This window comes from Lepidochelys olivacea (assembly GCF_965140295.1).
Source record: "Lepidochelys olivacea isolate rLepOli2 genome assembly, chromosome: 18".
NCBI lineage: Eukaryota > Metazoa > Chordata > Testudines > Cheloniidae > Lepidochelys > Lepidochelys olivacea.
In genome coordinates this window covers 15011176-15146647 of record NC_140428.1, presented here as the reverse complement: position 1 = coordinate 15146647, position 135472 = coordinate 15011176, and the positions used below count along the sequence as shown (strand labels likewise).

General features: G+C 44.6%; 3 protein-coding genes across 4 annotated transcripts; all 3 read left to right on the top strand.

The window, feature by feature from the left end:
• The first annotated feature begins 29724 nt into the window (after nucleotides 1-29724).
• On the top strand, nucleotides 29725-82654 carry IFFO2 (intermediate filament family orphan 2). 2 transcript variants are annotated; one of them, XM_084652023.1, is made up of 9 exons: nucleotides 29725-30402; nucleotides 60778-60838; nucleotides 61666-61761; nucleotides 65485-65625; nucleotides 67585-67727; nucleotides 71243-71363; nucleotides 74205-74294; nucleotides 75059-75189; nucleotides 75654-82654. In XM_084652023.1, exons 1-9 carry the CDS (start codon nucleotides 29804-29806, stop codon nucleotides 75757-75759), a joined length of 1488 nt encoding a protein of 495 aa, XP_084508149.1. In that variant the 5' UTR covers nucleotides 29725-29803; the 3' UTR covers nucleotides 75760-82654. The 2 variants fall into 2 exon arrangements, with proteins under 2 accessions (XP_084508149.1, XP_084508148.1); XM_084652022.1 differs by having other exon boundaries at nucleotides 74202-74294.
• A 4184-nt stretch (nucleotides 82655-86838) lies between these two features.
• On the top strand, nucleotides 86839-116715 carry ALDH4A1 (aldehyde dehydrogenase 4 family member A1; the record flags this gene model as incomplete). Its single annotated transcript, XM_084651481.1, is given in 16 exon segments — nucleotides 86839-86943; nucleotides 86945-87117; nucleotides 92989-93082; nucleotides 93591-93683; nucleotides 94601-94648; nucleotides 95837-95992; nucleotides 97409-97558; nucleotides 97796-97870; nucleotides 103883-104070; nucleotides 105635-105708; nucleotides 107422-107618; nucleotides 108020-108067; nucleotides 109112-109264; nucleotides 110770-110891; nucleotides 111634-111752; nucleotides 111983-116715. Coding segments are annotated over 16 exon segments (1908 nt in total). The 3' UTR covers nucleotides 112096-116715.
• A 10259-nt stretch (nucleotides 116716-126974) lies between these two features.
• Nucleotides 126975-134505, top strand: TAS1R2 (taste 1 receptor member 2; the record flags this gene model as incomplete). Its single annotated transcript, XM_084651992.1, has 5 exons — nucleotides 126975-127007; nucleotides 130466-130569; nucleotides 131105-131156; nucleotides 131574-131694; nucleotides 133108-134505. 5 exons carry the CDS (start codon nucleotides 126975-126977, stop codon nucleotides 134034-134036), a joined length of 1239 nt encoding a protein of 412 aa, XP_084508118.1. The 3' UTR covers nucleotides 134037-134505.
• Nucleotides 134506-135472: the final 967 nt, after the last annotated feature.

The window sequence follows — 135472 nt, the reverse complement described above, 5'->3', positions numbered from 1 at the left end:
TCAGGAACAGAACTTCTGACTCCCACTCCTGGATTATGCTTTTTGGTAGAAGAGAATAAACATTTTTAGGGCATCTGAACTGGTCATCGTCGAACTGAGGAACTGATTCTAGTATGGCACAATAGAGCCACTGGCTGTATAAACTTCCCTATAGAGACCTAATGCACCTCAGCTAAGCTGCAGCACCTATTGCTACCACCAGACCAATGTATGGTGTGTTGAATCCAGTCTTTCACGTTGCATCCAACTTCATATTTAAATCAGAGCTGTTTGTTTAGAACAACTATCCTAAAAGCCACCGAGTGCAGAGATGAGGTTTTCCCAGTTCTTTTCAAGCAAGTTCTAGGCGTATCTGGCAAGACTTCATTTAGAAAGCCATTGTCTCCAAAATGTATCACGTTTATGATACATGCCTGATTCTAGATTACAAAGTCACATTGGCCTGTACATGCTTCTCTGTTTTGATAGGAAGCCAAGCCTCCTTAAAGCAGTAAGCATGGCCGTAAGCATGGATGATTAACAGAACATGAGGGCAAAGAGAAAACGTGATACTTGGCTTGGAATCAAAGGTGTCGAATTATTTTAAAGCATCTTTTATAAAATCCTATCATATGAAAGTACCACTTTATCTTACCAAGAATTACTGGAGAGTAAAACTATTTATCCTCATCCCCTAAGTCAGGCCGAACACACACCATCTCAGTCGAGGTCAGTACGACAATTTTTAAAATGCTTCACTGGCAGATTGTGGTGCAGTATTGACTCCTTTTACAACAGGAACATAGCTGAAACCAGTGGTCCATATAGCCCAGTATCCTGCCTCCAGCAGTGGCCAGGTGCAGATACAAGAAACTGCATAATGGATCATTTGGAAATAGTCTTTCCCCCAGGAGAAGTTTCCTCTTAGCGGTTGGTTTGTGTCCTGAAGGATGATGGTTTAGAATAACAAGAACCTCTTTAATAAGGTTTGGAAGAGACAAAAACAAAAAATTCACCAGGTGTGTAAACAGATTCAAAGAAAAGGCAATTCATCATGATTTCCCTTTCAAGTCAAATGCCATGTTCTTCTGCTTGCCCTCATTTCTCGACACATGCTCGATTTGCTCATCCTTGCTTCAATTACCTATCTGCCCACAGCTTGCTACACCTTGTTAATGTTACCAACTGGTAGCATCTTGCTTTGAAGGCATGCATGGTAAACGTGAGGCATGTTGGAAAATGCTTACAGCTCTGATGAGTAGATAGCCATGAAATTAAACACTGGGAAACACCCAGAATCAAGATTATAAAACCCAGGCAAGCCCGAATGCTGTGCTGAGACTAGGAGATATCACCATCCTGGATAAGGTCTGCAGAGAATCAATATTTTGAATCAAAGAATTGGAGCTGTTAGGAGCTCTGACTCTAAGAATCCGGCCTGGGTCAGATATCAGGAACTAAAACAGCACCTTTCCTTTCATGGTGAAAAAGGTCACATCTTCGGCCATTGCAATAAACAGCAGAACAATGTTGGTTGTTCTTGCTCAACAGAGTAAGGAAGTGCCTGCTAAATTGTCTTGGCTTCCTTTCATTAAAGTCTAGGGTTAAACACAGAGCCCCTTCTTGGTTTCCTAAAGGAAATCGGGGTCTTTGTATCAGAGGCTTGCTAGCTCGATTAATGTTTATCCCAAAATGTTAAAATGTGTGGAAATTTCCGCACTTCTGTGTCTGGGAATGGTTCTGGCTTTATTGCAGGGAGATTGTCTTGGAAAATGGCACTGCTGTGTCTTTTTACCTTGAGTTTGACCTAGGAAGGATAGCCTCCCAATCACACTACGTCCCTCGCTCCTGCTTGGTCGCCAAGCCTTGTGTGTGGTTCGTTCCTGACCACTCTCTCTCCCTGAACCAAGTATCGAGGACTTCCTTGTGAGCTCCCTTTCCTCTGTTGTTCTAATCTAGGCCACTCTAACAGGCCTGGCTCTTTTCCCCATGAAAACCTTCCTTTCTTCTGTTCTGAAAATTCCCTGGCTGGCTTTCACCTGACTTTGCACATCCTGGCCCTGGAAAGGGAGACATTTATTGATCTTTTAGTGGGGGAGTTGCATATTGGGAAGAGGGTGTGTGCAGAAGAGTCCAGATGAAGGGGAAACAGATGGGAGGATATATTATGTCATGGGAAATGGGTGCCTCCTTGCAGGAAGTAAGTTTTACACCTTTAAATTCATGTCATTGCCAATTGTATTAGTTCTGATAAAGGCCAAGATGCTGCTGAGATTTTAAAGTGACTGGGGAAAAGTTTGCTCTCCATTGCTCAGAATATAATATAATTTTAAAAGCCTCTTCTAACTTTTCTCCTATTTGCTTATGAAATGAGCTATTAACTGTCTGCTGCTCACACAAAAGAGACGCCAAGACATTTACAAACACAGCACCACATCCCCAAAGGGAAATTGCTGCCAGATAAAGAATGGGAGAGAGCGAGCATAAGCCAAGGGAACTGGCTTAAGATCTAAGCACAAAATTTGGAATAATAATCCTCCCCCAAACAACAGGGTCAAATTCTGATGGGGCTGAGTCTGCCATTATTAATCCACAGTAGACAACCTAAATACCCTGCAGTTCTGTAACTGGAGGGGCTCCTAGCAGACAGCCACCAAGGTCAAGTCAAAATTCAAACTGAAAAAAAATATTACCTTTTGGGTCCACGGGCCCACACTCCACTTTGATAATCTACCCTCCCTCCTTCTGTAGATCTCCATTAATATCAGCGGGCAGCTACACGCATGGAGAGCTGGATGCTAAATCAAGTCCTGCTCTGTGCTTCTAAAGGGTGAATTTTAACATTACAATGTTTTTTTTTCATATCTGAGCTACACGAATGTTATCCCAAATCAAGTCAATACAAGGGACACTTGCAGCAGCAGTCAGAGAAGCTAGAGATGGAAAAGACGTATTAGTTTGGTCTTATGTTTTCCACAGCAAAGAGAGAATTAGATAAACCCAAATGAATGGTATTCTATGTAAAAATTTCCTAATGTCTGCAATCTTCTTATCTGTTGGCTCTTTGGGCCCTAACTGGGAAAAGGACTCTGTTGTTGGGTACTGTACATACACATAGTAAGAGACAGTCCCTGCCCTGAGCAGGTTACAGTCTAAACAGACAAGCCCGATGTTCTCATCTGACAGATGCGGAACTGGGGCACAGAGAGTTTGTGACTTGATCAAAGCCACCAAGGAAGAGTAAAAAAGAGCCAGACAATGAACACTGATCTCTTGTATTTTAAACCATCATTTTAACCACAATTGCCTCCAATGGGGTTGCAAAAACTGATAGCAAGAATTTGGCCCCTTACAGATACCCTGGTGCATTATATTGCTAATGGAAATCCAATCAAATTGCATCACAACTATGCCTCCTTTTAATTCCATTTCCCTTTTGCCTTCCATGCAAGTGTTTACAGATGGGATGAAAATGAAAATATATCCTTACCTGTTACAGCACTAAGAATGAGGCTTTGCATTTGTATAGCACCTTTCCCCTGCAAAGGTTAAAACGCTATGCAAACAATAATTGAGTCCCATGACAGTCCTCGAGATGTGGTCATGTGAGATTCATTTTACACAGGGCCAGTTTAACGCCCTTTATAGAAAGTGTCCTAGACACCTGAATTAATTAGGTTTCAGAGTAGCAGCCGTTGGTTAGTCTCTAAGGTGCCACAAGTCCTCCTTTTCTTTTTGTGAATTAATTAGGTTTCTATAATGCTTGGCTGCTGATGCTGTTCTACCAGAGGAACAGCCGTTTCAGTACTTCAGAGGCGCACTGTGCAAGCTACCCCAGGCCTCACACAGCTCCAGCAATTCTTCTGACCTACAACCCTGTTCCAGACCAGGCCTTCTGTGGATCATGGCCAGCTAATCATGCCGAGTTGTGTGGTCGTTTTATGAGAGACTTGAACAAACCCACTGAACTGATTTTCAGTCGTAACATAAGCTACGATATGAAGGGCACTCTTTGATTAAAGGTTACTGCATTAACCCAGAGTACTCCCTCAGCCCAGCAGAATTGGGATATCCGTATTAACTGCTAAGTCCCTCAGTACTACCACCCGATACCTACTCGGCTAGCGGTGATACTAGCCGGAGTGCGGTTACCATTGTGGCCAGCCTCCGTCGGTAATCTTTTGCCCTGTAGAATACAATGCCATGGGACAGAGACGCAAGTGTCCCTCGGGCTGGAGTGCCACTAAGTTTGGTTCCGAATGTTGCAGGTTCAATTTTCCCCTAAGCTAAACCCTTTTTTTACTGCTTGCATGTTATACGCTCCCCATCCCCCAGCTTCCTGCAACTGAACAGAGTTGGGGGCAGAAATGTCCCCCAGAGCCTGGACGCAGTGCGGAAGAGACGGTGGTATGTTTCTCCTACACACATGCACGCTCCAAGACTAGGTGATGCATGCTCACATGGGTGAGAGCCAGGAGCAGTAGGCTAGCCACCGTCCCAGCAACAGGGCTGGTAGCAAGGCCAGAGGAACAAGCGTGCACATCATAGGACTGTTAAAGAGACAGTGTGCTCCGTTGGACAGGGACTGGGAGTCGGGACCTAGATTCTTTTCCTAACTCTCCCACTGACCTCCTCCAACGCCTTGGGAAAGCACTTCATGTCACCGTACCTCTGTTTTCCCTCTGTCAAATGGAGATGACGATGGCCCTTCTTTGTAAGGGACGATGAAGATGCATGGATCGTGTAAGTTATCAAAATCCTAAACAGCCCCAAATCCTGATGTTTAAATCAACCCCACCAGCCTCACAGTGAATGTACAAACTCTAGCTGTCACCTTTATTGGTGACATCTTAAAACGTTTTCTATTCTCCTCATGTCTTATTAACATTTTACTAGCGAGGATAATATGCTGTTCAGCAGTTTTATGCACATGCAGCCACTGTTTCTACAGGTCCCAAAGCCAAACAGGGAATTATAACCCCCCGCCCCCCCCCGATTCCATCATGTTTTTCCCAACACATACGCCACCCTCTCCTCCCTGCCCTTGATGTGGGTCTGAGAACTTCAAGAGACGCCAGGGTGATGTTAGCACATTAAATAAGCATCGTCTACAAAAACACACAATAACCCGAAGCACAAAATCTCCTGTCTGGTAAAAGCAGATGTTCTTCCATTTCTTTTTTCCTAGTGAGCCCTGGGGCTGGAGGGAGGAGAAGTGAGTTATCAATCAGAAATGTTCCTTGTTTCCTAACTTTCCACTTACACTGGGTGGGGGAGATGATACAGAATACTTATATAAGCCTGCTCCTAAGCCTCTTCCCCACCTCCCTCTGAGCATTAAGGAATTTAAGGAGGTTTCCACACTGCAAGAAAGCAGATCTTCCTTTTGGGAACACACCACCACCTTAAAACCCATTTATGGGATCATATGTATTTCCTTCCCTAATAAAACTAAAAGTAATTTGAATTCCTAAATCAAAAGTATTATTGAGTTTTCATTCAATCCCTTTTGTGCAGCAACTTATAGCCAAAACCAACTGTCCCACACAGCAGGCTCTACCTCACCTCACCTCACAGATCCTAAGTTCGCGATCTGCTCACACAGAAAGCCTGGACACCTAATGCTTCTGAATTCACTGCTGATGTTGGAAAAACATCCCAACTGCTAGCAACTAGACGTCAGAGCCAATTTAGAATCATTGAGCCAAGTTCTGCTCTCATGGACACCGGTGTGAATTCAGATTAACTTTGTTGAGGAGTAACTATAGATTTACATCAGAATAAGTGAGAGCAGAACTTGATCCCATTGACTTTAACCTTGTAGAAGAGAATTCTGAGTGGTTGCAGTTTGAGGGAACTCTCATATCCTGCCTGGACTAGTTGACTCAATTAAAAAAATAAAGTAAACAGATAGCATGAAAGATAAAGTTCACATAAAAAAATTGGACAGTTCTTAGACTCTCCAAGGTTATAAAGTGGACTAATTATTAGAGAGACTCTGATATTCATGACACAAGAGCTTTACCTCACTTGGCATAACTCCTCCACAAAAAAGACTATGGCTTTTGTTGCCACAAAGAAAGCAGTGAGAGAATTTAATGACAGCTGCAAGCAGTTTCCATATGGACTTTCAATGGTGACCTTTGTTTATTTTTTGGAGATGTAAGAACATACAAAAGGAACAATGAGGGCAAAATCTTAGATTGGAAGCAATCTGATTTCCTTTAGAAGATATTGTGGTTCCTTTTTCCTATGGCAAGTGCAAAGAGAGTAAAATGCTTCTTTATTGAGAACTGACTGGGAGCTCAGTACTATATAGACTAGGAGCTCAGTACTATATAGAACAAAGAAGAGACATGGGCCCTCCCTACATACTGTTTATGTACAAAAACGAAACTACTACGTTAGTAATGCTACATCCAGATAATGCACCAGGAAATCAATTGGTGAGAAAAACACAGGGTGGTGCTGAGGGCTGGTGTAGAGTTTGCTAGGGCTGACAGACTGACAGAGGAAGGAGGTATTGTTTCATATTCTCTGTGTATATATAAAGCCTGCTGCAGTTTCCACGATATGCATCTGAGGAAGTGAGCTGTAGCTCACGAAAGCTTATGCTCTAATAAATTGGTTAGTCTCTAAGGTGCCACAAGTACTCCTTTTCTTTTGACAGAGGAAGGTGTTTCCAGGAGGGATTTGCAGGAGAGGGTGCGAGCATGGTGTTCCAGGCACAGGAGGGACCCTGCAGGAGGAAGGCCAAATAGACATAGTGACTAAAATGGTACCTGCAATCAGTGGGCTGTTTATATTTAGGGCTCCCAACATTGTTCGTAACTGTGGAGAATTAGCACACATTTTCTTAGCAGAGGCCCGGCAAATTCAGCAGCATCCAGGATCAGTGTATGTTATTCCCTGGCCTGTGGCCACTTCTCCTCTGGAACTCTAGACACTGGTCACACTCTCTTTGCGGCCTTGTGTTCAGGTTTCAGAAGTCTTCATTAGCATGTTTGCACATTACCTCACTCACAGGCTAGCTTCAAATCTTAATGCACAGTTGGAATGGTGTTTCCCAAAGGAGAGTTGCACTGTCCCCTTGTCTCTCAATATATATATGTGTCAGCTTTTCTTTTTCTTCCTAATTTGCAGATGGGTCTAGTGAAAGGAACTGGCCCATTTCAAAGTATCCTTTTGATTGTGGGGAAGGAAGAATATTTTTTAAAATATAAATTGCATTAAGTTCTTCATATCAAGGCAAATCAAAATTAGAGGTTACAACACACACTAAAAGGCAATTCACTAAACTAGCCCTAGCCACGTATCTATTTGTTGCTGACTAGCAAACAAGAGAGGAGTGTAAGCAGCTTCACTGCTAAAGTTATTTTTCTTTATTAATTCAACACAAGGTTGCTAAAATTCCAAACATTCATCCAAATTGCTTTGATCAGCGAGTTTTCCTGTCACTAACTTTTTCGAATGAAACAGAGAGTTATTTAACATAAGCACAGTGGAATGATTCTGCCGGTGAAGTTGAGGGGAGGACAGAGACCCCCCCCCATAGGGCCATGAGCCCAGAGGCCCCCCGTACAAGTTATAACAATGTTTAGCTCCTACACTGCCCCCCAAAAACAAGGCTCCAACTACTTCCCTCCTCCCCAAACATTCCCTATCTCACCTCTCCTTCCAAATTTCCAGTTTCTCTCCCTTTTCCGAGAAAGCTCACTCCATTTTTCCTTCCCACCCAAACACTTCCCACTGAAAACCCTTCCCAACACCCACCCCCAAACTTCCCTTCACTCTCCTCGCATCCCTTCCTGGCCCACTCCCTGCCCCAAATGACTCCTTCATTTCCCTTAACCCCACCCCTCCCTCAGCTCCCCACACACCCCACTCTCTGTCCCAAATGACTCCTCCATTTCCCTTAATCCCACCCTCCCACACACCCCACTCCCTGCCCCAAATGACTCCTCCTTTTCCCTTAACCACACCCCTCCCTCAGCCCCCTGCACACCCCACTCCCTGCCCCAAATGACTCCTCCATTTCCCTTAATCCCACCCCCACACACCCCACTCTCTGCCCCAAATGCCTCCTCCTTTTCCCTTAACCCCCACCCCTCCCTCAGCTCCCCACATGCCCCACTCCCTGCCCCAAATGACTCCTCCTTTTCCCTTAACCACACCCCTCCCTCAGCCCCCTGCACACCCCACTCCCTGCCCCAAATGACTCCTCCATTTCCCTTAATCCCACCCTCCCACACACCCCACTCCCTGCCCCAAATGACTCCTCCTTTTCCCTTAACCACACCCCTCCCTCAGCCCCCTGCACACCCCACTCCCTGCCCCAAATGACTCCTCCATTTCCCTTAATCCCACCCCCACACACCCCACTCTCTGCCCCAAATGCCTCCTCCTTTTCCCTTAACCCCCACCCCTCCCTCAGCTCCCCACATGCCCCACTCCCTGCCCCAAATGACTCCTCCTTTTCCCTTAACCACACCCCTCCCTCAGCCCCCTGCACACCCCACTCCCTGCCCCAAATGACTCCTCCATTTCCCTTAATCCCACCCCCCACACACCCCACTCCCTGCCCCAAATGCCTCCTTCTTTTCCCTTAACCCCCACCCCTCCCTCAGCTCCCACATGCCCCACTCCCTGCCCCAAATGACTTCTCCATTTTCCTTAATCCCCCTCCCTCAGCTCCCCACACGCCCCACTCCATATACAACAGATCATATCGGCTGGCCAGACTTGGGCCAGCACTAGTACACGGGTGGGTTTAGCTGTGTGGATTGGGTTAAGCAAAGGGAAAATGGTGAGAGTAATAAGGGGTGAGAGATGACATAAAGGCAGGGTGCAAAGAGCTTGACTATAAGGAAGGTGGGAGATTGTAGAGGGATTTGAAGTGTGAAGCCAGGCAACATTTTAGACAGACTGAAGTGGGATGCGATGGGAGACTGGGAAGCAGTTTATTGTTGTATATGTTGAGCTTGAAGCATTTAGCTGTTGAAATCTTTTTTATGGTAATTAATAATAATTCTTAGCGCTGTCATTTTCACAGTGCCGTGTAACTTAACAAAATAACCCTTGCAACATCCCTCTGAGGTAAATATTATCCCTACTTAGCAGATTGGGAAATGGGAAGATTAAGGGCCTAGTGCCGGGGCTCAATTCCTCAGAGGTTTGAAATCTCTAAGTGACTTGCCCAAGGCCATGGAGCAAACGAAAGCTAGAGTCAGGACTAGAACTCAGGAGCTCATAGTTCCCAGGCCTGTATTCAGCCTATTATTCTTTCACTGTTTTTATGCTTAATTTTAATTACATGTTTTCTCTTCTGATTTGTCACTGATGGCTTCACAACCACTGGGTCAGCCATCAAGTCTCTAGGCCAGCGGTTCTCAAACTGTGTCAGGACCCCAAAGTGGGTTGTGACCCCCGTTTTAATGGGGTTGCCAGGGGTGGCATTAGACTTGCTGGGATGGAAGCTGAAGCCTGAGTCCCACCACCCAGGGCCAAAGCCAAAGCCCAAGGGCTTCAGCCCTGGATAGTGGGGCATAGGTTACAGGCCCCCTGCCTGGGGCAAAGCCTTGGGCTTTGGCTTTGGTTTCCTCCCCCCCCCCCCCCGCCTGAGGTGGTGGGGCTCTGACTTTGGCGGGGCTCTGGCAGGCTCAGGCTTCGGTCCCCTGTCCTGGGTTCGTGTAATAATTTTTGTTGTTAGAAGGGGATTGGTTATATCTTGATGGTTTACTTGTTAGCACTAAGCACCCAATAAAAGATAGACACGATCTCACTATCCAAAGCTCACCTCCCGGGGTGAAAGATTGATTTGTGAACATATTTTCCCTTCCTTAGTATTCCCAGAAAGTATTTGGCAATATGGGTCTAATGATCTAACTTATTACTGCCTTCAGATTTGATTGCTTATGTGCATTCAGGATTCCTGAAAATTCAGGACCAGATTATGCTATCCTTTCTCAGTGTGAGTATTACCCTATTGGACAAGTAATCTTGAAGATTTCAGTGGGTCTGCTCATGGAGTGAGGTATTACTGAACCTAACTAGTGGGACTTCTTGTGGAGGCTGGTACTATACAACCGTGTAAGTGTGACAGAATCTAGCTTTCAGACCTTAAGCGAGAGATTTTATTATCTATCGTCTTAGATATTACTAAGACACCTATCACTTTGGTCTAGAAAGAACATAAATATCTGAATGTCTCAAGAAACTCTAGAGCAGTGTTTCACATATTTAATCTCTTATGAGAAGTAATTCATAACAATCCATGTTTAATCATTTAATTTTAAACGATCAAATATGATTAAATTCAACCCAATCCAACTCCATAATACTTTCCCACGTTTGCTGACAAAAACAACATTCTAAACAATTCAGATCACCTTCAGATATATTTCTCTATATTTCCCTGACACATACTTTGTTCCTCCCTTGGTTCAGCCTGTTGATGTTGTGTATGTTGTAAGCAGCGCTGATATTATGAGCTCATTGACACAGTTCAGCATGTGCTGGCACAATAGAAGACTCTACCTGCTGTGGACCATCACCTGTAGTGTGGGTTTAGAATAATTGAAAACTGGGTGTGTATCTTTCATAGCACTCCACCCAAAGTCCTCTCCCTGCTAAGAAACATACCAAGGTATTAGAACATACCAAAGCAGAGCCACGCCAACAGCTGCAGCTAATGGACTGAGTTTGCTGACACAACATTTCAATTTGCCTTTTCTGGTTTATGCATTCTGAGCAGCCAATTTAGCCTAAAATGGTATAAATCCCATGGACAAGCTTCTGTTAGTTAACAAGTTCGCTGCTTTTGATGTCAAGCCCAGGCAGTCCCATTTGGTGCAGTCACTGCTTTGTGGTGCAGGAGATAGGGACCTGTGAGTGACTTTAAGTGGGTTCACAAAGCACATCACAGAAACAAGACATGCTCTCCAGGGGTGAGAAGGCTGTTATGACAGTGCCTCCTGCCAGCGGGAGGAGGAAGGAATTGATTAATTAAGATTTCACAAAGTGGGGGCATGCAGGTCCCTAGAATGAAAGGGTGAGGGATACTTGGTTTCATATGGATCTGCTGCAATGGGAAGAACCAAACAATCTGAGGATATCAAGTATCTAGCCTAGAAAAGTAGAACTAGAGAGCAATGAATGGCGACAGTATTCAGAGGAACAGCCGTGTTAGTCTGTATTCGCAAAAAGAACAGGAGGACTTGTGGCACCTTAGAGACTAACCAATTTATTTGAGCATGAGCTTTCGTGAGCTACAGCTCACTTCATCGGATGCATACTGTGGAAAATACAAACCATGAAAAAATGGGGGGTGGAGGGTGAGAAAACCTGGATTTGTGCTGGAAATGGCCCACCTGATGATCACTTTAGATAAGCTATTACCAGCAGGACAGTGGGGTGGGAGGAGGTATTTTTTCATATTCTCTGTGTATAAATAAAGTCTGCTGCAGTTTCCACGGCATGCATCCGATGAAGTGAGCTGTAGCTCATGAAAGCTCATGCTCAAATAAATTGGTTAGTCTCTAAGGTGCCACAAGTCCTCCTTTTCTTTTTACCACTACAAAAGGTTTTCTCTCCCCCCCACCCCACTCTTCTGCTGGTAATAGCTTATCTAAAGTGATCACTCTCCTTACAATGTGTATGATAATCAAGGTGGGCCATTTCCAGCACAAATCCAGGGTTTAACAAGAACGTCTGAGGAAGGGGAGGGGTAGGAAAAAACAAGGGGAAATAGGTTACCTTGCATAATGACTTAGCCACTCCCAGTCTCTATTCAAGCCTAAGTTAATTGTACCCAATTTGCAAATGAATTCCAATTCAGCAGTCTCTCGCTGGAGTCTGGTTTTGAAGTTTTTCTGTTGTAATATCGCAACTTTCATGTCTGTGATTGCGTGACCAGAGGGATTGGAGTGTTCTCCGACTGGTTTATGAATGTTATAATTCTTGACATCTGATTTGTGTCCATTTATTCTTGTCCGTAGAGACTGTCCGGTTTGGCCAATGTCCATGGCAGAGGGGCGTTGCTGGCAGTATTATTGCTACAGTATTAGCTCCCAGTTCACTTATCCAAGCACTGGAAGCAAGAGTTCAGAAATCTTGACTAGTGTGACAGGCCCCAAGAAATACTTTGACCTATCAGTTCTCTCCAGATTCTTCTGATTATGACTGACTTAATCGCAGGCCTGGTCTACACTACCGAATTAGGTCAACATAAGCTGCCTTACGTCGACCTAACTCTGTAAGCGTCTACATGACAATACAGCTCCACCAGTGTAACTCTCCCACTACACCGGCTTAATCAGTCCACATCTGCAAGAGGCGTAGCGCTTAGGTCAATGTAGTTAGGCTGATACAGTGTCCGTGTAGATGCTGAATTGCTTACATTGACTGCTCCTGACATTCAGCAGCTGTCCCACAGTGCCCCACGCTGACAGTTGAATCGGTGCAAGTGCTCCTGGTGAGGACATGCACCATCGACACAAGGAGCATAGTGTGGACATGCAAAAGTGATTTAATTCCTATGGTGGCCGTACGTTGACGCAGACTTGCCAAGAGAGTGACTTGCCCAAGGTCACACAGGAAGTCTGTGTCAGAACAGGCATTTGAATTTGGGTCTCCTGTGTCCCGGGTTAATGCCCAAGCAACTGGAAAATGTTTCCTCTCACTAGGATGAGCCTCATTCATCATGGGCCCTGGAGTTTTGTCAGAGTAAAAGCCAAGTGAGAAGCTCAGGATTTGGCTCCTTGAAATCAAATCCAACTTTAAATCAGCTGAAAAATCTGCAAAATTACCCAAAAACATAAAAATCAAAATGCCCAGCTAACTATTGCTGAAATAGGAACTTAAAAGGGAGCTAAAAATACATCTGATCAGCCCACTGAGCTCAGGGATTACCATAGGTCTGGGTTTCAACTGCAGCTGAATGCATCTTTCACTCAACTTCAGTTAAAAAAATTGTAGGAAAGACAAGGAAGAAATCTGTTCAAATTGGATCAACCCCATGACATTAATATCCAGTGGTTACCTGCTCAGCACTTAAATTAATCCGATCCATATTCTACTTTATTTAGGATAAGAGAAAAACTTAACAGTGATGAGACTCAAATGATAGAGACGTGTGCTGAATTAGTGATCTAACTTCCCACCATTATAAATGAGAAATTGCTGAAGCTCAAATAAATTGGTTAGTCTCTAAGGTGCCACAAGTACTCCTTTTCTTTTTGCGAATACAGGCTAACACGGCTGTTACTCTGAAACCTGAAGTAATTGGCTGTGTCTCAAACCCATACCTGTGCAGTGACCTATATAGCCTCATTGTAACTAAATATTGCTGGGGTATTCGCCTGTATCCACTCACTATAAACATAAATAATTGGTTACCAAAGAAACAAATAATATGAAGGAAGGCTCTAAGGGAATAGTATTGCACAGAAATGTGTCTCACCTATTGTAATTAGCGCTTGTTGCACAGTCAATAACCCCATCTATCTTACCTGCAGAATCCTTTCCTGCTGAACTCACCCAATCATCTGCTTGGGTCTATTCCAGGAGCTTCTGTTTCCAGAATGTTTATCATCACTTCACACATCTCCAAAGGTATAGACATACCACTGAAATCTAAAGGGCACCAGGAATAAGACTGACCCAGTCTGAGATCGATTCTCTTAGGAATACAGAACGCTTTAACAGTTGAATAGTCACTGATATATGACAACATTCTTTTGTTGGACAGAGTCAACTTCACTTTAAATCTGTGGTACCTTATCTAGTACACACCTAAGCTAAGTGCACAAGGATTTGAAGAATTGTGAGCTGAGGTCTGCATTTCATCCCCAGGACAGTAGTGTATATTCCCTGTACCCCTATCTGTGGTCAGTATTTCCCAAAGGAAACCAGAGTTAATGGGTGCTCAGCACTTCTTAGGATCAGGTATTCAAAAAGGAATTCAAGGAGGAAGAAATCATGTTGGACCCCTCTAAAGAAGCACTACCTCTTGTTACGTGACTCACTTTTATTATAGTACCAGCCAAATCTATGATCGAGTCATGACCAAATTAATTCTAGAACATTGTTCAAGTTCAAATACAACCCGGGTTTTGAAGGCCAAGCTGTGTTCTGTCCATAGGAGCGAGAACTAGGGGTGCGGGGTTGGGGGGGGGTGCTGCAGTACCTCCTGGCTTGAAGTGGCTTCTATTATATACAAGGTTTACAGTTTGGTTCAATGGCTCTCAGCACCCCCACTGTACAAATTGTTCCAGCACCCCTGGTTCTGTCTGGCTTGTGTATTACCACCAGTAATAGAGATTCTGCACATCAAACTCTGCACTCCTTAGGGCCCAATACAACTCCCATTAAATTCAGTGGAGCGACTCTTGTTTAATTCAATGGGGTGCGATCTGTCCTTCACATCAGTATAAGCCCTTCATCATCACTAAGGAGGTGTAGGTGTAACTGAGGGCAGAATTCTGAGCACAAAGTTCATAGATTCATAGATTCAAAGGTCAGAAGGGACCACCATGATCATCTAGTCTGACCTCCTGCACAACGCAGGCCACAGAACTTCACCCACCCGTTCCTGTGAAAAACCTCTCACCTATGTCTGAGCTATTGAAGTCCTCAAATCGTGGTTTAAAGACTTCAAGGAGCAGAGAATCCTCCAGCAAGTGACCCGTGCCCCATGCTACAGAGGAAGACAAAAAACCTCCAGGACCTCTTCCAATCTGCCTGGAGGAAAATTCCTTCCTGACCCCAAATATGGCGATCAGCTAAACCCTGAGCATATGGGCAAGATTCACCAGCCAGATACTACAGAAAATTCTTCCCTGGGTAACTCAGATCCCACCCCATCTAATATCCCATCACAGGCCATTGGGCCTATTTACCATGAATATTTAATTACCAAAACCATGTTATCCCATCATACCATCTCCTCCATAAACTTATCACCTTATCTACTTAAAGCCAGATAGATCTTTTGCCCCCACTGCTTCCCTTGGAAGGCTATTCTAGAACTTCACTCCTCTGATGGTTAGAAACCTTCGTCTAATTTCAAGTCTAAACTTCCTGGTGGCCAGTTTATATCCATTTGTTCTTGTGTCCACATTGGTACTGAGCTTAAATAATTCCTCTCCCTCTCCGGTATTTATCCCTCTGATTTATTTATAGAGAGCAATCATATCTCCCCTCAACCTTCTTTTAGTTAGGCTAAACAAGCCAAGCTCCTTGAGTCTCCTTTCATAAGAAAGGTTTTCCATTCCTCGGATCATCCTAGTAGCCCTTCTCTGTACCTGTTCCAGTTTGAATTCATCCTTCTTAAACATGGGAGACCAGAACTGCACACAGTATTCCAGGTGAGGTCGCACCAGTGCCTTGTATAACGGTACTAAAACCTCCTTATCCCTACTGGAAATACCTCTCCTGATGCATCCAAGACCGCATTAGCTTTTTTCACAGCCATATCACATTGGCAACTCATAGTCATCCTATGATCAACCAATACTCCAAGGTCCTTCTCCTCCTCCGTTACTTCTAATTGATGAGTCCCCAGCTTATAACTAAAATTCTTGTTATTAATCCCTAAATGCATGACCTTACACTTCTCACTATTAAATTTCATCCTATTACTATTATTCCAGTTTACAAGGTCATCTAGATCCTCCTGTATGATATCCCTGTCCTCTAAATTGGCAATACCTCCCAGCTTTGTATCATCTGCAAACTTTATTAGCACACTCCCACTTTTTGTGCTGAGGTCAGTAATAAAAAGATTAAATAAGATTCGTCCCAAAACTGATCCTTGAGGAACTCCACTGGTAACCTCCCTCCAGCCTGACAGTTCACCTTTCAGTAGGACCCGTTTGTAGTCTCCCCTTTAACCAATTCCTTATCCACCTTTCAATTTTCATATTGATCCCCATCTTTTCCAATTTAACTAATAAGTTGAATCCTGAGACTGCATCAGCCAGAATAGAATCCTGCTCATGTGCGTCCATAGCTGTGTTAGGTTCTGCAGTGCTAACGTGCGCGAAAACCAAATACTTCACAAAACAACTTTTCTCCCAGAAACCTGAGCAGATCATGCACTGAACACACATGAGGAAAGTGTCTATTAAGTAAGAAGCTGACATTTTTTAACACAATTACTTTACCTGTGTAAATTTCACACCTAGACACAATTTGTATTTAATCAGTGGAAAATATAAGGGGGAAACCCTCTAAAAATTCATATTTTTGGTGGGCGAAATATCATATGTGGGCAAAAAGGAAACTGTAGGAACACACAAACTAGTTGTACCTGCATACTCCCCACACTACATCCTCCTGGAGCTAGTTACCAACGCAACAAACAACTGTGAAATAAACTATTGATGATGTAATTCATTCTTTCTGAATTATCAATCGTAATTGTCAGTTAAAGGAGCCAAGTATTTCTTTAGTGTGATGATGTGATTGCCACAGGAATTTCTGAGACAGTCTGACTGTATTCCTTATAAGGCAAGGAGCAATTGGCTTTGTGACTAATATGCCCTTTCTTTCCCCACTGAAGCACACCTTGCCTGTTAAATTGTCCTGTAAAGAACAGAGAAGCAACCTATTTGTTTTAGTGAAATAACCATATTGCTACTGCAGAGTCTGAGTCACTCATGAAGTCACCATGGCCATGTTCTGTAGCGTGCATATTCTTGTCCCTCTTCCCACATGCCCATCAGTTTCTTTCCTCATTTTTTGCTCCTTAGTGTCTCCTGCTTTGCATCGGGGGGGAAGAGGGGGGTAAGTGAAGGCAGGATCCATGGAGCCTTAGGATCAGGCTGCTGGGGTTGGAGGAGGCCTGGATTTAGCAGAATGGCAAGCCGCTATGTAGCCTTGGATAAATCATGTCACCTCTCTTTGCCTCTGTTTCCTCTCCCACCATTTTCCTGTCTTGTCTATTTAGATTGTAAACTGTTCAAAGCCTGCAGGGACTGTCTCTCACTGTCTTTGACCAGTGGCTAGCTCAATGGAGTCCCTGATCTCAGCTGGTACCTCTAGTTGCTACTACATGCAAATAATAATGATAGGGCCTGTTCCTGAGAGAGGTGCTGACCACCCTATGGGCAGGTGGTGTATGTGTGGATTCAGTGCAAGGAGCTCCTGGCCCTCAAAGACCGTGTACGGGCTTTGGAGACCAGGATGGCTGAACTGGGGGAGCTAAGGGAGACAGAGAAGTACATAAATGAGAATTTCTGGGATGCAGTAGAATGGTCCCACCCCCGGTCTGACAGCCTCTGTGCTGTTGAGGAGGATGAAAGTCTCAGGGAAGGAGAACATCCAACTGGAGCAGAGGGAAACTATCCCATAGTTGGGACCCTCCTTCTAGATGGTGTCATGGTATCCTCTCACACTGAGGATACCTCTCCCAGGGAGGGAACTCCAGTTATTAGGAAGAGACAGGTAATAGTTATGAGGGATTATATCATTAGAAACATAAATAGCTGGGTTAGTGATGACCAGGAGAACCACATGGTGACTTGCCTGCCTGGTGCAAAGGTTGTGGATCTCTCCAGACATCTAGATAGACGTATGTGTAGTGCTGGGGAGGAGCTGGTGGTCGTGGTACATGTAGGTACCAATGACATAGGGAAGGATAGGAGAGAGGTCCTGGGGGCCAAATTTAGGCTGCTAGGTAAGAGATTGAAGTCCAGGACCTCCATGGTGGCATTCTCTGAAACACTTCCAGTTCCATGCACAGGGCCAGGTAGACAGGCAGAACTGCAGGGTCTCAATGCATGGATGAGACGATGGTGTAGGGAGGAGGAGTTTAGATTTATTAGGAACTGGGGAAACTTTTGAGAAAGGGGGAGCCTATATAGGAAGGATGGGCTCCACCTAAACTGAAATGGAACCAGATTGCTGGCACTTAACATTAAAAAGGTCGTAGAGCAGTTTTTAAACTAAAGTCTGGAGGAAAGCCAACAGGTGCGGAGAAGCATGTGGTTCAGATAGAGACATCCCTTAGGGATCTATTAATGGAAATTCTCTATGTCCTAGTAAGGAGGAGAGGATAGAAGATGATAAAATATGGGTAGGATCTGATAAGAAACAGTCAAACGAAAAAGAGTCCCATTCATAGAATCATAGAATCATAGAATATCAGGGTTGGAAGGGACCTCAGGAGGTCATCTAGTCCAACCCCCTGCTCAAAGCAGGACCAATCCCCAATTAAATCATTCCAGCCAGGGCTTTGTCAAGCCTGACCTTAAAAACTTCTAAGGAAGGAGATTCTACCACCTCCCTAGGTAATGCATTCCAGTGTTTCATCACCCTCCTAGTGAAGACGTTTTTCCTAATATCCAACCTAAATCTCCCCCACTGCAACTTGAGACCATTACTCCTTCTCCTGTCCTCTTCTACCACTGAGAATAGTCTAGAACCATCCTCTCTGGAACCACCTCTCAGGTAGTTGAAAGCAACTATCAAATCCCCTCTCATTCTTCTCTTCTGCAGACTAAACAATCCCAGTTCCCTCAGCCTCTCCTCATAAGTCATGTGTTCCAGACCCCTAATCATTTTTGTTGCCCTTCGCTGGACTCTCTCCAATTTATCCACATCCTTCTTGTAGTGTGGGGCCCAAAACTGGACACACTACTCCAGATGAGGCCTCACCAATGTCGAATAGAGGGGAATGATCACGTCCCTCGATCTGCTCGCTATGCCCCTACTTATACATCCCAAAATGCCATTGGCCTTCTTGGCAACAAGGACACACTGCTGACTCATATCCGGCTTCTCGTCCACTGTCACCCCTAGGTCCTTTTCCGCAGAACTGCTGCGTAGCCATTTGGTCCCTAGTCTGTAGCTGTGCATTGGGTTCTTCCATCCTAAGTGCAGGACCCTGCACTTATCCTTATTGAACCTCATTAGATTTCTTTTGGCCCAGTCCTCCAATTTGTCTAGGTCTCTCTGTATCCTATCCCTCCCCTCCAGCGTATCAACCACTCCTCCCAGTTTAGTGTAATAGCAGACAGCTAAAAGGAAACAAGTTTTTAAAATGCTTATATACAAATGTTAGCAGTCTAAATAATAAGATGGGTGAACTAGTGCCTAGTATTAAATGAGGATATTGATATAATAGGCATCACAGAGACTTGATGGAATGAGGATAGTCAATGGGAGACAGTAATACCAGGGTACAAAATATATCGGAAGGACAGAACAGGTCATGCTGGTGGGGGAGTGGCACTATATGTGAAAGAAAGCGTGAAATCAAATGAAGTAAAAATCTTAAATGAACCAAACTGTACCACAGAATCTCTAAGATTAATTCCATGCTCTAATAATAAGAATAGAGCAGCAGGGATATATTACTGACCACCAGACCGGGATGGTGATAGTGACTGTGAAATGCTCAGGGAGATTAGAGAGGCTATAAAAATAAAAAACCCAATAATAATGAGGGATTTCAACTATCCCCATATGGACTGGGTACATGTCACCTCAGGACAGGATGCAGAGATAAAGTTTCTTGACATCTTAAATGACGGCTTCTTGGAGCAGCTAGTCCTGGAACCCACAAGAGGAGAGAGAATTCTTGATTTAGTCCTAAATGCACCACAGGATTTGGTCTAAGAGCAACCCAACACCGTAGCATTTAATTTCAGAAAGGGGCACTACCCAAAAATGAGGAAGTTAGATAACTAGAAATTAAAAGGTACAGTGTCAAAAGTGAAATCCCTGCAAGCTGCATGGAAACTTTTTAAAGACACCATAATAGAGGCTCAAATTAAATGTACACCCCAAATTAAAAAACATCGTTAAGAGAACCAAAAAAGTGCCACCGTGGCTAAACGACAAAGTAAAAGAAGCAGTGAGAGGCAAAAAGGCATCCTTTAAAAAGTGGAAGTTAAATCCTAGTGAGGAAAATAGAAAGGAGCATAAACTCTGGCAAATGAAGTGTAAAAATATAATTAGGAAGGCCAAAAAAGAATTTGAAGAACAGCTAGTCAAAGTCTCAAAAAGTAATAGCAAAAAATGTTTTATTTACATCAGAAGCAGGAAGCCTGCTAAACAACCAGTGAGGCCACTGGACGATTGAAATGCTAAAGCAGCACTCAAGGATGATAAGGCCATTGTGGAGAAAGGAAATTAATTCTTTGCATCTGTCTTCACAGCTGAGGATGTGAGGGAGATTCCCAAACCTGAGCCATTCTTTTTTGACAGATCTGAGGAACTGTCCCTGACTGAGGTGTCATTAGAGGAGGTTTGGGAACAAATTGATAAACTAAACAGTCACAGGTCATCAGGCCCAGATGGGATTCATCCAAGAATTCTGAAGGAACTCAAATGTGAAATTGCAAAACTAACAACTGTAGTTTGTAACCTATCATTGAAATCAGATTCTGTACCAAATGACTGGAGGGTCGCTAATGTGATGCCAATTTTTTAAAAGGGCTCCAGAGGTGATCCTGGCAATTATAGGCTGGTAAGCCTGACTTCAGTACCAGGCAAACTTGTTGAAACTACAGTAAAGAATAAAATTGTCAGACACATAGATGAACATAATTTGTTGGGAAAACAACAAGGAGTCCAGTGGAAAGCTTATGCACGAATAAATCTGTTAGTCTTTAAGGTGCCACCGGACTCCCCATTGTTTTTGTGGATACAGACTAACACGGCGACCCCTCTGATAATTTGTTGGGGAAACAAAAAGAAAAGTTGCCATAAGAGTTTTTTTTTTTATTTAGTCCATGACATCATCCCACAAACAGTGAAATGATTGGTTAAAACCGCTGGGAACCAAAAGGACAGAAGAGGAGCATGAGTCACTTTCTTTCTATAGGGGCAACACTTTTCTAAGCCTCACACTTCCTTTGTGAGTTCCTGTATCCCTAGTGCAATCTTCAGAATTATCTGGGTGCAACTGAGGAGCCCAGGACAGTCAACCATGTCCATTGGTGGGTTCTGATAGACCAGTATCTTATTTTTAGGATCTGATTTTTATGGTAACTCCCTGCATGTACAGTACACAGAATATCACAGGCAGGTTTGAGTTGTGATTTCTTTAGAGGCCACTTATTTCTTAGTGTAATACCATTACAGTTGTGATCAGTTGAGGTGCCCAAGATGCTGGGCTCAGGGTTAAATGGGAGGACCTTTTCAGTGAAGGGCCCTTATCACTTGCATTTATTTCTACCTCATCCCCTTGATCTGGCAGAACCTGGATTTGTTGCCTTTCAAGGTCTGTCTGTTCTACCAGACTTTCTCTTGAGATGGTGAGATGACTGATATACGGACTGGATTTGGGAGGGAGGACCTAATTTGTGGTGGAGGTGATGTATTTGCAGATATGGGATGGAGCAAAGGGGGAACATTTCTGAGGGGGTGAACTGGAGAGTTTTATGGACGTTAATCCAAAGGAATTTTTGTCTGTGTCTTTAGCACCTAGAGCTTTAGCAATTGAAATAAATAAATACTAACTAATGCTGCAGTACTGTGCTATATAATTATGTACACTTAAAGGAGTACTTGTGGCACCTTAGAGACTAACCAATTTATTTGAGCATAAGCTTTCATGAGCTACAGCTCACTTCATCGGATGCATGCAGTGGAAAATACAGTGGGGAGATTTTATATACACAGAGAACATGAAACACTGTAATGAGAGTGATCAGGTAAGGTGAGCTATTACCAGCAGGAGAGAAAAAAAACCTTTTGTCGTGATAATCAAGGTGGGCCATTTCCAGCAGTTGACAAGAATGCGTGAGGAACAGTGGTCGGTGGGGGGGGGAGGGGAGGAGCGGGGAATAAACATGGGGACATAGTTTTACTTTGTGTAATGACACATCCACTACCAGTCTTTATTCAAGCCTAATTTAATAGTGTTCAGTTTGCAAATTAATTCCAATTCAATAGTCTCTCATTGGAGTCTGTTTTTGAAGTTTTTTGTTGAAGAATTGCCACTTTTAGGTCTGTAACTGAGTGACCAGAGAGATTGAAGTGTTCTCCAACTGGACAGTCTCTACGTAAAAGAATAAATGGACAAAAATCAGATGTCAAGAATTATAACATTCAAAAACCAGTCGGAGTACACTTCAGTCTCTCTGGTCACTCAATTACAGACCTAAAAGTGGCAATTCTTCAACAAAAAAACTTCAAAAACAGACTCCAACGAGAGACTGCTGAACTGGAATAAATTTGCAAACTGGACACCATTAAATTAGGCTTGAATAAAGACTGGGAGTGGATATGTCATTACACAAAGTAAAACTATTTCCTCATGTTTATCCCCCCCCCCCCGCCACTGTTCCTCACACGTTCTTGTCAACTGCTGGAAATGGCCCACCTTGATTATCATGGCAAAAGGTTTTTTTCTCTCTCCTGCTGGTAATAGCTCACCTTACCTGATCACTCTCCTTACAGTGTGTATGGTAATACCCATTGTTTCATGTTCTCAGGGTATATAAAATCTCCCCACTGTATTTTCCACTGCATGCATCCGATGAAGTGAGCTGTAGCTCACGAAAGCTTATGCTCAAATAAATTGGTTAGTCTCTAAGGTGCCACAAGTCTTCCTTTTCTTTTTGTGGATACAGACTAACACGGCTGCTACTCTGAAACTTAAAGGAGTGTCCATTAGTAATTAATATAGGACTCCTAGGCTCTGTTTCCAGCTTGGCCACTTTGTAATTTTAAGCAAGTCACTTTTCTCACTGTGTACCTCAGTTTCCCCATCCGTATAATTAGTGTAATTATCTCCTGTTCCCTACAGAGGGTGAAGAGAGCTTTGATTATCATTTCTAAAGTGTTTCTGATGTGCTGGAGAAGCACAAAGTATTATATGTCATTATTAGTGTCCTCCAAAGCTGTTTGAAAGAAGCCTCACAATGTCCGGTGAGGTGGGTAAATATTAGCTCCATTTTACAGCTGGAGAAACTGAGGTACAGAAAGGGAAAGTGGCACACTAAAGATAGAGCAGCAAGTCAGTGGCAATATCAGATATAGGACTGAGGGATCTGATTTTCCATTGCACTGCATCTTGTGCCACCATGACCAGGGCAAAGTGAGTTAAAATGATATCACTCTGTGGTGTAGGATAATGAAAAGCCAGGCACTAGGAATCCTGAGTGCCAGTCCCTGTTGGAACCACTGGACCACATCCCTCTTTGGATAAAACAACTGTAGTATGCCTGGGCTTGTATTAATTATTGTTATTTTATTTTTATTTACGCACAGCTACAGCTAGTTCGTTATTTAAAAGCAAACCTCTTTCCTATTTGTTTTCCTCTCCCTCCAGTTAAATAAATCCTACTCAGAACACCATTATTTAAATCTGTTATTGTCAGGCAGTGGAGATCCTTATAACCGAAAGAATTAATGGAATCCCTATAGGAATCAGCAGTAATGGGGCATTCCGTGAGCTGTTAATTCTGCACTGCAAAGAGCTTTTAGAGAATAGCCCCTCACTAACTGTGGCTGCTTGACAGAAATTCTGTGGCAGCGAGTTAGGTCTGTGGTTGCACAAATCCTTATGGAACAAAGCTTTCTGTTTCTGGGAAGAATCTGAACCTAATCCTAATTAATTGTTCCTAGGGTCATTAATTCAGAATGATTCACTTTCAGGAGACAAAATGAAACAGTAGCCCAGTTAGCAGCAGCTTAATACTACCCTCTTACTGAATGGGCTTAATTGTCTCCCTGCCTCCAAGACCCTTTGAATTGAACTTGCCAGATAAAGAGCAGTTTGGGAACCCGGTCCAATTTGTGAGCTGCATCTTACATGAACACTGTTACTGTTTGGGGAAGGCATCCCATCCTCCTGTTGAATTGTTCTACAGTACATCCAGTGATTGTCCATGTACTGGGCTGTTGTCTGTTACAAGATGTGACATTATGCATGAAGGGCCTGATCCAAAGTCAATTAAAGTCAATAGAAAGATATTCAGTGACTCAGCTGGCTTTGGATCCAGCCCTAGTAGATCTGTTCACCCAGATTCTACTGTGATGGTTGCCTCATAAATGTGCCTAATAAACAGCAATAGTGCACATAATCTCACAGGACAGGTACCAAAGCTCACCATTAATTAGTTACACTAATTAACTGACCATTTTGCCAGCCTCCCAAACATGGGGACATTCTTGCTTTCTAACTGTTTCCTGCCTCCTTGAAAAAAATGCCAATTTTTAATAGGAATTTCCTAGGTTGTTCACAGGGCTGTTTTGCTGACTACATTTTCTCCTGAGATCACTCTTCTCTCTCTAGTACAGTGTACACCACAGTCTCCACAGATAGCATGGAGGAGAACTGGGAGGATGTTGGGAGGTAGCTATGTACTTCTCAAAGGGTCAAATTCAGCCCTTAGATGTGCAGAAAGGCTAAAAACTCCTTCTTCTATAATGAAAGCTTAGATTCTGGGGAATTACCCAGATCAGTGAGAAAAGCCTACATCTTCTGAATTAATGGGTTTTGATTGTCCCTGCTAATCACCCGAAACTTATCACTTGCAGCTTTACTAAATCCTCACATTTTGTAACAATTGTAGCAAATTTACAGTGCAATATATGCTGAGGATGGAAAACTTCCCTGGTGAGCTATTCCCTTTGCTTGTTGTCCTCTAGCATGTATTGTCCTCCTAAAATACCTTCGAGGTATGACAACAAAAAGCTCCCATGTTGTCTCCTGCATTCACACAAATTGGCAACTGAAGAGCACCCGGAAGTACTAGAGATTAGAGCCCAGATCATGGGGAAAATGCACAGGAAGGCCACAAGCACTGTTCCCTCTAAGTTGTGCCGTGCACACAGATTCTAAACCCCACGCACACGACGAAAGAACACACGCACAAAAATTTGCCCAGAAGCACAACAGTTTGCACAAAAGAATTTTTTTGCACACATAGCCTGTCAAAAATTGGCACAGAAGACATTTTTTTGGGCACACGGCCTGTCAAAAATTAGAGGGAACATTGGCCACAAGTCAGTCAGAAGCTGGAGATTTGGTTACACTGTGGTGGTGTTGGTGTTGGTGTTGCCTCCCCGAGCAATGGAGAGGACCCGCCGAACCTGCAAATCTCCTAATATTTCTTTCCAGATCTTTGAACATCTATGGAGGACCAAGACATTAATGAGGAAGCCTAGTATGTCTGTGCTATCCCTAAGGACCTCAGTATGGTTTCTTCAGACTTCCCACTTATGCCTGGCCAATCATCCCCCATTTCACAGCACAGAATGGAAGTTCACTAGTATAACGTCAACAGGGTCAGCATTATCTTACAGGGGCAAAATCCCCACAGGTTTGATGTTGATGTTGCTATAGAGAGTGGCTCTTCTCCAGCTTCATTCACACAGCCATGTCCTCCTGCAATCACAGAGCCCCATACTCCTGGAATTTGCATCAACTGACTTCAATGAGTTTAGAGAGAAGAGCCAGGGGGCTGTCACATCGGCTCAACCCTCCTCCCTCCAACAAAATGTTGACCGTAGCAATGGATTTTTGGCTCCTTTCAGCCCCCCCTATGGAGGGGATGATCAGCCCTAGATTATAACACAGAAAATAACCATGTGTATAAAAAAAATCAAATACATAGGTAATTTAGTTTGATAGGTTCACTGCTACTCAACATCATTAGTTCTAGGTAAGGGTAGTTGAAATATCAAATGGTGAAAGGTGTTTTAATTGTAGCCTCAAAAATGAATAAGACTTCAACATACATTAACTGGGTTTTATATTTGATGAGAGATAATCATGTTAAAGTGTTTCTTTGAGCCATCTCTTTAACATAGCGCCTCCACCCAGCGCAATGAGATCCACAAAATGATGTCACATTTTTTTCCCAGGGCATGAGGCCAGCTGCAGTGAAAACATGGAATAACAACAATAACAACACTGCACTCCTAGAACGCCTTCTCATGGAGGACCTGAAAGTGCTTTACAAACAGTCATTGGTTGAGCGATAGAATTTAAATAGCTTCCACTGTAATAAGTAAAGAAGCTGTCCCACATTTTGGTTTGTAAAGCAAACTGTTCGCAAATCCTAGCCCCACTGAAGTCAATGGGAACACTCCCATTGATTTCATTAGGGCCAGGATTTCTCATGAATCCCAGTTCAGTGTTCAATGCACTATGTCATGCTGCCTTCCCTGTGTATCGTGAGGTTGTGCACTCTGAGGTCTGTGTGAGTTTGGAAGGGACTTGAATCCTTCTCCCCACTTGCAAGGTCATAGAGCAGCCATGGAGTCCTTCCCCAATGTTGCAGTAACCCCTCAATTCTACAGCTCCTGTGTCCCTACCATCTCTGCAAGGACTGGATAGCAGATCTGTTTAGAGGTGACCTTAGTGTTAGTCCCAGCTGTGGTGTGTTAAAATTTTAGGTTGTCACTTTAAATTCTTGGGGGTTTGGGGAGGGGTGTTGACTGGTCCTGCTTGACAATTAGGAGCTCTGTATGGAAGCTGTGATCTGGCCCTTGCAATAGTCAGAGTAAAGAGGAAGGTGGGTGAGTGAGTTGTGGCTCTGTCTAAGGGCCAGTTTTGTCTCCCTGTTCTTGTGTGTTGTCATTCTGAATTCTAAGAAATAAAGGAGTGTTAGGCTGCAACTTTCCAGCAAGAGCATTTTATGTTTTTATCTAACTTCTTGCTGCATATGCTGTGAACCATACCACCACCTTGCCTCTGTGCCCCCTCCATGCTTCATGCAAGAAAGCCGCAAGGAGCGCTAGTCTGCAGCACATCAGAAAGGAGGGAACTGATGTATTTGAGCAGGTTCCCCCCATGCTGTACTGCTTCTCATGCAGCAGAATCGTAGCAATCAATGCCTTCAATGACCTACAGGATTTAATTGTTTAGTGGCAAATTCTGCACTTGCTCCTGCAATCCCACTGATTTCTGTGGGATCATGATTTCACTGGGAGCTTTCCCTGTGTGAGAGTTGCAGGAATGGGCTTTAGTGTGTCAATACTGCTTCGTGTAGGGTCCATTACCATGTCACTATGTGGCAGACAGGACTAGGCTTACTGAAAAATCAGTAAAATGCTTGCAAAATAAGGGGCCAAGAAAGAAAAAAAATATTTTAAGATGATAAACTTATCCCATCTAATGCTCTATTACATTATGCTTAAGAGAACTCATGTGACCACTAATGCCTATGCAGCACTATGTAATTTTTGCCTATTAGGCAGATTTAGCATATCCACCCTAAATCATTATTTAAGCAAACAGACAGAACAAGTCTTATTTTATGACAAATGGTTTGCACGCCTAAGGTGCATTGTGAGGCACGAGGAAAAACTGCCTGTGTGTGAATATGTCTGTCCACCTGAGAGGATGTGTTATATTTTGAAACATCTCACCCAGCATGTCTTCTTGTCAACATGGTGTGATTTCTCAAAGAAAATACTTTGTTTGCTTAAGAGCTTTTGAAAGTGTAATATTTGAAACATACCTTTCCTACCACATAAAGAAACTGCATTTTATATATGTTATTCTTTAGTGCAATATATTTTTCCTAAACAAATATTAAAATTAAATATTAAAATTGCCACCAATTGTTTTTCTTAAATGAAGTAAAAATGAATAGGTAAACCAAGCTAAAAATCTGCTTTTATTTACAATAGAGTAAGTCTGGATTAAGTTTGTTAACTCTGTTAAAGATAATGAAATAAAGCCAAGTTTACACTAGTGTGAGATCAAAATCTGGCTCTTAAGATTTTTATTTTCCTGTAAAGTATCATGCACTCCTATGGTACTACATGTATAATACAATTAAACAATATCCCTCTGATTTTTGAGCAGCTGAGATGATCATCTGGAGAAATCTGCAGCAGTAGGGAATGTTTATTTAATAATAACATAATTGTAATAAGAAAAGGAGGACTTGTGGCACCTTAGAGACTAACCAATTTATTTGAGCATAAGTTTTCGTGAGCTACAGCTCACTTCATCGGATGCTGTAGTTCACAAAAGCTTATGCTCAAATAAATTGGTTAGTCTCTAAGGTGCCACAAGTCCTCCTTTTCTTTTTGCGATTACAGACTAACACGGCTGTTACTCTGAAACCTGTCATAATTGTAATAGTATAATATCAATATTAGTTGGCACTTAAATAAGGCTTCCCACCTTCAAACTATTATACAAATATTAACTAAATATGTCATTATATAATCTAATCTTATTAATGAAATAATTGTAATAAGTCTAAAGCTAAATAGAGAAGTATGATAAATCTTTCATAGATCACAGTCCTATTATGTGACTTATATAAACCAACCCTTCTGGGGCATGATTCTGTGAAGTGTTGAATGCCTGCTGACCACTGGCAACTCCCAGGGGGCCTATTTGCAGCATGAAGCGTTTTTCTGGCCTCAGAGGCAAAAGGTCCCATTAACTTTATTGGAACAGGATCATGCCAGTGGCCTGTTTGAAAGCAAACATGCCATTCCTATTGTTAATCTCGGCAGGCGTGCCCTAATGTCTACTCCAAAATTGGATCCGGAAAATAGCAAATACTGGGACTAAATTAAAGCAATAAATAGCAATTCAGTCTGTATTAGACTATATTAGTGTGTGGTATTTCCAAACACTCCTCCTATTTCAAAATTGTAACAATGAAGTTCCATAAAAAAATCCATGTCCTGTTAAGCATTCTTATAAGACCAAGCACAAGGGAACTGTAAAGGAGACAATTACTAATACAACTGCAAACTGGCACTGCAGAAGGCAAATAATGGGGAAAATGTTTATTTCATAAGCAAGGCCAGTTTTTGCAGCTAGAAGAATAGGCTGTCTGGATTTTAATTATGCACTAGGCAGAATCAAAGCCTAGTTTCTTGAAGCTCTGTTTACATCGGCCAGGGAAACTAGCTGCTTCTTATGAACCTTATAAGCAGGGCAGGAAAGCACAAGGAAAAGAAGAGGCTTGTCAAGGCCCTGAATCCCGTGCAGGCGTCACACTCCATAGGTTGCTCAGCCCCCTCTCTCGAATTCAATGGGTGACTGAGGCAGTTTGGTTCAATGGCTCTCAGCATCCCCACTGTACAAATTGTTGCAGCCCCCCTGATTCCCTTGGGACCCACAGCAGCAACCTTTGAGTGGGAGGAACTTAGTGGCCGGATCCTGGTTGCCCCTCGTGGACCCTGGCCACGAGCAGCCTGGGCTGGGGGGGTTTTTTTTGAAGCGGCTCCCGGGGAAACCCGGCTCAAGCCACCGCGCTCCAGCAAAAGCGGCCAGCGGGGCAAGGGGGTGGCGCGTGCACATGAAAAGGCACGGGGAGGGGAGGGGCCATCCCGCGGGGGCGCGGCTACAACTCGAGGGGCGGGGCCGTTTCGGAAAAGCCGGCGTTGGACGGGGGCGTGCGGCGGCTCGGGGTGGGCGGGGCCGGCGGGGCAGAAGAGGGAGGGGGCGGGGCCACGGTGGGGAGGGGGCGGGGCCGCGCCTGCCGCCGCTCGCGGAGGCGGGGGGGGGCGTGGCCCGCGCGGCGGCCGGTGCCGAGTCCCGCCCCGCGTCGCCGGCCTCAGTCAGTCAGCGGCCGGGCAGCTGCGCCGGATGCGGCAGTGGCGGCTGGCGCAGGAGCGAGCGAGCTAGCAGCCGAGGCCGGGCGCCCCCCTCGCTTGGAGACACCCGGATTGCGGGAGGGACGCGATCCTGGGCCGCTTTGGGGTTTTTTTTTTTTTTTACCTCAGAAATAGTCTCCCCTCGCTCCCCCCCACCCTTCGTCTAACCGCCACTTCCGGTTGAATCCCCCCCCCTCTCCCCTCGAGCCGGGTACCTACCCGCCCCCGGTGCTGACAGGATCCCAGTCCCCGTCGCTCCCCCTCCCTGCTGCGAGGGCTCCCGGCCGGGAGGATGATGAACTCGCTCCTCTTCGGGGAGATGGCCCGCGCCTTCTCCGCCGGCCCGGCCCCCGGCGCCTTGGGCCCCGGCAGCCCCGCGGCTGCCCCGCCGCCGGTGACCGCGGCGCTGCGGAACGACCTGGGCTCCAACATCCACCTGCTGAAGGGGCTGAACGTGCGGTTCCGCTGCTTCCTGGCCAAGGTGCACGAGCTGGAGCGGCGCAACCGGCTGCTGGAGAAGCAGCTGCAGGCGCAGCAGAGCGAGCGCGACCGCCGCTTCCGCTACAAGACCTTCTCCCGGGACCAGGCCGTGCAGACGGACTCGGGGCCCCCGGCTCCCGGACAGGGCGCCCGGCCCGCCGGCCCCGCCGCGGCTGCTGCCGCCGCCGCCGCCCCGCCGCAGCCCTACGGCCGCCTGCCTGGCACCATCTGGAGCTACACCCAGGTGCGCCGCACCGGCGGCGGCGGCCTGGAGACCCTGCAGGGGCCCGGCGTCTCCTGGGTCCATCCGGACGGCGTGGGGGTGCAGATCGACACCATCACCCCCGAGATCCGGGCCCTCTACAACGTGCTGGCCAAAGTCAAGCGGGAGAGGGACGAGTACAAGAGAAAGTGAGTGCGGGGAAGGCCTGAAATGAGCATCGCAGGGAGGAGGTGAAGTCGGGCAGTGTGTGGCTCCCACGTCCAGCTCGCTTGTTTGTATTGCATGGGGGAGTTGAAGGAAGGAGAGGGTTTGGGGGACCCCTCGGGGCAGCCGTCCCAGGGTGAGGAAGGGATAGCTAGGCTGGGGAATCTGAGACCCAGGCGGGAACGTGGCTTCCCTTCCCCCAGACTTCCTGTCTATGGAGAGAGGAGGCCGATGGATTTGGAAAACTTGGGGGACCCTCCTCGAGAGAGTTTGCCCCTCCCACCAAGCTGGTTGATTTTTCTGGGGTAGGGTGGGTGGTATTCGGAAAACCTGGAGGCCCTTTGGAGGTTGAAGGCCCACTTTCAAGCTTTCTGTGCGTTCCTGTCTCAAAGGGAGCATTGCAAGCTTAACAGATTTTTTTTTTTAAACCCGTCCTTGGAGAGGGAAGCGATCTACTATTAATGTTTGTTTACATAATTAGCCCTAAATTTAGCTTGGGAGATGAGAACGGGTTAATCCCTTTCATAGTCAATTTCACTTTCTGGCTCTTGTGACTTAGCTCAGTGCTGCAATATTTGGGTTGCAAACACTGCAGGGAAAGGTTTGCATCCAAACAAAAACTGCTTCATTGAACTGTTTAAAAAAAAAACACACCAAACACATACTTGTTGAAAAATTTAAATTCATCTTACATTTTTGTTAAGCCTTGGGAGATTTTTTCGCAAAATTAAACATCTCTAAATACACTAGACATACAGAGTCAAGTCTATGTGCGCTGAGGGTGGGAGGCCAGTAAAAGTCGGTAGCTGGGATCCTGGAGACAGATTTCTATATGCAGTGGGTGCCCAGGGCATCCTGAAGGACAGACCTGGGCAACCACTGCTAAATTCTGTTGCCTTTTAGTTTGAATGGGGTCTGTCTCTGGCAGTTTGGTTTTGTAGGAGGGCAAATTCAGACAACCCTTTTGTGAGACAGACAGGGTTTTGGCCATGTGGCATACAGCACATTCTGATTGCAGCGCTCTGCATGGATGAGAACATTGTGTTCCTTTATAAGCTGTTAGTTTGTCACATTTATGATGTCCTTGCAAATTACATGTTTAAAAAAATCTTAACACTGGGGAGGTGTATGATACATGAATGTATCTTTTGGGGTTGCTCTAGTTTGTCCCTGTGTGTCATGTTGAATAGACTATTGAAACTGGAAAATGGCTAAATTAATATATTTTCCTCTATTTTAAATTTGTTGGCTTAAATTGGAAACCATGCAGTAAAATCACTTGTAGATGTGACAGATGGAAACTTTCTTTGGCTACTTTTAAAAATACCCTTCCACTCCTGATATTTCCTTGCATCTAGCTGTGTGAACCATGAAAATAAGATAATCTGGGAAATCCCAGTTCCAACTGGTTTCTACTGTTAAGTGGCTTTCAGTAGTATGACTTCTGTGGGGTGGGAACTCAAATGTAATGCTGAAAAGTAGTTGATGGCTTGTATTCCAGGGACATCTCTCTTTTGGCAAGGCAACTTTTTTTCTTTAAGGGCTCATATCTGAGTAACCCAGTCTTATCTATTTGATTCTCAACTCCCAGTAAATCGTACCAGTTATACTGGTTATGTGATGTGGATGTCTGTACACTATGAAACTACTCTCCTATTTGATAACACATTTTTAAATCGGGGTAATAGGCCTTCAGAGCTTAGTGCTCTGACAGGAGTTGATGTCAAAATGTGATTTGATTAAAGGAAAGTTGGGGTGTATTTTTTTGTCTGCAGTAGTAGGCACATTACGCCATCGGCTTATTTTGTTTTCATTCTCTATACTAAGAAGATGGGTGGTGACACTTGGGAGAATATGTATTCAGCCTTGTTTCATTTAAGAAAGTTATCTCTAAGGTGCCACTAGTACTCCTTTTCTTTATCCCTAGGATGTGGGTTGTGTCATCAGTGACTAGTGCTACTTTCTTTTTTTAAATAGATGAACGGTGCTTTCTTCTGGAAGAAAAGGCTAAGGTGTAGTCAGTGCACAGATTTGCACTGCTTTAACTTTGTGTTTAGAAATTGATGAAGTTAAAGAGGTACAACCCCTAGTGTGGATGCAGCAATACTCATATAAAAGTGCTTATACCAGTATAGCTGCTTTTGGTCTAATCACCTTTATACCGGTATAACTGCATCCACACTAGCGGGTCTTATTGCTTTAATTAGATCTGTTTCTAAACTGAGGCAGTTAAAGCAGTACAAAAATTGTGTAGATAAGTGCAAGTGTGTATGATTGTGTTAACATCTTGAGTCCCCTTGGAAAGACTTGCATTTTTAATGTCTCCTTCAATGTGGGTATGTCCATTACTAAGTAACTAATTATTACAATTCTAGTTTGCCTTTCCTGACCCCCCCCCCCTTCCTTATCTGTTTGTGCCCTGCACTAGTCAAACCTATATTTTAGGTGACCTGGTTTTTGGAGTTGATTGTGTTTTTCTTGTGAGACATCTAGCAAATTTTGTGTGATTTAGAAAATATTTATGCTGTTTACTTGTTCATTCAGCTCTAGCAGTAATAATAGATTTCAGTTTTACTTTTTCATGCACTACCACAGTATGGAAATGCTTGCGTTGCAAACACCATAGAGACTGCTTACTTCCCAAACAACTATCATTTTTCTTAATGAAAACACTTAGCATCATAGAAGTGTAGGACTGGAAGGGACCTCAAGAGGTCATTTGGTCCAGTCTCCTGCACTCAAGGCAGGGCTATTTAATAAAAAGCTAGCTGCCCAAATGGGTTAGAATCCTGGCCCCTCAGATTAAGAGCCTGATGCTCTGCTGACTGAGCTAGCTGTCATTGCCAACGCTTCTGTTGTGTATTTTTTGTAAAATCACATTTTGGGTTTAAAGTAACTGATAGTGCCCCCTGATGACTGAATTACTCCTAGCACAGTATTCAGAGTAACAGCCGTGTTAGTCTGTATTCGCAAAAAGAAAAGGAGTACTTGTGGCACCTTAGAGACTAACCAATGGAGTGGAAATCTATCGACTGCATGATATATAAAGTCTGCTGCAGTTTCCACGGTATGCATCCGATGAAGTGAGCTGTAGCTCACGAAAGCTCATGCTCAAATAAATTGGTTAGTCTCTAAGGTGCCACAAGTACTCCTTTTCTCCTAGCACAGTAGTCTCCAAATAAAGAAGCCAGTGCGTTTTGTTTCTATCACTTTTGGAAAGAACATTGTCAGCAAAGAGTTAAACATGTGCATAAGTCTTGCTCTGCAAAGATGTCTGGCTAGCTTGCTTACTGTTAACTTGGAAAACAGACCTGTGTGCAATACTTTTTTGAAAGGCTACTATCTTGAGGTGGCAAGATGGAGAATCATTACTTGGGTGCTCTAAACTATTGTTAGCAAACTTCAACTTCCTTGGAGGAAGAGAACTAATATAGTTACCAGATGTGTTACAGTGTTCTTAGATGCTTTCCTCTTAGGTCAAGATGGTAGAAACCTTGAAAGGGGGTGTCTTGTGCCAATGGCAGTGGTTGGTTCTAAGCCTTTTTGAAGGGATCTGTTGTCGTACTGGCTGAAAGATACCGCTCTCCTATGCAGAATGTGATTCGGAAAGTAGGATTCATTATTTTAATACATTTTTATCCAAAGCAGTATATTTATGCTCTGGTGGGTGTGACCACCTAATCAGACAGGGCACAATTGTCAGACACTTCTTCCTTTGCAGAAGAACTGAATAGGTGGTGAATATGAATTATGAGATTCAGAAATAAAATTCACCTCCAGTTTTTATAGCATATTTGCCTTTCCAGTATGGAGTACATTGGAAAATCTATTTTGAAGTGACTTACTAATCATGTTGTTGGTAAGATATTTCAGTTTGGTCCATGCTCTTTTTATTGGGGAGCTAATAATGCACTAGGGGATTTGTGATAATATGCTAATATTCCAGGGGAGAGCTTAAGCATAAGAACAGGGTCAGACCAGTGGTCCATCTGGTCCAGTATCCTGTCTTCCGACAGTGGCCAATGCCAAATGCTTTAAAAGAAATGAACAGAACAGGGCAATCATTGAGTGATCCGTCCCCTGTCATCCACTCCTAGCATCTGAAAGCATGGGGTTGTGTCCCTGACAATCTTAGCTAATAGCCATTGATGGACCTATCTTCCATGAATTTATCTAATTCTTTTTTGAATCTTGTTGTAGTTTTGGACTTCTCAACATCCCCTGGCAATGAATTCTGCAGGCTGACTGTGTGTTGTGTGAAGAAGTACTGCCTTATGTTTGTTTTTAAATCTGCTGCCTATTCATTTCACTGGGTGACCCCTGCTTCTTGTGTTCTGTGGAGGGGTAAATAACACTTCCCAGTTTGCTTTCTCTACACCATTCATGATCATATAGTCCTTTATCATATCCTCTCATTTTCTAAGATGAACAATCCTGGTCTTTTTAATTCCTCCTCAGATTAAGCTGCTCCATATCCCTAATCGCTTTAGCGTGGTGGTGGTAGCTGTGTTAGTCTGTATCGGCAAAAACGAGGAGGAGTCCTTGTGGCACCTTAGAGACTAACAAATTTGTCTGGGCATAAGTTCTAGCCCACGAAAGTTTATGCCCAAATAAATTTGTTAGTCTCTAAGGTGCCACAAGGACTCCTTGTTGTTTTTGCTAATCATTTTAGTTACCTTTCTCTGCATCTTTTCCAGTTCTAATATCTTTTTTTGAGGTGGGGTGACCAGAACTGCACCCGGTATTCAAGTTGTGAGCATTATATTTGCAGTCTTATCTATGCCTTTCCTAGCGATTCCTAACATTCGGTTACCTTTTTTGACTGCCACTGCACATTAAATGACTGTATTCAGAAAACTATCCACGATGACTCCAAGAACTTTCTTGAGTGGTAACAGCTAATTTAGACCCTATCATTTTGTAAGTATAGCTGGGATTATGTTTTCCAGTGTGCATTACTTCACACTTACCAAAGTTCTGCCATTTTGTTGCCCAGTCACCTTGATTCTGAAAATTCTCAAGAAGAGATTGTGAAGGAACAACAATAAGGTTGTAAAGCATATTTTCTGATGATCTTCCTTTTTTACCACAAAACAAGTAAAATTAATCCTACTGAGAAATACTTTTTACAATTGCCACTTAGAAATGTGTATCAGCCCTTAAGTATACATCTTATAGGAAAACATACTGATACCAAGATGTGTGACAGATGACTACATTACTGAGTTGTGCAAATACCATTGCTAGTAGTGTTTGTTGGTTTGTTTTTTTGGTTACACAATGGTTATACAGTCTCTGTACCAAGCAACCAATTCACATAAAGCTTCTGAGTCTTGGTGACACAAATATTGTCCCCTGTTGAAATAGTTGCAATAAGCTCCATGACTGGATTGCAAGGTGTGGCGAGCACAATTTCCTCTTGAATGTCAACGTCTTGTAGTTCATGTGTAGCCTGTTTAATGCTAGTAGGAAAAAATCATGTTCAAAATAAATTTTTTTTTAAAATTGAAACTTCCTTCTGCACAAATATGAAAATCATGCCATAGTCACAAGCTGAAAAACACAGCAGTCAGATTGAGAGCAACTTTTGGTAAAGAGGAGGTAAAACTGTCTAAAAAATCTGAAGGTTATCAAAGATTTTTTTATCGGAAGAGGTTCCACAAGCAAACTTTAAAATTACAAACGGCTTCCCTCTAACAACAGACTGCTTAATTCCCCACGCCTTTTTTCCACCTATGAAAGTCTAGATTTTCTTGGAGCTGCAGCAGCAGCTTATTATGATATAATGTTGAAACATATATAACCTTTGGCTAATATTTTGTCAGTAGAATGCTGTGATTTGTTTTAAAATTACAAATGTGAGTAAAGTCTGGAGCAGATATAAGCAAAAGTTCCCATGAGGAATCAGCTGACTAAGAAACAGGCTGTGTCGAACTAATTTCCCTCCCCCTCTACTATTTTATTCAAGGATACATGAAAACAGCCACTTCGTTAAATGTTTTCTGTTTCTCTTTATCACTCTGAATTATTAATTTCTGGATAATTATTAAAAGTAGCTTCTGATTCTAGATCTGCTCACAAGTCCTTTGGTCAATTTTTGACATCTGGTAACAACACTTCACTGTGTTTAACTCCTTTTCTGTTGCTATTTGAAAGACCTAACTACACAGGGAAACTTAGGTTAACTGTATACAAAGTAAGTAAACCAGAGAATCACTTTTCCAGTCTTTCAGTAGGTGTTATCTTAAATGTTACTTCTAAAAGTTAGAAATAAAATGGTGTTCATGCATGTGTCCTTTGTCATAGGAAGAAAAACTTGGGAGATGTGAGAAGAAAAAAATCTTCAACATTTTCTTTGAGAGACAGTGGATTTGTAGATGTTATATAAATGTGAATTTTTATATTGGATCAGTGCAGCATTTTGCATATGTATAACCATTTGCCTGGTTACCCAAAGGATGATCAGTATAGCTTGTTATAAGAAGAATCCTGTTTCAGAAGAATGGTTAATGATGCAAAACTGTAAACAATATTGTCATAGTTCAGTCTAGTTATTGTGTTACATAATCGCCTTATTAGTATGTTAACAATTTAGGATTCTTGTTAGGTTTTAGCAAGTGAAGTAGTGTAGCTGGGATCTAATCAATGCCATTCAAAGAGATGAGCTTAACCACATACCCACACATTGAAATGCATTCTCCTGGACTGTAGGAGAATGTCTGTCTTGACTATTTGAAGAGGCAGCGTTATAAATCAAGGTTAAACATAGGAGGGTGACACCCCAGTTTATGAAATATACCGAAATGTGCACTGCATGGAATTTGGTTTCTAATATGCTATTCAAGACAAAAATGCACATGTTAAGATTTATTTATTTATTTTATTTTGAGGTAGGTAACAGTTCAGGTTCTCACCTTTTTAGGCTCTGAGGGGGGTATGTGTAGCTCTCCCATTAAGATCTGGGAGCACTGTGACTGTCCAAATATTCCTGTGTGTGGCCAACAAAAGTCTGTTGAGTTTGTGAAAACCCTCCTGCAGTCATTCCATATTCTTCTCTCTGAATAGCTTTTAAAAATAAAAAAAAATCTCTGCAAGAGACCTGCTGATCAGTTTGTCCAGAGCTTTAGTTTGAACACTTGAATGGATTATATTTTATGGGTTTAAAATTGTTTTTAATTGGTTCATATATTTAGAATCTACCAGATATTGAGGGTTTTTTTTCTTGTAGCAGTCGAAAGAAACTTAATAGTTGAGCTGGAAATAGTTGTTTTTCCTCAGGATGGTCTTTTCATTTTGAAAATTAATAAAGTCCGGTTGAAGAACAAGAGATTATCTCAAATTTGCTGCTGCTGGATAGATTTCCATTGTCAAAGGCAAAGCATGTCAAAACTAACTAGATCTGTTTTTTTTTTTTTTTAAAGGAACTTAATAAAATTTTGCTTAGGACAAAATTTGTAGGAATGTCTAAACTTAAAAATCAATGGTAATATGATGCAAATGTTTTTTATTGGGTCCCCATGTATTATAGCATGACTTCTGAGGTGAACACAAGAATTTCTTCAGGGTACTAGATTTTCTCCCCTCCATGTTTCAGTTTGTTACAGAGCTAGTAATGCTTTCTACCTGTAAATTAAGGTACTTCCCTCTAATTCGTAATTCCAGTATATTTCTGCTCTCCTTTTTACAGTTTAAAAGGGCCAGTTGGCTTTTCAGTAAAAGTGCTTAGTAGAGATTTCGTTACCAGTTGGACAAACCAAATTCAGATACTTCTCACCTACCCTTGTTGAAGGAAAATTCTGAAGTAAATGCTCATGCTTCTGAAATTGAAAGTTAGTGTTAAAGGAATTCTAGCTGTTAACAGCAAGAGAGAATTTCTGCTTGAGGAAGGGAGAAAATTATCTGATGCCAAAAACAATAGCTGTGCTACAGAATATATCATTACTAGGAATTAGAGAAGCAGGACTTTTTGGCTCCATAACTCTGTCTTCTGTTACTTAGACCAGTGATTTTCAGCCTTTTTTCATTTGCAGACCCCTAAACAAATTTAAATGGACCCTCAAGGGTCTGCGGATTGAAAACCACTGACTTAGACTTTTTGTAGTCTGGGTGTAAGAAATGTATTTGTCTCTGAATTGTGCTACTGTGCTATCCTTAATGTTGATGATGCATCTTTGTCCAGTGTTTGTGATTAACATGATTTTGGAAAAAATCCATATCAAATCTTTCAGATTCTGAATTCTAATACAAGTAGAAACTAGAGTAATTGGCCAAGGAGTGAGGGCTCTCATGCTTTTGGGAAGAAGGCAAAGTATTTTTTCCCCTTCAGTCCTCCCTTATATACATTGCAGTAGTGCCACGAAGACCCAGTCAGGATTGGGTCCCTTGCCCTGAAGAGTTTACTCATGTCTTGTTTAAATTTGATTGTCCTCCCTCAAATAGTTTATTACAGGAGTGACAGTAACAATACTATATGGTTACATAGGCAACAGTGTGAACCACTTAATTCTTAATCACACTACTTAAAATTCCCTATTACATTGCAGCTTCTCCTTACCCCTTTAATGTTTGCACCCTTGAAAAAGTCATGCGGTTTGCGGTCCCCTTTATCTATTACCATTGGTTCTTTTTTTATTATTATTTTTTATTATTTATTTTAAGTGTAAGCTAGCTCTGCAACTCAGATAACTGTCCCTTCCCTGGGGTGTCTGTCCCATAAAGGGATAGGAGGCAATAGGGGTTCCAGAGTTCTCCACTCTTTATTGTTGTTGAGTGGGTCCCTGCAGCTGTCAAGGTACAAAAAAGAAAAGTCAATTGATGGAGTATGCGTGGGCACTGTGGTCTGGGATTATGGAGGTGCTCTCTAGAGTCCTTGTTCACATCATGGGGTAGTTCTGCCCCTGGGAGATGAAAGGGGTACCTCCCTTCAACAGAGCCAGCTGGTGAGGTGTGGCAGCGGGGTATGGTTCCATAGAAGGGGTTCATCTTCCCTCACCATGATGACACCCTCAGAGGAAGTGGACAAGGAAAGTTCTAGCTGAGCTCCACACTGGTGCTTGGCTCCCATTCTCTCTATTAATGAGGTGCTTTGAGCTTTTTGGAGCTGTGCTTTTCCTGTCACCCCATGAGGCTAAGGCAGGGGTGGACCTTCTAAGCCTCTGGAATGGAGGGAATCCCTCTTATATTCTGGTTAGGGTGGTTGAGGAAGACTTCCATGCCTTTCAAAGGATGGCTACGTCCATGGAAAATACTGTAATACTTGTCCTCTAATTTATAGCTTTTAATACACCTTTTCAGTATTTTGTGAATCCATATGAAAGTAAACTCAGGTCTTCCAAAGGCTGAAAAACCAGATTCTGAAGTACACTTGATAGAGCAAAAACAAGCTCTTTTAAAAATCTTAAACCCAAATTGTCTCTGAAGACGTGCAATTTAGGAGTCAAGCAAAAACAAACCCAGGAACAAGATATTTCTAGCTATTCATTATGTATAATCTTAGGCTTAAATTGCTGTATAGTAATGCATTTCAAGTGCTTGGCTTTCTGTAACTAAGGAAAGAATGGGACTGGTGCAGCTGCTTTTTTGTGGTTCAGATTTTTGTGGTGATGCTCTGCCAGGATTTTGAATTGGCTTCTTGCATATGTTTTTTTTTTTTTTTTTTTGTCCTGTTGATGGCTTTCTGATATCTTCTCAGGGTTCTGTTTTTAAAGCTTTTGTGTGTCTAGACAACACTAAATTCAAAGGGGTGGAGAAACCATTTTTTTCTATTAGTACAAGAATTGGAGATGTTTATTATTACCCATTGGGTTAAAATCTTAAACTAAATTAAGTGTGCTAAAATGGGGGCCATTAACTGAAGCCATTTGCAGCTTGGAATTCCATAAAGTTTTCCCCCAGACATGCCTCCTTTGCTTAGTAAAAGGTTATCTAACACTGTCCTGTGAACTTAGTTTGTAGTAACAAACAGATCAGCCAGCTTCAACTGGGATTTGGCTCAGTAAGCAGGGCAAAGAACCAGCATATCCCTAGGCTATGCTTGTAACAGTCAGTTCTCAAACTAACTAGGTTCTCCCCCAAACAAATGCTCTGATAGGAGTGGGGAGAAAAGTATCTGTCACTCAAATCCCCACTCTTACATGCTATATATATTAATTCTTAAGATTTTTAGCATCAAGTCTCATCCTCCTTCTGTCTCTCACAATTTGTATAGAAACCTCTTTATTTTTGACTGATGAAGTTTAAGGAAAAATTCTTTTTAACCTCAGTTTTGATTAGCAGAACAATGTAAGATTATTATAATGTATGGTGGCATGTCGGATGAGCACATGGCAGTAGAGTTCAGATATATTGTGAAACTGTCTTGTTTGGGATCCATGAGTGAAAGTGATTGGCTAGTGGCCAGAAATCAGTATTCATGTCAGCTCTGGAGAAGTGCTGTAGGAAGGAGTGTGGGGCTTCTTCCCAAAATGAAGGGAGGGATAATGCTTTGGCTGCTTTTCAAACTGAACTTTATACAACTTTATTGCACCAGGCTCTGTCATCAAATGCCAGTGTCTAGAAATCCAGCAGTTTATCAGATTTTTCAGCTCTTTTATGCATCCACATGTTCAGAATTGGTGTGCAAGCAGATAGAATCTTCTGGAATGTTGTGTTGGAGGAATAGATATGCTGCTTTCTGCCATGCAGAGTGGAGTCTTCAGTAGCAAGATCGTCCAATTTGAAACTGTTTTCACAATCATGACATTAATATGGCATCTGGTTAAAATACTTTTAATAAAACTACTCTCCTATCTGGCTCTAATATTGAAAATGTGTTTAAATCTCTCTCTTTGCCTTGTATGTATTCATTGAGTTGTTGATCCATATACAAAACATTACATCAGTCCTGCCCCGGGTCTACTTCAAGAACATAGAGAGGCTAGAAAGAATGGTGCTCTGTGCCCATTAATGATGTTTCCTGCTTGTTAGTGACCACAGAACTCCAATCTAGTTGAATTGTTACTGTGTGAAGTTGAATCACAGATGATGCATGTCTTGAGTCTTTTTGTTTGGGCACTTCCATCCCTGCATAATTCATAACCACATGACTGACAATGACTGGACACACAACTCTGAAACATCCTGCTGGAGTTCACGTATCCAATTCGCACCAGAGATCACTGCTTGGAAAAGGGTTCAAGCTAACACAATCTAGTGAAGGAAAATTAGTTGCATATGTTTAAAGTTTTATGAGCTAGAGCTTGAAAATAAGCATTTGGGTTTGGATCAGACTTCTGGTTAGGTTGATGAAACCCAGTACTCTTTTGTGGATTACAGTTCTCTCCAAATGCACCCAGTCCTTCCAGCCTTGGCTTCTATCATCCTGGAAATTTCCAAGGTATACTGTCTTAATAAAGGGGCCAGTTACATGGGATCTAACACACTGTTTGCATCATTACTGTTCGTAATGTGGTTCCAAATTTAGTTCATCTTTAATCTGATGGAATGTCAGTGGAGTTCCTTTGGTTATGTATTAAAATTATAACTAAAGCAAACCTTGGCATTATGACAGGTTTCAGAGTAACAGCCGTGTTAGTCTGTATTCGCAAAAAGAAAAGGAGTACTTGTGGCACCTTAGAGACTAACCAATTTATTTGAGCATGAGCTTTCGTGAGCTACAGCTCACTTCATCAGATGCATATCGTGGAAACTGCAGCAGACTTTATATATACAGAGAGAATATGAACCAATACCTCCTCCCACCCCACTGTCCTGCTGGTAATAGCTTATCTAAAGTGATCATCAGGTGGGCCATTTCCAGCACAAATCCAGGTTTTCTCACCCTCCCCCCCCCCCCCCCCCCACAAATTCACTCTCCTGCTGGTGATAGCAGGAAATAGTCCAACTTGATTGTCATGCACATTGTGTAAAGAGTTGTCACTTTGGATGGGCTATCACCAGCAGGAGAGTGAATTTGTGTGTGGGGGGTGGAGGGTGAGAGAACCTGGATTTGTGCTGGAAATGGCCCACCTGATGATCACTTTAGATAAGCTATTACCAGCAGGACAGTGGGGTGGGAGGAGGTATTGGTTCATATTCTCTGTGTATATATAAAGTCTGCTGCAGTTTCCACGATATGCATCTGATGAAGTGAGCTGTAGCTCACGAAAGCTTATGCTCTAATAAATTGGTTAGTCTCTAAGGTGCCACAAGTACTCCTTTTCTCTTGGCATTATGGACAATCTGAAAAATGTAATTTAATTTTCTCTTTGGATGCTATACAGACAGGATAAATAATTTTGTGGTTTCCCAATTTAAATTGTTTCACAGATAGGAGGAGTTCAACGTGCAGAGTTGCTGTAAACTATCAAATAGAAACATAACTTGGGATGCAGCTAGCCCCAGTATTTTGTAAAATGCAAGTTATATGTAGATGCTTGTTGCATTAGAATAGAATAGTTTTATTAAGATTTTTAATGTACATTGTTTATATTCATAACTGAAGGTTAACATTGGTTCTTACATCTGAAGTATCATTAAAACAGAAGTTGGATCCAAGACAATTTCATACACCACAGGGCTTATGTTAAACTCAAAACAGGCATGCAGCTATTACAAATAGGGCATAATTGTTAAAATTGTCTTTTAAAATATTCAAGATCTCCTGTCCTCTTTTTTTTTTTAAAAAAGAGGAAATAATTGTCTTCTCTGTAACAGGTGTTAAATCACCTGCTCAATTCTGTTCTCAGCTATAGATGCCAAATCTTGGGAAATCAAATTGTCAGTGCTTAGTATTTTTGCTGATTGGCAACATAGTGTAATTCCAAAGAATCATATCTGTACATAGAAAAGGAGTATTGTGGCACCTTAGAGACTAACAAATTTATTTGAGCAAAGCTTTCGTGAGCTACAGCTCACTAACACAGCTGCTACTCTGATATCTGTACATGATATTGAGCAGTTGTTTCGAAAACTAACTACTGGCACAAATGCAATCACAAAAAGCTACTCATGTATGCAGAATCTCTTAATTTTTTTTATTTGGGTGAGGGAGAGGAAGTATTGGCCAGTTGACAGTATCTTGGAGGAGTCAGGCAACCTGGGCTTTATTCTTGGTTCTGCTGCTGTCTGTGTGATAATGGGTAAGTCATTTAACTGCTGTTCATTAACTGCTTTTCATTTAAGAATCTCACCTTCTTTTATAAGAAGTGCTTTTAAGCATTATCTCCATTCTACAAATGAGGAAACAGAGAAGTTAAGTACAAGTATTATAATACACAGTAAAACATCTTTTCTGCTAATCTGTATTCTTATCCACAGTGCAACAGCTGCTAGTTGTCAGTGACTGTTGAGCTTTTGTTAAAGGGACACAGCTACTCTGGAAGTTAAATCTCATTTTCAGGGATGCTGTTTGGGATTTGTCCTTTTGAAGAAGTATGTTTTGTGGCTGAAATAAGCTAGCTGTCTCCCTAATTAGTCCTGAAACGTAACAAGCTCCCAATGGTAGTATCTTAATAATATGCAGATAACACATTCTGCTCTCAAAACTCCTCTGCTTCTCTTTCCTCTTTCTTGGTGCTGGATTATTCTGTCCCTTTGCACAGTGTATTGTGGGAAGTTTTTAGTTAATAAATTCCATGTAGTTGTTGAAACTTGGTACAGCCTCTTCCACCTTTTATTGTATTTAGTCAGTAAATACAAGATTATTTCCCTGAGATTCCAAGATCACCATGAGATATTGTAAGGGTAAACTATATTACTCCTGCTGCTATGAGATAAGTGCACATGTGCAGAATTAGCTGTATATCGGTATAACTGCTGTAGAGAGATTCACCTTTTCAGTTCTGGTTTCAAATAATAGAATATCAGGGTTGGAAGGGACCTCAGGAGTCATCTAGTCCAACCCCCTGCTCAAAGCAGGACCAGTCCCCAATTTCTGCCCCAGAAAGCTAAATGGCCCCCTCAAGGATTGAACTCACAACCCTGGGTTTAGCAGGCCAATGCTCAAACCACTGAGCTATCCCTCCCACCCCCTGCCCCCAATGCACAATTCAGCTTTATTTCCAAGAAATGCATGAAGCATTTATTGTGTTACTCTTTTCCCCCGTTGCCCCAAACTGAGTAGCAGCTTTAACTGATTGAATAGGATTTATTCCCTGTGCCATGCTTGCGTGGCTTTCCTGCTCATTGGACTTTGATTTGATTTGGGTTTTGGGCATATGACTCAAAGCATAGCACTCTTTTAATTGTGTGGTGTTCTAAAGAAAAGGGAGGGAGGGAGGTAATTTTCTCAGTCACTGCAGGTCATTAGTTTAGTTTAGTTCTAGTCTAGGCTGGTAGGAGCTGAAAATCTTATCTGATTGTGGTCTACTTAAGAGGACTGCTGAAAGACCGTTTCCTAGTGGGTATCTGCATAATAATGGAAGTGTAGATGTTCAAGTCACAACTTGACAACAAGACACAACCGGACAGTCCTTATGTAAATGAATAAATGGCCACAAATCGGACCTCAGGACTGGTAACATACAAAAGCCAGTAGGGGAACACTTCAGTCTTCCTGGACATTCTGTAACAGATTTAAAGGTAGCTATACTTGAACAAAAAACTTCAGAAACAGACTTCAAAGAGAAACAGCAGAACTAAACTTCATTTGCAAATTTAACACCATTAATTTGGGCTTGAATAGGGACTAGGAGTGGCGGGCTCATTACAAAAGCACCTTTGCCTCTCCTGGAATTGACACCTCCTCCTCTATTATTGGAAGTGGACTACATCCACCCTGATCGAATTGGTCCTGTCAACACTGGTTCTCCACTTGTGAGGTAACTCCCTTTCCTTCATGTGGCATTATATAATGCCTTTATCTGTAATTTTCACTCCATGCATCTGAAGAAGTGGTGTTTTACCCACGAAAGCTTATACCCAAATAAATCTTTTAGTCTTTAAGGTGCCACCAGCCTCCTTGTTGTTCAAGTCACAGTTGGCATTGTTTGTTAATCTTGGTACCCCCAAGGTAGTTCTTGAGCCACAGAAGTTCATCCAATTCCTTACTTCTGAATGGTTCCTGAAGGACTATGGTGACCCTCCCCACTGGAGTTGCATACAGTCCCTGGCCTACATAGATTCATAAACTTAATACAGTATGGTCCTCAAAGACATTGAATGGGATTGGAATATCTGTCACAGTTGCATCTTGTTTGCTGTTTTGTCACTGATAAACTGAGCATGCAAATAGTCACTGTTGGTAACTCATGTAAACATCTTAATTTGTATTCACTTCTAATTTGTTTAAATATTTCAGAAAATTTAAAAATGCTGCTTTTTCCTGCTCTATTCTATTAAGCTGTAGCCCATAGTTTTTCCAGCAATGATGAGGGTGCCGGAGATGAGCTGTCAAAGTGAATCACTTGGCATTACCAGGGCACCATAATAGCATACTGTATTCCACAGTACACACTAATCAAGCAAAAACGACGAGGAGTCCTTGTGGCACCTTAGAGACTAACAAATTTATCTGGGCATAAGCTTTCATGGGCTAAAACCCACTTCATCAGATGCATGGAGTGGAAAATACAGTAGCAGCTTCTTTTCTGCCTATGCTGGGCCTCTAAAAGCTTGTTTCAAGTGACCTTTTCAGTGTAGGAGGTCTTAATTCAGAAATTCTCACGCATTAACACTTGCAGGCAGATTATTTCCATATGTTGGATGCTCCAAGGGATTTCAGATGTTGGGTATTCATCTGCACAAATACTGACTGCAAAATAGTTTGGCAACCGTGGGCTAAATTTCTCATCTTTGAATAATATGAGAGGCCTGGAAATTGTCTGAGCAACATGCACGTGTTCCAAAACACTATACTACTTCTGCTCCTCAGTTTCTCCAAATACTTAATGTTTGTACATGCACACTGTGATATCTATCAAAACATTTAAATTTGATATGAATTCTATTTATTACAATAGGATTATATTGATAGTTTGTTTCGATTACTCAGATTTAACTGCCTTCTTTTCCTTCCCAGAAAATGAAGCTGAACCAGTTTAGTATAAAGGTACATAATTATATTATTCAGAGGTATGGTTGTCCCAAGAGGCCTTGCAGTCCTTATCTAGATACACATCCAGAGTGGCGTCACCATTCTGTTCAGAAAGGAAGATTTGAATACAGATGACGTTTCACTCTCTTCTCCCCCCCCCTTCTTTGCAAGTGATGTAACTTTACAAATAAACATAAAAATGCATTTCTTCGGAGTCTTTAATGTCTATTTTCTATTTACTTAACCTCTCATTGTATAGCCCCTGTTGAGTTACTTCTGAGACTTTCCCATTTGAAATAATGGCCAAGCCAGTCCATTTAATAAACAGCAGTCCTGTATCTATGTGGTCTTATACTAGCACTCCAAGGCCAAAATACTGGAAACTATCTCTCAAGAACACCATTCTCTTGACATACTGAAATATTTCTAAAGCAGCCAGCTGATGGACAAGGAGAAAAATGTATTTTGATACACATTCTATTAAAAGCAGCTGGGTTAGTGTTGCTTCTGCAAGGAGGCACTCTATAAAACATGAGTTAAATATTTAACGTGCATTCTGGATGTTTACAGTAATTTAATCTTCTGCTTTTCAGATTACCAATTACAAACAGAATTATTTTGGCTCATTTTAATCTACAGTTATGACAGTTACAATGCTATAGGAACAATGTAGCATGTATTTTTGCCCCAGATATATGATAAAGCCTTGATGGTAATTGTTTTACGTAGGGCTCAGAGGGTATAATAGGCAGTTCTTTACACATTTCAGTTTGAAAATGAACATTTTTGGAATGAGAACTTGCCATATAATGAATTTGTAGGAAAGAGAACAGGTTGCTACTTAATTACTAGACCATTTGGGTCTGATGGAGATGACCTTTATCTCAATGCACCAAGTTAGTCCACCTCAGCCCAGATTAACTTGAAGCTGAAAAAGGTGCTCTTGCGCTTTCAGGTTATTCCGGATGAACAAGGATGATGGCCTATCAACCTAATTATAGGGACCATGATTATCTTGTTGATGTTGACTGGCTGAGCTCTTTCCCTGATGAGGGTTACAAATGGCTTCAATTTTCTGTTGGTCAGTCAGTATACTGCAGCACTGAATTCACTACAATGCTTGAGTAGCAGAATTAGTAGAGTGGAAGGAAGGCAGTCCCCAGGTTCTCCTATTACTGAAGAGATTCTGTTGCCCCAGGGTCCATTGGGGGAGAAGGGAAGTACTGGAAACTGGTTTTTAACCATTCTAAATGTGTAATAACTCCATGTTGTTTAGGCTTTGCACATAGTTTAGAGAAGTGTAGGTTTGTTGAAGGGTTCCAAGTACCAGCATAAATATTTTTACAGGAATAAATGAGATACTAAACTGTCCTGAGGAATTGTTGGTGTTGGAACCTCCTGTGTTTTTTTAGCTTAGATATGCAAGAAGTTAGTTAGTTTTCCGTATTTACATAATCCAAAAGATACTTTTCTAAACACTCTGCTGTAAACTCAACTATTTTCTAAAGTGTAGAGTGGAGATTACAATGCTTGCTGCTTGGGTCCTGATCACATTCTAAAACTAGGTCATGTAATCTGTTTTTTCCCCCTGACTTTAGAGGAGTGGAGTGCTCCTAACCTTCTCCCCTCACCCCCCCCCCCCAAAAAAATCCAAAAACAAAAACCACGCTTTTCTAGCTCAAGTTATTTGGATGTTGCTTTCTCTTATTTCCCTAAGAAGGTTAACAAACCCATCTGGATCAATGGCCTGCTCTGGTATTGAAACTCGTATGTTCCCTAAGCACATAAGTAATCTCATCAGGTTTATTTGTATTGTCAATCCTCTGTTTTTGTGACTGTCAGGAAGGATCTTTTATGTCAGAAAGAATCCAGCCAACAGGTCACTATTCACTCAAACGTGAGACACTTCAGTACTATTAGTACTGCTAATAATTCCAGCCTTCCCTTAATGTGCAGGCTGTCAGCGTTACTATTGTGTGCTGAGAAGTAAATACAGCGTCTTACAGAAAGCCGTATCAAGCTATATTACAGAAGAAGGTTTTGCGTGCACAGATCTGCAATGTCTTGCATAGTATTAGCAGACACAAGAGGAAGTGGGGTGGAGGAAATCACATGTAGCTAGTAATTTGACTACTGTACTTAAGTGTTCACAGTTATCAGTGATATAGGTTTCAGAGTAACAGCCGTGTTAGTCTGTATTCGCAAAAAGAAAAGGAGTACTTGTGGCACCTTAGAGACTAACCAAGTTATTTGAGCATGAGCTTTCGTGAGCTACAGCTCACTTCATCGGATGCATACTGTGGAAACTGCAGCAGACTTTATATACACACAGAGAATATGAAACAATACCTCCTCCCACCCCACTGTCCTGCTGGTAATAGCTTATCTAAAGTGATCATCAAGTTGGGCCATTTCCAGCACAAATCCAGGTTTTCTCACCCTCCGCGCCCCCCCCCCCCAACTCACTCTCCTGCTGGTAATAGCCCATCCAAAGTGACAACTCTCTACACAGTGTGCATGATAATCAAGGTGGGCCATTTCCTGCACAAATCCAGGTTCTCTTACCCCCTCACCCCCCTCCAAAAACACACACACACAGACTCACTCTCCTGCTGGTAATAGCTCATCCAAAGTGACCACTCTCCCTACAATGTGCATGGTAATCAAGGTGGGCCATGTCCAGTGATATAGTTTCACTACCCACAGTTGGACAGTGTCTCATCACCAGGATTTACACTTTTGATTAATAAACTCTTATTTTACTGACATGAAACAAATAATTTTCATATGAACAGCACGATTGTTTAGGTGCGGAGGAGAATTACTTTAGAGAAAATTGCAGTAGATCTCTTTAAAATAGAGGTTTCAGAGTAGCAGCCGTGTTAGTCTGTATTCGCAAAAAGAAAAGGAGGACTTGTGGCACCTTAGAGACTAACCAATTTATTAGAGCTTATGCTCTAATAAATTGGTTAGTCTCTAAGGTGCCACAAGTCCTCCTTTTCTTTTTAAAATAGAGGACCTCCTCCTTCATATTCTGCTGCACTAGTAGTTCTCAGACGTAACTACACTGACATGAACAGATGTCACAGCATTGCATATAACGTTTGCTTAAATGCCGTATACAGAGAAGTCTTGCCATCTGGCCTACTTCAAAAACAAGGGTTGGTGTCTTGGCTTCCCACTGATTTGAGACATGGACAAATATTCCTTAGCATGCTTAAAATGAACTCACCTCTCTTTGTCTCCATTTAGCTACAGAGAATCCTGTGAAATGGTAGGAAGAACGGGAAAGGAAAGAAATTCAATATACTCTGAGTAGCTTTCCCAGACCTGAAGAAGAACTCTGTGTAAGCTTGAAAGCTGGTCTTTTACCAACAGAAGTTAATTCAATAAAAGATATTACTTCATCTACCTTCTTTCTCTACTACACCAGTAAATGAGTCTAGTAAAATCTACTTGCAGAGGTTCTGTGGTCATTCCTATAGAATAGTTAAGAACAATTATTTCCAATACATAAGCTACAAAATTTTGAGAAAATAAAAGCTTTCCTTGCGACCAAGAGTTTGCTTTAAGTCAGTTGGTAGTTGAGACATTTACAGTCATGATCTGAATGCAAGTTGACATAGAATCCCTGAACTAAGTTGCTGTTAGAAAATAAAGGAGACTAGGATCTGTGAATTTGGTCTCCTGCTAAAACTAGAGGTTAGCAATATAGACTGCTTGATGGCTTCATAAGTTATCCATTACTACAGTATGGTCCTCAGCCAACATAAGGGATTGATTTCATGACCTTCATTCTAGATAGCACTATTGTTTCAAATTAAATTGCTATTGCTTTTGTCTCCTGCTGTGAGAATCTATCATAGATGCTAACAATCATGACTTTGTTGGTAAATTAAGACTTTTCAGTTCTCTCAGCTGACTTTGTCACAAAGTTGAGTATAACTTGTCTTATTTCATTACAGATATCAGTCTTAAACTTGAACGATGTAAACTCCTTTTCAGCAAGCTCTCTCTCCACTGCTTTTTCTTTAAAAAAAAAAAATTGTCAAAAAGATTGCAGAGACCCTGTAGCACATACAACAAACAGGCTGTCCTACATTATGCCAAAAAGCCTTCTTGAGTAAGCAGTTGCATCTTAAATGACTGGATTCACTTCCCTCTTGTGCTGGAAGAATCCAGGTTTGTTTCTGTATGGGAAGATTATCTATATATTCTATATAAGATTATATATATTTATATCATCTATATATTAGATAGATATATAATCTTCTTACTATATGTTCCATTCCATGCATCCGATGAAGTGGGCTGCAGCCCACGAAAGCTTATGCTCTAATAAATTTATTAGGTCTCTAAGGTGCCACAAATACTCCTGTTCGTTTTGCAGATACAGACTAACACGGCTGCTACTCTGAAATCTATCAATAAAATCACTTTGGTTTATTAAGTATAAAAAGTAGGATTTAAATGGTTTCAAGTAATAAACTGAACAAAGTAAGTCACCAAGCAAAATAAAGCAAAACATGCAAGTCTAAGCCTAATACATTAAGAAGTTGATTACAGGTAATATCTCACCCTCAGAGATGTTCCAATAAGCTTCTTTCACGGACTAGACTCCTTCCTCGTGTGGGCCCAATCCTTTCCCCGGTACAGTCTTTGTTAGTTCCAGCAGACATCTCAGGTGGTAAGCAGGGGGTTTCTTATGACTGGCAGCCCCTTTTGTCCTGCTCCACCCCCTTTTATAGCTTAGGCACAAGGCAGAAATCTTTTTGTCTCTCTGGGTCCCCACCCCTCCTTCTGAATGGAAAAGTACCAGATTTAAGATGGATTCCAGTATCGTGTCATGGTAATGTATCACTGTAAGACCCCCCTAGTCTCCATTCTTCCTGGGTTGGCCCACAGGTACACAGGAAGGCTTGCAGGTAAATTAAGCATTTACAACCAATTGTCCTAGTCAATGGGAGCCATCAAGATTCTAAACCACCATTAATGGCCCACACTTTGCATAATTACAATAGGACTTCAGTTATACTTCATATTTCTAGCTTCAGATACCACAATGATATATGCATACAAATAGGAGGAACATATTCAGTAGCTTATAACCTTTCTTATGATACCTTACAAGAGACCTTTTGCATAAAGCTGTGAGTGTGGGACAAGCTTTACTCAGAGATTTTCCCTGACTACACTTCAGCGAATCCACACAGGGGACAGACCCTATGAAGTAGCAAGCCACCGATCACTTCATTCAAGAATGCTGTGCTGTTATGTTAGAGGGAGGCTTCATGGAATCAGACATTCAAATAAAATTGGCTCAGTGTAAAATGTATTAATCAGATAGCATTAATTTGTATTTCAGTAAGAAACCAGGGCTCTTGGGCCTGAAATTGGTCTCTTTGAGATAAATCTGAAGAATCCCTATACAGTACAGCAGATAATATATAATCCCTACACATTAATGCTTCCCTAGCTTGTTCACAAATCCCAGCTCTTCTCCCACATCCCAATGTAATCGGAGTACTGACTGTGTGCTCCGTACTGTACAGAATGTGGAATGGGTCAGTTTCCTGTTCTGAGGATCTTACAGAGTAGGGGTTTAATAACAGACAGTGCTCTGAGGTGTAATATTACTAAACAATCTTATTTTAACAAAATACATAACAAAAGACTTAGTGTGGCTTTGTAATCAACAAATACGTATTTTGTTTTGACAAAATGCATCTTTTGTTGCAACATCCTTGAGTCCTCTATATTGTTTGACTTGCTAATTCAGACTTTTCTGCAATGTATGTCCCTAGTCACTGCAATGAATTGGTGGGATTCTGGTGTTCATCTTGTAGACAGGTTCTTCCCCTGACCTGCCTACAAATATGGGTCCAGTATGGGGCAGGATTTGTGTTACAAGGGAACTAGGATGCTGCAAACTCTTAAGGGTGTGTGTGTGTGTGTGTGTGTGTGTGTGTATGAAAAGGATTTGTACACTTCCACATTAGAAAATTTGACCAAGAGATCTTGATCTTTCCACGTGCTAAAGTACATTCTCCTCATAAGCAGGGGCATCCTCTGTCAGAAGTAGTATCATCGATGGTCTTTCTCTGACCAAACATGAGATTTGAAACTGGATTCTTTGTATGGCAGCATAAGTGCTACTCCTGGGGCAATATGGCAATTAGAATGAAATCAGTGTGTCATACCCACAATTATAAACCTTGGTGGCGATATCTAGATGTCACTGGATAGATGTGGGGAGACTAGATTAATGGGCATGTTACTACAGACCTAAACAGAAAACGAGCATGAGATTGCTATGAGTAATCTCAAACAATTAAATTGGTTGGGCTTGAACATGCTAAACATCAAATCTCATGCCAACATTAGTGAATGGTGGGGCACGCCCTGCCCGTCAGAGTTCACCTAAACAAAATATGGGCGTCAAAAGCCATCAAACCACAAAAGAACAAGTGATGTTGCCACAAGAGAGCAAAAAATGTCTCTCTAACCTGTGATTGCAGAACACAAGCCCTTTTGGGTAACACCTAAGGTATAATTAACTGAGCCTGGCATAGAATGCACATATTTTCCCATCTGTGTCCTTACAGGTAGGACACATCACAGAGAATGCATCTTAGATGCTTCACATATAAAGGATGAGCAGTACTAGGTGTGTCTCACATGCCCAAATGAAATATTGACATCTTTGAGTCTGGTTTTTTTCTGTGTTTTTGTATGCTTCCTGTCCTGTGAAATGGTTTGACACTTGAACACTTAAGTTAGGGTTAACAGGCTTTTGCAGCTAGTATTTCCATTGGTAGCATATTGATAGTGTTCAGTTGAACTTGTGCTTCGAAGAGAGTTCTTTTGTGTGATCCCATGTACCCTGACAACAAGGAGGCTTGCTTGAGCTTGATTATTGCTATGCTTTCAGTCTGGTACCCCATAGAGATGGAAGTACAGAGGGAAAACCTCAACAGTACCATAAGAAGAGTTTCTTGTCTTCACAACATCCTACAGCAGTGTTTCTTTGCTACATTTTTTCATATCTAAGAAATATTTTTTTCGTTGAAATTCTTTTGACAAAATAGGAATCCTCATTTAATGGTGAATGAGGAGTACTTTATCTTTTTTGTCAGTAAAGGAGTTGATAATGTGGTTCAGACATAACTTTTGGCTTATCAATGTGCTGAGCTCTTTTGACAATGTGGCTCTAAATGGCAGTTTCCCCCACCACTCAGAATCCTACCTAAACTTTATATGCTCATACTGGTAAAGAGATGGTTCAAGATCATGTTGCTTAGCCTTGGTGATCCAGGGAGGGGGAAGCTGGTTTAGCTGTGAATTGTCTGTCGATAAGGATTCAGTATGGATGTCTGGTTAGTTCCAATGAAAGTTATGAATAGTGGAAGCCTAGAGCAATTTACACCTGGGTACTATCAGATTTCCTTGTAATCTCCACCTGTTTTCTTTTGAACAGGGGCTCATCTAAGTGTTGATCTCTGTGTACTGTTCCATTTTCTAAGGAAACATGGGTGTTTGAAATGTGATTCAGCTGTACTACAAAAGCAGTACTTGTGGCACCTTAGAGACTAACCAATTTATTTGGGCATAAGCTTTCATGAGCTACAGCTCACTTCATCAGATGCATTCAGTGGACTGTAGCTCACAAAAGCTTATGCTCAAATAAATTGGTTAGTCTCTAAGGTGCCACAAGTACTCTTTTTCTTTTTGTGAATACAGACTAACACGGCTGCTACTCTAAAACCTACAAAAGCAGTGTTAATCCTTGCAAGGCTATTCAGCATCCTACTATCTTGTTAGTTCAATGTCTCATGCTCTAGCTACTCCCTCTCTTAAAAGGCACACAGTTCTTCACTTTGTGCCAAGCTATGTAAAATGCTTATTCCTAATCACATGATTGCAGAGGCAGTTTGAGGCCTGAAACTGCAGTGATTGAATACATTTGGAATGTAATGTCACATCTGGAAAAAGGGAAATGTATCCTTAGTTTTATCTTGACTAGACCTTCATGTTCTAATAACTGTAATATAAGCCTGTAAATCTGTGAATTTAGAAGGTAGTCATAACATTTTAAATGTCTGCCCTCAGTAGAGTGGAGGGGAAGAGTATAGTCAGTACTGAAATTGCCCTTTCTGAATTTTATTTTTAAAAAAAATCCTAGTAAGCTTGGAGTAGGCTAGCAATAGCCTTTTCTCCATCTGTACATTCAGGTTAGCAACATTTGCCTCTCCAGCTCTGAAAGCCACTTTGGCTGCAGCTGGAAATCATAGCTATTTCTGGGCTCAACATCAAATTCCTATATCTGAGACTAGTAGAAGCAGCTGTCTAGTTAATATCCTGCAGCACAAATATGAGGACCGCTGTTTTCAGCCTGGTAGCCTGTACAGTCACTTCCCTTCTGTGCGTTATTGTTCTGGTAATTCCTGTCACCTCTCTTTCTTCAGAGCAGCAAACATCACTGCTCCAATGGGAAGAGCTGATCTGGTTTCCCACTGTAGTCCTGCCAGGAAACTACAGGCTCTCATTTATGCTGCAGGGGTGATGCTGATTAAGCAGGCTGGCTTTCTCTCCCTCCTTGGGAGGAGAGGGAAGGAAGCGACATATGTATTGAAGTGCTACAGAAGCATCTTCATAGATCTCTCACAGCAGCACCACTTACATGTGGAGCCTATAAGGTTGCTTAGAAGCAGAGGATTTTTAAGGGCATCTGAAACATGCTGTGGTTTACTTGCAGTTCAGCTCTTGTGTTGGAAGAGAGTAACTGAGTGGGCAGAAATTGGCTAGCCTAAAATTCTGTAGTACTGCTTAGTACATGTTTCATATATCTGTGCCAATGCACAGTAGTTCGCATACCCTTGGGAAGGTGCTGTCTTTTTCTTTGCTTATTGCAATACTCAAATGTACAGTAGCAGCAATTGCCCAAGGCCCTTTAAAATATTTGTGTTACTGCAAATACAGGATGATTGTTTTCTGACACTATCTATTCTCTAACTTGCTTGGAGGCATTAAGGGACGATTTAATCTTCAATTCAGTCCTCCATTCTTCCCTTCCCCCCTCCTTCCATTTTCCCCCCTCATCCCCCAAAAAACAAGTCTCCAGAGGTTTGTGTTAAGAGTGGTGGGGAAAATGAAGACTTTTTTCCCCCCAGATGTCAACTCAGTGACTTCATTTTTCCAGGTGTTACATGAGGCTAGTCAGCCTGGCAGTAAGGAATACATTCTGAAACTGAGAACAAGTTGACTTTACTGATCAGTGATTTATGGTGGGGACCCTGATTTATCATCAGTCTAATGTAATTCCTGGCTTACTTTCAGAAGAAAACTTAACTTTAGATAAAAATTATCATATTTAAAAGGCCCAGATCTCTGTTTCTGTTGGAGAAATGGATAAAATTATGTTCTCAGCATATATTTAATCTATTATTTAAAAGATGGCACCCTTCTTCCACTCTCCACAAAAATTATCTTGGGTTTCTACTTAAAGGAACCGGGGCTGTGTGCTTCCTTTATATGAAATGCAGTTAAATTATGGCATAAGGATGGAAAAACTAATCCAGTGGAACTGCAGTGGAATGATGGCAACAAAAATGATTAGGGGTCTGGAACACATGACTTATGAGGAGAGACTGAGGGAGCTGGGATTGTTTAGCCTGCAGAAGAGAAGAATGAGGGGGGATTTGATAGCTGCTTTCAACTACCTGAAAGGGGGTTCCAAAGAGGATGGCTCTAGACTGTTCTCAATGGTAGCAGATGACAGAACGAGGAGTAATGGTCTCAAGTTGCAGTGGGGGAGGTTTAGATTGGATATTAGGAAAAACTTTTTCACTAAGAGGGTGGTGAAACACTGGAATACGTTACCTAGGGAGGTGGTAGAATCTCCTTCCTTAGAGGTTTTTAAGGTCAGGCTTGACAAAGCCCTGGCTGGGATGATTTAACTGGGAATTGGTCCTGCTTCGAGCAGGGGGTTGGACTAGATGACCTTCTGGGGTCCCTTCCAACCCTGATATTCTATGATTCTATGATGGAAGTTAATACTGTTACCCCATAGGCTGTGCATAGATTCTGAATGACGATTTTGACAGTTTTCCAGAGTGACTGAAGTGTTTGGGATGGAAGCTGAAGCATTTTGCTTGCTTTTGGCTTACAACTAGTAAAATATATATATAGATGTAATATTTAGTAAAAATAATTTTCCCGCAGAGCTGTGTTGTGTTTGGGCATGGATGCAAATAATGGGTTAAATCTCTTCACCTAAATATAATTAGTATTCACAATTTGAACAGCGCACTGCAGTTTTCCTAATATCTAGTTACGCTATCTTGCATTTACAACTGACAGCAATGCAGTATGAATGACTAAAACCATATGACCCATCCTCAATGTAGCAGAAGGGGACCATATTGCATGAGGTGAATTTAATATTAAGTAGTCCGTTACAGTCCAGAAGGTGAGATGACCAAATGAGGTTTGAAAAATAACAATGCTACTTGTACATGTGACTAGCAGCCTAAATGCAGATAGGACATTGGAAATGAAAGCTAAAATATTTGTGGCAAATACAAATTCCAGCCTAAATATTTTAGTCTGTTTGGCAGTAAATCATTGGCAGAGAAAAGACACTGGTAATATCTTTCTGTACCACTTTAGCGTTCAGTGACATATTGGAGAGTTGACATAATGTTACCATGCCAAGTACTTCTGCCCTGCAGTGGCAGGGGAAGAGTAAATGCGGTCAGCCTGTCATTGTAATACACTAGTGCGGGGCTTAGTCAATGCTGCTGCTACTGTATTAGGATATGATAAATTCAGGTGCCGCTGGTCATGGATTAAGACCGAGAACTGCAGCACACCCACAGCTGCCTTTGTTCTTCCCTGCTGAAATGATCCTTTGGCATTCAACTGCATTTGAAATGCAAACCTATTGCAGTCTGTGAGGGGGTGTGTTGGGGCTTATGATATAGTATGTGAATTCAGAATTGTTTAATGTGATACAAACATCCCATAAAATCCAGTCACCTTACCAGGTTTCTCTTGTAAACTTGAAAATATGGTGAAATTATTCCTATTGGAAGACTTAACACTGTGCTGGGAAGATTATGAAATTGAGCCAGAAAATGCACACTCGCTCTCCTTTCAACATTCTTAATCATATCATATTTGGATTAAAATATATATTTTTGGGGGGTAGATGGCCATATCCATGACTTGCATCTTCTAATTTAGCTGTAAAACTATTTGTCTGAGTGTGAACAAAAATAACTTTCCTTGCGTACCTTGTTATAATTAGAGACTACAGGAGTGTTTTTAATTGTCATTTGGTAGACAGTATTTACTGGATTAGTGCAAGCAAATTTCTTAATGGCAGAGATCAGTCATACTCTTAACTAGGCTTTCAAATTCCCAGGCTCTGTCGGGGGATTCGTTAAGTGAAAGGTCTGCGCAGATTTTGTGACCTGCTGCATTCCAAAGGTTTACATAACGGAAACTTTCTGTTGCATGTTTAGCTGTCTGAGTCAGTGGACCCTGGTTCCTTTTAACTGCTGGTGCCAGAAGCCAAGCTTCTGTTAAACTATAAAAAGAAGCTTTATTCTTAATGGGAGAATCCCTTGTTGCCTGATGAAGCTACTGTTTTTTGGGGCTCAATTGGCTTTAGTGAGCTGGGAATGCTTCAGACAGGTTTTCCAGAGATAAAGCTTTGGCTTTTACTAAACTGGAGTGAATGAGTGTGTCCTGTAGGAAAGATTCTCTTCAAGAATAGTTGCACAAGCTTGGCCCAAGAAAGGTAATAGACAACAATTCTGTGAATGTTAAAATCCACTGAAGAAACCTTGTTGCCATCCTCCCCCAAAACTTACCTTGCATAATTCTACAATACTTTGTTCACCACATATAGCTTTCCATGTGTGAAGGGAAGATGGCTGCCAGATATTTTCACACTAATCCAATGATGGATTCATAATTCAACAATGTTAAACTAAAGTGTCAATTATAAATCTATTACTTTGGCATATATTCTTAAAGGGGCACTGTCTTTAATAATTTTTTAAAATGCCATAATATTTATAAATAGCACATCAGATTAGGATTTATCATACAGCATTTGAAAGTTTACTAGGTACTCTGTTTAAAAATAAATTCTTAATTAAAAAAGACTGTTCGAAGAGCTTAATGTAACAACATTTAATAAAACTGATTTTAAAAAAAGTTATTTTTACTCTCATCTCTCTTTGATTGATGGAAATATAATCAGTGTTAATTTCAATTCCTGATTCTCCTAGTTATATTGCAAGGAAGGTGTAGCAAATCATGCAATACTGCAGATATGCATTATGGGTTTTTGTGGAAAAGATGGGATTCTGTTTCTGGACTGATGGGTGTTGGTCACTGATGGAGCAACTGTTTCTCCTGGCCTGTGTTTCTGTCAGTATTAGACCGGACTTGATTGTTGGCAACCTGGAAGAAAGAACACAAAACCATGCAGTTAGGTCATGAAACCTTAAGACTTAAGAAAACTGGGGAGGGGGAGGATAATTCAGAGTGATTTGAATAGAATAGGAACACTATGTAGAGGAGTGGCAAGGATAAATGAGAGAACCTGGAATTTCTGAGGGTAAGCCAATTGGTGGAGTACTTACCACCAATACCCTACTTCTGCTATATGATAAACATGGGAAAACTATTGGTGGCCATCAAGAATGATACAGGGGCTTAAAGGAGAATAATCTTAATCAAAAGAGATGGAAGATGAGGGGAAATCTTGGAAAAGAAATGAAGGGAACATTGAAATCCAAAACACTCAAATGAGAGACAGATGCTAAAACGCTATCTAGCTCAGTTCATACCTCCTTTGGTTTATGGTGGACATCAGCTCAAAGGACAGTGAATATTAAGCTAGCACCAATAAACGTTTTAAAAAGAAATGAAACAGCCCCACAAGATTTTCTTCAAAAAACTGCTAATGGAAAGGATTGGATCCGGACCTGATGACAGACCTCTTGGCATCCTTCCTTTCTTCTATTTCAGTGGTTGTGCTCTATTTTTTCATGCTGACCTCCCTTGCTTCTCATGTTTAATTATTTTTGTGAGACATGTCAGCAAACAGCAGTATTTTCAGATATATGAACTGCTGCTTTTATTGAACAGGCCTGAAGTTTGACAGATCAGATATATAAATGTACATGAAGAAATATTTATTTTGTATATATTTACACTCAATATCACTCATCCTAAATTGGTCCTATTCACTGGCATTAATGTATATTTTTAAAACATTGGCTAGTAAGAGGTAGCTTAAGCAGCTTAGTCTATTTTTGCCTAAGTTGGTTCCACGATTTTAGCATTTGCCACATGTGGCAATGTTGTTAAATAGTCTTCATCTTCTCTTCTCTTTCCTCTCCTGGTGGTCCAAATGTCCTGTTGTTGCTTACCAGCTCCCCATTTCCTGTCCTTGGGAACTAGAGTTTTGAGTCATAAGCATGAGGCTCACTGATGAGATGGAATGTGTAAAAATCATTCAGGACTGTCCTTCCTTAAGATGCAGTGCTTTTAGAAATAGTGTGTGTGCCCTGCAGTCCGAGACCGATGGAAAGTTTTACCCTCCCTTAATGCCATCTTGGTTCCCACTATGTGCCTCTTACAAAGAATCATAGACTATCAGGATTGGAAGGGACCTCACGAGGCCATCTAGTCCAACCCCCTGCTCAAAGCAGGACCAATCCCCAATTTTTCCCCCAGATCCCTAAATGGCCCCCTCAAGGATTGAACTCACAACCCTGGGTTTAGCAGGCCAAAGCTCAAACCACTGAGCTATCCCTCCCCTCCTTGTTACTATCACATGCATATCATGCATTCATACAGCATTCAAGGACACCCATGCAGGATAGATACTCTGCTTGGAACTGTACTTCTCTGATACAACTGGAATAAATATAGGCTTTTGAAGATATTGTCATGAAGAAAGCTTATCACTAGTCCCTGAAGTTTATAGGGCTAAATACCAGAAGTAGCAAATTTGCTGACTTGTCCAGATTTTCAACCTATTGCTGTTGCAGTGTCCTATTTTTATACATGTCCGCATGCTACAGTTGAAGAATGAAAATAGTGTTAGTGGATAAACGAATTAAACTCTAATTGCTACTTTGAAAATTGTCAGTTTGAGTATGTGTGTGCACATGTGGCTGAGACTGAGGGAGGCTTTCCACTGGACACCTACAATAACTATCTAATCTTTTTATTACAAGAGGTAAGGTAAGATCTTTGTGGCTGGAATAAACTCAACCAGAAATGTTGTTCTAATCTCTACCTGCAAATCTTTTTTTTCTTTCAGATGGGAGGAGGAACTGGCAAAGCGAATGGGTCTGGAGTCTATTGTAGAAACCATGCAAGAGGTGGGTTTTGAGTGGGATCTTGGCTTTCCTAGTACTGACCACCATTCCTCCAACTCTTGAGCTAAAATACTTCATAGTATAGGTTTTTCCCCTTTCATGTGGTCATTTAAAATTAATATTTTGTCTGGATTAATTACTCTTTGATCCTAAGAGTCTTGAGCCCTTGTAGTTGTGGCAGCTGAATTACCTCCTGCTGGATAGAGCTGTTAATATTCGAAACCTTAGGTTGCTTGATGCTGAATTTTGATTGAAGCAGGAGGAGTGCCTTGATTCACCTAGTTCAATCTGCAAGGAATGCATCTTTATTCTTCAGTATGCAATAAATGGGATGTTAATCCTGTATCAGTTCTTTTGCAGAAAGCAATCTCTTAACTTAATGAAGGTAAAGGGGCGCTTCTTTGGAGTGTTCAGCTACAGTAGTCCAAGCCATTAGCCTCTCATCATCATGAGAACCCTTCTTAATAGAACAAAACCAATCCCTGAATTTGGGTTCTCTTAACATCGGAAGTTCCTAGTGTTCAGATTGAAGTAGGGGAAAATATGCTGATACGATGCAACCCCTGGACCACACTCCATCTAAATATTCTCCTCTTCTTCACTCCCACTATGCTCTTGGTTGAGCAGCAAGGTAGGCTGGTCCGGAAACTCACCCATGCTCCCTCCACCACTTGCATTTGTAGCAGTGGGACTATTGAGGTTGGTGCAGGTGGTACGGGCAGGCTTTCAAGAGCCGATATTGCCTTCCAGCTATTTTCCACCTTTGTGAAGCGTAGCAGTTAACTAATGCTTTCAGATATTTAGCTATTTCCTTATTTCCTCTCTCATAGGAGGCCCAAGAAGCTGAAGCTGTCCAGGAAGAGTTAAATGAAAAGATTGAGCGGCTGAAAGCAGAGCTTGTTGTCTTTAAGGGTCTGATGAGTGATGTAAGTACCCTGGGAAGTAGAGTGGCCCATCCCCACCTGCTTTTGTGAAATCTCTCTGTCATGCAAATGGCTTCATTCATAAAAAGGTTATGGTCTTAATGAGTGCTGCTTTGTAGTTAATATTATGGCTGCCTTTATGATCTAATGCATCAGACAGATCACTCTCTCCCCCCCTGCCCCCACCTCCCCGCGCTTCCTGTCTGGTCTGTGTAGAGATGCATTAAACTTGCTGCTTAGCCCATAACCCTGACTTCCCATTCCCTTCTCGCCAGCTAGCAACGACCTCATTCAAACTTGCAGCCTTTGAAATGATGCATTGGAGAATCCACATGCTATTAGGGTAAAAGTTCAGCCATTATGCAGCCATTGGTACTCTTATAATAAAGGGTGATTTTGATTTGAGTCATACAAGCGTTATTGTCAGAAAAAAAAAATCTAAAACAGCTCTCCCAATTCTACCTTTGTGAAAGGCTCTTATCAAGAATATCCCAGTTTATCTGTGTCATTGGTTCCAGGATATGGCTTTGTCTGCAGTGCTGCTGTCTCCTTTTAGAAAACTTATGAACTGTGTATATCTCTGGAGTTCTTCCATTGTCCTCTTTGAGTCTATAATTTTCCCCAAAGCTGTGGGATCTGGTAATGTCATAACTGGCAGTTAGTTTTGAGAACTTTATCTTACAGTCTGGCTATAGTCATAGCATATTATCTGACTGTCAGTGTGTAGCGCTAGTATGCAAATATAGGTGAGAGGAAAATGTGTAAGTAAGATGAAAGAGCAGGATTTTAAGGTTCACCTGACTTCTCTTTTACTGAAGAGGTGCTGATGCCAGCAGTGTAGCTAAGATAATTCATGATGCATATCTAGTCTGTAATTTTATAAGAATTTTATCCCTCCCCCCCCCCCCCTTGGTCTGATGCAAACTTGCAGAACCTGCTCCCTGAAATCGCATCCATTCTCTCAGGGCTGGTAGGCCTACTCCTAAAAAATTCAGCAGTTCACTGACCCCCCTCTTTGGGTGGTTCATCAAAAAGAGAAATACTTGCTGGGTTAAATACAGTCTGAAGGAGAGCAATTTAGAGAGGCAAGGTAGGTGAGGTAATATCTTTTATTGGCCCAACTTCTGTTGGTGGAAGAGACAAGCTTACACCAGAGCTCTTCTTCAGGTCTGGGAAAGTTACTCGGAATGTGAGCTATTTGTTAGAGCTGCATCCTTACTACAACATCCTGTTGTATTTGAAGTATAAGTGCTTCCTCCAGCCTTTCTGAGCTCTGCAAGGTGGAGTTAAACAAAGTGGTAGAGAAGGCCACAAAGCTGTGTGGAAAGCCATAACTGTGTTTGCATAGTTACCCAATGATATTCAGGACAAAAAAAGGCTAACTAAATGATTTGCAGGTTGTTTTTTGTCCTGTTGACAAACTGAATAGATATAAATACTTTTTATCAAAACTTTTGTCAAATGTTTTCATGTTTGTGTAGACTTTTTTTTTCTGAATAGAAACATTTTGATTAAAAAAAAATCTTCTCTAGTCTACTTCAGTTTCATGTGGAGAAAGATTACTCTGGATGGAGGAAATTAAAAACAAAACAAACCTTTCTGATTTATTTCAGAGTAACAGCCGTGTTAGTCTGTATTCGCAAAAAGAAAAGGAGTACTTGTGGCACCTTAGAGACTAACCAATTTATTAGAGCATAAGCTTTCGTGAGCTACAGCTCACTTCATCAGATGCATATCGTGGAAACTGCAGCAGACTTTATATATACAGAGAGAATATGAACCAATACCTCCTCCCACCCCACTGTCCTGCTGGTAATAGCTTATCTAAAGTGATCATCAGGTGGGCCATTTCCAGCACAAATCCAGGTTTTCTCACCCTCCACCCCCCCACACAAATTCACTCTCCTGCTGGTGATAGCCCATCCAAAGTGACAACTCTTTACACAATGTGCATGACAATCAAGTTGGGCTATTTCCTGCACAAATCCAGGTTTTCTCACATTCCCCCCACCCCCATACACACACAAACTCACTCTCCTGCTGGTAATAGCTCATCCAAACTGACCACTCTTCAAGTTTAAATCCAAGTTAAACCAGAACATCAGGAGGGGGGTAGGAAAAAACAAGAGGAAACAGGCTACCCTGCATAATGACTTAGCCACTCCAAGTCTCTATTTAAGCCTAAATTAATAGTATCCAATTTGCAAATGAATTCCAATTCAGCAGTTTCTCGCTGGAGTCTGGATTTGAAGTTTTTTTGTTTTAAGATAGCGACCTTCATGTCTGTGATTGCGTGACCAGAGAGATTGAAGTGTTCTCCGACTGGTTTATGAATGTTATAATTCTTGACATCTGATTTGTGTCCATTTATTCTTTTACGTAGAGACTGTCCAGTTTGACCAATGTACATGGCAGAGGGGCATTGCTGGCACATGATGGCATATATCACATTGGTGGATGTGCAGGTGAACGAGCCTCTGATAGTGTGGCTGATGTTATTAGGCCCTGTGATGGTGTCCCCTGAATAGATATGTGGCCAAAGACTAACACGGCTGCTACTCTGAAACCTGTCATTGTGTAAAGAGTTGTCACTTTGGATGGGCTATCACCAGCAGGAGAGTGAATTTGTGTGGGGGGGTGGAGGGTGAGAAAACCTGGATTTGTGCTGGAAATGGCCCACCTGATGATCACTTTAGATAAGCTATTACCAGCAGGACAGTGGGGTGGGAGGAGGTATTGGTTCATATTCTCTCTGTATATATAAAGTCTGCTGCAGTTTCCACGATATGCATCTGATGAAGTGAGCTGTAGCTCACGAAAGCTTATGCTCTAATAAATTGGTTAGTCTCTAAGGTGCCACAAGTACTCCTTTTCTTTCTGATTTAGTTAGCAAAAGCATTTCCACTTTGAAAGTAGTGCTTACAGAGTAATACACATCTGACTGGTGTTTTCCCAAATACTATGTGAAAGCAGGCTATGACTTGCATTCAGGTCAGTCCTTCCCAACAAAGCAAAGTTGTTTTTTTTTTTAGTCCAGAAACTCTACAGTTGTAAATGGAGAAAATCTCCGCACAATCATGCAGCGACATTGCCAATGGGGAAGGAGGAGCAGCTACTTACAAATAATATATATAACTTCTGTCTAATGTGCAGCACGATATGATGCAGTGGCAGTTCTTACTTTTGCTCTGTACCAAACTCACATGGACTTCTATAGACCTAGCCCTGTTTTAACTTTTTGTGTGTGTGTGAGATATATATGAAGTTGGTGCACAATTTTTTCGGAGCAGAATCTGACTAACTTTTCTTTACAGTGAAGTGCTAACTTCCTATCTGAAGTGGGCAAAAGTGATGAAGTATCATCAAATCTCTCATCTTGTTCTTTGCTTGCTTAACAGGTTTACATCTTTTCCTCCCCCATTTTATAGTTTCACTGAATCCATAAGAGGTGACTTTTGCTAGGTCTAGGAGTCACTTGTTCCCATAGCAAAGAATCTCAGTAGCTAGTTTTCATTCTCAAACACTTGCATTTGTTGGAATCAGATTTGAAAGTGTTAATTCCAGTAGTTGTCTAATCTAGACTATCCTTGTTTTGCCTTTCCATGGAGAACAGGCGCAATGTGGTGTAAGAATGGTGTGCTCTGGGTTTATATAGATACAGTGCATATCCCTTCACTCCTGAACTGTGTAACAATAGAAGATAATCCACTACTGTCCTTCCTGCAGCCCATGACAGACCTGGACACAAAGATCCAAGAAAAGGCCATGAAGGTGGACATGGACATCTGCCGTCGAATCGATATTACAGCCAAGCTGTGCGATGTAGCACAGCAGCGCAACTCTGAAGATGTTTCCAAGATATTCCAGGTGATTAGGCCCTGAATTTTCTCTAGGGCAGGACAAGATGATGGCAGTATGAGGGAGGGAAAAGAGAGGGAATGTTGGGGAGTTTAGTTCATGCTCAAACTTCATCCAACATTCTCAACTTCTTTTGAAATTTCTCCCCAGTAGACTTCTTTTCATCCTGAATCTGTCTCCAATTGTAACAATGATCCACATAATCTGCTGCAGTATTAAGACTTGAGAGTTTATAGAAAACCTTCCAAAGAGAGCTCAGAATGTCCTTTGAAAAATACTATTAAAGTTTGGTGGTAGTTTACAAGTAACTGTACAAAAAAGCATCCTGGGATTCTATGTTCACCTAAATGGTTCCATCAGATTTGCTCCCTTCACAAGTAAGAGGATTTAACTTCATGCACTGTACTTGCATCCTGTGATCTCCAAGTTGAGCCCTTATTTTTGGCTCATACACCATGAAGAGAAATAAATAAATTTCTGACACTGATGGTTAGTTAACTACAATTACTTTGATATGTGAGGGCAAATAGAATACAGTTTACTTTCCCATAGCTATATTGGCTGTGCAGTACTAACCGGGGAAAACTAGTAACTTATTTTGCTCCAAAAGTAAGCTGTTATAGCTCAAAATAGACACACAACAGAGCTATGGAGTGATCAAGTGCCTTTAGCACAGTCAATTTTTGATCATAACTGCATTTTAAATTGATCATTGGCCCTTGCAACTTACCTCAACTTTCCATCTTCAAATAAATAGATCTGACTTTTTTAATCTTTCCAGTACAGTAGCTGCTAAGGGCTGCACTGTACAAACACAGGTTTTTTATTAAAACGTCCTTGCCCTTCTCTTGAGCCTTTCACATGGATGTCTTAAATGTGGTGAACAGTAAACTCTCCTCCATTCCAAATCAACTTTTTAATCTTATAAAATGCTTAGCTAAGGTAAACATGAGTTTTTTCATTAGCGCTTTTTTTTTTTTTTGGTAATCTGGACAGAAATTGATTCAAATTACCTACTTGATAGGGGGAGAGAATTGCAGCTCCCCTGTGTTCAACAGTATTCCATTTTTCTAAAGAGAGATCTTGACTTTTAACTTTGATAAGTGGTAAAACTGTGCTATTGTTCTAAATTGAGTACACAGTTTTGATCAAGTATGCAGTGGTTAAAATCATCAGCGCAAAGGGCAACACCAGTCCTGAATGGTTCAGTTAGCAAATTAGTGAAAATTAAAGAGATTTGGCATTTATTGTGTGCTTTAAACATGTTAGCGACTGCATCACACCATCTGTAAATACTCATGAATATTTGTGCCTAAGTCCCACTGGACAAAAGAATGATCCTTCACTTTTCAGAGTTAGCTTTTGGTTCTCTTTGCACATCTATCAACTGCATTTATTTGGGTTTGTTCAGTTCAGTTCTCACATCTCTTGTACTGTCAAACTGATGACTAGCAATCTGTGCCTGTGACAGTGGGGTGGGAATAGCAATGGAATCAAGATTACCTTTAAAAGAGTGTTGTGTACTTTCTGTGAGTGTTCAGTTCTGAAAGGACCAGTCTTGTGATGGTAGTGGCAAGAGAGGGAGAGTACTGTTATTTCTCTCAAGCCTGCTGCCTGGACATTCTTGCCAGCTTCTGCTTGGTCCCTGTATCGTTCTAGCCTTCGCATGCTTTTCTGTAGCCCATATAATGTTGCCAGTGAGTACATCCTGTATGTAGAGCTCTGGCAGTCTGCAGCTTGCTTTGCTCTGTGCCATTTTGAACTGCTTCCTTTTGCTCTACGTTCACTACTTCCTAATAGATCTGATTCCTGTCCTTAATGCGTGCAGTCACTCATGCACCTGAATCACTGGGTACTGATGAACCATTATCTTCCACCTAACCTAACACCTCTCCTTTCTTCTCTCTGCACCCTTCAGTGCAGCACCTCAGTTGAGCCTTCCAGTCACTGCCCTTCTCTCCAATTAAGGTTGCTTCCAAAAAGAAAGAACGCAAGCTAACATCTGACGATGACCTCTCTGAGCAGGATGGAGACAACAGCAGATTATCAGATGATGAAGTCAGCTGTTCTCTGAACATCACAGATGAAATGAAGCGAATGTTTAATCAGCTGTGAGTATTCTGTAGAGTATGAGGTCTTTATTGTGGGACTTTCAGATCAACTGAGACTCCAAATTCAGATTTTTGGTGTTGTCACAATCCAAGACCCCAGTGTGTTTCCACAAACTTTCTAAATGTCCAGTAAAAATAGTTTTTTCACCAAATATTCAGCATTAATTGAACTCAGACTGCAGAATTTTAGTACCGCATAAGACTCGGAGTGAAATTTAGATATAAACAAAAGTGTAACTGAACAGTTAATTTTCACTGTCCACACCGAGTAGAATGCAGAAAGCAAGTAGCAATAAATAGTGAAATTAGACTTCTAAACTTTTATTTAATAATCACCCTGCTTGTAGCTGACGTGTATGATGCTCAAGAATGAAACTCCGCTCTTATTTATATGGTCTGGCATAAAGGTTTCCAGAGTTGTGAGATTTTTTTTCCTGCATCTGCCTCTTTGTCCGAGTAGAGTTTGAGAATGTGAGATTTGAGTAGATATAATTGTTTTTCCTTAACTTCTTTGCTAAAAGCTCAGTTCATAATATGAATACAGAATTTCTGCAGGACGGTTTGGAATTAACTTTAGCCAACTGTCATGGCGATTCTGTCTAGGAACTCCAACACCAGAATACCTGAATGCATCCGATGAAGTGAGCTGTAGCTCATGAAAGCTTATGCTCAAATAAATTTGTTAGTCTCTAAGGAGCCACAAGTATTCCTTTTCTTTTTACCAGAATACCTAGTTATGGATGTTAAGGACACTAATGCTGGAACAGTCTTGCTCAGGACTGGTATTCTTGTGGATTAGAATTAGTAGGGCAAATTCCTGCTTTAACTCCTCCCCCGCATCCTCCCCAAAAGTTGGGGTGGTGGTAGCAGAACTATAGCAGCCTATCAAAAACTCCAGAACATCTTGCTGGTGCAGGACAGGATAGTTCAGGAAGGCTGGAGGCTACGAGCTCTGGAATGCTCCTTACTGCCTCTCTAGAAAGGATTGGCATGTGCTTCTCTAGCATCTGCCCCCAACTGTGGCAAGCATGCTCTGGGGGCTTTGTCATGTTTTCAAGCTGACTGGCTGTGCCCCCTTGAGAGAGGAACACCAGCAGGTGCACAAGCTCTGCCCTTTCCTGAAGTTGAAATACTGAGTGTGCCCTGCCTGTCTCCTGAATGAATACATTGGGAAAGTGGGAGGCTCTCTGTGCTTTCCCGCACAACATAGGACAAGATATGGTACTAGATAGTAAATTTTCACAATCTCTAGAGTTCAGGCTCATTGCTTTCTGCCCTGGTTGGCTGCTATCAAAATAGTCACTATAAGGCTTTTCAAGCCTTACATAATGGGAACTCCCTGAGCTGGAGAGCTGTAGATGGCTCCCTTGTTAATGCCACTCCAAATGTGGATCTTAGGTGCTCACTATCACATCCCTCTGGCCCTCTTCTCCTTGTCAAAGTTCAGCCAGCTGCAGTTATTTCATAGTGTAATAGAAATGCATTTTAGGTTTCTTTACTACTCCTTCGTTGCTGAAATTCAGTGTGCTTAACTGCAAACCAACAGTGGAGTTTTGTGGAGTTTTTAGTAGTAATTAGCATTTACGGTATTATACTGAAAACATGATACAAACACTAATTCCAACACTAGTTTAAAAAACAAGGAACTTAAGATTTGGTTTGTATGGTGAAGTCCTCTTAATACTCTGTCTCTAATACTCTCCTAATTAGCAAATAAATCTTCCAGGTCTACAACACACACACACCTTATAAAACTTTCTATTGCGGGGGACTCATTTGTGACATCATTCTGAAGATTCTTGAGTAGGACACTAACCCCTCTTCATTGTGTCTTTCTTATCTCTTCTCACGCAGCCCTACATGCTGCTGGTGCGTTTTTTGCTTTCCTTTTTCCTTTCAATTAATTACTGACATAAGCTTTGCAGTAATTTATGGCTTCATTATTAAAATGCAACAGGCTTCTACAATGGTTGTTTTTATAAACTTGATTTAAAAAGAAAAAACTCCTGTATCAGCAGTAGCACATAGAAATCCTGTTATTAACTTCAAATGTAGTTGATCTAAATAACACTGAATGGTCATAGGTTCATTTAAGTGACCTGTGATAAACAAAGGTATTTCAAACTTACATCCCCTTGGGTTTTGTGGTAATGGATTTGTGGGTATGGACTCATACCAACACCAGAGATGAAAATAATTTGTTTTTTGAGCTGTAATTAATGAGGAGCATCATTAAAGCACTGTTATTAGTGAAAGGTCCTGAGCATTCAAATAAAACAAATAACCCTCTTTGAACAATGAATACAGCTAAAGCAGACAGCAGTTTAAATTGTGTGGTCTTTGTCTTTTCAAACAGTGAGCTCTTAGAGTGAAAAGAACTCTATGATTGAACAGACTGTGAAGGGTGGGTGCATTAAACTAGAAGTTTTAAAAATAAGCAAGGCTGGTCATCAGTAGACGTACGTTCCCTGCCTGTCCTCTTGCCAAGTTCTTTAACTTCTTCATAAGATACAGAGTTGGACTCAACTTCCGGCTTGATGTGATCATCTTAAAAGGAAATGAACTCAGGAAACAAAAATATGTCTAAGCCTGAAACAATTGAGAGAATATAAAACAAGAAGCCTTTCTCCCCTCCACCCCGCTCTGCTTTAACAAGGAAAAGAAACAAAGTAGCTAGAATAGAATTTCCATTCTGCTGCTGTTCAAGTGTCTCAAGTCTCTTCTTTCTTGTAATTTTAATTTACTTAGCAACTGACCAAATTAAAGGGACTGTCAAATTAAAAATTATTGCAGGCTATTTTTAACCTATGTTAATGAAACTATTACTCAAAATGGAATTTAAATGAGAAAGTAAACAGGATTTTTTACTCATGCGGTTTTGTGCTTCTGTTTGGAGAATGAAAATCAGTGGAGTCTATTTAGTTTGTTCACAGTGGGTCTCTTTCTTGGAACTGCAACATTTGATTTGCTAGTGCTGCAGGCAGAATGTTTGTGTGTAAACTTTCCATTTGACACTTTAAAAAAAATCCATGGGAACCATTCTATTGGCCTTTGCTTTTGGGAACATTTAAAACTACATTTTCAGTCAAACTTGTCTTCAAACTAATTCTGCAAACTGCGTTTTCAGTCCTCCTACATAACGGAATAATTTAAAACATTCTTGTGGTTTAGCAACTGTTCAGTGCTGAAATAGCAAAATTAAAGCACCATCTAGAGGCCAAAACTGGAATTGTCTGTTTAAAGTAGATCGAATGTTGACAAGATTCCAGTACTCTGTTGCAGGGTGGGGAGAAACCCAGGTATCGGAACCTTCCAGACAGAGCAGCAGAGCCTGTTTTAATAGCCTTTAGATTTTTCAGCTGTTGCATTTCTGTTTCTCTTCCTTTTCTCCTATAGTTTTAATGTAGTGTTTTAAGGCTGTTCTTCTGAAGGTATTTCCAAGGCTGTGGAAAGAAATGGTTTGAAATAATTTCTACCCTTCTTTTTTTTTTTTTTTGTAACTGCTCTTTTAACAGGCGTGAGACATTTGATTTTGATGATGACTGTGACAGTTTAACATGGGAGGAGAATGAAGACACCCTGCTTCTCTGGGAAGACTTCACAAACTGCAATCCTTCAGTTGACCTGCAAGGAGAAGTGAGCTGAGTTGTTCTGTTTTTCACTTGTTTCCCATTTATTTCCTTCAGGAGATGGCACACTGCAGCTTATCATGTATAGCTACTCTCAGCCTTTGTATCTTTGGCTGGTGATTCAGTTGGCCATGAAAACATGCTTTTTCAGATCCTCTAATGGTTTTGGCTTGCTTTCTGATACTGATCTACACTCCATCAGTCTTGTCTGTTTGCTCCCTCAAAACTTAAATATAACGTTAAAAATAAAATACAAGGCAAAAGAAACTAACAAGATACTTTTTTTAAACTATTGCATCTCATGATCTATTGCTTTAAATCTTATCCTTCCCATACTCTGACTCACTGGTCCCTCTAAGCTGTGCGCGTGCACAAAAATTTGCAAGAAGAAATTTTTTGCACACATGGCCTGTCAAAAATTAGAGGGAACATTGTTCACACTTGCTCATCATCCCTTGAAGTCGTTTAACTACCTTTGGCTCCTACCCTTAGGAGCCGTTATCTCACTTTCTGTGTAAAGTGCTATGTACAGCTGTGGCACTGTGGAAATAATATCTATTTAGATAATCTGTGTAGAATAGTATCCACATTTCACAGATGTGATGAGCTTAAAGACTTTGGCCATCCAGGTATTTTTATAAAATGTCTTTGTTATATGTGGTGCAGACAAAGCCAAAAGACTTGAATTACCGGGCTGGATAGGGTCTCTGGTATCTTCTGAAACAATGGATCCTGTGCTTCTGTCTCCCCTTTTGATAAGGCCATCTGGCAATAATCTCATGGAGTTTGCTGTTAATAAGATTTCTAAGTCTGTTTGAAATAAATCTGATTGCTACAAGCTTCCTCTTTTAGAAATTTTGAGTGTTTGAGACAGGCTTTGGGAGATAAGATTTAAACAGGGGCACCTTAGAGGTGTATACACTGTTACTCCATTACTGAGTAGCATGACAGCTCTGGGTGAGTAGGAATTCTGCCTTCCTCACCCCGTCACCACTAGAATGTAAAGATGCTGAGGCAGCTGTCTTCTGAATATTGTCTTGTGTTGACTGCCAGGAGTGTGTTAATTTACATCTTTCCATTTGTGTATCATATGGCACATGCTGAAACTGCAGAGATTACTTAAAGGAGCTAAGACTGCAGAATACTGCATATTTAGCTATATGTCTTCTGGTGAGCTGGGAGAGTGCCAGAATGATCAAGTAATGTAGCTGTGTGCTGGAATTAGTGACAGATTATTTGCATATAGCCATGTGTGCATGTATAAGCTCAGTTATCAGTGGCATATTACAGAACTCAGACCTTCTGTGGTGTAACTCTAAAGGTTTTAAGAGGCTTAAATCCTTCTGAATGAATATTACACAAGGAAAGGGTAGATTTGCCTTGTACATGGAGATTCTGAATTAAGACAGACTGAGTGTGTCTGGGCTTTAGCATCATAGTGGTTTACATGCCTGAGTCTCCCGCAGTAGAGTTCTTATTCAACACCCCAGCCACCTTCATTTGTGGCCTCCTTCCTTAAAACCCTTTTGCATGGGAAAAGAAGAAAATGGGATAACTCTGGTAAATCATAGGCCCGCTAGCCTGACATCGGTCCCAGGCAAACTCATGGAAAGGCTGATATGGATGCAATATTTAAAGAATTAAAGGATGGTAGCGTAATTAATGCCAATCATCATAGTCTTATGGAAAATAGGTTTCATCAAACAAAATTTAACTGTGATGGTATACTTAGTCTTCTGTAGGGCGTTTGATTTTGTCCCTTTTGACATTGATTTCTGTATAATGCTTTTTTTTTTTAAAAATCAATGTTAAATCAATGTTACTCGTATTAAATGGATTAAAAACTGGTTAACTGATAGGTCTCAAAGTAATTATAAATAGGTAATGGTTGATCAAGTGGGGTTGTTTCTAGAGTGTCCTATAGGGATCTGTTCATTGCTCAATGTTTGGTAGCCGTAATCTTCCAAAATATCTCCAGTGTATCATGGTTGGTTTGTCTGGCACCTGGCTACACTACTCATGTTTATTCAGTGCAAACTCCTTGGAGCAGTGGCTGTCTCTCCTGCCAGAGCAGTGCCAAAATCAGAGACTCAGTAAATAAGGGTGATTAAGTTAATCTATAAACCAGATTTCCAAAGCAGTATTCCTTGTTTACAAATAAACTAACACTTCTGAAAAATTATTTCAAACCATAATTAAGGCTAAGATTTTGTCATGGCTACGGGCAAAAAGGAGAAGTCACAGAAGTCTGTGACCTGTCCCTGACTTTTACTAAAAATATCATGATAAAATGGGAAAGGGACTGGGCAGCTACATGGTGGCTGGGAGCTCTGGGGTCCCCACCACCCGTGAGGGCGCAGAGCTTCAGAGCTGCAGGGGATTCCCCTGTGGCTGGCGAGGAGCTGTAGAGCTTGAAGGCCCACTGCCTGAGGCAGCAGGAGTACCTCACAGCTCCCTGCTGCTGTGGGAGGCGGTGGGACCCTGCAGCTCCCAGCTGCCAGGGCTGAAGTCATGGAGGTCTTTAGAAGTCACTAAAGGGCAGATTTTTAGTTCTTTAGGCACCTAGTAGGATTTTCAAAAGTATCTAAGCACCCACACCCATTGAAATCAATGAGTTTTGGACGCTGAAGGGTGTTTGAAAATTCTACTAGTGCCTAAACACGTTGAAAAATGTGACTGTGTGGGACAAATCCTGAAGTTATTATCCACAAGCAGTCATAGTGGATTAAGGGTGGGGTAGGGCTAGTTGTGTAATTAAAGGGCTACATGATTGGGACCTAAATGAGCTATTCCATAAACTGTTTTAATCTGTCCCAACTAACTGGCCTGTAATGTTCTTCTGTAGCAGGAGGAGAATCTGGGGAACTTGATCCATGAAACAGAATCTTTCTTCAAAACAAGAGACCAAGAATATCAGGAAACAATAGGACAGATCGAGGTGAGAGAGTGCCCTGTGAAAGAAAAATACTCAAGGATTTATTTACCATCTTAAAAATCTGTTATGAACTTCAGTACTGTGGGTACACTCCCTGGGCCAAATTGTGTGCTCAATTTCAGACCACTGAAGATGATGGAGTGTATATATGTAACTGCAGAACTTGACCCTCAGCATCGCATCCAGTATAGCACATCCTTCCTCAATAGTGCAATAACTTACTTGAGACTACGATGTTGAGTGAGCATAATGTTGTAACTAGTGGGTAAAGGACAGCTCAGACGAGTATAAATAAAAATACTTTGAGATTTTGTCAGTTTTCTACAACATCCTTTCTTTCTCTTTGGGAAACCCCTCTAGTTGCTAAGGAATGATTTCAGAGAATGCCAGGCTGCACTAGTATAGCTTCTCAAGATCTTTATGCTCCATCTGTGAGCCATAAAATATAAATAGCATCTCACAGGCAGTTTGCAAGTTTAAGGAATCACTGTACATTGACAAACAGGATGCAAACAATTAGTAGCCAAGAGCTGTTGAAAGCAGCAAAACTAAATAGGATTGCAGTACTGGGAAGAAGCTGATAAATATGGTAACCTCAGATAAGATGGAAAGTAAGGCTGCCCTGTGGACCTCATGAATGTGTATGGAATAGGTAACTGGAGTGCTTGCATGACATTCAGTATGCCAACAACCCTTAAAACTGGAGAGGACGGGGATTTAGCAAGTCTCCTTGTTATATGCTGACCACTGTCTCTTGTTTTGGACAGCTGGAGCTAGCCACAGCCAAGAGTGACATGAATCGCCACCTCCACGAATACATGGAAATGTGCAGCATGAAGAGGGGCCTGGACGTACAGATGGAAACCTGTCGTAGACTTATCAAAGGCTCAGCTGACAGGTAAATAGGATGTTCCTTGGTTCTCTGCTGTTCTCTAAGAACTCCTCCTGCAGACACATTGCCTAACAGTCCATTAAAAAGCATTGAAGTAAAATACTTCCTGTTGATGCTTTCTTCAGTTTAGAAAGAAAGTTTTACGCACCTTCCAAAGAGGCTTGATGCTCACTGTTGTGTTTGAAGACTTGTGTGTCATTTGCACACTCAGCCTCCACATTCCCATCAGTAAAACGGGGCTAGTGATGCTCACATTTGTACAACACTGAGATTCTATGGATGAGAAGTGCTAAATATCACTATTAATACTCATTAGAAAATGTAAGTCCAGATACAGTGACATAGGACACTTTTTCATCTTACCTGAGGATGGAAAGGGACCCTTTTTTCTTAAAATGAACAGAAAGAGCAATGTTTAACAGCATCACTTGCTGAACTTTGTCTAAACCTTTCTCTACATTTCTCTGCAGAAATTCTCCATCTCCCAGCTCTGTAGCCAGCAGTGACTCAGGAAACACAGACGAGATTCAAGATGAGTTTGACAGAGAGGCGGATGTGGAGCCTATGGTCAGCTGATACATAATCAGAGCATTCCAGTAAAAGGGAAAATACAGAAGAAAAAAAAAATGAAAAAATAGAATGCTGACCGAACAGACTAATAAGCCCTGGCACAGGGTTCCTGAAGACTCATTCCAATACGCATCCCCACCCCACCCAAGGATTGGTGCTGTACATTTCTACTGTTCTACAAATTACAAATGCAGAATTCTGTAAGAAAATATGGTGTTTTAATTGTGCCTTTGCCCCAAGCTGAGCCACTTTGAGCTCTAATGAAATATTAATAGCAGGTGTTTTTTATAAGAAAAATAAAAAAAGGGGGAAAAAAATTTGGACGCAGCAGAGAATGGTGCTGGAAAAGTTTTGCGTGTTTCGGTAGACTTACAACTTACTGAAGTGCTGCACTGATTGGCGAAAGGAACACTGTGGCAAAATGAGCATGGAACACAACACAATTACAGTATGATGACCACAGCTGTCTGACCCAATAAATAAATAAATAAATAAAAAATGTAAACACCTCCAAATGTAGCCGTTAACCCCATTTAAAAATAGCAGTGGGTTAGAGGCAGACTTTAGGCTCATGCAATTATAAGGTATCTAAAGGAATCTCTATGCCATCTGTCTGGGTGGAGGGACCTTTGGAATCTGCACAAGCTTTTTGCCTGAGTCTAGAATCCCAAGAAGCAGTTCTCAGCTCGGTGGCAAAGCAGATGGACAGGGTACACTGGGGTGGGAATATCACCGTTAAACTACTATGCAAAAAAAAAAAAAAAAAAAAAAGCTTGCCTTATTTATATGGAATGTTTGGTCCCTGCTGGGCTTGAGTTATCTCTTGGTGGAAGGAAAGCTAAAAAACACAGTTGCACATGTTAGTTATCTGTAGAGCTTCCTTTGTGGAGGAATGTCTGTTATAATGCCTTTGTTTCCTGGGATGGGATTAGGAGGGGGATCAGCCCTTCAGTTCCTGAATTTTTTTTCCAGTACTTTTTTTTAATCATAATAGTTGCAAGTCTGTCTTTACTGTCTGGGATATAAGCAGCATAAAATGCAATTTCATGAGCAGCGTGGTTGAAGCATCAGGGTAAACTGACACACTATGCTATAGATGTAGGCTTGAGATGTGATATCATTACAGACCACTGTTCTTTGGAAAAGCTGAAAATCAGAAAATACTGTAATGCTTTTTAGGGCACAGTAAAACAAATCCTAAACTACTGCTGCTCTGGAATTAGGGAATAACAGCCATGTGCTTTCTCTGTGAGAAAGCAAGTAGACCTAGGCCTTATGTGTCTGTTCCTCTGTATTTTAAACCAGAGAAAGCAGCATCAAAAGTCTAATTTATTTACTTTCTATTCAGGGAGCTGGTGGCATGAGATGGGCTGTTCTTGGTTATAATTAGGAGTTATCACAACTGAGCCAAGAGAAAAGGGGAATGGAAATCCCCTGACTGTAAGCAAGCGGAAGACCGTACCAGATTGTTTTGCAGGCCACTGTTGAAGACCTAATTAATATCTCTTAGAAGTAACTATGTAGCTAGTGACCATTTTAAGACTTAGAGACTAAATTTCAAATTATTATTTTTTCCCCCCTTTCATGAAACTCCTCCCACAGCGGTTGGAAAATACTGGGAGTGGGAGTGGTTTTCTTCCCATACTATTTCATGTAGATTGGACAGAGAAATGTCAGGTTTTTAGCATCCTCTCAGTGTTAAGTGGTGCTGAGATGGCTGTTCTGTACCCATCAACTTGAAATAAAATCAGGGGATGGCATTGTGAGCAAACAAAATCTAGTACACAGAAGAGTGCTGCTTTCTCCATAACAGAGCACAAGTGTCTGTATTAGGCAGAGAATGCCTCTTGGAATTTTGCACAACTTGCTTCACTCTGGTAGAAGTGACAGATCCTTGCTTGTACAGTAGCTTTGTGTACCGTACCATCTTATCGACTCTGGTTCCCTGCATTGCTGCCTGTAATTCTCTCATTACTCTTCCCATTGAGTGTCCTGTAGCTGACTTCATAGACCCAGACTGAATTATGTGGGCTATCTGAAACATATGGCCCCCCCATATCTTTCCAGGTGGGAAGAACAACTGTGATGAGACCCTTCTGGATCCACAATGTGAGTTTTAAATGACTCCCGTCCACGAAAAGAACTGTAATGCAAGGACACACAATTTTACTTTTCTTGCTGTTTGAAACATTCAAGCCACTTGTGCATAATCTCTTGTTAGGAACTCTTTTATCAGTCAGACTGTACCTCAGTGGCCTTTTTAAAATGTTTCATTACATGTGTAATATTGTGCTTAGGTCCTTTTTTAAAAGAAACCTGTATTCCAAAGTGCTCATTCCTAGCATATCTTATCTAGCCAAAGCAGTAAATTATGTTCACTAGGAGTGGGATTTGCGGGGTGGGGTGAAAAATACATGTCAGTCGTGCCCTTTTGATAAGGGAGTGGGACTCCCATGTTTTCAGTTAAAGTATTTTTAAGGTTACCAAGCCTCTTTGAACCTCAGCTGCTAAATATATTAGGTTTCTCGAAAGGTTGAGACCACCTGCCAAAGCTGAATGTTTGTAGTTCGTTCTCTAGTGACTTTGGAGGAAACATTGTTTATAACAGGAGTTTGCTCCTGTAATGAGACAGCCTTCCTGGAGACTTCCAGTCAGCTGTCCTCAGATTATGAAAACCTCTTTTGTAGGGGAGAAGTTGAACAGTTTAAACAGCCGTCCTACTTAGCTGCTGCTGCTTTCTTTGTAAAATGCAGTATTCTGCAAGGAGACTGGTTCAATGTTTTACCTTTTAATGGTTGGCATGTTGAGGCAGGGAAAGAGAAGAGTATCCTGCGTTAGAGTGAACTGCTTGAGGAAGCAAAACTTAGTTGTTGATACAAGTAATCTGTAACCTACAGTTCATCTCATAGCCATAATTATGAGGAGCATCTGTAATGAGGTTGCATTGTTTGGAAATGTAGGAGGTGAGGATAGCTGTATAGTAAAGAATAAGAAATAATGTGTATGATGATGAAATGTGTATGATGGTAATAGCAATGACCATGGTTGTTGTTGTTGTCTGTTTTTTCTATAACCATATGTAATCCATTTTTAAAGTTTGTCTTCATACCTGGGTTTGGGGTTATATTTTAGTCAAGGCATTGGACCTGATAGCTAGCGGGGTCTGCCCCTTGGTAGTTATTGAGTCGATCCCATGGTCGTTTTCCCATGCGGTTTTTTGTTTAGTTTTGTTTCAAATGATGCTGCTGATTTAGCTGACGGTGGTCCCATTTTGTCTGTATTTAACACATCTGTAGTGACCAGATCAAAAGCTTGCCAGAAGAAAAATTGTGAAAATGCTGGAAATCATTTTGATGACCTCTTTTTTTCCTTTGTAAAGCTGTAAATACTTTTTTTATTTTCTATTTTTAACGCAGTGTCATATTGACACTTTTTTAGACTTATCAGTAAATCCTCCTCATTGTTTTTTTCCTCATTTTTTAAAGAGGATTTCAAGAAAGCAAACTTGTTTTGCTTGTTAGCAGTGTAATAAAGTAGATCAAATTCCTAAAATGGATTTGTACAAAAACAGTGTTTTCAGTGAATAAATCTCAGTGCTTTTGTGGATGCATGTTCTTCAAAAAGTCCAAAGAATCATGTGGTACAAACGTTTTTCAAGGATTTAATAAATACTACGTTAGCTCCGGCAAGAAACAAGGAATGAAAGCATTTTTTAAAGTATGGGTTGGAAAAACATTAAATGCAACTAAGAGAAATGTGTAATCTATTTATAAATAAACACAGTTTATTCTATTTTCTAGATATATATATTTTTTTTTAAACATGCAAACAGAAGTCAGTTAGCAAATACAGGTCTTCCTCTGTAAAGTATTCTCTGTTTTATGGGACTCCAAATTCTCAACACTTTCAAGTATCAGCATGAGAAACAAATGTAACAGGTGTGGCTGTCTGTGAAACACTCCTCCCATCTCTTCCTCATAGCAAGAAAAACATATGTTGCGAACATTACTGTAACTGCAGAATTATCTTTCCCCATCTTCACTGATTCTAATGCCTTCTATTAGAGGGTGAGTATGGACTGACATCTATTCTGCTAACCACAAATGATACTTCAGATGCATATTTTACATTTTTAAAATTTGACCTAGAATAAGATTTGTATTTTACCCTCTAGCAGGGTAGAATATATTAGGACTGCAATTCAGACTTGAGGGGCCTGATTGCTAATTTCCTTACACCAGTATAAATGGGGAGTAACTCCATGGAATTATACCAGTTGGAGATCAGAATCTTTCTGTATGTAGGAAGGCTTTTTAGAACTGGTTGCAATTTCGATATGGTAAAGGAAATATTAACATAACATACTTGCTTTCAAAAACTGAAATTCCCATTGTCAGTCCAGACTCAGGGCAGGTCTGCACTACATGGTTAAGTTGACCTAAGTGATGCAATTCCAGCTATGTGAATAATGTAGCTGGAGTCGATGTACCTTAAGTTGACTTATTGCGATGTCTACTCCGCACTGGGTTGATGGGAGAAACTCTCCCGTTGACTTACCTTATGCTTCTCGTTCTGGTAGTCGACGGGAGAGTGATCGGCAGTTGATTTAGCGAGTCTTCACTAGACCCGCTAAATCGACCCCCGGTGGATGGATTGCTGCACCCACCTGTAAGTGGAGACAGGCCCTTAGGATGAGTGATGGCATTGGTGGCACAGGAGTGCTTACAGCCATACCAGGAACACCCATAAACCTGTTGAAATGAAGCAGATATTTGCTTATGTTTTCCTTATTTCTGTACTGTGGAAAGATCAATATTGATGGAAGAATGTTTGTACCTGGAACATGTAGTGAAGAACATCTTAATAATGAAGGGCTTCTGACGGTGCTTCATTTTTGTGACTGCTACATCTTTGAGCAGCATAATGTTTGAAAGGGAGTGCTGCTGACTAAACTCTTAATGCTATTAATGCTTATAACGGTGGAAAACTGTAAAAGGGTCTTTCACCTAAGCTGTTCTGTTGGAATTTAAACTCTGCTTGGATAATAATGCTGACCAAGGATCCAAGGTAATACTCAGATCGCTTCTTTCACATTTTGTTTCTAGACTTTTATTTAAAGGAGCTGGTGCATTAGCACAAAGAAGCAATATTTGTATTGCAGACACAGCAAAGACATGCTTAAAAGTTTTCCTTTGAAATTATATAAAAATCACTGAAACATTTGTTGGCCTTAAGTTTTGTCCAATCTCATTTTCACAAAACCTAAATTTTAGACTAACTTTGACCTGATAGTGCCCCTCGCCTCCAGCATAAAAACATAACAGATAATACCAAGATCCCAAATCATCAAGCAAATTTTACACATGTAGGCTTGTACTAAATACCATTTTTAAAAGTGTACTTGAAAGACTTACCTGTCAAGCTTTGAACTTAGCTTCTTACTTGAGCTTAAATTTTCCTTTTAAAATGTCTTCACATGCATTTGTGCATAGCTTTGGGGTCTTCGTCTTTTGTATTTAAAGCAGCCTTTTAGAAAGCTCATCTTTTTGAAGTAGCAGAGATTTTGAGAGGCTGGATGAAGTTGGATGCTGATGAGGCCCTCAACTCTTTAAAAGAGCATGTCAGGTCTCCTTATCTGTGACTTGTGGCACTCCAATAATGAAGCACTTTCACAAACAAGATATGGTCTTAAATCTGAATAGGTCTGTCTTTTCAGGCAGGCAGTGATGCTAACATCAGAAAAACTGCTTAAGAAATAGTTACACATTTGACTTCATTGCAGTACTTGTCTAAAGGTTTTGAAATTGACAGTCCAAATCATTCCCATGGTGAAATATACATGTACCCCTGTGCTGCAAATCTGGGCCATGTTTAATTTGTTGGCTGCCTAAAGTGACAACCCATACAGAGTTAATCTTAAATCTTGTTCTAGAAATAAATGTTTAAGATGGTTAAGAGCTTGGGCACTTAACCACACTTCCTTAATAATAGAGTTTCACTGAAAGGAATATACAAAGTCATCTGTCCCTAGGGTTAAGCTATTTTTTAGCTAAATTTTGCCAAAAATGGTATTTATTTTTTAAAGTGTTTAAAGGGGAGACCTTAATTAACTCCTTTCCATGCCATGTCACTTTGTGTCTGTTAGGGTTTTTTTTGGCTCATGTGAGAGTTTTATTTTAATACTCATTAAAACAGACTACTGTTCAGAGTGGAAATGAAACTGTTTACTGTATTGTTGTAAATATTGTGCTTTATATTCTGTATATTAGCTTATTTTAAAGGGAAAAAATGACTTGAGTGACAATGCTATTTGATCTCCAGTAAGGAAAGATCCAAGGATGAACCAATTCCTAAGCTTGCTCCAGAAGGGCCAGATTTAAGTGGATTGCCCCTCTGTTTGGAGTCTGTCCTTAAGTTTAAAAGCAGACCAATTGGTTTACAGACTGTCCAAGAGTTTTGCATTATCCATTTTGGAAGGAGCACTAGAAACATGAACAGCAAGAGCCCGAAGCATTTGAATTGGAGATAATCCACTGGAACTCACAATTCCCCGAGTAGTGCCAAAAACTAGCAACTGTAGATCTGATCTCTAGCTGCCTGTATACTGTTTTTTCTTGTTCTGTCTTGAAAGGGCAAAAGTCCAAGCACGTATCCACCTCCATCATTCTCAGCCATCCTGTGCTTGTGGTACTGCCCTTCTGAGAAGCATCGTGATATTGGTTCATCTTTGTGCTCTTCATTTATAAAAATTCTAACTATGAATGTTGATTTCCAAGTCACGTACCAAATGGGCTTCTCTGTGAAAAGGGGCTGTGTTCTGAAGCTCGTTGATGAAAACGGGTTATGGTAATTGTCTGGTTACAAGGAAAACCCCCTTAAAATAAATGCCAAACTTCCTGGTTGTCTGTCTTGCGTGCATCAGTTCTTGTCTTCTAACTTTGTTCTTCCATAACACCTGACATCCAGGGAAATGTTTAGCTGCATGTAACAGAAACTCGTCAGCATTGAATCACTCATCTAGCCCTCCAAACTTCAAAGGAAAGGGCACCTCAATGTCCTTAAAGGTCCCCTTCCCCATTTTCTAAAATCTAGGCACATTAACTAACCTGAAAAGCATAAGTTTGGCAGCATTTTATACAGGTAAGACTAAATGCTAACCCAAGCTCACAGATCAAATCCGAAGACGCAAAGCAGTTAGGGCTGTCAGACTGAGCTAAGCAATTCAAATATACTGTACCTAAACCCAAGTCTATTTACCATTCAGTGATGTGTGTTAGCAAAAATTTCATAGCATTTTTTTGCTAAACATTTCGGTTCTCTGAAGGTGAAAGGTTCCTCGTACAACCCCTCAATGTTTTTCACTTTATAGCAATTCAAAGGTTTCAGAGCTCCTTACAACCTTTAGTTTTCCCAGCAGCCCTATCATGAAGGTGATGCATCAATTTATCTATGGGGAAAATGAGGCCGGGATTGTATGACCTTGGCTAATGATCCCAAACAGTGGCAAAGATAGCATTAGACTGCAGGAGCTCTGATTCTCAGTCCCATGCACTGACCTTTTAATTTGGAATGTCTTTATGTTGAAATGAATAATACTGCTTACTTTGTCTTGTCACTTTATAGCAGACTAAACGTAGGCTTCATGCAGCGCAGGACTGTGGCAGCCTGTGCTATGAATAGGGCCCTACCAAATTCACGGTCCATTTTGGTCAATTTCATGGTCATACAATTTTTAAAATGGTAAATTTCATGATTTCAGCTATTTAAATCTGAAATGTCATGGTGTTGTAATTGTAGGAGTCCTGAACCAAACAGGAATTGTGTGTGTGTGGGGGGGGGCGGGGGGGGTGTCGCAAGGCTATCGTAGGGGGGGTTGCGGTCCTGCTACCATTACTACTGCGCTGCTGGTGGTGGCGGGGGCGCTGCCTTCAGAGCTGGGCAGTTGGAGAGCGGCGGCTGCTGGCCGGGAGCCCAGCTCTGACCGCAAAGCTGCCGCCAGCAGCAGCACAGAGGGGTGGCGTGATCTGGAATTGCCACCCTGACTTCTGCGCTGCTGGCGGGGCCCTGCCTTCGGAGCTGAGTGCCTGGCCACCAGCTGCCGTGCTCCAGCCACCCAGCTCTGAAGGCAGCACAGAAGTAAGGGTGGCCCCCCTAAAATAACATTGTGGCCCCCCCCGTAACTCCCCTTTGGGTCAGAACCCCCAATTTGAGAAATGCTGGTTTCCCTTGTGAAACCTGCATAGTATAGGGTAACAAGCACACACAACAGATTTCGTGCTGGGAGACCAGATTTCACGGTCCGCGACGTGTTTTTCATGGCTGTGAATTTGGTAGGGACCTAACTATGAATCAGAAACTTTATTAATTTGAATAGTAGCAGAAAAAGGAATATGACTGCACACAGCTGGCCTGCTATGTCTAAATAAGTTTCTCTTCTAAATGCTCTTCCCTTCTACACCATGCTCGCTAAAGGACGTTGGTCTAAGGTTGGAGCTACCTTGCATCTTATGCTGTCCTAGCAAATAGCCTCTGAATTTGAAATACCCTCAGAACTAAACAAAAATCCCCCTGACTTAAAAAACAACATTCGAGCCATAATTTTGAAGAACTCCTGCTAAATTCCTCCGGGTGGCTCTGCTGCTGCTTCCTGATGGAAGTCAGAAAGACTGAACTTTACTTTTCGGAAGCATGTCCTCATGTTTCGAAAGGACAACAGAAATATCTCAGGTTTCAGAGTAACAGCCGTGTTAGTCTGTATCTGCAAAAAGAAAAGGAGGACGTGTGGCACCTTAGAGACTGACTAATATAAATCTCCCCACTGTCTTTTCCACTGAATGCATCCGATGAAGTGAGCTGTAGCTCACAAAAGCTTATGCTCAAATAAATGTTAGTCTCTAAGGTGCCACAAGTCCTCCTTTTCTTTTTTGAGAAATATCTAAGAGTCTACTCTGACCCCTTGAAACTATATGTATCATATTGGTGCATGAAAATTAAGCCACCTGTGTTCTATGGAATGTAACTGAGGCTACTCTAGGACAGGTTTCAGAGTAACAGCCGTGTTAGTCTGTATTCGCAAAAAGAACAGGAGGACTTGTGGCACCTTAGAGACTAACCAATTTATTTGAGCATGAGCTTTCGTGAGCTACAGCTCACTTCATCGGATGCTGTAGCTCACGAAAGCTCATGCTCAAATAAATTGGTTAGTCTCTAAGGTGCCACACGTCCTCCTTTTCTTTTTACTCTAGGACAAGATTTCTACATTGGGTCAAAAGTTCATCTTTATGCTTCAAAATTACATAAACTGATGAATTACACAAAGCTCTAGTTTGTATGTAGGACAAACAGAATTTGTTTAAACAAGCCTTTAACAAACACCCCCCCTCGCCCGCCCTTTTTTTTTTTTTTTTGCCTTGGCCGTGAACTCTGCTCATTCAAAAGAGACAACCGTAGCACTGATGGTGAATTATTCACTTCTCCATTGTTTCCTCTACTCTCCTGTGAATTAAGAGCAATAGCAAAGATTGTAGGAAAACCCAGAGCTCCCTTGTTTTCACATGGATGTCTCAATTTTAAGTGCCCATGAAGGGGGGGGAATACTTCAAAGCCAAGTCTGTAACTTCGCAGTAACGGGGCACCAAGACTCTATTTAGATTTATAACAACCTGCTCTGTTTTTTTTACAGTTTCAAATCAAACTGAAACCAGCAGTTGATCCCACAGGTAACTCAATCCCCAACTGAAAAAGGAAAAAGTCTTCAGCAGACCCTTCCTCCCCCCGTCCCAAGCCTGAATGAAAAAACAGGCCTTGTGTTAAGCCCAGAAGACATTGCTTTGTTTTACCGTTTTTGAGGGGGAGATGAGCAGGGACTTGTCACCATTGCTCTGTCAGAGGAAGAGATTTTTCTCATTCTTTTGCAGGAGGCCAGTTGAGAGCGGCTCTCTAAACTTTAGACAGTGCCCCCCTTAAACACGAAACAGACAATGTAACTTCTTCCAGTGCCTGCCTTTTGTATTTACACAGGAACAAATGATGTACATTGTGAACTGGGCTTTTTAGACTCGGAGGCCAAGATTTTCCAATGCAACTAGTGATTTTGGCTGCCTGGCTTGAGACATGTCAAAAGGGCCTGATTTTCAAAGGGTGAGGTCTTAGCATTTCTTGAATATCAGCCCCCTTTCAGATATCTCAATAGGTCCCCAAAATGAGTAAAGTTGCTTTTGAAAATCTTTGCACACGTTTTTTTTTTTAAACTGTGTAGCTTATTTGCCCTCTTCACAGATTTCGGGGAGGTTAGCAGCTGGATCGCAAATAGGCCTTGCAATCCTGCTGGGCTGTGTATGTTTTGCTTCACAGCCTATCCTGAAGCCCCATGGGTGGCATCTCATGCTCCTTGTGGGAAGAGATTTCCCTCTCAGCTCATCCAGTTGAGCCCTGTGTTTTTGGAGTGGGAGGATGGGGGTTCCCCTGCAACTGCCACAGGGTACTGCGTGGCTTTGGGGCACAGTGTCTTGACAACTGTAAAAATCCTCACGGGGCCCTGGATTTGTTCCAATAGCCTGACAAGGATTCAACAGGTGGGACACGGAGCATTTGTCCCGGAGCAACATCCTCCTGTTTCTGTTCCCCAGGCGGCGGATACAATTTTCACAGTGCGTTTGAAGGGCCAAGCCTTGTGCTGTGCTATGGGACCAAGGGGTGCCCCGGGTTGTGCCCATGGGGCCAGTTTGGTCAGTTTCTAGTCACCATTCATAGTTCTCATTTCATTACATACATTTATTTTATTCTCTAATTCTTGTCCCTCACTGGGAACCTTCGGGCGGGGTGGGGGCTGGTCCAGACAGGCCTGAGGGCCCCCCCGTTCATTGGTCTAACCAAACTCTCCCCTTCCCCACCCCCGGCCACCTGCGTGACCCTTCAAACAACTTTGCCGACACCTCCCTCCCTGCGGCGGGTTGTAACGTCAAACAGCAGCTGATTGGTCAGAAGGCCCCCGAGTTATGATTTGATTGGCTAATACCGCCCCGCCCTAGGCCGGAACGGACTGCACCATGTGCTGAGAAGGGGGGGAAGGGTTAGCGGCACAGTATGCCATCCCTGGGGAATGGGCGGGGTTGGGACATCCCCGCTCGGGGGCGCTCTGCTGGATGTATTACTCTTCGGGGCGGGGCAGCTGGGTCCCCCCCCGGGGCGGGCAGCCCGTGTCCCGCCTCCCCCCCCCCCGAGATGGTACAGCCCGGCTCTGGGGGTCCCCGGCCTGGCGTGCGCAGCGCTGGGTCTGGCCCGTCGGCTCCGGCTCCGCGCTGCCCCCGAGGCGATGCTGCTGCCCCCGCTGCGGAGAGCGCTGCTGGGCTGCCCCCGCGCCGGGTGAGTGAGGACGGGGCCTGCCGGGGGACCCCCCCCCGTGCTCGCGGGGAGCCCCCGGGGCTGGGATCCGGCCCGCTGGGGGGTTCCCCCGGTAGCGCCCCCCCAGGTGCTTGCTCCCCCCCCCCGGCGTGCGGGGTCCCGGGAGCTCCGGCCGCCCCCTTCCTTCCACGTGCGCCCAGCCCCCGGGCGCCCTGCCGGGCCTGACGTCCCGCCCCTTGCCGCGGCGTGAACTGGGCCCACGGGGCAGCCCCCGTCGGAACCGCCTCTGGGATTGACCCCCCGGCAGAGCCAGAGCCGGGATCTCCCTGCCCGCCCCCCGTCACACCCCGGCTGCTGGGGGCCCTGCCCGCCCCGCCGGGAGGGGGTTGGATCTGCCGGACCCCTCCGCCCACGCAGGAGGCTCCCGGTCGGAGCGGCCCCGTGGCCCAGCTTGCTCCAGCCTCGGGCTGGGGGGTCCGTCGGCAGGTCTTGCCGCTGCCCCCTCAGTCTCTGCAGGAGGGCCGGGCTCCCCCCCGGCTCCGTGACCTCAGGGTGCGGTGGGAGCAGCAGACGGACGGACACACGGACGCAGTGGTGCAAAACTGGGGGGGGGGGGGGCTGGAGAATCTGGTGGGCGGATTCCCTGGGGAGCCCGATCTCCCTTGGATTTCCTCCTTCCCCCCCGCGGCACGTGCTCCCCTTATCTGCCCGACACCTCCGCTGCCGCTCCGCTATCTCGGCTGGCGAAGGAAGCCTGCGGCTTATCTCCACGGCCCGAGATAGGGAAACGGCTGCGGGTCAGGTCTCCCCCGCCCGCCCTTCTCCTCTTCCCGGGGCTTTCAAAGGCTGCCACTTGCAGTCCTCCCTGTGCCTGTCGCTGGTGCCCCACCCAGCTCAGGGGTGACCCCGGCCCACTCGTGCCCCCCTTGTGGGGCTCGGCGGCCTCTCCCGGCTCTGGCTCGCGCCACACCTGAGCCTGGACCGCCCCTTCGGAGCCAGCGGCTTGTTGGCCGCCTTGCCGACCTGGGGGTGCCGCCGTGGGGGGTGGCTAGTGTGGTATCGCTGGAAGGCGGGTACAAGGCCAGGTTTGCCTGGGTGACTCCGGGGTTGTGTTGTAAACGTGTTCCCTCCGCAATGAATTTAACTGGCAGCTACGAGCTCCAGGACTCAGGACGGCAGGAGCATCTTCTTTTCCTATTTTCCCCTGTCAGGCAGCATTCCGGTCAGTTTCCTGCTCCGGTGCTATGGGGTTTGTCTATGCTGCACAGTTAACCCAGGCTCTTGCCTGGGTTTTAGTCTTTAACTCCCCTCATGTCCACATAGGAAAACCTCTGACCTAGGTTTGGAGGTGCTGTAAGCCTGGCCTAGCTGACCCATCTGAGGGTGTGAGTTGGAACCCAGGCTTTGCTTTTCACTTGGGCGGGAACCCACCTGCTTTGCGGTAAGTACACCGGTTAAATCACTTGACTGCTGGTTGTCCTCCAATGTCTTCCCACAATTCTCCCCAGAGGACAGACAAGGTCTCCCACAATTAACTGGGAAAGTATCCTAGAGCATCTCAGCTCACAGAAGCATGGGCTTTGCCCCCAGGCAGAGACAAGCGAGTGCAGAGCCAGTAAAGGCACAATAACATGGGCAGGGCTTTGCAGTGGGGCCACACTCACACCCATGCTACGCTAACCCAAGTGTTCAGACCCAGGTGCTGATCACACCAGTTAAATGTGCAGTGTAGACACAGCCATTGCGTACTCTGGTCCCATTTGCAGGGGATGAGCAAAGTTCTGACTCTTGATAGTTACAGCTGAAAGACTAGTGAGATTAGCTTTATAAAATAAAAATATTTATTAAAAACCTTTAAAGGAATACAAACAGGGAATTTTCCACAGTTTTAATAACATCATGTGTATGATGGTGTCTTTGATTTGATTACATCCAATCTAAGAAAATATAAATCTCTTCAAAGTAACTCAGCCTCCCTCCTCCTAAAAAATATAGGCACATTTGAATCCCAGTATTCAGGAGGTTTCAGTCTGTCATTGCTGTGGGTTTGTAACAGATGTGGACAGCGCAAAGCATTCTGAAAATCCTCATTCAAATAGTTCCAGAACTTACCATATTGGCTTCCTGAATTTCCTCCTTCATGTGTTGAATAAAACAGTCTTACAGAAATGGTTCAGATTTTGTTCTATCTTCTGTAGTTGAAAACATCACATCAGAAGAGCTGTATGGGAGAGTTGTCAGGAATCCAGCATGCCAAGGGGGCAAGTTTTTTTGTCACGTCTGAATTTCAAGGATTTCACTCGGTTTGTACAGTGAAAAAACAGGCTGGTTTGTTTTACTTGTTCGTCATTTTCACTCTTTGTGCCTCTCCCCAAGCCTGCTGTTGCAAGGGCCGGGCTATAGGCACTGCCGGGGAATGTTTTAAATCCAGACAAAATACTATTTCCAGTGGAATTACAACCAAACAAACTGGAGAAATGTTTCTCTTCGTCCAAAGTTTTGTCCCATCATCCTGAGGTTTTGTCACATCTAAATCAGTCTCTAAGTGAAGCTTTAGAAGGAAAAGTGTCCAGCAGCGGAATTGATGGTATCCGTGCAGGGTTCTAGTATCTACCAAACTTCCAGGGTCCTTTCTATTTCCGTTGCAGGGTTGAGCTCAGAGGTAGTCAGAGGTAAAGGATTTGCAGCAGTAGCTTCGTGTTTCACTTTGTCACGGGACATGGGCTGAAGATAATGTTCTTTGCTGCTTCTAGAGTGGGAAGCCTGATATGTGGCTGCGATGCTCTGTCTTGATCTTAGCCAGGCTCTGCCTCCGTCAAGACTGAGCATTGCCCACTGCGAACTGTAGCATCAGAGGATCACACCCCTGTAGTAAAGTGGTCCTGGCCACTCTTGGTTTACAGGCCAAACTTGGACCATCCCTGTGCTAGTTACTGCCACTAATTAGTCTTTCATGCCCTTTGCTTTCTCCTGGCATACTTCTGCCTTCTCCCCAAACCCACTCCTGGGTCAGCATCTTTTCTCTCTCCTGTAAAGGGCTCCTTCCCCTCTCTTTGGCTTCTGGTGGTTTGTTTTCTTTACTGCCACTGGGAAATATTGCTACGGTGCAGAATTTAATGCAAGACTGGGCCTGAGAAATTACAGCACCCAGGTTAATCTGCAGCTACCTGTTGAAGCATGCACTGTGCTGACAAAAACAAACCTGCCCGGCTTCTGCCCCCTGTATTTTGAACTCTTCTAAAAGCAGGAGTTGTGGTGTAGCTCGATCACTCCCATGTGGAAGATAGTGCATTCTGCAGCGTAGAACCTCCCACCGTGCTGGGATGTTGGTTCCATAGCAACTCCAATGGAATAAAGCCCCCTACTGAATTGCCAGCACGTCTTCCTGCATCAGTCTTCCCTCCTTGGAAGTCTTCTGTCTACTGGATAAAGTTGCACTGGTTTAACTTTATATTTTTCTGGCAGAAACTGTTCTTGCGTCCCCGCATGCATTGTCGTCTTTTGGTTTATCTTGGGTCGTATGTGGGACTAATTAAGCTGCATTGGAGGTGATGTAACTCTGTTCTGGTAGGAATTACACTGGTGAAGGGTTTGTGTGGGCGTAACTACACTATTGCAGTTAGTCCTCCTGTTGGCATCCCACGATGCATTGGTTCACACCTGGCCTGGCCTGCCTGGCTATCTATGCGCACTCCGCTGCTCTAGGAGTATCCAGACAGGATGTCCCACCCCTGTTCAAATACCACTGGCACATTCCCTAGAATCTGCAACTCTAGGTCATTGCAGGGAGAGAGGAAGGATGGTCTAGTGGTTAGGGCATTAGCCTGGGATTCAGGAGAGCCAGGATCAATTCCCTTCTCTGTCACAGACTTCCAGTGTGACTTCCGGCAAGTCACTTAGTCTTTCTTTGCCTCAGTTCCCCATCTATAAAATGGGAATGATAACATTGCCTTCTCTCCTAGGGGCGTGGTGAGGATAATTACTTTAAAGTGTGAGGTGCTCTGATACTGTGGTACTAAGAGACCATATAAGTCCCTAAGATAGATAGAAGGACATGGATCTAGACTCCACATCAGGAGGTCCTGGACTTCCTTGCCTCCTGAGGAGAGGACACTAAGTGCTGACTAGCCTGACCCTGTCTAGCTTATGCACCAGATCACAGCACAAGGCTGCTGGCAGTACTGATAAGGCAAAGATGCAAGGGACAACATCACCGCTTGGTGGTGCCAACAGAGGTTCCACTCGGGCTGTACTTTACCCTGGCAGAAGGGTCATTTTCCTGGGCTCTGAGAAGGCTGCATGTACTTTATCAATAGGGTGGCAATTCCGGAAGTCTCCAGGGGTCACGTGTCACTGGGTGAAGTAGACTCCTTCTCTGCCTCCAGGTTACAGAAATGACCCCATGTTCTGATGATGCTACACGGGGAAACTGAGCACTATTAGGGACCACACCCAGGATTGTTGTGCTGCTTTGCTGGGTGTTTTCGAGGGACGCTGTCGGCTGGAGATCTAAGGCAAATGTTGGCTTCTGAGTCCCACTGTCTTTTAATGAGATTTAGGGTTCTGAGGGCCTGAGTCACTTTTGAAAATAAGACTTAGGCCTTGTTTACTTTCTTTTAGATCAGCGTAGCCATGTGGCTCAGTGCTGTGAAAATAACACATCTTGGGTGCTGTAATTAGGTTGACCTAAGCTCCAGTATGTGAATTCTTCCATCAACCTAGCTACGGCCTCTCAGGGAGGTGGATTGCCTATGCCAGTGGTTCTCAATCAGGGATACGTGTACCCCTGGGGGTACACAGGTCTTCCAGGGGGTACATCGACTCATCTAGAGATTTGCCCAGGTTTACAACAGGCTACATAAATAGCGCTAGTGAAGTCAGTACAAACAGTGACTTGTTTATACTGATCTATATACCAGACACTGAAATGTCAGTACAATATTTATATTCCAATCAATTTATTTTATAATTCTATGGTAAAAATGAGAGAGTCAACTATTTTTCAGTAATAGTGTGGCTGTGACGCTTTTGTATTTTTCTGTCTGGTTTTGTCAGCAAGTAGTTTTAAAGTGAGGGGAAACTTGGGGTACGCAAGACAAATCCGACTCCTGCCAGGGCTACAGTCGTCTGGAAAGATTGAGCACCACTGACCTGTGCCAAGGGGAGAGCTCCTCCCATCGGCGTAGCTAATGTCTGCACTGCAGCTGTGCCATTGTAGCGTTTTACGTGTAACCGAGCCCTCAGACAGGTGGATTAATGACGACGGAAAAACACCTTCCGTTACCATAGGAAGTGTCTGCAGAGTTTGGAGTGTAGACAGCTGATGGCACCGAAGTAACTTACTTCCTTTTGAAAGTTCTGCCCTAAGTCCGTTTCAAAAAGCAAGTTTAAAAGTAGTTAACCCTATCACTAGTCCTCTTGCCAAATCTTGTGGCTTTACAATCCCATTGTCCTGTTCTTTCAAAATGGCTTTTCTGTCCCCTGTTGCTGCGTGAAAGACCCACACCATGCATGAGAAGCTAACTAGGCAGTGAAACTAACTACCCACAGAGTGCCGTCAAATATACACAGTAAACAAACTGGGAAAAAGAGAGGGAAATTATTATTTATTTACGTGCCACGGCACCTAGGACCCCAATATGCTAGGAGCTGTACAATCACAGAACAGCAACAACAAACTTCTCCTGACCTCTTTCAGCTCTAGCCACAGGAAGTGTGATCTTCCCGCTGACTGTCTGGTATAGCATGTGCTGCTGACAGTAATAAGGAATGAAACTCCACAGCAGCTCCTCCGTGGATGCCCGTCTCACTTCACCGGCCAGGACAGCCACGGTATAGATTGAATGAAGAAGTGTGTGGCTTCTCAGTGTGTCTCTCTCTTTCCCTTCCCAGGCTGCGATGGCAACACCGTATAGCTGTAGAGGTGACCAACGAACCCATTCTGGAGTTCAAGCAGGGCAGCCCGGAACGAGCGGCTCTTCAGAAGGTACTGTCCTGAGCAGTTTGTTGCAGCCAAGAAACCGCCAGTGTGGTGTGTGTGATCTTCCAGGCTCACTCTAAAGAGGTTGATTCTTTAGCTGAAGTGGTAGGACACCCATCCCAACCCCTGATGGTTACCCTATTGGGGACAAGCCTTTTGCCCACCCCACTTTTTTACCCCCCCCCTTAACTCTGCAGATGGCCCCCATAACACGGGGATGTTCTCAGTCTGAACAGAGCTTGGTACTGGAGAAGTCCAAGGTTTCCTTTCCCTGGGACGTGAGCACAGTGCTGGTCTGGCAGGCAGGTTCAAGAGGGACTCACACATGGACCTTTGGCAGGGCCGTTCATAGGACCATCAGGTCACCCGGTTTGCGTGTGTTGTCGGGGAGGGAGGCGGATCAAAGCCACGACTGGCTGGATACCCTTTCCATCCCCAGGGGCTGCCTTCCGTTCAGCAGAGGGGGAGCTGCCCGGCTCTCACTGGTTCGTTTCTGTTCTGACTCATCCGATAGGCGCTAAACGATCTGAAGGGCAAGACGGAGGCCATCCCGTGCGTGGTGGGGGGAGAAGAGGTGTGGACATCAGACGTCAGATACCAGTCGTCGGTGAGTCCCAGTGGGGAGTGCCTGGTCGCTAGGTGACCCCTGCACGGGCTGGCAAAGCCCTGGGAATTTGCAAGGAGCCTCTCTGACACGACGGGGAAATCCCAATGTGGGGCAGTTTTATTCCCTTCCTGGAAGACATTCCCCTCCCCAGGGATTGCTGCCACTCGTTCATGTATTTCTCCCTCCGGGGTGTAGTTCTACCTAGTGTCCTTATTAAATGTTGCCTTGTAGCAAACCGGCCCATTACAGAAGTAAGGGCCCTTTCCCTGAGACTTACGAAAAGTGAGCTGCCTTAGCCGGGAGCACGGTAATGGACAGATCTTTGGGGAAGTCCCTCATGGGAATTGCCAAACTGGATCAGACCCACAGTCCTGAATCCTGTCTTTGACAGTGGCCAGTACCAGCGTAGGAGGAAAGTATAGGAACCCTGCCAGAGGGAAATAGGGGATAATGTGCCCCCCACATTGGTCCCAGAGGAAGCCACCCTTACTGGGACCAGAAAGCACCTCCTTGGAATTGCAGTCTAAGCTGTTTCCCTAAACCATCTAGGGGCCAGTGCTGCCCATCCTCTCTGGGTGGCCTAGACCAGGGCTGGTGCACACCATTCAGTCCCTGTCCACATGGGCAAAACCAAAGCACATTGCATGTGAGTGTCCCCAACACGGGTCGTTGAAGCAGGACCCAGGCGTCTGGGTGAACTCAGCAGAAGGTGAATGGAGGACGCTTTGGAGCAGGGTGGGTCCATGGGGATGGGGATGGATACGCACCTTCTCTGCCTGGGTTTGAGCCCGGGTGAATGGGGGATTGTTCTATATGCAGAAGTGTTGCGGGGGGAGGGCAGAGGGTGTGTGTGGAGTGGCATGGGAGAGGAGGGGGATCTTTACAGCATTAATCACCCCAGGCTCTCCTCCTTTCAGCCGTTCAATCACTCGCACAAGGTGGCCAAGTTCTGCTATGCGGACAAGGTGAGTGTGGCCCAGGGTTGTGCCCAGACCTGCCTCCCAGCATCTGACCTGCAGGGAGCAGGCTTGAGGGCGTGTGGTCATGGGAAACCGAGCTGTCCTTTGCCAGCCACAGACTAAGCCTAGGGAGGTTTCCTCGGAGCCTGCAGGTGGAAGTGACGCTTTTACCCCCGCTGCTTTAATGAGGCTGAGCTCCTAGCACAGGGCAGCTCTGTGGGCCTCTGGCTTGCCTGCCGTGGGTGCTTTAAACCACATAACCTCGGATAGTGCCACACGCTGTGTCCGCAGCCGCTGGGCTTGCGCCCGGCACAGATCCATCCGCACCCCTCTCAGGAGTCGGCGCCCCTGCTCCTTGCTAGTGCAGCTGGGGGAGAGTGGGGCGTAGCTGCTTAAGATGAATGTGGGGGGTAAAGGCCGGTGCTGTCATCCAGCTGCTGAGTCGAGTCACCTAGGGGGCTCGCCGCAGAAAGCGGGGGAGGCGACTCCGTAGCGGGTCGTCTTCCCTCAGAGATGGCACTGAACCAGAGACCCAGCTGGATGCTGAATGAATTGTAAAATCTAGGCCCACAGTCGCAACCGATCCTGGAATGGGGTGTCCTGGCCAGATCCCAACTTGGGTTGTTATGTCGGCAGAATGCAAATTTCCCTAGCGGTTTCGGCTGGACATGGGAGTCTTCTCCCCTTCCTGCCCTAAAATGGTTACATGGTATTAGACAGCTGCTGCCTTCCATGCCAGAGATGGTTGCATTACAATAGTGGCTGAAGAGACCCTGATATTTAGTCCTTCCCTACCTCGCACTGGGATTGTGCAGCTTGGGGGGATGTATGTACAGTGCTTTGAGATCCTTATCAGAACACACAGTAGCAGTATTTATTTAGTGTTGCAACCATTAGCATGGAAACAGGAGAATCCGCTTGAGTCTGACCTGCCTGTCTGAGAGGTTCTTGAACCCCTGGTGTTCAAAGTCCCGATGAGCCCTGGCATAATTCCAAGCTCACAACTGCGGCCTGCAGCAAAGTCTTTGGGTTACTGTTGGGACTGCGTATGCAGCGGAGTTGGGGTGGGGCTGGTTCTTCACACCTGCAGCCGCTGATCTGAGCCATGAGGCTGCGGCGAGCCCCGGGGTGGGGCTGGGGGACTGAGTTTCCAAGAAGCACTGATCTTTTGTGCTTCCATCTCCTGCTCCTCAGGACTTGCTTAACAAAGCAATCAATGCCGCCGTGGCGGTGCGGAAGGAGTGGGACCTGAGACCCGTCCAGGACAGGGCACAGATCTTCTTCAAGGCGGCCGACATGCTGAGCGGCCCACGGCGAGCGGAAATGCTGGCCAAGACCATGATTGGGCAGGTAAGGCTGCAGGTGAATGGTCCCCTGCTGGGATAAACCATAATGATTGAGGGGGAAGGTGGCAGGAGGAGCTGCTGGCCCAAATCTTGATGATCAGACGGGGGTAAGTGGCACAAATATGAGAAACGTCTGTGATGCAACGAGAGCTCGTGTAGCCCGAATTCTTCCTTTGCTGCTGGAGCCGTGCATCCGTCCCCTTCTGCTGGGGACGTTGGCCGGCTGATTTCTAGCAGGACCCTCCCTGCACCTGGAGAGCTGCGGGGGGGATCTTGTTAATGGAGCGGATGCGCGAGAGCTCCCCACATAGCCGTTGATGGTTATCGTGCCAGGGGTAGGCAGAGAAGGCTGCTGAGTGGGGTGGAAATATCCAGGAAGTGTGAGGTGAGCAGCTGATCGGTCTCTGGCCGGGCTTTCAGTGCCACGTTAACGTGGCGTCACCAGCAAGACTTCCCGGGCCAAGCTGGGGGCGGCAGTGGGTGAAGCGGGAAGCTTGGCTAGAGGGAAGGTGATGTCCAGGGTTGGGCTGATCAGGAGTGGCCAGTGAGACCCACGATTAGGGGGTTAGATTCTAGCAGGAGCCTGATTTCCCCCTTCACTTTTGCTGCAAGAAGGGGCTGTATGAATCCTGCAGGGCATCTGGCAGGGATCTGTCCTAATGCACCCGCTTAGGAACGCGGACGGTGTCTTCAAACAAAGGACCCCCCCACCCTCGAAAGACAAGTTTACCGTGCCCACAAAAACCCTGCGGGAGAAGAGGGGCCTTGTTCTGTTCTCGAAATCGCAACAGACTCCTGTTGTGTGGACCCAGTGAGGGAAGCAGACCCCAGAGTCGAAGGCCCTCTGCTGAGTGCCCCCAGCTCTTTCAATCTGCTAGTTTGAGTGCTTCGGTTGGTCCCAGTTCCCTTAGCGGCATGTGGGGCAGGAAATGGGTCACTAGGATAGCATGGGGCCCAGGCTACATACCGGGCTCCTAGATCAGACAGCACTGTGAAAGGGGATTTCCTGGGTCTGATGTAGCCAATGCACTCTTAGCAATTACAGTGGTAGGGTCTGGTCTGTGTTCATTGCACAAGCTGTTGGAGACATTGCGTGAAATAGATGTCACTCTGTACAGGGCTAGCGACTTACTGGTGTGCTAATGCTGTGTGGGACACCTGGGTTTGATTTCCAGCCCCGATCTTTTGCCCTGATCTGGGGGTGGGGCTGTGCCGGGGAGCAGGAGGGGAAGGATACTAACAAACCCAGTCTGAGTTTGGGAGTCGGGCTTTCCTGCTGGTCGTCACCCACCCGGTAAGAGCAAGGGGCAGAGGCAGCATGGGGCAATGTAGCTTGAAAGAAGCCAAGCCCCTGTGACGGTCAGCCCTTAGGGAGAAAGCAGGGCGGGGAGTGTGTTTATCTCTCCCATTCCCCTTTCAGGGCAAAACCGTCATCCAGGCGGAAATTGACGCAGCCGCGGAGCTGATAGATTTCTTCCGATTCAATGCCAAGTACGCGCTGGAGCTGGAGAACTCTCAGCCCGTCAGCGTCCCCATCAGCACCAACAGCATGGTCTACCGGGGGCTGGAGGTGAGGTGAAGGTTGGGCTGGGGTGGCTCAGACACGCACATCCAAGGCGTGTGTGTGGGGGGGGAGGGGGGTCGTGAGAAAACACGGCTCAGACCAGATGCTCTGCATTTGTGGGCGCGCTGAGCTCTCCCTGTGCGTCGCGAGCTGCAGTGGGAAGTTTTTCCACGCTCCTGCGGCCTCCCTTGGGGTGTGCGCATGATGCTGTGTAAATTCTCCCTTTCCCTCCCCCGCACACAGGGCTTTGTGGCAGCTGTTTCGCCCTTTAACTTCACTGCGATTGGTGGGAACCTGGCAGGGGCTCCGGCTTTGATGGTGAGTGTGTGTGTGGGGGGGGTTTCTTTACGCAGCGCTGTGGTTTTGGATTAAACGGCTCTTTGCCCAATGAATCGGCCCTGTGTGCTACCCCCAGGGGTAGCTGAGCAACCAACACTCCACAATCTGTGAAGAAATTTACTTTATTGGAACGCTAAGGTTGCAATTTCGAATGCCCCAATGCTAGGAAATGCAAACATCAAGGTACTCATAGTAAAATGCACCCCACCCCCCATTCCAGTATTCTGTCTATGACGTTACCAGACGCTTCATAGGAGTGGATAGGAAACCCTTTAATGGACAAGTATGGCAGCAGCTGCCTGACCCCACCAGTTAGCGGTTGTCTCGTGCCCTGCAGCATGAGGGTTTGTATGCCTTTTATTCTTATTCAAGCCTCCCCATATGGATAATGGGTTACATTAAATGTCCCCCCCTTCCCTCCAAAAATCTTGCTAAGCTCTTGGCTTCAGTGACATATTGTGGCAGTGAGTTCCACTGGCTAGCTGTGCATTGTGCAAAAATTTATTTAGTCTGTTTTAAATGTGTTGCTCTTGACCGTCCCTTTTCTTCTTTTATTATTAGAGAAGGTAGGTCGGAGCGCCCTGCTTACCTTGTATATTCCTGACAAGGCTGGGGTGGAGACTTTCCTACAGCAGGCATTTATTGGGGGCAGCCTTATTGTTGTCCCCTCGCTGAGCATTGCCCTTGGACAGGTTGGCGGGAGTACTCTGCACCCTAATCGGCGTCCGCTGTAGAGCAGCGGTTGCATTAGGAGACTGTGAAATTAACTTGTTAACGAGGCTGCTGATTTCACAGTCGGGCAGTGTTACACAGGCACTTGGGTCCGATCAGGCTGATCCGGCGGGCTGTGTGTGAGCACATAGGAGTTCTTAGCGCTGAAGTGCAGTGAGCTGTTACTTGGTAGCTCAGCTTGAGTCCTGCCGTGGGTGTGAGGCGGGATATCCCAGGGTTTTCCTAACAGCCGGATTGTGTGGGGTGGAGGCAGGGCAGAAGAGGGAGTGGGTCAGAACAATAAAACCACGGCAGTTCTGTGCTGCTGGGCTGGCCTGGAATTCCAGCCCTGCTTGGCAGTTCTGCTGTAGCCTCTTGGATATGTTCACAAAAAAAAGGGGGTGAGGGGAAGAGGGAGAAGTGTTAGTGTCTAGTGTCTCTCCTGCACTGAGATCTGCCTGACACAGGGTTGGCAGGGATCAAGGTATGCCTCCCTGATTCCTCCTGGGGCATTTGCACGTGCCCCGGCCCATCAGTGTAAATTAGAGCAGCTTAGGGGCTGCTCTAGTTTATGCCAGCTGCGAATTGGTGTGGCGCTGCCATCTGTGCTTTGGGTGTGAGGGGGACGTTTGGTGTAGGTGCCAGCTATGCCACCGGAGAGCTCCCTTATGCTGGATAATTCTGCTAAGGCCAAATTTCACCACTTTGTGCTGCTTGGCATGATCCAAATAGGAGGAGAGATTCTGGGCCCGTATTTGAAGCGTTTCTGAATGAAACGAGCTAAGCCCTAGGCTGCACTAAACTAGCCAGTGTCTGTGTTGCGTTAACCCAGATTCCCCATCAAACCCGTCCAAAGGACTACAGAGTCCGGCCTGAACGTTCAGACGTGACCAGGGCTTTTGGTTGCCTCCATTGTTGGGTGCTCAATTTGAAATGCCGCCTGATTTATTGATTTAAATAGCTAAGCACCTGCCCTGGGAAAATCTTTAAGGTGTCTCACAGGCCGGACACCTACAGATCGAGTGCGCCCTACCCAAAATCAATAGTCCCTCTTGAAAATGTAGGCCCCCTGGAAGCATTCTCTTACCCCACCTCCCTCGCAGTTCAAGTAGAATGTCACACAGTAGCTGCCAAGACTTTCCCTGCTTTTGTTGATATAAACGGATGTAACCCTCGTTGCTGAACGGCCCCATTCAGCCCTGACGCTGCAAGCTTTTAAATTTCATTTTGCTTTGGTACAATGTCAACACGCCTGCAAAAGTAAAAATGGGCACCACTGCTTAATGAAATTAGGGTGTTGGTGCCAAAGGGGTGACTCTGATGATGGGGTATTCCAGTTGCCATGACCCACGGTAGGCCAGGCGTGCTGTGTTGGGTTTGGCCATACAGGGAAATGGACCGGCATAGCTTTAGTGGAATAACTATTCTCTGGTAGCTGTGCCGGTCTAACTGCCCTATGTGGGCACTCTGTTGTGCACTAAAAGTGACTTTATTCAGGAATAATCACTCCTCTCTGGAATTCTTGTGGAATAGTGGCCGTGCCGGGAGTTGTACCAGCATGGCTGTAGTGGAATAATTCTTCTTCAATTTCCCTGCGTAGACAAGCCCTCAGATTCTTGGTTTCCTGAGGACCTAGGTGAGGCGGAGATGGATTAAGGTTTTGTGGGGCCCTGGGCCAGAGCAAGTGGGGGGGCCCCTCCCCACTCCTTCCGCCTACAGTCCTGCCCCTGTTCTGCCCCTTTTGCCTGCGGTCCTGCCCGCGGTCCCACCCCCTTCCCCCGGCGGGTCGGCCCCCCTGCATGGCTCTGCAACCCTGTTTGCTCCTTTCTGCCCTCACCCACACTGCAGCCCCAAGACTGGAGAAGCTCCGTCACCCCTCTTCCCCCCCCCACTCCCCCGGGGCCACAGTGCGGAGTGAGAGCTCCCCCACCCTGATGCTGCGGCAGGGAGCTAGAGCTCCTCCAGTTCTGGGGTTGCAGCTGGGGTCGGGGCGTTGGGGCTTCCCTCGCTGCCCGGGGCTTCCCTCGCTGCCCAGCACTTCTGCCAGGGAGCGGGTGCACCCATTTTTTCTGGGCCCCCCGAATTGGCCCTGGGCACGGACCCCATCGGCCCATTGGCTAATCTGCTGCTGAGGTGAGGTGCTCACTGGACTGTAATTATTGAGATTTTCCTTATTTATTTATGTAAAGATGGGGCCAAGTGTGTAATGCAATGGGCGTTTTAACTGAATAAGGCAGGCCAAGTTTGGCTCCATGCAAGTGACTTTGGGCTTTGGCTCAGGAGGGGGTCAGGATAGCGGAGGAGAAATCGCCTCTAATCGTGGAAAGAAGAAGGTGTTTATAGTCATGGAAAGGGAGCAAGAATAGGAAGGGACGTACGGGGCTGTCTTTTGTTCTGTTTGTACGCTACCTGCTCCGTGATGCTGCAGCCACCCAAATAATAAGTAATGCCTTGCAGGGGTTAGACTGGTAATGACAGAGCTGTGATTCTGCCTCCTGGTCTAGGAAACTTACTGGTATTACCACTGGCCATGGAATGAGGTGGTGGTTGGGAGTTCACCGAGTAAGTAATGGACTACGATCCGCGGGCAGTGCCTTCCAAGGTGTAACCCCGAGTATGGATGAGGGCAAGGCCCTGCACATAACGTACCCAGATTTCAGCTTTCGGTAAAGCTCCCTGCAGGCTGCAGAACGAGCTCAAAAATATCGGCAGCAATAGGAGATGGACCGAAAGTCATAACAGTGCTAAACTGCTTTTAGTAGTCTTTTTGTAGTCTTCCAACCAAAAGGATCCCAAAGCGGTTCATCAACTGATGTACGTACCGCACGTAGGCGCTGCCTGCCGCTGAAGTGCAGCCACCTCTGGGTGCACGACAGCTGTTAAACAGGGCACACAGCAGCTTAGAGCTGGATGTGAAGAATACTGTGCCCAAATAGAAGTGCGGCAGGGATTCAGAGAGGCAAATGGAATTTGGACCGTGGCACCAGGTTTAACTTTTCTGCTCTTATGAAAAGTGTCCTGGCATCTTTAATGACCAGAACCTCCGACTTTAAACTCCATATGGAAGATGGTGCCTCCCGCAGCACAGCGTCCTCTATTGGAGTTGGAGGGCATTGATTTACAAGGAAAAACAACCAAGCATTTAGCTCTTTTAAAGTGATGATGAAGGTGGGGGGGACATGCCTACAAATGCAGAGGGTGTAAACCTCAAGGTGGGAGAGTGAGACAAGGAGGCATAACTAAGAGGCTACTCAGACTGTCAGCTCTTTGGGGCAGGGGCCATCTTCTCGATTGTACAGCGCCTGCCACAGCAGGGTCCATGTCTAGGGGTCCTAGGCGCTCCGGTAATATAAATAATTGCAATGTTAAGAGATGAAGAACAGGGGAATCTTTCTGATGGGGTGAGCTGTTTGTCTGGGGGATAGACTCTCAAGGGATGTGGGTAAAACCCCATCCCTTGGGACATTCAGAGCTAGTCTGGTGTATGGGGACAATTCTGGCTGGCCAGGGTGAGCTACATGGTGGTGGATTGGACCTGGCAGGTCTGATCCATCCCTCTGAGAGTCTCCCTATTTTCTGGTCTTTTTCCTTGTGTCTGCTTTTCACTTGAGGACACGCCACAGCAGAGGTGCTGCATGCCAGTGTGTCTGCCTCCACTTAATAGGGAAAGCTGAGATCTTCTCTGCCCCTGGTGGTGGGCTGTTAAAGGGGAGATGGAGGAGGGGTCGCGTGGCTCCTGGTATCAGAAAAGGGGCTAGTTTGCCAAACCCACATTCCTGCTTTGTACACCTGGAATTAAAATGGAGAGTTGTGGGCCAACTTGTTATAATGTGTGGACATTAATTAGCATCATGGTAATTAGTGCTTCAGTAATTTACAGTGGAATTCCCATGGGATTAAATATCTCGGCCGCGTGAATAGCTGGAGAGATCAACACGATTAATACTGTTACAATGATGGGAGAAGGATTTCAGAGGAGCAGAGCTTTTGCCATATCGGAACAGACCAGCAACTTGGCTCCTCTGGTCTCTTGTCCCTGACTGTGGTCTGTATTGGATTTCACAGTGACTTCAACATTTTGCTGAGTGTGATGTAGTTTTCCCACCACTCAGAGTGGAAGAAAGAGGGGAGGGGAGGGTTCGTGTTGAGAGGCTCAGGATCTGAACATCCAATCCAGATGGACAAATGTTTTATGGCCCCTTGTTCCCCTGCGGCTTTCCATCTGCCATGACCGTTGTGGCTTGATTCACGACACCCCTGTGCTGCCATGAGCTTCCATGTAGCTCGCCCCTCGAGTGGCTGGATGGCTGGTGTAGTGGGCGTAGCACAGAACTGGGTGGAACCTTTCAAACCTGGGAGCTTACCTGGCTTCAGCCTCTTACAAACATGAGTCAGGCCCAGGGCAATGCGGGAAAGGTGCAGCACCAGGAGAGGATTAAGGGATCCCTGCTGGTCACATGGCTGCTTGGGACAGAGTATAAAAGGAAGGGGAAGCTGGGTCAAAGGGAAACTAAGGGGTAGGATGTGTCCTCTTCACTCCACGCTGGGTGAAGGGGGGGCGGGGGAGACACCTCTCTAGGAATTATTACCCAGTGTCTTTCAGTTGATTCGCCCTCTTCTGTGGACAATAAAACCAGCCCTGAAGAAAGCCTTAAAAATGGACTGAAGCCGGGAGCTTTATTTCCCTTTCCTGGCTGGTTAAAGCACCCACTGGTTTACACCCAGTTTCAAGGAAACCTGACTCGAGGAGAAAGTACAGTTGTATGGCTGAAGCTGCTGGCAGAGACTCGGGTCCCATTCCCAGCACCACAGCTCGCTCTGTAACCTTGGACAAGTCCCTTATCTTCTCCGTGCCTCTGTTTCCCCCATCTGTAAAATGGGGGTGGCACCTACTGACTACCCAGCGGTGCCAGGCTCAGCTGGCAGGAGATCTGCAGAGGGGCGGTGTTAGAGATAAGCAGAGGGTCATTATGGGGTCTGCCTGGTTTCAGGCTTCAGCTGAGTTGGGCATTAAGCTCAGTGCTGTTTGAAACAGAAACCTGAAGCCAAATGCAGGGGATGGGTATCAATCCCATGCACATCAGTGCTGCTGGACCCCCAGCAAACACAGCTGACTCTCACTGCTCTGCCCCTATCTGCTTTGCTGGCAGACAGGGGCTTTGGTTGGGTCGTTGAGCTTTGGAGCCATGGGGTCAGCACCGAGGGGGGACCTCATCACCTGCTATCTACGCCCATGGCCGCCCTCCATGATCAATTGATTTGTTCCGCCTCCTCCTCCAGGGAAATGTGGTCCTCTGGAAACCCAGCGATGCCGCCATGCTGTCCAACTTCACCGTGTACAAGATCCTCCTGGAAGCTGGTCTCCCTCCAAACATCATTCAGTTTGTCCCGGCTGACGGAACTGTTTTTGGAGACACGGTTACAAGCTCTGAGCATTTCTGCGGGCTCAACTTCACGGGCAGCGTGCCGTAAGTGGGCAGGGAAGCTGGCCAAGGGTCGGCTCTTTGGAGAGGGGGTTGGGTAGGGCAGGGTGGGGTCATGATGCTGCAGCATCATCTGCTCAGGTGTGATGCTGCAACATAGCAGCATTTGCAGGCACTGAAGGTTAGTTCAGGACTGGGTAATGTCCCGCAAGCAAGGTGAGGATTGGGACAATCCTGATAGAAAGGAAAAAGATCAGCCCTAAGTGGGTCTCATTGTCATGTGCCCCCCACTCCCTGTTTGCTCTGGACACTTGACACCTTATGGCAGCTGTGGAATGATGTTAATTTCCAGGGCATAATGAAACCTCCCTGGATGTTACCAAAGCCCTTGCTTCTCTAGACTCCAAAGACTGTAAACACCTTGTCGTGGGGACTTCCTGCAGGGCTGCTGGTGGGCAAATCCAGACTCCCATCTACACTGTGACCAAGGGACAGGGCCCCAGTTAAAAGTGGTGGTGTAGATGGGACCTAACCTATTCCATGCAGTATCCCCTGGAGTATCCATCATTCTTTCCCTACAGGGTGTGTCTAAAGGCTGGAATGGGGGGCCGGGAGTTCCGATTCCTAGGTCCTGATTTAATCTGTGACCTGACATGTTTCTCAACTGAGGCACAGAGAGATGTTAACCCTCATCTGTAAATTGGGGGCGATATTTACTTGTCCCTCAGGGACACCGCAGCTTCCGTTAATTGCTTGCAAAGCCTTTGAAGAGCTCCTTGGGAGAGCGATGCTGTAGGAAAGGGACATGTTGTTTATTTCACATGCGCCCTGCCGACAGACATTAAAGGGATGTGAATTAGCCATGTGAGGGACTCTTTGTCCTGGTAAAGGGCATTTCAAGCAGGTGCTCCCTTTGTCCATGTAGATTTGCAAACTGGCACTCGCCTCCCAGCACTTCAGGGTAAGTTTTTCCGGCAAAGGGTTCTGCTAGCCCTGCCCGAAGTGCTGCTCCCAAAGATGAGACTATTAAAATCCGGGGCCCCCGCTAACCAGCCGAATGACATGGTCTGATGAGCATTGGGCTTTAAAGGTGGGAAGCTCATAAATTAGTATTAGTGGCTCTCTCTCCTGGTGGGAGCATATTAGCATTTTTATTGTTTTGCAGCTCAGGGGTTTGTCACAGTCAGAACCAAAAAAGAAGGAGGGAAAGTAAAGAACTGGAAGCTCCTGTCAGACTCTATTTCTCCTTTATTCTCTTCTGTGCCACTTCTCTCTCCCCTCTTTCACTATCTGTCCATCTCTGCCTTTTCGGTAGTGCCCATCCTTGGTGTCTAGGCTCTGGTTCTCAGGTTGTCTCCCCTCCTCTCTCAAGGTTATGAGCTAGAACCTGTTGAAGTCAATGGGAGTTGTTTCCATTGGCTACGGTGGGCGTTGGATGAGGTGTCTTGGCTGGAATGGGGAGGGGAAGTTTCTTCAGCTCGTGGATCTGGGGCTGTAGGACAGCCTCAAATCTTCATGGGCCTGAGAGCTGGAGCCTGGTTCCACAGCTCTAGAGATGCTCGCTCCAGTGTGTGGTGCCAGAGTGTCTCTCTCCTCCTCTGCCTTTCAGAACCTTCAAGCACCTTTGGAAGCAGGTGTCAGAGAACCTAGATCGGTACCGCACCTTCCCGCGCCTGGCAGGAGGTAATGCCCAGACTTAGCTCTCGGGGGGGACAAGAGCCACATGGGCCATGCCAGCTGCAGGGGAACGTCTCAGCAGGAATTGGGCAGCAAATTAGCCAGGCTTGTGTGGCCAGCTTGCTGTTAACTTCCATGGCTGTGCTGTATTTCAGGTGGTCTCCTACCAAACATGTGCATTTGAAATCAAACAGGTGTCTGGAGAGAGACCTGGGGAGGAGAGGGCTCCAGTGGGCGCAACAGGGAATTGTGAGTTAGGACTCCTGGGTTCTTTTCCCAGCTCTTGGAGGGAGTGTGGTTCAGTGTTCGGAGCAGAGGCCTGAAAGCCAGAACACCTGGGTTCTAGCCTCAGGACTCTGCTAGAGCCTTGCTGGGTGGGGCTGTTCATTTAACTGCTCTGGGCTGTGCTGAGCTTTAAGATGGGGCCAATTGCTCTTCAGTGCTCCGAGTTTAGGGAAGGGCAGAGGGTGGTGATGTGGACACGACAGGGGCCTGCACTCAGATCCCAGGCACCGCAGGGCAGAGTCCCCATGTGCCCAGCTACTCAGAGTGTTGTGGGGCTGTACAGGTCTGTCTCCTACATGCAGAGTAAAGATCCCAAGCAGACTCAGTTGGCTCCTGTGTTTGGGACCCCAAGGATGCTTTCCTTCTCCTGTACAGGTTAGCTATGGTCTAGCTGTGACCCAGTATTCCCCCGGCCGTCCTATTCCAGAGTGCATCCTTTTCGGAGCGTGCTCTGCCCCGGCTGAGCTGAACAGGCCGAGGTATTTAGGGACCCTGGTGCCATTTTGAGATCAGCTGTGGGAGGCCTCTTGCAGTGAACCTCCTGGGAAAAGCAGCTGGCACCTGAGCACAGCCATGCCTCGGCTTGGAGCGAGCCTGGTGCAGAAATGGCTGTGGCCGCTCTGATGGGATGCGGTACCCAACTCACTGCAGGAGGAGTTGGGTAAAGAGCAGAGGATGGGTGGTTATGGGGCTGCAAGGGATACCTGGGGCAGAGCCGGGGGGTAGGGTGCCGAGGGCTGGTTGGTGCTGTTGCAGCTATTGAGGTGGGTGGTTGGCAAGGCTCTTGCTCCATGCTGGGCATGCTCCTTTCTCTGCTTACTCAAAGGAGCCTACAGCAGATGCTGCACTCCGATTGCTCACCTCCTGCTAATGGGACAATGGTCCCTTTGCTTTGTACCTAGTAAGGGAGAAAGGGAAGAGACGGGGTGAACCCAAGGGATTGCAAGGCTGGAGGGAAGGCTAGGACTGAGGGAACAAGGTTCAAACTCCAGTTCTGCCACTGACCTGCTGGGTGACCTAGTGTGAGTCACTTCCCCTCCCTATGCCTCAGTTTCCCCAGCTGCAAAGTGGGCTTGATAATTCTGACCCACCTCACAGGGCTGCTGGGAGACACTTGGCTGGAGGTGCTGTAGAAGAGCTAGGGAGGTGGTTCCCATGTTATTGGTATTTATTCCTCAGCTGTGTCTTCGCTTAGAGCCAGCCCTGTGTCCCCAGGAGCATGGGGGCAGGGTTCATTCAGACATGTGAGCTGGGTAGGCAGACGGGTGGCCTGGCTGCTGAGGGTGCGGTGTCTGCTGCCTGTGGCTCGAGTGTTAAGCGGGACTGTACCTCAAGCCAGCTGGGGCTGGCTGTAAGTTGCTTTGTCTGGAAGCGACAAGGCAGTGACGGCTTCTCCTGTGTGGGGTGGGTGGGTGGGTCTGTGTCTTTCCTCAGAGTGTGGCGGGAAGAACTTCCACTTCGTGCACAGCTCAGCCGATGTGCCCAGCGTGGTGAACGGGACCCTGCGCTCGGCCTTTGAGTACAGCGGCCAGAAATGCTCGGCCTGCTCCCGCCTCTATGCCCCCGACTCGCTGTGGCCCCAGATCAAAGAGAAACTGTTGGAGGAGCACAGGAACATCAAAGTGGGAGACGTGAGTGGAGCTGCTGGGCTTTGCGGCTCAGCGGGTGGCTGATGGGATTAGAAGCTGCAGTAGCCGGCTGCTAATTCCTATTGAACCGAGCTGTTTATCCACTGGTTCTTCCCCCCTCATCTTTTTAGTGATTAGAAATTAACTTGTAGCCAGCACTGCGGAGGAACGATTGTAAGAAACTGTTAACGCCACAGCGTAATTGAAAAAGGCCGGCTGCTCCCTCTTAGGGGTGTGGGGATGGGAGATATTAAAGAAGGGACAAGTGTCACTTGGGGGATTTAGATTCTCTTTCTTCCTCCTCCTGCCTTCTGAGCTACCTGCCTGGCACTCAGAGGCACAGAGGCCTGTGGAGCGAAGAAGCCTGCTCACTCTTTCACCGGCTCCCCTTCTTCCCTCCACAGCCTGCCCAGGATTTTGCCACGTTTTTCTCGGCTGTGATCGATGACAAGGTAAGACCAGTCCCCTGCCCCAGGCCCCTTGCTGGCTTGACTGCTTGAGTCCCTCCGGAGGGTGGGCCCTGGCTGCTAGGGGGAGGCTCTGGCAAGCACTGCTGTACGCAGGTGGGCCTTTTGGCTTGCCTAAGTCTGATCTCCTAAGCCAGCTTTCTTGCTGCTCCCCAGAGGTCTTGCGTGGTTTCTCCAAGCCGGCCACACCCTCCTGAATATTGATTATCCCTTTGGCCTTGTCAGGGGCTGCACTTCCTCCCCTTCCGGCGTTCCAGACGTTGCTGAGGTGGCAAGTGCTGTCTTAGCTTGTGGGCAGGCAGGTGGCTTTTTGGCTGCAAATCTCGCTCATCCACCTCCATCGCAGAGAAGGGACCTCTGCAGCATAGGGCCTGCCCTCGCTGTCAAGGCTTTGGGCAGCCCCTTGCTGTGCCTGGCCCCCTTGTTGGGGACAGAGTCTGTCTCCCTACTCTGTCCTTGCCCCAGGGTGTGGCCAGAGCACTAGCCCTCTGAGACTGCAGTTGCTCATCTTTAATACAGAGGTGTGGCTGGCCATGCTACAGGTCCCAGCATGCAATGCTCCACTTTGCTAGTAGTCCTTGGCTCTGTGTCTTCTGTTGGTCATGTCTCCGGGGCCAGCTGCAAAGTGTACATGGCTTTGGGTTTCTAGCCAATTCTGTACAGCCCTGCCTTATTGCACGTGCACCTGTCTGAGACTGCTGTCCCCAGTGGCCGTCCGTAAGGACAGTTGTCATGATTTTGGCCAGAAGGGGTCTAGGGATGCTCTTGGGACATCTTCCCGGAAGCAAATCCTGGGGCATGCAGTGAGGTGCGAACCCAGTGCTGCCTAGAAGGCAGCTCTCTGGCGCGTGGCTTCATGTGCTGCAATAGCTCGTCTGCCGCTGATTGATCCTGCCGGCAGTTCTTAGGATGCAAGGGAGCGAGGAAACGAGTCAGCCCTCATTTACCGGAGGGCCGAGGCCGCTCCATGGCTAGTGTTGCCGATGGGCAATGCCCCTTTCAGACTCCTCCTTGCACTGTGGTTTTCAGTCTTTTGCACGTATTAAGAAGTGGATCCAACACGCCAAGACGTCGGCCAACCTCAGCATCCTGGCAGGGGGGACGTGCGATGACACTGTTGGGTATTTTGTCGAGCCATGTATCGTGGAAAGCAAAGACCCAAAGGACCCCATCATGGAAGAGGTGAGTATCCCTTTTCTCTCCTGCGGGGGTCTAGGTTGAATTGACAGCAAGAAGAGCAGGAAGAATAGCCATTGCAGAAACACAGGTCTTTGAGAGAGAAAAATCTTAGCCATCTAAGCCAGAGATTCCCATCCTCTAGGACTGATCCCATAGGATCCCCTCCCCTTAATGAGTAACTGCACTCCTCCTCCATGCGTGTGTTGCTGCCTCCTGCCTAGACTGTAGCCCTCCCATGGGCCTTGAGGTGCTCACAAGACTGGGCCTCAGAGCAGCACAAGCTCCATGACGAGCGTGCAGTTAAATAGGAGGCCACCGGCGCAGCGTGGTAAGGGGTGCAGGATTGTTCCCCACGCTGTCTTTCCCGGTGCCTTAGCTGCTCAAGTGACGGGGCAGCCACAGGTTCCGGGAGGGGCCGGTTGTATATGCTAGGAAGCCCTTCCTGATAGCTAGTGGTCATTCCACCACTCCTCTTGGCTCACCCTCGTGATGGACGGAAACCACAGCCAATAAAGAGCATGAGGGCTGTGTCTGTGTTAAAGGCCAGCTGGGCAGGCTCCTCAAAAGCTTCTAAAGCCCATTGAACTAAAGGAGAAGCAGCAGCCTTGTCCCAGCAACCCGTGCTTCAGCCTTATCCCAAGCCCGTTCTATGGGCATGGGGTTAGGGCTGGCTACTGTCATGCTTAGCATTCCTCTCCCACATGCTGCCACTAACTAATGCAGCTCAGAAGCAGGGGCTTACCAGAGGGCCTTTTGGGGTATGTCTACACAGCAAAGAAAGACCCACGGCTGGCCATTGCCAGATGACTTGAGCTCTGTCTACAGCTGTTTCATTGCTGTGTAGACTTCCAGCCTCAGGCTGAGCCCGAGCTCTGGGACCCTCCCACCCCGCAGGGTCCTAGAGCCCTGGCTCCAGCGCAAGCCCAGATGTCAACATAGCAATAAAACAGCCCCACAGGCAGAGCCTTGCAAAGCTGAAGCGACTGGTAAATTGCTGTGTAGACATAGCCTTTGACAGCCGTTTCTTTTCTTCATCCTCTGCTTCTCATGCAGTCCTATAATTATTCACTGAGGCAGAATTGCTCTGATCCTCAGCTCGGAAGTGTGTTGGGGAATAGCTTTAACTCGCATTCATCCATTCAGGCTGGGGAGGACAGGGGGCATTGTGTGGGTGGGAGCCTGGCCCAAGTACTATGTACAGGACCCTAAACACCTTAGATAACAATGAAGGCGCACCGCTGTCCCTGGCAGGAACTCGAGGGAACTGCCTGTCAAGCAAATTCTACATGTGAGCAGCCATGGGCCGGGAGATGGTGCTCCGCCTTCCCTGCAGGAGTTGATTGTGCTCCTCCTGCTTTCACAGTGCTGCTTATTTCTCCTATTTCACACTGGCTATTTGCTCAAGTAGCTGGCGCTGCCATCAATAACAAGCAGCAGTTGTGGGCCCCCGCTCACAGGCGCACACACTCGGCTGCTCCTGCCCTGACCGCCTTTATTTTGCTATGCAGGAAATTTTTGGCCCAGTCCTGACTGTGTATGTCTATCCAGAAAAGCAGTACAAGGAAATCCTACAGCTCATAGACACCACATCCCCCTACGGCCTCACAGGGGCAGTGTTCGCCCAGGATAAGTAAGTGTCCGAATTCTCACCGCCCTAGCAGTGTGTGTGAATAGCTCGCTCTCCACTCTTTCTTTCCAGGGTGCACTAGGGGGAGAACCCTTCGGTTTCTGTCATGCAGAACCAGCATATGTATTACCTCCATTTTCATCTGCTAGAAAGGAAGTCTTGGGCCAGTGGCCCCTTACCCCTTCATGGGTAGTGCTTTGCAAAGCAGGGAGGCTCCTTGTCTGAGCCCCTTGCCCCTTTTCCCTAGAGGTTCTGAAGTGTAGTTCAGGGAGATTGTTGCTGTTTGAGTCTTCAGGGGTTTTCCCTATGTCCTACCAGCCCCAGCTGGCTTGTTTGCGCTGCCCCATGGCCATCAGAGGTGGTGAACTTTAAGTGGTGCAACTCTCTGGGACTGAATAGTACAGGAGATGGGTTTGGAGCAATGACACATTTCACATCTGGGGTTGAGCCCAGCCTAGGGCAGCAGTAACTAAGAGTTGACCAGCTTTGTTGTCCGCCTCAGCGCAGAGGCCAGGGATTGACTGGGCCCTGCAGAGTACCCCAGGAATGTTGAATCTTCAAGGACAGAGCAATATTGGCAGGGTGGGGTGCTTTGCTGGGATTAGATATTAGGCTGGGACATCGGGCCAGCACTGTGTTCTCTCGCACACGGTATGAGGCCAGGAGGCCCACAGCAGATTGAAAGGATGATGATGCACTGAGCGTGGCCTCCTCCGCTGTGTCACTGTTCCCCCATCTCTCCTAGGAACGTCATCCAGGAAGCGAGGATGCTTTTGAGGAATGCAGCTGGCAACTTTTACATTAATGATAAGTCGACTGGTGCAATTGTGGCCCAGCAGCCATTTGGGGGCGCCCGTGCCTCAGGTGAGAGTGCTGTGCTGGGGCAGATGTTCACGTGAGAGGGGTGTGAATGGTTCCTCTCTGGGGAGGAGGGAGCAGGCCTGGGTTCTACTCCTGGCTCTGTACCGCCATCTCCTCAGCTGGGGGATGGGGATCTCTCTACAGAATCTCCTGCAGGGCAAAAACTGGAGTCTGCTCCCTACTGGGGAATGACGACTCCTTCCCGTAAAGAGCCTTTCCTGGCTTTCCAACAGGAACCAACGACAAACCTGGCAGTCCCTCCTACCTCCTGCGCTGGACGTCTCCCCAGGCCATCAAGGAGACCCACGTGCCCCTCGGAGACTGGAAGTACACATACATGCAATGATCGCGGCCCAGTGCCTTCCATGCTGGGAGAATGGCCTCTTACTACTGACTCCAAATGCAGAGCGTAGTGGCCGATCTCATTTCCAAGCTACGGCTCTAATAGTATTTAAAGCATTTTGTTTTTGCAAACACAATTTAACAGACTGTTACCCAGCAACAAGAGCAGCCCTTGTGATTTCTCAAACCTGATGTAGAGGATTAGTCTAAGGCAGGGTTCTTCTGTAGGCTGCAGTTTGTTCACGGTCCTCTAGCAGGAGGAGGCTGCTCATCAAGGAAGCCAGGAACCTCAGAACTACTAGACTAGAACAGGAATACAGAAGCAAGAACCACAGGCCTGAGAGGAGAAACATTCTGGAAAGAATGAGATAACTGGGATTCATGCTGATCTGTGCTAAACAAATCCACTAAGCTTGCCCTCCCAAAGTCCCATAGAATCATAGAGGAGCATGCCTTTGGAGATGTTCTTGTTCATTTCTCCCCCTACATTGGTCTATGCATGATTGTGGTTTTCCATCTAGATCTCAGGGACAGAGTGTCTCCTGCTGCAGGTATGAAGCCAGTGCCCAGTCTGCCATTGGAGAGGGAACAAATCATGTTCTTTAAAGGCCATACGAACACTTAATTCTCCACGTGCTGCAGTGTAAATCTACCCTGCACGGCACTAAGTGTCTGTGTGGACCTTGCTGCTGCCTGCTAAAAATTCCCTACCGTGCTTTAATCCAAGTGGGGTAGATCTAAGCTCCCTAGGAAACTTTTAGTGTATGGTAAATTTACATCCCAGCGTGCCATCAACAAAGTGTTTGTGTGGACAAGCCGTATGTTTTATCATCAAACACTGTAGGTGATAAAATGCCTTGCAGTCACACTTTGGCTGTAAAACCCTTGCGAAGTTTAGAGGGGAGACGCATTTAGGGAACATAATGCATGAAAACAGCAACTGAGCTGGGACTAGGCAGAACCCTTGTCTTCCAACTCTTGTCCATCCTTTTTCAAAAGCAGCCTCTAACACCCATATCCCTCTCCACCAGAATAGGGACAGATTTTGCTTTCTCCCGCTGAACTGAGATTCCTGAAATAATCAATATGAGGCATACAGCTCTTGCTTTAGAGCAGATAATGGCATTAACAAGATGGGCTTGCCCCTGTTACTTTCAGAGCTGTATTATCTTCTAAACACTTGTTTTTAGTTTAGTGCATGGGCCATGTTACAAATCATGCTTGTTAAACTTCATTTTTAAATTGCTTGTTGGTTAAGAATTCCTATTCTGGGGAGTGGGGGGAAACGTATGTGAACTCTGGCTTGAATTGATCCCGAGAGCTACACCTTTGGACTCTAGCTGTGCACTTTCCCAGAGTTCCTTGCTGTTAAGATCAGAGGCTGTGGTCTGGCTTAGGCTGTAGTTTGAATCGCGTCGTGACAGTAGCTCTGTTTTGCATATCGTACTGAGGGGATGCTGTTGTTGTGCATTCCTCATGGCTATTTTGCTGTTAAACCTCTTGGTTTAAAACCGGATTCAGTGCTAGCCCCATGTTTCACATTAGTACAGCCCCTGGCTGTGCTAAGCCAAGCCAATGGCAAGGGTTAGCCATACAAATACTTTGCAATTGCGTCAGTAATAGGTGCATTAAGGCTTTTTAGGTCTGGGATTCACTAGCCCTTTGACAGCTATCCAGCTGGGCAGGCTCCTCCAAGCTACTCCCTTGTGAGGTTACCTGAATGGATCCTGAGGGCATCTCCTCTTCCCTGGTGTGGGTCTCATGTTAGTAACAAGTGGGTGGCAGCAGCAGGAATCTTATCGGCTGCTCGGAGGGAGAGAGATCTGATCACAATGTTAAGAGTCCATTTTTCCTCTGTTGGGCCTTAGACAGCAGGCCATGTGTACAGTGAACACTCCTGACTGTCTGTTCCTGTACATCATGGGTAACGCCTACCCACCTGTTCTGAGGCACAAAACTGCTCTAAATTGCAAATGCTACTGCAGTCTTATTAGTAGGTTCTTACACCATGTCCACTGAGCTCTCTCATCCAACTTTCCACATCCTGATTGGACAGGACAGTCTAACTTCAGTTCTAATTTCGAATGTTCCTTCAATAGCAAGCTGTTACGGTTGACAATTCCCGCAGCCAGAATTGTGAAACTGTAGATGATTGACAGTACAGCCGTTAATTGTCTGAGGTGTACAGTCAGTTAAATGTTAACCTCTACTGTGCCTTGGCTAGTATTTAGCTTTCAGGTCAATAACTGGTCACTGCCACTGAAGTCAATATCCACTTATTACAAATATCAAATGCTGAATCATGAGACAGGTAAGCTGTTACCATATCTTAGTTACACAGACTTGTATGCATTTTAAAAGGAAACTGTTGAAGCAAAGGTTTGTTAATGACTGATTCTACGAGCACTTTTTGGTTCTAACTGTGTAAGATTGAAGGAGTCTACTGTATTTGAGGCAAAGAAAAACATTTCAGGTACTTATTTACCTTTTATCATTGTGTAACACTATACAAAAGTAATAGACAAGATTAATCTGTACCAGGATGCACAATAGCAACAAGGTTTTGCATATTAAAATAAATCAGTAATTTATCCAGTAAATACAAACATTCATGTGATTGATAGCTGGAGCTACTCTATTTTATATAGGCTTGTGAGATAAGTTTGCATAACGCTGCTGGGGAGGATAAATTCTCTTCCCCCGATTCTGCATTTAGTGCTTTTCTACACAGCCCCACAGTACGGCCTACAGGGGTGTGAACTGTCACACACACTAAAGTTTAGTGCTGTAATTACCCCATGTAGATCTTGCTAGCATGAACTAAGAGAGACCCAGTTGGCGTTAGTGTAGGGCTGTTTTAAATGGACTATGTTACAGTGAACTAAGTCCCTTTTAGTTCGTGCTAGCAGGGTCCACAGGGGGCACTTACAGTGCAAAACTTCAGTGTGTGCTGCAGTCTGCACTGTGGGGTCATGTAGACAAGCCCCTTAGAGCATGTCTACATTGCAGTAAGATACCCATGGCTGGCATGTCTCACAGGGCCTGTTTAATTGGGTCCAGCCCAAACCCAAAAGTCTACACCACAATTAAACAGTCTCTTACGCTGAACCCCGTTTGCTGAGTCACCAACCACTAGTTTTTAACTGCAGTGTAGATGTGCCCTTGGTGCTGAGTGACTTGGGTATCTCTTCTCCCAGCTCTTGACCTGGCGAGGATAGCTGAGAGGCAGGTTTCACTCCCTTCCTAGCAGCTCTCCCTCAAGTGCTCACTATAGAATCTACACCCTACCTCTGCCTGCTTCACAGCTTGTCCTAACCCTTGTTCCTTGTTAAACTTAGATCAAACTGCTGCATTAGCTCAGTCGCCCCCTGCTGTCCCAGCCCTACGGCTTCTAATCCTACCAACTTCCTGTTGCACTGGGTGTAGTTTCCCTCATTTTATCCCATTCCTGCATATGGGATAGGAGATGACCTGGCTTTGTACCTCTTAAAAACCAGTGAGCTTTAAAAGGCCAAAAGCTTTTAAGCATGGAATGACCCTCTTGGTATAACAGGTTTTTCCTAGCATAAGGATGAAATAAGTAGGACCAGTCAGTCCAAACAACCACCCTATCATGCAAGAAAGCACCTGGATTTGTGTTAAGTTGCAAACTCCATCCTGCTTCAAGCAATCCTGCCCCAGTTTGGAAGCCAGATGAAACTCATCAAGTTAGCTAGAGTGCCACTTTGATTTTCTGGGGGTTCAAAGGAACCGCATTAACAGACTCAAGTGGTGGAAATCCCATGGATCAAAACCAAAGAGGTCACTGGCATAAAACCCTGTGGATGCAAACAGAGCCACTGCCCCAATAAGCAGCCTGTCCCCTGTGCAACTCACTCTCCTGCCCAGTGTATTGCCGTGGTAGTGACGGAGACATGTGAAAAACAATTGGCTTTTGTTTTCTTCCTTCCCAACAATACATGAATGTCTTTCTAATATTAGAAACTGCTGCTAAGAATCCCTTTATGTTTGTCACCTTGCCACACAACAAGGAGAAGTAATAAAATCTTGTTTAATCCTACCCTCCAGTTTGCCCATTAACTCTACCTTCCCTCGCCAAACATCAGGCTTGCGTGATCTGTAATGGCAAATCTCCACTTCCAAAAGCTGCAAAGGGAACTAGCATTTTCATACTCTTATTATAAGGAGCTGGGGCTCCACTTGGTTGATTTCTTCTTAGTAATAATTTGAATGCTGTTGTCTACACAAGAATGTAGTCTGTATCCTGTTGATGGCATGTTACCAAAATGGGTCTTACCTGAAATGCACTGTACAGAGAGCAATGTTGATCAGACAGAAAGCTGAGTGGGTGACCAGGTTGTTCAGAGCGGAAGGACTTCAGTTTACTAGGTCATTGGTCTGGCTGATCCAAAAAGCTGTGAGTGTTCACAAATGATTCACTGGTTGTGTTCGAGTTGGATCGCTCTTTGCTGCAGCTCAACTCAGGCTGAACACTGCAAGATATTTTCAATGTGAAAGGTCCCCGCTACTGTCGCCTCATCTGCATGGGAGAATGTATAGTGTTGAGGGATGAGAATAATATTCAGAATGGGGCAGGTACTGCTAATAAAAGACTCGCAAAGCACGGTCGTGGTCTGGAAAATTCTTTCCCTTGCCACAAATCTAAGTTTGGCCTGAGGGTTGGGGATTATTTCTGCCTGACCAAACGGACATAGGGCCAGTTTTTCAAAAGGTGTTTCAGCACCTAAAGCAGCAGATGGATTGAAAAATCCCACTAGGTGTCTCTCTGCCTTTTTAGGTGCTGAAATACCTTTGAAAATGTGGCCCACTAAGGGACTGTTCCTGTGAGGTGCTGAGCTCCCCCCACTGCAAGTGGTCCCTGAGTTCAAGTGGATTTTGAAAAGGCAATAGGACACCACCCCAATGCTGTAAACCAGTAACCAGTGCACTAACAGATCAGTGCCCGTGCGGTGGGTGTACTTCAGTACTTATACGAGTAGGTTCAGTTAAACAGCTCCTTTCTGCAATCCACCACTCCCCAAGTGAAAGGCAACAGGCCACCAAGCAGCCTTGATAAATTGCCATGGTTACTTTTGATGACATCATCTGTTGTTTCAGAGGGTTTGGAATCACAGAGAGAAAAATTTTAATGTTATTTACTGGGCGAATACAAGAGATGATACACCAGGCCATGCTCATGCTGGATCTTAGCCAAGAACCATCAGGGAGCATCTAACAGCTCCTTCTGGTTTTCATGCTCCTGTCAAATCCTTTCAAGTAGCATCTCACCCTTTTAATTCACACATTAGGATGATAGACGTTAATGGCACTACAATCTCTGCTAACACCTTCTCAGGATCTGGCAGCAGGGTGCTCGGTGCTTACCAGAGAAGCCGATCTGCATACCGACATGTTTCTCATCTTGTGGGCAAATGGAGGTGCCAGGAGAGCTGGGCTAATAATGGATTTATGTTTTTTGGTTCAGTGGCAAGTCTGAAAAAGATGCATTTCAGGTCAAACCAAAAACCCTGAAGTTTTCAGCAAATCAAAAAATAAAAATAAAAAGTTTTAGCTGGACAAAATGCTTTGTTTTGATTTTGACCATTTAAAACCTTAATTTCCTTTAATTTTTTTTTTGGTCACAAAGTCATTTTGTACCAAAAAAAATCAAAATGTTTTGTTTAAAACTCCTTTGATACAAGAGTTTCAAATTATTTTGGAATTTAAGGCTTTTTTTTTTTTACTGAAACTGTTTGGTGAAACTGACACAAACCACTGTGGTGTTACTGAAGCTAGAGGGTTTGCTGAATAGTTTTTTTGGTTTAAAAAAGAAAAAAAAGGTCACCAGATTCTAGGTACATGCAGTAGCTAGTCTCCCCTTTCCCTATATAAACATCACAACAGATTGGCCCACTTCTAAAAGGAATTTCACTCTGTAGGCCTGGGACCTAACTCACCCCCATACTAAACTAGCCTTGACTGGGTGCCCTAGATTATGGGGATAAAATCTGGTTTAACCCCCCCCTGAAGTCAGTCACCTAAGCAGAGAATTTACCCTAGATTTCTAGATATACTTTGTGCTCATAAAATGCCTTTTCTCCAACCATGTCCCAAATGCTGCGAATTAAATCCCAACCAGGGCTGGCTCCAGGCACCAGCTTTCCAAGCAGGTGCTTGGGGTGGCATTCAGAATGGGGCAGCGGTCTGTGGCCCGTGGAGGCAATTCGGCGGCAGCTCTGCCTCTCTTCCGGCTGCGGTGGCAATTCGGCGGCGACTGCTTGGGGAGGCAGAATTGGTAGAGCCGCCCCTGATCCCAACACCCCTGGGAGGCAGGTATATATCAGCCCATTTTATAGAGGGAGAAACAGGCTCAAATTTTCAAAAATGGTCTCTGTGTTTGGGTGACTAATTTGTGACACCAAGGGCTTGATTTTCAGAGCCGCAGAGCACCCACAGCTTCTGATGACTTTACTTGGACTTGTAGGTGCTCAGTGCTTCTGAAAATCAGATGCAGGGTGCCTCATGGGGGGGCAACCAAAAACCTCACAAAAGCCATCTTTGAAAATTTTGTGCTAAGTAACTTCCAAGGTCACATGGCACGTCTGTGACAGAGCCAGAGGAAGCCAGAGAACGGGTCCCAGTCGAGTGCTTCAACTCCAAGACCACCCTTCCCTTTAAGAATACGAATTACATTTAATTTAGCCATACAGTAATCTCCCACTTACCCAGCTCTGCTGTATGGTTAAATTGGAAGGCTCTCCTCAAAGGGCTTTAGGATGTGCTTCTCTCTGACAGTAGATTTGGTCACATTCAGACTGGAATTGTAGTTCATCTGAAAAAGAGAATGGTCTTATTGCAGTTTGTGGTGCAAAGGTGTCCACAGCCTAAAGACCATCTAGGATTCCGTCCCTCCCCCCCGCTACCCTCGGGCTGGCAGCCATAAGGTGAAGAGCAAAGACCGAACTGTCCTTTTGTTGTGTGTACAGCGCCTAGCACAATGGGGTCCTGGTGCAAGACTAGGGCTGTAATTATAATTACACGCAACAATAAACGGACATAATTCTTCCGCTCTACTCCACACTGATTAGGCCTCAGCTGGAGTATTGTGTCCAGTTCTGGGCGCCACATGTCAAGAAAGATGTGGACAAACTGGAGAAAGTCCAGAGAAGAACAACAAAAATGATTAAAGGTCTAGAAAACATGAGCTATGAGGGAAGATTGAAAAAACTGGGTCCGTTTAGTCTGGAGAAGAGAAGACTGAAAGGGGACACAATAACAATTTTCAAGCACATAAAAGATTGTCACAAGGAGGAGGGAGAAAAATTGTTCTTCTTAACCTCTGAGGACAGGACAAGAAGCAATGGGCTTAAATTGCATCAAGGGCGGTTTAGGTTGGAGATTAGGAAAAATGTCCTAACTGTCGGAGTGGTGAAGCGCTGGAATAAATTGCCTAGGGAGGTTGTGGAATCTCCATCACTGGGGATTTTTAAGAGCAGGTTGGACAAACACCTGCCAGGGATGGTTTAGAAGATAATACTTTGTCCTGCCTTGAGCGCAGGGGACTGGACTAGATGACCTCGTGAGGTCCCTTCCAGTTCTGTGATTCTAAGAGGATACTGAACTGTCTATATTTTAGTCCTAGAGGTACCTAATCTAGAATAGCAAAGCACTTTACAGGGAAGGAGCTGGCATTGCTGCTGCCTTTGCTCTGCCTGGTCCTCTGTTTGCCGACAACCTTTGGGCTCCATGGCTGTCGAGCTCGTTTTCTTTCCCCTTTCCAAAAAAAAAAAAAAAAAAAAGGAGCATGCATTTCATGCTCACACACGCTTGCAAAAGAGCATAAGAGAGATGACGCAACACATGGGACTGTTGGTAAACCGAAGTGGAACCAGATTGCTGGCAGGTAAAATTAGAACGGTCATAAAGGAGTTTTGAAAGTAAGGGCTCTGGGGGAAAGCCGACAGGCGCAGAGGAGCACACACTTTGGACAGTGACCTCCCCTAGGGAAGGATTTATTAAAGGGGATACTCTATATCCTAAAAGAGAGGAGAGCTGAGCAAAACAGACAAACGAAAGGGAGTCCCATTCACTTACATCACATGAAAGCAGACACCTAAATATTGACAAATTTTGTAAGCACTTGTAGACAAATGCTAGGAGTCTAATTACTAAGATGGGTGCTCTTGAGTGCCTGGCATTAAAGGAGGATGTTGATATAATAGGCACCACAGAAACTTGGTGGATGATGATAATCAATGGGCCACGGTAATACCAGGGTACAATATATAGGAATGACAGTAAGTCGTGCAGGTGTAGCACAGAGTCAAATATAGTCAAAATTTTAAATGAATCAAACTGTACCCTAGAATCTCTATGACTAGAAATTCCATGCATGCATGATGAGAATATAACAGTAGGAATATACTATTGACCACCTGATCAGGATGGTGACGATGACTGTCAAATGCTCAGGGAGCTTAGCGAGGCTACAAAAACAGAAAATGCAATAATGGGAATTTCAACTAGCCCCGTACTGATTGGGTACATGTCACTTCAGGAAGAGATGCAGAGGTAAAATTTCTGGACACATTAAATGACTGCTTGGAGAAACTAGTCCTGGAACCCACAAGGGGCGAAGCAATTCTTCATTTAGTCATAAGTGGAGCACAACATCTGGTCCAAGAGAGGAATATAGCTGTCCCATTCAGTAATAACAATCATAACGAAATTAAATTTAACATCCTTGCAGGGAAGAAAAAATACCAAGAAACCCACCACAGTAGCATTTAATTTCAAAAAGGGGAACTACACAAAACGGAGGAAGCTAGTTAAATGGAAATTAAAAGGAACAGTCACAAGAGTGAAATGCCTGGAAGCTGCATGAAAACTATTTAAAAAACACACAATAGAGGCTCAAACTCAATGATCTCCCAAAGGGGAAAAAAAACACCATATGAGACCCCCCCCAAAATGCCACCATGGCAAAACAGCAGAGTAAAAGAGGTAGTTAGATACAAAAAGGCATCTTGAAAAAATTGGAAGTCAAAACCTACTAAGGAAAACAGAAAGGAGCACAAATTCTGGCAAGCAAAGTGTAAAAGTATAATTAGGCAGGCTAAAAGAGAATTTGAAGAGCAACAAGCAAGAGCGACCAACACAAACAGCAATTTTTTTTAAATACCTCAGAGGCAGGAAGCCTGCCAAACAATCAGTGGGGCCACTGGACGATTGAGTTTCTAAAGGAGCACTCAAGGAAAACAAGGCCGTTGCAGAGAAGTTAAATTAATGCTTTGCAATTCTTCAATGAAGAGGATGTGAGGGAGGTTCCCACACTGAGCCATTCTTTTTAGGTGACAACTCTGAGGAACTGTTCCAGATTTAGGCGTCAACAGAAGAGGTTTTGGAACAGGTTGATAAATTAAATAGTAATATGTCACAAGGACCAGACGGTATTCACCCAAATGTTCTGAAGGACCTCAAATATGAAATTGCAGAACTACTAACTGTGGTATATAACCTATCGCTTAAATCAGCCTCTGTACCAGATAACTGGAGGATAGCTAATGTAACACCAAGTTTTATAAAAGGCTCTGAAGGCGATCCTGGCAATTATAGGCTGGTAAACCTAACCTCAGTACCAGGCAAATTGGTTGAAATTATAGTAACGAACAGACGTATCAGCTACACCACAGCTTCTTTAAAGGGATATCATGCCTCTCCAATCTATCAGAATTTTGTGTAGGTGTCAACAAGCATGTGGACAAGGTGATGCAATCAATATTGTGTACTTGAATGTTCAGAAAGTCTTTAACAAGATCCCACACCAAAGACTATTAAGCAAAGTAACCAGTCATGGGATAAGAGGGCGGGTCCGCCCATGGCTCAGTAACTGGTTAACATATAGGAAACAACAGCTAAGAATAAATGATCAATTATCACATGGAAAGGAAAATAGCAGGATCCCTAAAGGATCTGTACAGGGACCAGTGCTGTTCAAGATACTCATAAATGATCTGGAAAAGTGGGTGACCTGTGAGGTGGTAAAATTTGCAGATACAAAATTACTCAAGATTGTTAAGTCCAAAGCTGACTGCAAAGAGTTACAAAAGGAGCTCACAAAACTGGGTTACCAGGCAGGAAAATGGCAGATCAAATTCAATGTTGATAAGTGCAGAGTGCTGCGCATTGAAAAACATAATCCCAACTGTACATACAAAATGATGGGGGATCTAAATTAGCTGTTGCTACTCAAGAAAGAGCTCTTGGAGTCATAGCTAGCTCGCTGAAAACATCTGGTCAACGTCAAACAAGCTAACAAGCTAATAGGAAAGGCCTAGATAAAACAGACAATATCATAATGACACTATATAAAGCCATGATATGCCCACACCTTGAAGACTGTGTGCAGGTCTGGTCACCCCATCTCAAAAAAGGTAATAATTTTAGCATTGGAACTAATACAGCAAAGGACAATAAAAATGATTCGGGGTGTGGAACAGCGTCCATATGAGGAGAGCTTAAAAAGAGTGGGACTGTTCTGCTTAGAAAAGAGATGACTCGGGAGGGGTTGATAGACGTCTATACAGTCATGAATGGGGTGGAGAAAATGACGAGGGAAAATGTTATTGACCCCTTCACATAATATAAGAACCGGGGTGTGCGTGTACGTGTGTCACTCAATGAAATTACTAGACAGCAGGTTTAAAACAAACCTAAGGACATATTTCTTCCTAGAACACACGGTCAGCCTGTGGAATTTGTTGCCAAATGTATAATTGGGTTAAAAAAAGAATTAGCTCAGTTCACAGAGGACAGGTCCATCAATGGCCATTAGCCAAGATGGTCAGGGATGCAATCCTATGCTCCAGGGGGCCCTAAACCTCTGACTGCCAGAAGCTGGGACTGGATGATAGGGGCTAGATCACTCGATAACTGCCCTATTCTGTTCATTCCCTCTGAAGCGTCTGGAACTGGCCACAGTCGGAAGACAAGATATTGGACTAGATGGACCATTGGTCTGACTCAGTATGGCCAGTCTTATGTTCTTCAGTAGCTAGCTGGAGAGGAGCATGTGACCCAGGTAATTCAAATACTTCAGGGATGTGTGCAGGACAATATACAACCCTAGCTACTTGTGGCTCTGAAGAGGGGTAGGCTACTGTTATATAGCCAGTGGCGATTTCCCATTGTTCTCTAGCTCTGTGCATCTGATGACTTGGGCTTGGCAAACATGAGGAGGGATTCAGATGCAAAACAACCGGAAGCGTTCAAGCATTCTAGCACAAGGCCATGCACACAAGCAATTATTCTCTACTTTGGAAGCCACCGCTTACTGCGCATTGGCTGCAAACTCGTTATCAGTTCATTCAAACCCCTGTCCAAAGGGGTAAAAGATAAGCTTTGGGGGCTGAGTGGCAGACACATCTCCCAGTTTTAGGGCCCTCTCCATAAGGAACTGGAGATGCTATAAAAGCACAGGTCTCAGAGCCACTGAACAGTCGGAGGAAGCCGGGAAAATGTATGTGCCTCTCAAAATTCTCGTCTCTGTGCCAGAGATCAGATCCTGCTGACCAGGGAAATGTATGCAAATATCCCACATCGTTTGATGTTTATTCCTGGGTTACTGGAATGTTCTGGTAACACTAAAATAACCTTTGGCTCTTTGGGGGGAGGGGGCTTTTGGTTAGGACCCCCCTCCTCACCCTACAGCACAAGCTGTTACTGACTGAGTTGACCTTTTTAACAGCAATGCTGCCCCTGCTGCCAGCCAGAGACTGGGAATGTCAACGTATGTTACGATACATGTGGTACGCTTCCCAGACCCGAAGAAGGGCTCTGTGTAAAAGCTTGGAAAAGAGACGACTAAGGGGGGGATATGATAGAGGTCTAATGAAATCATGACTGGTGTGGAGAAAATAAATAAGGCAGTGGTTATTTACTCCTCATAACACAAGAACTAGAGGCCACCATATGAAAGTAATAGGCAGCAGATTTAAAACAAACAAAAGGAAGTATTTTTTCACACAACGCACAGTCAACCCGTGGAACTCCTTGCCAGAGGATGTTGTGAAGGCCAAGACTATAACAGGGTTAAAAAAAAACTAGATAAGCTCATGGAGGATAGGTCCATCAATGGCTATTAGCCAGGATGGGCAGGGATGGTGTCCATAGCCTCTGTTTGCCACAAGCAGGAAGTGAACGACAGGGAATGGATCACTTGATGACTACCTGTTCTGTTCATTCCCCCTGGGGCACTGGCCACTGTTGGAAGACAGGATACTGGGATAGATGGACCTTTGGTCTGACGCAGTATGGCCGCTCTTATGTAAACTCAAAAGCTTGTCTTTCTCAGCAACAGAAGTTGACCCAATAAGAGATATTACCTCACCCACCTTGGCACTCTCATGGAACATGTGGCCTCATGGAAAGTCGTAATCAGGCTGGATTTTGTATACCAACCAACCTATATACAGATCAGTTCTGCCAGCATTCGAGAGCTATGGCTAGGAATACAGTGGGAGGGGATAAAAGGCTAGAGGCAACATCCCGGAGTGGCAGTGAAATACACTGGGCCACGAGAATTTAAATTGGTTAGTCTCTAAGGTGCCACAAGTACTCTTTCTTTTTGCGAATACAGACTAACACGGCTTGGACAGGATTGTATTCCTAACAGCCCAATAGCACCTTAGAATCATAGAATATCAGGGTTGGAAGGGACCTCAGGAGGTTATCTAGTCCAACCCCCTGCTCAAAGCAGGACCAATCCCCAATTAAATCATCCCAGCCAGGGCTTTGTCAAGCCTGACCTTAAAAACTTCTAAGGAAGGAGATTCTACCACCTCCCAAGGTAACGCATTCTAGTATTTCACCACCCTCCTAGTGAAAAAGTTTTTCCTAATATCCAATCTAAACCTCCCCCACTGCAACTTGAGACCATTACTCCTTGTCCTGTCATCTTCTGCCACTGAGAATAGTCTAGAACCATCCTCTTTGGAACCACCTCTCAGGTAGTTGAAAGCAGCTATCAAATCCCCCCTCATTCTTCTCTTCTGCAGACTAAACAATCTCAAACAATCTTATTTCAATGTGACTAGCTTGGAACGTGAGGATGTGACATGTTCGCTTCCCAGCTTATGGCTGCCTCTGCTGCTTAGCCAAAGGCCTTAGCCTAAGAGCAAGGCCTCAGACTGTTACAGTAAGAAAAGGCTCTTACACCGGCAGACAGAGATTTTGATTCTTTCTTTTATACCTCTATCACTAGCCAAATGATAAGAATACACCTAAATTCTTAGAGTGTAGGCCTTTACAGACAGGCCTGAATATCTATATCCTAACAGATGGTTCCACTCTCCCTCCCCCACCTCCCCAATAAGTCATTTGATCTCTCTTCCTCACACACAGATACACCAACATTTTCCCTGTTGGTGAAATCTCGCACAAGAGAGGGAGTGAGCGTGTGAGAGCGAGCGAGCACATGCACACACATGTGCACAGATAGAGCAGCACAAATCTCAGGATCTGGCAGGGCCACAACAGATCCACATGCATTTAGAGCAGCAATCCCAAAACGAGAAGAGCGCCAAGGCCTGAGCATATTACTGACAAACCCCCTTCATTTCGTCCTGACTCTGCTACAGGCCTCAGGCAAGTGGCTTCACTGCTCTCTGACTCTGCATCTCCTGTCTGTACGAGAAGCGAGTGCAGTCCTTCACCATAGCAGGCTGCTGCAGAGGGTGACCCGGTGTCCCCATTTTATAGGGACAGTCCCGATATTCAGGGCTTTGGCTTAGACAGGTGCCTATTACCCCCACGCCCATCTCAATTTTTCAAACTAGCTCTCTGGTCACCCTACTGGTTCAAGGCGTTGTTAGTTCATGTTCCCAAAGTCCTTTTCACCCCTGCTCCACAAGGGTCAGCAAGCTGAACACTTCACCGACTTTCAAGTTCCCAGTTCTTTAGTCACATTATTTCCTACAGCTAATATGGTAACATGACCCCACAATCTTGATGGATGCCAGGGGCCTCTGGAGATAAAATCTCGAGTCTCTGCAGTTTGACCAAAGATCCAGGCTCTGCTGCTGTGAACAGTAACAGAATCATATCCTTTCTAACTTGGGCACAGAGGTGAATACACAGAACCGAAGGTTATAATAAATCTTGATCTGGGTACCAGACCACAGATCCAGGGCCCAATTCTGACACCCTCAACCACGTAGGGCTACTCATGGAGTAAAGTAGATCTCAGTGTGAATTGGGGCTGCACAATCAGGCCCTAAATTAGCATCTCCCACTGTTTTAGGACCAGACATTCAGATGCTGGCCTCCATTTTCGTGAATGCAGTTTAGGACACATAGATGCCTAAATTCTTGAGTGCACTAACAAACTGGGCAGTTTATTATTACTTATCTGCGTTATGGTAGCATCTGGAGGGAGTAGGTACTGTATAAACTCGTACTAAAAGACAGTCCCTATCCTGAAGAGCTTACAGTCTAAATAGCCAAGACAAAGAGCACTAGGGGAAACTGAGGCAGTGATTTGCCCAAGATCAGAGGCAGAGCTGGGAATTGAACCTACGCTGCTGTCTCTTAGTCCAGTACCCTATTAGGCAGACTGTGCTGCCTCTCCAAACGGCAGGCACAACGCAGCACCCAACAAAAGGAAGGCCTGGTTATGTCTGCACTGAAACTGTAGGCTTTAAAATACAACTACCTGTGTGCCCTCATGTTGCTTTCTGCGAACAGCAACCTGCCTCTTATGGATGTTCCCAACATTTGGTCTACTCCCAGCCTTTGACCTCAAGAACAAATTTTATCAGCTCATGGTCCTGATTAACATGCGCACAAACCAAATCCAATGCAAATGTGAGCTACAAATACATTGCCATGGTGAAGGCACTGGTGATGTGCACGCAACGGGTAAAAAGGAAAGGGGGCCAGTGCAGGCTGAAGACTTTGATTTTATTATTATTGTCCTACCATAGTGCCTAGGGACTCCAGTCATGGCCCAGGACTACATCTGTGCACAGAACAAAAAAACTGAAGCAAGTCTGAAAAAAATTGCCTAAAAACAAGGGTGTTAGAAAGCATTCTGCCTTCAAACCATGCGATTTTGTGTTTGCCTTAGTTTCACTTTTTCCTGTTCAGGGGGAAAGAGGGCAGGGTTTGGGTCTGTGTGGTACAGGTGTAAGTGGGGGGAATGGTCCTGCTCTTGTGCGGGACTTTCCTGGTTTATACACTACCCTGGTGAAATGGGCTAACGAAAGGATCTGAGTCCTCGCTCCCACTTCCTTTACCCAGAGACCTGCCTGACCACAAGGACCCTCCCCTCCCCTTCCACTCTCCTAGGTGTAACCCTTGTAACCCTGACAAGGCTAGGCCCAGGATTCCTGGAGGCTCGACTCCCAACCTTGTCATGGTCACTTAGGATAGGGGGTAGGGTGTCCCCCACTCCAGGGTGCTCTCTCTGCTCTGGACACTTTCCTAACCCACTGATCATTGCATATAGTTCAAAGCAAATACAATGTATTAAACAGCAACTAATTAAAAAAAAAAAAGGAAAAAAAAAGGAAAAGGTTAAAGGAAAACTCGTCACCCCGCTCTGTGGCATGGGGACATCATAACCAGCCATCTCTGGAACATAAGGGAAGTTCAGTCTGTCCCTCACATGTCCCAGGCCTTCTCAGGCCCTGGCTGCAAGAATGCTGCAGGTCGGACACTTGCTCAGACATATGCCTTCAGATTCTAGGTCAGGGTGGGCAAATTTTTGTCCTGAGGGCCACATCTGGGAGGGGAAATTGTATGCAGGGCCATGAATGTAGGGCTGGGGTAGGTTGGGGTGTGGGAGGGAGTGTGGGGTATGCAGGATGGGGCTCAGGGCAGGGGGTTGGGGTGCGGCAGGGGGCTTAGGGAAGGGGGTTAGGGTGCGGGGTGCAGGAAGGGTTTGGGGTGCGGGCTCCAGCCCGGCGTCGCTTACCTGGAGCGGCTCCGGGGTGGCAGAGGGGCTAAGGCAGGTTCCCTGCCTGCCCTGGCCCTGCGTCATTCCCGGAAGTGGCCAGCATGTCCAGCAGTGGCTCCTGGGGGTGGGGTGGGGCAGGTGGCTTCGCTGCGCGCTGCCCTCACCTGCGGGTACCACCCCTGAAGCTTCCATTGGCCGTGGTTCCCCATTCCCGGCCAGTGGGGACTGTGGGGGACGGTGCCTGCAGGCAAGGACAGCGCACGGAGCCCTCCACCTCCCCATCCTCCAGGGACGTGGTGCCAGCTGCTTCTGGGAGTGGTGCAGGGCCAGGGCAGGCAGGGAGCCTGCCTTAGCCCCACTGCGCCACGGGGCTGGCAATCCTCCGGGCCGGAGTTTGCCCTCCCCTGTTCTAGGTGTCAGGGTCTTCTTCCCAGTGTCAGACACCAGCCACCCACCCAAGTCTGGCCTGCAAGATCATCTCCCTGCACTGGGTCCACTGCCCAGGGTCCCCCCTTGCTAGAGTGACCAGATAGCAAGTGTGAAAAATCGGGGCAGGAGGTGGGGGGTAATAGGCGCCTACATAAGCCCTGAATATTGGGACTGTCCCTATAAAATCGGGACATCTGGTCACCCTACCCCTTGCTCTCTCTGGCTGCTCCAGCCCCACTCTGCCTCAGTGCTGCTGCTGCTCTGCCTCCTGCTCCCGGGGCTGCTTTTCTGGCCTCTCTGGCTCTGGTTGCTGTAGCTTTGCTCCCAGCACTGACCTGCTCCCTGGGCTACTTCCCTGGCTCTTGCTGCAGCTCTCCCTGGTTCAATCTGCTTATCTGGTTTTCTCTGGCTCTGGCTGGCGCGCGCTCCCCAGCTCAGCTCGGCTTCCTGCTCTCTCCTTAGCTTGGCCCTGGCCGGACAGTTCCAGCTCACACACGGAGGCCTCCTGACTCTCATTAGCCTGCCTGCTCTGTCAGTCAGGCTGACCTGGAGCGTTGGCCTCTCTCCATTGCCCCTGGGACTGCCAGTCTCAGGGTCCTGATTCCCCATCGACCCTGCCCCTTTCTTTTGGTACCGAGAGCTAGCCAACCAACCCCCTCCTGCCCACTAAATTTTAGTAATGGACCAACAGTCCCCTTACACAGGGGTCTGGAGTGAGGACTTCTACTGATTAGTTATATTACAACAGCACCCAGAAGTCACCTGGATCAGGAAACAGGTAGTTTGTCCTGCAAAACATTTCAAGATTTTTTTTGGGGAAAAATAATGGGATGAAACTACATTTCAACATTTTCATCCCCCTCATTTTTTCCCCAAAATGAAATTTTGTTAAAGTTGAAGTGGTCGGGGGGGGGGGGGGAACTGATTTAATCAAAATGATTTTTCTGAGAGAAAATTTTCGATTAAAACTTTCTGATTAGCTCTGCCCAGAACCCCAGCAGAGATCAGAGCTCATGGTGCTAGGCACTGTACAGACACTAGTGACAGAGTGTCCATGTCCTGAAGAGCCTGCATAAGCACAGGGAGGGGAAGTGACTTGCTCACATTAATCACAGGCAGGTCAGTGGCAGAGCCTGGAACAGACTCCAGCTCTCCTGACTCCCATTGCCATGTCCTATTCATTAGCCACACTGCTGTACTTGGGCTGGGGTTAATAATAAACTAGATAGGAAGGAACCTTTTCTGTGTCTTAGATATTGTCCATCCAGACTTAAAATTAAACAAAAATAAAATGTTTCCAATTCTCTCTTTTTTGTGTGCTAATTTCAAAGGAGATGCTTTTTATTTTTAAAAACAATAACATCCCCTTCATGGAGCAGGGTTAGGGCCTTGGAACCAGACAGTGATACTCCCTTTGGGTACATCTTTTGGTGTCTGTTTGTATAGCTCCTAGCACAATGGGGGCTCTTAGGCACTATGATAAGACAAATAACAACCCTGAAAAAGAGAGAGGGGGCACAGACCAGAACGAGGATGGCAGAATCCGCCACTCTCTCCCCTTACTCAACCAGCAGTCCCTTTGTGATCAATCGGATGCAAGATACTGCTCAGCATGAACATGGGTGGCAGGGTTTTTAGATCTCTTGCAAAGCCAACATAATTCCAGGGGAGCGAGCTGGCTTCTCTTCTGACTCATGCATCAGCCTGGTTGATCGAGTCCCAGTTGCAGAATCTTTGGGGATACGTGAGCCAGAAGAGCCCAGTTTCACTTTCTGATCCAAGGGTGAGTTTGCCATGCTGGTTCTTAGAAGAAAATTTCTGCTGACTGAGAGCATTTGACCTGGAATCACCAAGTAAAAAACCGACGGCTGCTCTTTAGGCAGCATCTCTTTTCAGAGCAGAACCAGACTTTCAGGAAGTGACACCAATCTGTAACTTCAATGCCTAGCAGTACGTGTGCATTGATCATCTCATCCTTCTCCATTTGCAGCTAGTGCCAGAGGTGAAGTGCGTGGACTTCTCTCTGCTTGAGAAGAGGATCAATTTCAGAGAGAAAGGCGACACTCCGAACAGCTTCGAGATCATCCAGTGGAAGTGGGACCAACCAAGCAACGCTTTTCAGAAAATCGCCTCCTGCTGTTCATCACCCAGAACATCTCCTGGCACACCCCAAACAACACGGCAAGTTCCCTCCACCCATTATCACACATGTGGGAACGTCATGGAACTACCTGAGCAAAACCCAAGGCAGTAGGGCTTAGTCAATAGAGTACAGAGCTAGACCTGGCTTCTATTCGCCATTGGCATGCTGGGTGATCTCAGCCAAGTCACTGCCCCTCTTTGTGCCTCAGTTTCCCCATCTGTAAAACAGAGAGAATGATACTGACCTCCTTTGTCAAGTGCTTTGAACTCTTCGAATGTAAAGTGCTATATAGGAGCTAGGGATTATTGTGCCATAGTTACACACACAAATGGGACTCGAGCATATAAATCCTATCACTTGGGCAACAAAAAGACAGGCGACAAGAAAAGCGGTCAGAATGGGCTGCGTGTGCCAGACTTGTACATAAACAAACAAGGCTTGAAAGTCTCATCCTTTGCTTTAAAATTTTAAATTGCCTCCTGCCAGAAGAATGTTCCTTCAGCTGTTTGTCTGGTACAACAGCGACATCCGGTGGCTGGTTAGGTAATTCCCGGATGAGCGTTGCCTTTGTGGCTATGCCCATCCCTCTTCTCTATTTAAAGGTGATGCAGTAGCTAGATTGATCCCAGGAATGTTTTGCTTATGGCCATCCCAAGAACTCCATCCCTGGCTCTTTGCCATTGGAACATGGTAAACTTGCTGGTAAAGTTATTGCAGGTATGTATAACTGACGGCTGAATCCCAAGAGGGGCACAGTCTAAACACTGTTCCCTATTTAAAGGTAAAGCATATTGCCTGGTTGGCTTTATCCTAGCTGTGTATCCCCTTTCCTGTCTATGCTGTGGCTGAACTGGAATTGGATAGCAACTATTATGGGGCATTTACAAGTTCTTCTGGCTCACCTGGAAGTTACTATGAGATTGTCATTGTTTTCCTCCAATTCCCTTTTACCCAGGTCCCCATTTCAGTCTGTTCCCAGCAGTGCGAGCCTGGGCAGCGGAGAAAGCCCACAAGTGTTAGCAGCTGCTGTTTTGAGTGTATCGACTGTGAAGCAGGGACTTTCCTCAACCACAATGGTAAGGAAAATGCAGCGTACAAGCCTAAACGCACTTTGTTTTCATATCAGTCCAACAGTGCTTGTTCCCAGCAGAAGGTCTATAGTTAAGTTAATGGGCTCTAGATAGGGGTAGCTGAGTGAGACTCTCTGGTCTGTGCTATGCAGGAGGTCAGACTAGATTATCTAATGGTCCCATCTGGTCCTAGAATCTATGAAAGGAATGAATCTCTTACCCGAAGAGTTGGTTTCAGGTCCTGGCCTTGCCACATTTCCGATGTGACCTTGGGCAAGTCACTTAGTCCTCTCTGGGCATCAGTCCCATATCTATAATATGGTGGTAATAAATCCTTCCTTTGTCTTCTTCATGGGGATTGTAAACTCTTTTGGGCAAGCACTGCCTCTCGCTACGTGTTTTTACACCAGCTGGCACAATGGAGCCCCAGTCTTGGCTGTGATCTCCACTATTGTAATAATAATCCCCTCAAGGCCACGCTTTCTCTCACTGATTCAGATTCTCTGTGTGTGGTATAGGGAGCGGGAGCTGGCATGGCGGTAGAGGTGTAGTTAGAAAAGGGGATGAAGAGTCAGAAGACCTGACTTCCATTGTCACTTCTAACGGTGATTCACCATTTGACTGTAGGCAAGTTACATGGCCTCACTGTGGCTCAGTTCCCACATCTGTAAAATGGATTTCATACCGCCCTACCTTATCGGGGAGCTAGGAAGCTTAAATTAATGTTTGCAATGTTTTGCGAGATCCTCAAATAGAAGACCTTAGGTGTTATTTATATCTTAAATTTGCATAGCACCATCTATCCTGAAGGATTCCAAGAAGCTTGACAAACTATGTACTCTGAGGAAATTTGGCCACCGTTGAAGTGCAGTCACCTCGAGGGTAACAGTGCACAACAAAACTACTCCAGCAGGAAAGGAAAAGGAACACTGGCTCCAACTTCAAGTTTAGGGGGAATTTGGGGATGTAGAATGCAACTACCCAGATTAGAATTTAGCCAAGACACTAGGGTTAAAATCCCTGCACTTGCAAAGAAAAACAAACCAAAACAAACCCACAGGATCACTAAGGACGGTAAGTGGCTTTACCTCTCCTTTGAATCACGTCGCCTCCAACAGCAAAGTGTACCCCTAAGACCAAGCTTACGGCACTGGTTCACATATTAATCAGAAAGAAGAGTTTTCGCTACTGTACAATCACCACTACTTTGGGTTTCCCATGAGGTCTCCCAATCCAGAACTGACCAGGTCTGACCCTGCTTAGCTAGTGAGAGCTGACAAGACAGTAGCCTGAGCCAGTATGGGTGCAAAACCTTTACCATCGCTCCCATCAGTTCTGCTCTTATTAGACACATTGACTATTTACAGACAAGACAGCCCTTACTAGGGTCTTTCAGAAACACCATATTTTGTTTTGCAGACCTGTACAACTGCCAGCCTTGTCCAGCTGACCAGTGGTCCAGTGCCAGAAGTCAAGAGTGCTACCCAAGGCTTGTGAAATACCTGCAATGGCAAGAAGGCACTACAGTGGTGTTGCTGCTATTCTCGGTGCTGGGCCTCATAGCCACTATAGTCATATCTGTCACCTTTGCCATTCATTCGCACACCCCCGTGGTGAAGTCCGCAGGAGGCAGGATGTGCTTCCTCATGCTGGCATCTCTGATCATCAGTTTCGTCAACGTCCCCATGTATGTAGGGATCCCGACAGAGTTCACGTGCGTGTGCCGGCAAACAGCGTTCAGCCTCTGCTTCACCGTGTGCATCTCCTGCCTCACCGTCAGGTCTTTCCAGATCGTCAGCATTTTCAAGATGGCTGCCCGGCTGCCCAAAGCCTACAGCTACTGGATGAAGTACAATGGCCAGTACATTTTTATAACCGTAATTATAACTCTGAAAGTCACCATCACTGTGACCAACTTTATCATCCACCCTCCTGCTCCAGTTCTGTTAGCTCAGGAGGACGACCCCCCTACAGTAGCACTGCAATGCAACAAGAGCTACAAGTTGGCCTTGCTGATGAACAGCAGCCTAGATATGTTTCTCTCTATTCTGTGCTTCTGTTTTTTCTACATGGGCAAGGAGCTTCCCAAGAACTACAACGAAGCCAAGTACATCACGCTGTGTATGACCTGCTATTCCGTTTCCAGGATTGCCATTTTCCTGGTCGTGTCTAGGTACAGAGGGGTGCTGGTGATCCTCTGTGATGCTATGTGCACGGTAATCAATTTGCTTGGGATCTCCATGCGTTACTTTGGCCCCAAGTGTTATCTGATATTTTTCCATCCAGAACGCAACACAGCTGCTTACTTCCAAACTGCCATCCAGAGCTACACCATGAGACAGGACTAACCAGGTACCTCGTCTTCGTATGGAGACAGTCCCCATAGCGAAAGAAGCCCCAATTCCAACGTGTTTGTGTTGGAGGCGAGTCTTTATCGCCTCAAGAAGTGCATCAATGCTTTGTAGATTGTACAACTGTATGAATCTTGCAAATTTCCCTCCTACCCCCTCAAACAAGGCAACATGTACAACAACTAGGGTGGGCTGGAAAACAAGAGTCCTATTTCACGAAACAACTCAAGGTTTTGACATTTGTTTTTGTTCTGCATCAGAACAAGAACTAAATCGGTCAAAGTCTTCTGCAAAAAGAGAGCAAGCGACTCACTCCAGACAAGCCAACAGCCCAGTGGTGAGGGCACTCACTTGGAATCTGGGTTCAAGGTGCGAGTCCCTGCTCTGAATCAGAGCCTCATTCCCATATCCCAGCTGAATGCCCTCATCACCAGGCTATGATGTCAAGTCTCCCAGTCTCGCCTGTTGTAGCTGTTCCATTTTGTATAAATAATTAAATATTCATTGGGCCAGATACAAAGAGACTGACACTATAGCCAGGTCATGATGCCTCCCTTCGTTCCTGCCCCGCTTCCTGGAATGTAGGACCTAAATTCCATCCTGGACCAGAGAAACCTTCCCAATGAAACTTTCATCCAAAGCAATACATTTCCACAAAGAGTTTTGCTTTGGATGAAGTGGCCCTTCCCAACAATAAAGTTGTCATGAAGTTCACCCTAGGACAAGACATTAAGGCCCAGCATTTCCAGAAGTGGCTAGAAATTCTGGATGCCCCAATTAGAGGCCTGTGGGTGGTCAGCATCCCTAAAATAAACCGGGCCCCCAAAGGGTGCTGAACTGAGCACTGAAACTCAGTAGCCATTACTGAAAATTTTGCCTTAAACAACCAAAGCTGGATAGCCGTGTCCATATTTTGAGTTAGTTTCTTCTAGTTGATAAGGTCCAAGTGCATTGCTATGTGACCCTATGCAATTAGACAGGATACTATTAGCTTGGAGCTGCCATAAAAATCTTTTGAAAGCAGCCTGGCAAAGCATAGGACTAGCAGCTAATTCAAACCAACAAACATGGCTGGAGCTTACTGGACATCCTTATTCCAGGTGCACACATCTGATGCTGTTACATTTTTCTGTTTGTTCCTCTACTATAATAAAGATTTTAAAAACTGACTTAATTTGTTCTGATAATGTTGCGATTTCGCTGAGGGGCTAACGTCCCAGATTTAGGGTTATGATGGCATTTAAAACTCCTATCTGAGATTGGAGTGCCATTGTGTTAGGTGCTGTACAGTCATAGTAAGTGACAATCCCCTCTCCAACAATCTAAATAGGCAAGACAAGTAGTTGGTGAAACTGAGGCACTGAGAGGGAAAGTGACTTGCCTAAAGTCACTCAGCAGGCCAGTGGCCCAGATCTCCTAATTCGCAGCCTGAT

What these genes read in the sequence shown, in the direction of transcription:
- IFFO2 (XM_084652022.1), top strand. Translation starts at nt 29,804, where the DNA reads ATGATGAACTCGCTCCTCTTCGGGGAGATGGCCCGCGCCTTCTCCGCC. An exon ending in ATGTTTCCAAGATATTCCAG is followed by an intron (nt 65,626 to 67,584) that starts GTGATTAGGCCC and finishes TCTCCAATTAAG; the next exon opens with GTTGCTTCCAAAAAGAAAGA. An exon ending in ATCAAAGGCTCAGCTGACAG is followed by an intron (nt 75,190 to 75,653) that starts GTAAATAGGATG and finishes ATTTCTCTGCAG; the next exon opens with AAATTCTCCATCTCCCAGCT.